The sequence below is a fragment of the Scyliorhinus canicula genome, chromosome 18 (assembly GCF_902713615.1).
Source record: "Scyliorhinus canicula chromosome 18, sScyCan1.1, whole genome shotgun sequence".
Lineage (NCBI taxonomy): Eukaryota > Metazoa > Chordata > Chondrichthyes > Carcharhiniformes > Scyliorhinidae > Scyliorhinus > Scyliorhinus canicula.
Window position 1 is genome coordinate 119,258,860 of NC_052163.1, and position 144,179 is coordinate 119,403,038.

The 144,179-nt window shown below is 45.5% G+C and overlaps 2 protein-coding genes across 7 annotated transcripts; one reads left to right on the forward strand and one right to left on the reverse strand.

Annotated features, from left to right (window-relative positions):
- Positions 1–3,666: 3,666 nt before the first annotated feature.
- ncln (nicalin) lies at positions 3,667–62,828 on the reverse strand. 2 transcript variants are annotated; one of them, XM_038776925.1, is made up of 15 exons: positions 62,480–62,827; positions 40,622–40,812; positions 39,326–39,470; positions 35,635–35,729; positions 34,755–34,835; positions 31,753–31,856; positions 26,125–26,213; positions 25,178–25,317; positions 22,528–22,703; positions 21,814–21,901; positions 19,657–19,695; positions 14,722–14,885; positions 13,318–13,371; positions 10,757–10,835; positions 3,667–5,642 (listed from the first exon to the last, which is right to left on the reverse strand). In XM_038776925.1, exons 1-15 carry the CDS (start codon positions 62,652–62,654, stop codon positions 5,583–5,585), a joined length of 1,680 nt encoding a protein of 559 aa, XP_038632853.1. In that variant the 5' UTR covers positions 62,655–62,827; the 3' UTR covers positions 3,667–5,582. The 2 variants fall into 2 exon arrangements, 1 of the variants encoding a protein (XP_038632853.1); XR_005457954.1 differs by lacking the exons at positions 3,667–5,642; positions 19,657–19,695 and adding an exon at positions 19,548–19,603 and having other exon boundaries at positions 62,480–62,828.
- A 512-nt stretch (positions 62,829–63,340) lies between these two features.
- haus8 (HAUS augmin like complex subunit 8) lies at positions 63,341–118,178 on the forward strand. 5 transcript variants are annotated; one of them, XM_038777421.1, is made up of 15 exons: positions 63,341–63,409; positions 67,529–67,722; positions 70,528–70,558; positions 73,286–73,488; positions 74,136–74,166; positions 81,019–81,056; positions 82,414–82,478; positions 83,710–83,743; positions 85,588–85,686; positions 86,250–86,308; positions 92,986–93,063; positions 94,356–94,514; positions 103,218–103,359; positions 108,602–108,734; positions 117,356–118,132. In XM_038777421.1, exons 1-15 carry the CDS (start codon positions 63,381–63,383, stop codon positions 117,474–117,476), a joined length of 1,416 nt encoding a protein of 471 aa, XP_038633349.1. In that variant the 5' UTR covers positions 63,341–63,380; the 3' UTR covers positions 117,477–118,132. The 5 variants fall into 5 exon arrangements, with proteins under 5 accessions (XP_038633349.1, XP_038633351.1, XP_038633350.1 ...); XM_038777420.1 differs by lacking the exon at positions 63,341–63,409 and adding an exon at positions 63,452–63,802 and having other exon boundaries at positions 86,253–86,308; positions 117,356–118,178; XM_038777419.1 differs by lacking the exon at positions 63,341–63,409 and adding an exon at positions 63,454–63,802 and having other exon boundaries at positions 117,356–118,178.
- The last annotated feature ends 26,001 nt before the right edge of the window (positions 118,179–144,179 follow it).

Consider the following 144,179-nt stretch of genomic DNA (forward strand, 5'->3'; position numbering starts at 1 on the left):
CAGACAGGCTGAATGGTCTCCTGTGTACATTTCTACGATTCCATAGCAGTCCGCAGACCACACCACCTCTGCCACTGATAAAGAACATGAGCAATCAGATCATGGGAACTGCGTCGCCTCCAGGTCACAGGCCATCTCCACTTGTGCATGCATCACCAGCACTAAACCATCATTGGGTCAGAATCCTGGAATCTCCCGCTCCAACACCATTGCGGGAGAATCATTACCACAAGGAAAGCAGTGGTTCATCTTCAGGGGAAACTCCAGGTAGGCAATGAAACAAAAACACAGCCTCGCTGCCGCCAACTGTGTCCCCAAACTATATAACAATCTTCCATTGGCTTAATTCCTCCAGTTAATGTGACTCCTGTGATTGAGTTTCGAATAAACAGTCTTGTAAGTTTCACAGGATCAAAATCATTATGGTGCTCAAGTGGAGTACATGGGGAGGAATGAGAATCAAGATGAATTAAAGCAAATCAGGTGAGTTGGGGTAAAAGGTAGGACTATTAAATCATAGAATCCCTACAATGTAGAAGGAGGCTATTTGGCCCATCGAGTCTGCACTGACCCTTTGAATGAGCACGCCACCTCTGCCGCTCTTCATTATCCCACTAATTCCATAACCTAACTTACACATCTCTGGACACTAAGGGGCAATTTAACATGGTCAATCCATCTAACCTACACATCTTTGGACTGTGCAAGGAAACCCACACATGGGGAGAACATATAAACGCCACAGACAGTGGCCCAAGGCCAGAATTCAACCTGGGTTCCTGGAGCTTTGAGGCAGCACGTGCCACCCACAATGAAGGATGTGGTATGGCAGGGAGTGAGATATGACAGATGTTCCTATTTGTAAAATTATTGTTGCTATGGAAAAATCAAATCTTTTTAATCCAATTTTGTGGCGATTCTGACAGACATTCTTGGATCTTCCTGGGACCATTGTTATGTAGCACCATGCCATACGGACCAGGTTAGCTGCAAACCCTTATTTGTGTTGAAGTGGTTCATTTGCGCAGCAGTGAGTGGACTAGCACAAAGTTTATTGTTGACACAAGGGGGTGGGAAGTTCCTGATGGTGAACTGGACAGAAGCTCTGGACACAAAGCATGGTTGAGGGCAGAATCAACCCTCAGCAATGAAACCCCCTGGTCCAACAGCCTGTCGACACTCGGCATTTAGGTTCCCGAGTAGCAGCAACTAGTGAAACTGGATCCCTGTATAGGTCAGAGACTTCAAGAGTGTGCTGAGAAATGGGCGGTGGAGTTGCAGAGGTACACAACAACTTCCATATTTAATGTAGTCAATTGTCCCCAAGGTGTTTCGCAAGATCCTTGACAAACAAAATTTGACTTAGAGCCACATAATGGAAAACTAGGGCAGGTGACTAAAATCTTGATCAAAGAAGGAGGTTTTCAAGAGTGTGAAAGGATAGAGGGAGAGATGGGGAGGCCAAGAGTTAAAATAAAAAAAAATTTAGAGTGCCCTTTTCATTTTTCCAATTAAGGGGCAATTTAGCGTGGCCAATCCACCTACCCTGCACATCTTTGGGTTGTGGGGTCGAAACCCACGCAAACACGGGGAGAATGTGGAAACTCCACACGGACAGTGACCCAGAGCCGGGATCGAACCTGGGACCTCGGCGCCGTGAGTTTACAGTGCTACTCACTGCGCCACCGTGCTGCCCACTGGCCAAGAGGTTTAGGGAGGAATTGCCAGCCTTGGCAGCAGAAGACATGGCCACTGATGGTGCAGCGGTTAAAACCAGGGGTGTGTAAGAGGCCAAAGATAGAAGAGTAGAGATCTCAGGAGTCGTATAGATTTACAGCATGGAAAGAGGTCTTCGCTGCCTGAAGTTCCATTGCGCCCATGCCAGCCATCAAGTATGTAACTATTCCAATCTCATTTTCCAGTACTTGGTCCGTAGCCTTGGATGCTGCGGCGTTTGAAGCGCTCACCTAAATACTTTCTAAATATTGTGAGGGCTCCCACCTCTACCACCCTTTCAGGCAGCGAGTTCCAGATTCCCACCACGCTATGGGTGAAAAGATTTTTCCTCACATCCCATTTAAACCTCCTGCCCCATACCTCAAATCTATGCCCCCTGGTTATTGACCTCTCCACAATGTGGAGAAGTACCTTCCAACACGCTCTTCTACCCATCTAACCAGCCTGTCTATATCATCCTGTAATCTGTCCTTGCTCCTCACTATAATAATCTTTATCGTCACAAGTAGGTTTACATTAACACTGCAATGAAGTTACTGTGAAAAGCCCCTAATCACCACATTCCGGAGGGTGAATTCAGAATGTCCAAACCCAACAGCATGTCTTTTGGGACTTGTGGGCGTAAACCGGAGAACCTGGTGGAAACCCACGCACACGGGGAGAACGTGCAGACTCCACACACAGTGACCCAAGCCGGGAATCGAACCTGGGACCATGGAGCTGTGAAGCAACAGTGCTACCGCGCTGCCCATACCCCACCACCAATTTTTGTGTCATCTGTAAACCTACTTATCATACCTCCTACATTCATGTGAAGATCATTAATGAAGACAACAGGGGACCCAGCACCGATCCATGCGGAACACCACTGGACACAAGTTTCCAGTCACAAAACAACCTTCAACCATCACCCTCTGCCTCCTACTATTAAGCCAGTTTTGGATCCGCTTTGCCAAATTTCCCTGGATCCCATGGGCTCTTACCTTCTTCACCAGCCTCCCCATGTGGGAACTTGTCAAAAGCCTGACTAAAGTCAGTGTAGACTACCACAAACGCACTACCTCCATCTACATTTTTAGCCACCTCCTCAAAAAATTCAAATTTGTAAGACAAGATCTCCCTTTGACATAACCATGCTATCCTTGATTAATCCTTGCCTCTCCAAGTGAAGATTAATTCTGTCCCTCAGAAATTTTTCCACTGGACAGTACGTGGTGCAGTGGTTAACACTGGGACTACAGCGCTGAGGACCCAGGTTTGAATCCCGGCCCTGGGTCACTGTTTTGTGTGGAGTTTGCACATTCTCCCTGTGTCTGCGTGGATTTCACCCCCACAACCCAAAGATGTGCAGGCTAGGCAGATTGGCCACGCTAAATTGCCTCTTCATTGGAAAAAAAATAATTGGGTACTCTAAATTATTTGTTTATTATTTTTTTTTAATGAAATTTTTCCAGTAGTGTCCCTACAACTGAAGTTAGACTCGCTTGCCTGTAATTTCCTGGTTTGTTCTCCTTCCCTTCTTGAATAATGGCACCACATTTGCTGTCCTCCAGCACTTCCCTAATGTCAGTTACTCACCAAGCAATCAGCTTACCGCTTTCTTCAATCTCAACATGCTGCCTGAATAGTTTCTGGGCCTCGAGAAGGCCCCGAGCCGCGCACTGTATTTATCATCCTCTTGGGTATAGGCTGTCCCTCACAGGTCCGGCTGCTCTCTGCTCCTGAAGTTAAGTGAAGGCCCCGAGTCTCGCGGGTATTTATCTCCCTCCCCGGTACAGGCTGTCCCTCGCAGGTCCGGCTGCTCTCTGCTCACGAAGGTAAGAGGGTTAAAGGATTGGAGGAATTTACATGAATTAGGATGGATTTGAAAAGGATGAAAATTATAATATACCAGAGCAATATTCAAAAATACAAATAGATGCTGGCGGCTCAGTTTTCTCCCACATTTTATTTCTTTTCCTTCCTCCTGTACAGAACAGTCATGATGAATGTGTGTTCGATACAGCTCCACTGTTATCCCATAATCCATTTCATTACCCATCAGGAAAAAAAAAGGAGAACCCATCAATGTCAATGATTTTCAACAAATAACCAATACAGACATAAATAAAAGTTCAGGACAAGAGGCAGCAATTAAAATGGAAAAGAAATGCCCCATCAACGTTCAAAAGAAAATACTTGAGGTTCTGCATTGACTGCAGTGCATGAGTAGGAATGAAATTGTACATCGCAATGCTGGGTAGGAGCTGCCATTTCTTTTGAGGTTGAAAGGCTGGAAGATATGTTTGAGGTTTTGGCTTTTGGTTCAAAGTTAGATTTGGTGCCTTACCTATACTGACCACTGCTAGGAAGTTGGGCTCCCCAATCCCAGTTGCTTAACTGAACCAGTTCTCAGGATGATTTGACAAATAAAGACACAAGCCGAAGGCTGCAGCTTCAATATCTGGGCTATGCGGAGCTGGGGTGTGACATTTAGATGGTTTTTCTCTCTCCACAGGCGCTGCTTTGCCTGAGTGCTTCTGTGTTTCGTTAGAATTTGTGCAATTTTTTGCTTTTGCTTCTTGTAACCGTTTCTGCCAGTGGGTTTTGAATGGGGGTGTTGGGAGGTGTTATATAAACCAGCTAGGGTTTCCACTCTTGAAACAGAGAGCAGATAAAATTGGGAATGGATTCATCCATTCAACTGAATTACCCACTGACACTTAATTAAACTTGTTGCAAGTTCTTCTGCACGAATGATTCACACGTACTGCAAGAATGAAAACAAAACACTGCAACAAGGTGTAATTTGTAGATATTGGGATTTTTAAAAGAGATTATTTAGATTAACTAATTTTCAGTCTTCAATTGGAAGTCAAAATAAATTAAAAAGGTTATTTCACAATGCAGCAAGGACAAAAACCTGCGATTTATAAAAACGTGAGGGGCCTGGATGTTGGGAAACTTTCCATTTTGGAGAGCCAATTTCAGCATCAGGCACACCTCGGTTAGGTACATCACGACGAGACACAAAATAAAGCTTCCTTATTGTATCAGCGTGGATGCCTCAGTCCCAATCTCACCCCCCACTCCGTATGTTAGGAAGGTCCAAACTGCAAGCCAAACACCCCATTCAGGCACTCAGAACTGGCAATCCAGCTCTTCCACACCCAAGCAGCTGATTCTCCTTCGCTGATGCATCGTGTTTCAATTTTCTGGCTCTAAACATTTTGCCCAGGCTGTTTCTCATCCTAAATCAAAACATTGAGATCTGTTCATGTCTGCAACTTAGGATATAGTGAAGTTAAAGGGTGTGTGGATTTGAGCATTTACATGTACTTCCACGCATATGGTCCATGAAGGCAAAAGGTCTTGATAACCACATCTAAAGACATTGTCTATGTGGCTACTTTGAAAATAATTAACAATTAGTGCTGAATTACAAACTGTCCTATGCTCACCACTACCTCGTTTTAGCAGTATCCTCACAGCTAACAGGTAAGAGTTAAACAAATTACAACCAACAAACATATATCCATGCATTCAAACCTGGACTGACTTCTTTATGTAGGGGATTCTTAATATATGGACAGTATAGTGGAGGACAGGTGACCAGGTTTTGGGTAGTGCTTAATGTGGATTGTATTCGGGTTAAAATAGAATAGTTCTTTTTGTTGTAGAAGAGAAATAGCAATAGTGCCATTATTTATGGAACATCTTCCATCCCGTAGGAAGTTGCTGATTCTGCATAATCAGATAGATTTGGCTCAGTGCTGTAGTTCGGATCCCACCTTGCCGATATAAGGCGGTTGTTTTGGAAGAATCCTTCTACCATGTAAAAGTACCAAGAGCAGAAGATTCTGGCGTTAATGCTGTTTTGGCTTCAGGGTAATCCTCCGTACTGTGTTGTAAATGAAACCGAAATTCTGCAAGGAAAGAAGAATAGTGCCATTAATAAAAAAATATTTTATATACATATATAAAAAATGAGAGTTTTCCCCCCCATCTCCCTTCCTATCCTGAAGATGCTCGCTCCCTGTTGGGGTACAGTTCGGCAACCCGCAGAGAGCATTATAACCAAATATCAAATTCTGCTGCAACAACTCATTTACATAGTGCCATTAACATAATGAAATGTCCCAAGGCGCATGCAAAAACAAAGAATGGCACAGAGCAACTCAAGGAGATATTAAGTCAGCTGACTAAAAACTTGGTCAAAGTTTGAAGGAGGGTGCTAAAGGAGGAAAACAAAAAGAGCGCCGGGGCCGGATGGGTTCCCAGTGGAACTTTATTAAGAATTTGCTGATCGAGATGTTTGAGGATTCGGTCGTGCGGGGGTCTCTTCTGGAGGCAATGATGTCAGCGCCATCATGCTTTTGTAAAAGAAGGATAAAGATCCGGTAGAGTGTGGGCCACACCGCCCAATCACATTATTGAATGTAGATGCCAAGATCCTGGTAAAGGTACTAGCGCGTAGGTTAGAGGGATGTCTCATGCAGGCCATTGGAGGAGACCAGATGGGGTTTATGAAGGGTAGACACTTGCCATCTAATGTGAGACGGCTATTGAATGTGATGTTGTCCCCAAAGGAGGCGAGCGAACAGGAGGTCATTGTGACATTGGATGCGGAGAAAGCTTTCGATAGGGTAGAATGGGGATATGGGCTTGCAGTGTTGGAAGTGGTTTGGGATAGGACCCAAGTTTGTGGCATGGGTTTGGTTACTAAACGAGGCACTTAAGGCTAGTGTTCACACAAACAAAATGAGCTTGAGATACTTTCAGTTGCACAACGGAATGAGGCTGGGGTGCCGTATGTCCCCCTCCTTGTTTGCATTGGCCATTGCCCCGAGGTCATTGGGTAGGTAGAGGGGGGCAGTCGAGGCGGGTGGAGCATGGGGTATCCCTGTAGGCTGATTATCTTTTATATGTAACAGCCCCGAATCCAAAATGCGTGATATGGCACTGTTGAAGTGATTTGTTTTTTTTCGGGGATATAATTTAAATTGGGAGAAAAGTGAGTTTTTCTTGCTGACAGAACCGGGGAGAGGTGCAGCTTTGAAAATTGAATTTCACGAGTCGGGTAAACAGGGTTAACGCGGACGTGCAGACGTAGGACAGCCTCCCTTTGTCCTTGGCTGGCAGAAATCAGTCGGCGAAATTGAATTGTGTTTTGTTTTTATTTCAGTGCTTGCCGGTGTTTTACCCAAATCTGTTTTTCAGCGAGTGAAGAGTCTGATTTTAACATTCATTTAGGTGGTAAAAGTAGCCAGGGTCCGGAAAATGGTGCTCCAGAGAGATCGGCAGTTGGGGCTACGTAGTCTGCTGTACTATTGTTGGGTGGCAAAACCGGAGAAAGTGTTGGGATGGTATGGAGGACTCATAAGAACATAAGAACTAGGAGCAGGAGTAGGCCATCTGGCCCCTCGAGCCTGCTCCGCCATTCAATGAGATCATGGCTGATCTTTTGTAGACTCAGCTCCACTTTCCGGCCCGAACACCATAACCCTTAATTCCTCTATTCTTCAAAAAACTATCTATCTTTACCGTAAAAACATGTAATGAAGGAGCCTCAACTGCTTCACTGGGCAAGGAATTCCATAGATTCACAACCCTTTGGGTGAAGAAGTTCCTCCTAAACTCAGTCCTAAATCTACTTCCCCTTATTTTGAGGCTATGTCCCCTAGTTCTGCTTTCACCCGCCAGTGGAAACAACCTGCCCGCATCTATCCTATCTATTCCCTTCATAATTTTATATATTTCTATAAGATCCCCCCTCATCCTTCTAAATTCCAACAAGTACAGTCCCAGTCTACTCAACCTCTCCTCATAATCCAACCCCTTCAGCTCTGGGATTAACCTAGTGAATCTCCTCTGCACACCCTCCAGTGCCAGTACGTCCTTTCTCAAGTAAGGAGGCCAAAACTGAACACAATACTCCAGGTGTGGCCTCACTAACACCTTATACAATTGCAACATAACCTCCCTAGTCTTAAACTCCATCCCTCTAGCAATGAAGGACAAAATTACATTTGCCTTCTTAATCACCTGTTGCACCTGTAAACCAACCTTCTGTGACTCATGCACTAGCACACCCAAGTCTCTCTGCACAGCGGCATGCTTTAATATTTTATCGTTTAAATAATAATCCCGTTTTCTGTTATTCCTACCAAAATGGATAACCTCACATTTGTCAACATTGTATTCCATCTGCCAGACCCGAGCCCATTCACTTAACCTATCCAAATCCCTCTGCAGACTTCCAGTATCCTCTGCACTTTTCGCTTTACCACTCATCTTAGTGTCATCTGCAAACTTGGACACATTGCCCTTGGTCCCCAACTCCAAATCATCTATGTAAATTGTGAACAATTGTGGGCCCAACACGAATCCCTGAGGGACACCACTAGCTACTGATTGGCAACCAGAGAAACACCCATTAATCCCCACTCTTTGCTTTCTATTAATTAACCAATCCTCTATCCATGCTACTACTTTATCCTTAATGCTATGCATCTTTATCTTATGCAGCAACCTTTTGTGTGGCACCTTGTCAAAGGCTTTCTGGAAATCCAGATATACCACATCCATTGGCTCCCCGTTATCTACTGCACTGGTAATGTCCCCAAAAAATTCCACTAAATTAGTTAGGCATGACCTGCCCTTTATGAACCCATGCTGCGTCTGCTCGGAGGATGTGTGAGTGCAGATGGAGCCGGGCTCGTGTAGGGGGCCAGGGCTATGGGTGTTGGCGAGGGCTACCTTACCCTTTTCTCCGGGGAAGTACTCGGGGAATCCGGTGGTAGCCTCCACGTTGGCGATATGGAGCCAGCTTTGACAACATTTTAAACTGGGGGCAGTGCCGAAGTGAGAGAACCATATGTTCGAGCCGGCAAGGTTTGACGGTAAATTCCAGGGAGAAGCGGGTTGGGTGCGTGACTTTGCAAAACAGATTATGTCGTCTTTTCTGGCGATGCCCTTTCCTCATTGTTGGCAAGGGCTTGGACGTTGGCAGGGATGGAGGGGAGCACGTCAGGGATTTATGGGAGGCTTATAGCAAAGGAGATGGTATCCTTGAATGGGGTCAAAACCAAGTGGGAGGAGGAGCTGGGGTCTGAGCTGGGCTTGTGGGGATTTGGGTCTCCTTCTTCAGCACCATGTCGGCCATTCTACAAACTGAGCTGAAGTCCTGTCCCTCTAGTGGCCATATTTGGGGTGTCAGACCTGCCGGAGCTACAGACTGGGACGGGGGGGTCGATGTTCTGGCCTTTGCCTCGCTGATTGCTGGTAGGCGGGTGCTGATGGGGTGGTGGTCACCTTCTCTACTCACTGTCTCAGGGGCATCTTGTGGAACTTTTGTATCTCAATAAAGTTAAGTACATAGTGTTGGGTGAGGTTACGGAGTTATGGGGATAGGGTGGAGGTGTTGATCTTGGGTAGGGTGCTCTTTCCAAGAGCCGGTGCAGACTCGATGGGCCGAATGGCCTCCTTCTGCACTGTAAATTCTATAGTGAAGGGTGCAGTTCAGGGGTTCCACCGAAAATGGAGGCCATTTATTTTATACTTTAAAGAGTTGGTCACCGTTAGTTGTTAGAGGGGGGGGGAGGGGGCTGGAAAGAAAGAGTTTTTGTTGTCACTTGTTATTCTTTTCATTATGTATAAAATTGGAAAAATTGAATAAAATGTATTTTTTTAAAAAGGAGAAAAACAAGGTCCAAAGCTTGGGGCCTGGGCAATTAAAGGCACCAATTATAATGTGAACGCATAGGAGGCAAGAAGTAAAGGAGTACTGATATCTCGGAGGGTTGAGGGGTTGGAGGAGATTAGAGAGGGAGGGAGGAGCAAGCCTTTCGGGATCTGAAAGCAAGGATGGATGAGAATTTTAAAATCAAGATGTTGCTTGACAGAGAGTCAACAATGGTCAGTGAGCAAAGGGGTGCTCGGGGAATGGGACTTGTTGCGAGTGAAGGCACAGGCAACAGAGTTTGGAATGGCCTCAGGTTTATACACAGTAGAACAGGGGTGGGCAAACTACGGCCCGCGGGCCGCATGCGGCCTGCCAAAGGTCTTTATGTGGCCCACCAAGTCATTAAACAAAAAAATAATAATTTTTAAAAAAAAATTAAATTTTTATTTTTATTTTTTAAGGTTAATTGGGGGGGGGGGGGGGGGGGGGGGGCACGCGCGCCTGTTGGGTTACTTACTAGTATAGGGTGGATACGTTGACTTGAGTAGGGTGATCATTGCTCGGCACAACATCGAGGGCCGAAGGGCCTGTTCTGTGCTGTACTGTTCTATCTTCTATGTTCTATCTGAGGCGCCCAGAATCATAACCGGGTGAAGTAATTATTTTACTTAATATACTATGCGGCCCTTTAAAATTGTGAATTTCCGAATGTGGCCCCTGCACGGAAAAGTTTGCCCACCCCTGCAGTAGAACGCGAGTCAAGTCTAGAGGTAATGAAGGCACGTATGAGGTATTCAGCAGCAGATGCGTTGAGACAGGAGTGAAATCAAGCAATGTTACAGAGATGGAAACAGGAGGCCGAATGAGGCCAGAAGCTTATCACGGGATCAAACATTGACATCCAGATTGTGAACAGGCTGTCTTAATCTAGGACTGTATTCAAAACTATTAAATGATGGATTTTGGGAATTCATTCCTACATTTACATAAAGAATCCTATAAAATATCATTGCCCTGCTCCTTCTTAGACGGAAGCACTAATGCATTTAAAGGGGCACGATTTAAATACACAAGGGAAAAGAAATAGAGGTCACACTGATATGCTGTTGTCAGACTGCTGTCAAAGAGAGTGATGGAGTTAGTGGCTAGAGCACAGAGTTTGGAGCGGGGCCCAAACGCAATGGCTTCAATCTTTCTCACTATCCAAATGCCATGCTAAACAGACATGTAGATAGCGATGTGGAAACCCATCAATGATTCTTGCTGAAAGATCTTTTAGCCCCTCCCCCGGCTTGGCTGCCTCACTTGTGTGAAGCTGAATAATACGGTTCCCATACAGGTCATATATTTACTCACCTGGGCAACAAAATAGGTAACTCCTAGATACGCTGCTATACACAACGCCAACAATAGATCAAAGATGGCAGGTTTCACTCTACAAAGAGAACATATTGAAGAGGTGTCACTTCAATGGTTAAAGGGAGGAGAGGCTGAAAGCTCTAGATAAACACAAGTCTCTAGGTTAGTATTAGATTTGGAAGTGGCCATAATACTTTCGAAATCTGAAGAGACAGGAAAGTGAATCATTATTTGTGATGCTCCTTGAGTGCAGTAGTACAGATGACCTCATAACAAACCCATACAACTCTTATTTATGTCTCACATGACAAACATCTTAAGAGTTTGGATTTATGTACTGCCTTTAACGTGATGCCAAAATTCCAACATGCTTCATGGAGTGGGGGTTGCAGAAAAGATGGATGGAGGTAAAGTTAATCAGGCATGGAGCGAAAACTGAGAAGAGAAAAGGTGACTGAAACCAGGTGAAATGCTGAAGATTTGTTTGGACATTTTGAAGTTTACTAACATCTGGTGCCTGTAATCGAACCTGCACCAAGTCCTGTTCACCCACCACCTCTGTACTCAACGAACTATATTGGCTCCCAATCTGGTAATGCTTCAGATTTAAGATTTGCATCCAGGTGCTAAAATTCCATGATGACCAGGCCCTTCTCCATCTCTCTAAACTTGTACAGCCACACAATTCTCACAGATTTCCACAGTCCTCCGTATCGAACCTTTTCTGCATCACCTGTTTTTGCTCCAGCATTGGTGGCCACACTTTCAGCCCCAGGCTCTGGAATTCCCTTCTTAAACCTCTCTCCTTCTCTGTCCCTCCCTCTTCCTTTAAGCAGCTTCTCAAGACCAAACTTTCCTTAAAACCCTTTACGTGGCTCCATGTCGAACTCTGGTAACGCGACTGCGAACTCTGTCTAGTAACATTGCTACGAAGCGCCTTCGGATATTTGAATGTGTAAAGGTGCTATGTAAATGCAGGCTGTTGTAGGGTAGAGGAAGAAAGATAGGAGTGTCTTAAGGACATAATGTTTCTGTAGACGCAAATGCTCTGCAACCGATGGTGAAAGCAGAAGGGAAGAATACACAATCCAAAGTCATAGTGACAAGAACAGGAACCGAGGTGTAAAAGGGAGTTTGAGAAATTGGAGATTTTGCTCTTCATTCAGTTTTTACTTGTTGAAGGTGTTGCCATACGTGCTTAAAAAGATCATAGCTGCTCGACAAATGGAAGAGAGAATTTATTTTAAATTCTGCAGCCTGTTCTGTTGCACCCTGATCACAACATGAATGAGAAAACCATTCACTGAATCCCTAAGAGTGAAGAAGGCCATTCGGCCCATCAAGTCTGCATCAACCCTTAGAAAGAGCACCCTACCTAGCCCCACACCCACCCTATCCCCGTAGCCACACCTCACCTTTCGGACACTATGGGGCAATTTAGCATGGCCAATTCCCCTAACCTTATTCAATTTATTTCTAGCACATCCATCATCCCACCCAACCATTTCTTGAAATCAATCTCGGGAGGGGACTTTGCCTCCTTCACCTGGTCTGAAAACCCAATCCATGTTTTGGTCATATTGTGCAAAAAGAAAACAAAGTATACAGGACAAAGGACTACGGGAAAATAATCTAATTATTTATATTGGAGGGAAGATTACTTTTGAAGAATATGAAAAAGATTTAAATCAACGGTGATCAATCAGCTACTGATAATCAAATCTGAAACACAACAGTCAATATGCAGATATTGCTCCTTATAAAACAAGCATCATTCATGGATTAACTACTGGAAACAAACAATTTGGTCTGCTGCGAATAAATCATCATGTTACTTAAATCAATCATAAATGTCTCTCGTGGGATAGTTAATGATGTTGCACTGATTGGTTCAGAATTTATTACTGTTCAATCTTTAATCATGTTTCCTATTGCTCTTTTCCTGCGGACACTGGTGTGCTGGGGTACATTACCATATGCCGGGGGGAAGGAGTGGAGAGAGAGATAGAGATAGAGAGACACACAGAGAGAGAGAGAGAGAGAGAGAGAGAGAGAGAGAGAGACTGATGGTGATTTAACCTGAAGATCACCACACCTTGGGCGAGGGGCAAGGTTGAGAAAACAGGGTCTTCATGAATAACCTCAGCCAGTATGGGAATTGAACCAGCTCTGTATCACAAATCAGCTGACCAGCCAAGTGAGCAAAACCGGCCACCTTACCTTCTGAACACAGCAGAATCCTCAGACAACCCACCCAAGTGATCAATTTTCATTTTTGGAGTCCAGCCAGCAAGCATGGAAAGGCTATCTGACTCTGGACAATTTCACAACTGAGCCGGATCTATGACTTGCTTGATGCACACTCTTCAATGGGTTAACGAACAGGAGTAGGAAATTGAGAAGATTTCCCTCACCCCGAACAAATGCTTGCGAAAGCCAATGAAAGCTTTCTCTGCCAGCCAACTCATCCCACAGCCATTCTAGCTTCCAAGACTCAGTCTACATTAGTACCCACCATACTATCGTGATTGTAACTCATGTGGGTCTGTCTTTCATACCTGTATGCATTCATGGTTTGTCTCAACTGGTCATAGAAGAGAAATTCTGGATCTCTGCAATCAACAGAAAAACATTACTTATTCAGCAATTTCATCAGAACTTCAAAAACCTGCTTTTCTGGCAACAGTTAAAATTCTAGTTTCACAACTCACATATACGAGACCCTTAGTTACTGACCCCAGTTAGTTACACATATTTCTGCTAGTATGCATGTTAAATCTTGTAATATCAAAGCCGTTCAGCTTTGGGAAGATAAATGGAAGCCAACTGAACTCCAATTACAGCACCCCTATTGGCTGGGGAGCACCACTGAAAGCAGCACAGTAGCAACAAGTGGCTAGCACTGTGGCTTCACAGCGCCAGGGTCTCAGGTTCGATTCCCCGTTGGGACACTCTGCGGAGTCTGCACGTTCTCCCAGTGTCTGCGTGGGTTTCCTCCAGGATGCTCCGGTTTCCTCCCCCAGTCCAAAGATGGGTAGGTTAGGTGGATTGGCCATGATAAATTGCCCTTAGTGACCAAAAAGGTTTGGTGGGGTTACTGGGATAGGGTGTGGTGGAAGTGAGGGCTTAAGTGGGTCGGTGCAGACTCGATGGGCCAAATGGCCTCCTTCTGCATTGTATGTTTTATGTTCTATCCCCGTTTATATGACAACTTACTGAGGCTTTCAAATACCCCAAAGTGTCGACACTGTTAGGACATTTTGCCCATCCTCAAAGAGTGGCAAGGAATTTTTGATGTCTACTTGAACAAGCATGTCTCACTGGAGGGATGGCGACTCAGCGTTGCACCAGCTTGCCGAACTAGATTGTGCACTTAGGACCTGGAGTGAGATTTGAAACCACCACCTGGAGAGAATGCCACTGACACTCCAGTAATGGATGCAAGATGAACCATTGGGAATAATGGGACACACTCCCCATCAAACTGGAGCAGTGGCAAAAGGATTACATCACCAACCCACGCCGACAGCTTCTCATTACTTTGGGCACTTAAATAACATGGGAGGGAGCTTTGATTCTCGTAAATTTGAATTAGCCTTTCCTACCAATACCAGGATGCAGAGTTAAGTTTATCACTGCTACATCTGCATAACTTGCTGTAGTGTATACCTGAGAATTAATTGCTCTGCGTTTTCTATCTCTGCGGTAGTCAGCATCATGGATATTTGGCCAGAAAACTCCATGCAATTGGTGCCCACACTGATAGATTAATAACCGGCAAAATCAATGCCAATTTAACCAGCATTTAATCACTTCATTAATTTATACAAAGGCCTCAATGTTTACAACAATAAAGATGTAGCCAATAAGTAAGGTAATTCCCATCGTGAACGGTCCATATTTCTGGTGTGGCTTACATAGTATCAGTTCGGCATTCTTCCTTTATTAAAAGCACAAAGTACCTTTTATCTGCCTTCACATGATGGCGTTTGACATCTTTCAAGTATCGATTCATGTAATACTCCATTGTGGAGATCAGGATGCTGTCCTTATCGATGAGCTGTGCTGCCCTAGGTTGGGCTGTTAGCCAGTCGAGTACTGATGATAGCTGGTCCTCCTGTAGTTGCTGAATTGGGGGAGGTGGAGGGGGGGAAAGACAGACAAATGGTGAGCAGATGGCACGGGAGAGGAAAGTAGACACATCCCAGAACATCTTGCTCTTTCGCTTGAAACTGTTATGTACATGATGCAAATTCACATTTGCAAAGACAGATGTGAATGGTAGATAAGAGTAGGAGATGCAAATTGAAGAGCCAGGGTAAGGTGATGCTAAGATTGAGTTTTAAAAGCCAACAGAAACTAAAAGAGTTCCACAAAGAAGCACTTAGGACTTGCGTTTCACTACAGCTAGTAGTGATTATACCTGCAGGCCAGGACGGAAAGTAAATCACACAATTTTACAGAAAATATGGTTGGTTATTCATTACCATTCAGCTAAACCTGAATCCATTGCTTCTTCAGGGGGACCCTCTTCTTCAGCCTCACCCCTTCCATCAAGTTACAACACGATCAAACATTGCAGTCTAAATTATCGCCTAAACACTTTTCCCTCTTCCTCTGTTCTACATTAGTGGCCATTCCTTTATTGACTACACTCTGTCCTCTGCAATTATCTTAACAGTTCCTTCCTGCTTTCAGTAACCTCCTTGAACATACTCATTAGTCTTGCCACCCTACACTCGATCGCTGATTGTTCAGAATTTACTGTTTTTCTCTTCAATGTAAAAGGTAAACTTGCATTTATAAGCACCTTTCCGAATGTCAGATCAGGTGCTTGTAGCTAATGAAATACTTCTGAAGTATATTTGCTGTTCTAAGGTAGGAAATTCAGCAGCGAGATCTTACTAAGAGCAATCTGATAATAACTAGATAATATTTTTGGCGTTGATTGAACTGCCAAGGACACTTGGTTAGGCGGGGGAAGGAGAGAGAGAGAGGAGTGGGGAGAGAGACAGCAAGAGAGAACGCGCGCGTGAGCAAGGCAGCGAGAGAGAGAGAGAGAGAGGAGGGCAGCGAGATAGAGAACGAGTATGAGGAAGGGAGAGAGACGAGAGAGAGAGAGACGCAGCGTGAGAAGAGAGAGAGTGCAGCCAAGAGAGAGAGAGAGAGAGAGAGAGAGGGCGAGGCAGCGAGAGAAGAGGCCAGCTCGAGTGTGAGAGAGAGATGCGAGGAGATGAGAGAGTGAGAGATGAGATGAGAGAAGCAGCCCGAGAGAGACGAGAGAGACAGGCCAGCGACAGAGACAGAGGCCCAGCGGAGAGAGAGAGAGAGAGAGGCAGCGAGCGAGAGAGAGATGCAGCTGACGAGTAGAAGAGAGGCAGCGAGAGAGAGAGGCAGCGAGAGAGGCAGAGAGAGAGGCAGCGTGAGACAGAGAGAGCGAGGCAGCGAGACAGAGAGAGCGAGGCAGCGAGACAGAGAGAGAGAGGCAGCGAGACAGCGAGAGAGAGGCAGCGAGACAGCGAGAGGGGGCAGCGAGAGAGAGAGAGAGGGGCAGCGAGAGAGAGAGAGGGCAGCGAGAGAGAGAGAGAGAGGGCAGCGAGCAGAAGGGAGCGAGAGAGAGAAGAGGCGGCAGCGAGAGAGGGGAGGGAGAGGAGAGAGAGAGTGGGGCAGCGAGAGAGAGAGAGGGGGCAGCGAGAGAGAGAGAGAGAAGGGGCAGCGAGGAGGAGGGAGGGAGGCGAGAGAGAGAGAGAGAGGCAGCGAGAGAGAGAGAGAGGGGCAGCGAGATGAGAGAGGAGGAGAGAGCGAGGAGAGGGGAGAGAGGAGAGAGAGAGAGAGGGGCAGCGAGAGAGAGAGAGAGGGGCAGCGAGAGAGAGAGAGAGAGAGAGGCAGAGAGAGAGAGAGAGAGGGGCAGCGAGAGAGAGAGAGAGGGGCAGCGAGAGAGAGAGAGGGAGGGGCAGCGAGAGAGGGAGAAGGAGAGAGAGAGGGGCAGCGAGAGGAGAGAGAGAGGGGCAGCGAGAGAGAGAGAGAGGGGCAGGGAGAGAGAGAGAGGGGGCAGCGAGAGAGAGAGAGAGAGGGGCAGCGAGAGAGAGAGAGAGGGGGCAGCGAGAGAGAGAGAGGGGCAGCGAGAGAGAGAGAGAGGGGCAGCGAGAGAGAGAGAGAGGGGCAGCGAGAGAGAGAGAGGAGGCGGAGAGAGAGAGAGAGAGGGGGGGGGCGAGAGAGAGGCGAGAGAGAGAGAGGGGACAGGCGCAGCGAGAGAGAGAGGGGCACCAGCGCCCAGCCAGGAGAGAGAGAGAGGGGCAGGAGAGAGAGAGAGGGGCAGGAGAGAGAGAGAGGGGGGCAGGAGAGAGAGAGGGGCAGGAGAGAGAGAGGGGGCAGGAGAGAGAGAGAGGGGGCAGCGAGGAGAGAGAGAGGGGCAGGAGAGAGAGAGAGAGGGGCCAGAGAGAGAGAGAGAGGGGCAATCCAGCGAGGAGAGAGAGAGGGGCACAGCCACAGCGATGAGAGAGAGGGCAGCGAGAGAGAGAGCGGGGCAGCGAGAGAGAGAGAGGGGCAGCGAGAGAGAGAGAGGGGGCTCAGCAGCGAGGAGGAGAGAGAGAGGAGGCCGGGCAGCGAGAGAGAGAGAGAGGGCAGGGGCAGCGAGAGAGAGAGGGGGTCAGCGAGAGAGAGAGAGGGGCAGCGAGAGAGAGAGAGGGCAGCGAGAGAGAGAGAGGGGCAGCGAGAGAGAGAGAGGGGCAGCGAGAGAGAGAGAGGGGCAGCGAGAGAGAGAGAGGGGCAGCGAGAGAGAGAGGGGGCAGCGAGAGAGAGGACAGCGAGAGAGAGAGAGGGACAGCGAGAGAGAGAGACAGCGAGAGAGAGAGACAGCGAGAGAGAGAGACAGCGAGAGAGAGAGACAGCGAGAGAGAGAGACAGCGAGAGAGAGAGACAGCGAGAGAGAGAGACAGCGAGAGAGAGAGACAGCGAGAGAGAGAGACGGCGAGAGAGAGAGACGGCGAGAGAGAGAGACGGCGAGAGAGAGAGACGGCGAGAGAGAGAGACGGCGAGAGAGAGAGACGGCGAGAGAGAGAGACGGCGAGAGAGAGAGACGGCGAGAGAGAGAGACGGCGAGAGAGAGAGACAGCGAGAGAGACAGCGAGAGAGAGAGACAGCGAGAGAGAGAGAGACAGCGAGAGAGAGAGACAGCAAGAGAGAGAGACAGCAAGAGAGAGAGACAGCAAGAGAGAGAGACAGCAAGAGAGAGAGACAGCAAGAGAGAGAGACAGCAAGAGAGAGAGACAGCAAGAGAGAGAGACAGCAAGAGAGAGAGACAGCAAGAGAGAGAGACAGCAAGAGAGAGAGACAGCAAGAGAGAGAGACAGCAAGAGAGAGAGACAGCAAGAGAGAGAGACAGCAAGAGAGAGAGACAGCAAGAGAGAGAGACAGCAAGAGAGAGAGACAGCAAGAGAGAGAGACAGCAAGAGAGAGAGACAACAAGAGAGAGAGACAACAAGAGAGAGAGACAACAAGAGAGAGAGACAGCAAGAGAACTCCCTTGCGTGTTTTTGAAATAATGCTGTAGGATCTCTCACATTCCCAAAAGGTTTATCGATTTATCCCTTTTTATGCCATGGTGGGGTTTGAAACCAGAACTTTAGCCTGGGCCTCAGTCCGTAGTACTCGTCCAGCGACATAACTATGACTATACGCCACTGCTCAGGAACAAAATATGTGGACCAGCTGGTCCATGTCATTGTTTGTGCTCCACATGAGCCTCCTCCTGTCTTTCTTCACCTACTCCTTTCTCCCTCCTACATCTGTGCTATTCACCTCAACCACTGCTTATGAGCTCCACACTCTAACCACTCTGGGTAAAAAAGACATGAATTACATTCTCCCTGTGTTTGCCTGAGTTTCGCCCCCACAACCCAAAGACGTGCAAATTGCCCCTTAATTGGAAAAAATGATTTGAGTACTCTAAAATTATTTTAAAAAAGGAAAAGCCGACAGATACTTTTCTAATGAGGGAGGGGTCACCACAGCCAGTCTGACGCTGTCCTAATCTCAAAGCCATATGCATGCACTTTTCAACAAGAATCACGGAGCAGAAATCTCAGCTAATTTGTTTTTCTCTTCCCTAGGTCTGTGGTGCTGAGTTCAGTTAAAGCCTTTTGAATGCAGCCACGGCTTAGATCAATAAAACACCACAGACGAGTGATTGGATCTAGGACCATTTGGTGCTCGTAGCTCGGTACAAGAGACAGCGAATATAGCAGTTCAACAAACAATTTAAGTGAAAATCCAGAGAGACCAAGAGTACATTTATACCGTCACTTTTGTACCACTTTGGTTACAATAGAATACTGGGCTGGTTTTGCCCAACACCTGAGGGAAGATCATTTCACATGATTAAGGGGTTCGCTATGGAAGAAGTAAAACTCCAGTGTGATGTCAAGCAGGGTCTGAAAAGTCCCCAAGAGTTCCGCAAGTCCTCAGTAAGGATTATTAACTTCAGTACATTTTAAAAATCCTGTGTGGATCCTTGCATGCACATGTGGAGCTTTCCCCAGCTAATCGGTCGGTGATTGAAGCCAGGTAAAAAATACCACTTTGGCATGATCTGCAAATTGATTCTGTTGCTATAGTCTAATTATAACACAGCCAAAATTAATTACATCTGACACTTTGGAGGTCAGGTAATGCCGATGACTCTAATGGATTGGAATCCAGATCCTGATCCCATCTTGCCACTAATCTCACCCTCCTGTTGAGCATTAAGACAAGGACGTTACCTCAGGTGACTTTGTTATAGACTCACCTGCAGCTACCGTGCACCTCAACTTGAGTAAGAAACAGCAGCTGGGATGTCACTTGCTTTAAAAGAAAGGAAAGTGAAGTTTAGAGAAATTAAGAAGCATTCTGCTTACCATTTGCTCTGTGAAGATTTGAAGGTCCTCTGGGGCACCCTAAAAAAGAAAACAAACTTATAAAGAAAGGGCCCTGCAAAAGGCTGAACAAACAGATTGTTTGAGTGGGGGAGGATAGGGACGAGGGAGGGGGGGGAAGAAGGTGATTTGGACGAGACACGCTGTGCAACAACATGCACGCACACCAAACACAAAGACACGGGTCAAGGGCCAATAGTGGCTGCCCATCTCTATCTGGCTGGCAGCCGTTGACAGGTCAGCTGCTCGGTTTGTAACCTGCTTGGCTTTGAAGTGCTGCCTTTCCTTCTGCTTGCGCTTCAGGGAGCGAAAAATAAGAGCGCCTTACTAAGAGGCATAGGCTATCCCTGCATTTGTAGCACATGTCAGCAACTCCCTGCAACAGCATGATCAAAACTGGAGTCGGAGAAAGATCCGATTATTAGAATTCTCCCTCCAATAACCTGCAAGTAATAATATATTAATAATCTTTATTAGTGTCACAAGTAGGCTTACATTAACACTGCAATGAAGTTGCTGTGAAAATCCCCTAGTCGCCACATTCCAGCACCTGTTCGGGTACACAGAGGGAGAATTCAGAATGTCCAATCCACCTAACAGCACATCTTTCGGGACTTGAGGGTGGAAACCTGAGTACCCGGAGGAAACCCACGCAGACACGGGGAGAACGTGCAGAGTCTGCACAGACCGTGATCCAACCCGGGAATCGAACCTGGGACCCTGCGCTGTGAAGCAACTGTGCTAACTACTGTGCTACCATGCTGCCCAGTAAGCCAGTGGATCACATCTTGCTGAAGTGAGGTATTGCTATACCAGTGGCTACTGCTGCAGTCAGCCTTTTAGAACCAAGATTAACATTCTGAAATAAAAATAGAAAATTCTGGAAACACATCTGGTCCCTCAGAGTCCAAAATAAAATGATGGATTAATTCGCAAAGTAGAAGCCCTGAAGTTTATTTCAAGTATTCAACAATTGGCTGTTTCTCTTTTTATCCAATATATATTAACGTTCTCTGATTAACATTTAAGCAATGAGTACTGATCCAATTGTGTATCCTTTTATTTTATAAAAAAGGTCTCCTGGGGTTCTTCCCAGTTCTACACCTGCTAATCTGCAGATAGCCACTAGGTGGAGACAGCACTGCAGCAGTTACATAACCGAGATAGGACAGATGCTAATGTAGGTGGAAACACAGAACCTAGTACATTAGAAGCAATTCAGAGAGGGTTTACGAGATTAATACCAGGGATGGGCAGGTTGTTTTATGAGGAAAGGTTGGAGAGGTACGGGTTGTAGAGTTTAAGAGTGAGAGGTGAATTGATCGAAACCTCTGAAGGGTATTGACAGGGTGGATGTGGAGAGGGTGTTTCCTCTTGTGGGAGAATCTAGAACTAGGGGTCACTGTTTAAAAATAAGGGGCCGGCCGTTTAAGACGGAGATGTGGAGAAATTCTTCCTCTGGAACTCTCTTCCTCGAAAGGCAGTGTAAGCAGATTCTTTGAATATATTTAAGGCAGAGCTAGAGAGATTCTTGATTAAGAAGTGGGTGAAAGGGGGCAGGTAGGGAATGTGTGGTTGAGTTACAATCAGATCAGCTGGGGCGGCATGCGGTGCAGTGGTTAGCACTGGGACAGTGGCGGCGAGGTCCCAGGTTCGATCCCGGCTCTGGGTCACTGTCCGTGTGTAGTTTGCACATTCTCCCTGCATCTGCGTGGGTTTCGCCCCCACAACCCAAAGATGTGCAGGCTAGGTGGATTGGCCATACTAAATTGCCCCTTAATTGGAAAAAAAATAATTGGGCACTCTAAATTTATTTTAAGAAAAAAATGTACAATCAGATCAGCTGCGATCTTATTGAATGGCAGAGCAGGGCTGAGTGGCCTACCTCTGCTCCTAATTCGATCAACCTCACTACACATCACAGGGGAACTTCAAACCACTGTCACTGCCACCCCAAAGCTCACCTTTCATTTCAAATTAAAATGGCTGCTTATTCCATTGACAAAATAAAACTTCCCAACCAAATATTAACCTTTTTTCCACAGTGTTATCCTTCGCTCCGCTCATTGGATGATCACAGGGAGACAGGTCAAAGAAAGCAAAAGTAACGACAAAGCATTTAGAAAGAAACATTCTTACCTTCTCTGTTAGGTTGTAAATCACCCTGGCCAGTGCCTCAGCAATTACTTTGGTATTACGACTTAACTGCTGAATATTAATCTGGGACCTGAGGTTGGAGGGATAGCAGACAATTAAACCTTTGCTTGACAATCAATGCAAGATTGCAAAATGCAAGATGAGCCTGTAGCCAACATGTACCAACACAATCACTTTTAGGAACAAACCTGACCTTTTTTTAATAAATCAGACCTGGGTCGAACAAACCATTACAAGGGGACATAAATTTAAGGTGAATGGTGGAAGATATGGGGGGTCAGAGGTAGGTTCTTTACCCAGAGAATAGTGGGGGCATGGAATGCACTGCTCGTGGAAATAGTTGAGTCGGAAACATTAGGGACCTTCAAGCGGCTATTGGATAGGTAGAATGATGGGTTGTAGATTAATTTGTTCTTAATCTAGGATGAAAGTTCGGCACAACATCGTGGGCTGAAGGGCCTGTTCTGTGCTGTATTTTCTATGTATCCTCATCATATCCCTCAATCCTTCTCCATCCAACTCACGGATATGTTGTGTTTCCATGGTCGTCCATGAACATCTTTCCCTGCACAATTACCTTTCTTGGGAGAAAAAGTTCCACTGTGCATCCCTTTTTTCGTGACTACGTTTGTGCTCCCCATCTCTACAGAGCAAAACAAGTCACAGAGCAAAACAATTAACGAGGAGGCTGCTCACCTCATGTCCATGACACTGGTCCGAAGGCTGTTTTTATGGCTTTCCAGGCGGGATACTGTGAATGCTGGTAATCGGCGAATTCCAAATCGTTCGTGCTCCCAGGCCAACATGTCCTCTGCCAAGTTGATTTTCTTATGGACCATGGAGAACTTAACTTCTGGAAACCTGGAGGTCACCTACATTTTCAAATTCAAAATAGTTCCTGTTTTCAACAAACCCACAGGTTTCTTATTTCAGACATATAACCTAGCACCAGCTGACCATCGGAATCAGCCCCCAAACTCAAGTTCCTCATGTCTGAATCTAGACCCTTAACCTTGGAGAGTAAAGCAGCAAAGGCTGATTTTTTTGTGCTTTCCTATACGTGTACACATACAAATTTCCCAGCAGGAATAACGGAAAGTCAGCAACATCAACTAGGGTCGATGAATTTTACAGCCCTGAGGATAATCCTAGCCCCCGACCAAATCAACATGTTCCACATGGTGGAGTTGGAACTTCACTGCTCACTTTCAGAAATTGGATCAATGGCTGATTTATTACAGGCGTCGAGGCGCACAATACTCAATCCTGGATAAGAACAATCAAGTGAGCACAGGTCAAGGGTCACATTTTGGCCCTCTGCTCTCAACTCCAGAGTAAGGCGGGCTGGAGTGTGGGGGCGGGAAATGAGAGTGGGAAATAGTAGATCATAAGATGCCGGAGCAGAAGCAGGCCATTCAGCCCATCGGGTGTATTCCGCCATTCAATGAGATCATGACTGATGTGAAATGATAATCCTCAACTCCATTTTCCCACCTTCTTAAAAACCTGTCGATCTCAGCCTTGAACATACTTAATGACCCAGCCTCTGCAGTAAAGAAATTCCACAATTCACTAGCCTCTGAGAGAAGAAATTCCTCCTCATCTCTGTTTTAAATGGATGACCCCTTACTCTGAGATTATGTCCTCTGGTCCCAACCCTCCTGTTGGGGAAAACAACCTCTCAACATCTACGCTGTCAGGCCCCCGAGAATCCTATATGTCTCAACATTCTAAACTCCAGTGAGTACAGGCCCAATCTACCCAACCACTCTTCATAAGAAAATCCCTCCATATCCAGGGTCAACCGAGTGAACCTTCTCTGGACTGCCTCCAATGCAGTTCCTTAGATAAGGCGACCAAAACCGTTCAAAGTATTCCAGGAGTGGTCTAACTAGTGTCGATTATAGTTTTAGCAAAACTTCCCTATTGTTATACTCCATTCCCTTTGAAATAAAGGCCACATTCCATTTGCCTTCCCTATCACCTGGACTTGCAAGCTAGCTGTTTTTATGATTTATGCACAAGGTCCCCCAAATCCCTCTGTTCTGCAGCTTTCTCCATCTAAATGATATTCAGCTCCTTCTTTTCTTCCCAAAGTGCAAAATTTCAGATTTTCCTACATTATATTCCATCTGCAGTTCTTGCACAATCACTTAACCCGAATATATCCCCTGAAGACGCTGTGTGCCATCCTCACCACTTTCCTTCCCACCTGTTTTTGTGCAATCTGCAGCTTGGCAAAAGTACATTTGCCTCCTTCCAAGTTAGTAATATATAGTGTGAATAATTGTGACCCCAGCACTGATCCCTGTGGCAATCCCTAGTTACAGGTTGGCATCCTGAAACTGCCCCTCTTAAGGCAGTATGGTAGCACAGCGGTTAGCACTGTTGTCTCACAGCGCCAGGTTCGATTCCCGGCTTGGGTCACTGTCTGTACGGAGTCTGCACGTTCTCCCAGTGTCTGTGTGGGTTTCCTCCGGTTTCCTCCCACAAGTCTCGAAAGGCGAGATGTTAGGTGATTTGGACATTCTGAATTTTCCCTCTGTGTACCCGAACAGGCGCTGGAGTGTGTTGACTAGGGGCTTTTCACAATAACTCCATTGCAGTGTTAATGTAAGCCTACTTGTAACAATAATAAAGATTTTTGATTATTATCCAAATTCTGTCTTCTATTAGTTGGTCAATCCTGAAAAAAAAAGAAAATCGCTTATTGTCACGAGTAGGCTTCAAAATAAAGTTACTGTGAAAAGCCCCTAGTCGCCACATTCCGCCGCCTGTTCGGGGAGGCTGTTACGGGAACTGTCCTCTATCCATGTAGTGAATTATTTTTACTAACTGAACTGCAAATTTCTAATGTCATGCAAACGCAGTGGCCATTTTCCACAGTGAGTTTCTGATGTCAGTCTGGCCGTCTGGGGTGTACTGGGCAATAGAGGGAAGCTTATCTCTCTGTCCCATGAGAAAGGAAAGAGAAAAATTAACAAGTCCCTCTAAATATAGCTGGCTCAAAGCATCACAGATGGAGGGATGGAAGTAGGATGCCTGCCTACACACTTCACCTAAAGAGTGGGAGCCAAGTCATTGTTGTCGGCCAAAAGTGATAGCCATCCCCCACACCTGCAATATCCTAGAAATGGGACACTTGAAAACAATTTATTGTGATAAGTGCTTTGGGAGTTATTAATGATGTAATAAAGCATTACACGTAAAGGTAATGGGGCAAACAGAACAGTGCAGAATGGAAATATGGGGCATGAGCCTAGGGTCTTGCCCTGACGCACCTCTGGCAGGTCTTCAAGTTCTACTGGAAACCTGAGCTTGATGTGACAACACACTTCACACTCACCGTTTCCAGCTCCTTCAGGAAGGTGTGTTGTGGAGTGGCTTCCTTAGGTGGCTTTGAAACATGAAGATAAAGGCCATCACCACTGCCCAAGGTATCGAGGCACAAAACAAAAGCAACGTTATCCTGGAGAAGGCTGGAATCTGGAAAACATGGAGCACATCCACAAGATTACAGCCGGGTACAGTCACTCTGATGAACTCTGACTCTCTTCACAGAAGTGGGGTGAATCTAATAATTGTAACAGGAGTTTACAGGGGAACTGTTCCACAGAATTTTTTAACACCGGAACAGTTAATTCAGCCCCCATTCTAGGTGGTGCTTATACTTCAAACCAGCCACTTTCCATCGAACTTCTATTCTTCTACGTCTTTCTCCTTCCCATATTTATCTAACTTCCTCTTAAATGCAACCATTTATTTGCCTCAATCACACCAAGTAGCGAGTTCCACATCCTCACACCCTGTTTCTCCTGAATTCATTCTTTGTCAGTTCATATTTTTTGACAGTGTTGAGAAAATCTTTGAGAACTTGGTCTGCTAAGTGGCAAGTAACATTGGTAACAAGCAAGTACTAGGCAATGCTTACCTCCAATAAGAGGGAATCTAACCATCTTCCTTGGTATTACCACCGCTAAATATTCCACTATCAAGATCCTGAGGTTACCATTGGCCAGAAGCTGAACTAAACCAGCCTGCTCATTTGAATGTATGGTACTTAAATTTTTTTTTTTGGATGGTCACACAGTGATATCTGAAGGGGGCAATCGAGAGTGGCCTGCACGGTATCCCTCGGATTGCTGTGCAGACAGTTTACATGCAGCTTTAGTGGTAAGGATTGTAATTTCCTGTCCGAGGGATGTGGACAACCCCCATTCTTCACAGTGATTCACATCTCTGCCAGGAGGCGGTTTCCTGCTCCCAAGGCAGACACAAAATCCTTATTCTTACCTGTGTGATCCAGGTGATCCTCCAGCCAGCGTTTCGTACCCTGGTAATTGAATTTTCCTCCTCCGGATACAAAGAACAGGATGTTATATCTGAAAAGGTATTGCAGAGCAAACAGCATTTTAAGAAAAAGTATCAAAACAGAAAACGGTTTAGAAACAAGTGCTGGAGGGAGGATAGACATAACCTGGGTGCATGAAAAATGTGAAGGAACATTAAATAGTGAAAACCAAAGGAGGGAGCTGCTCACTCCATATGTGTTCATGTAGACACACAATGTCTTGGGCCCTCACTTGCACACACAATATCCTTGATCAATTGAAGGGATTGGGACAAGAGCAAAATAGCAGCAAACCCACTCATGGTATGTTTATCATTCTTAAGTGTAGGGTGGCACCGTGGCGCAGTGGGTTAGCACTGCTGTCTCACGGCGCCGAGGTCCCAAGTTTGATCCCGGCCCTGGGTCACTGTCTGTGTGGAGTTTGCACATTCTCCCCGTGTTGGCAAGGGTCTCACCCCCACAACCCAAAAGACGTGCAGGGTCGGGGGATGGGCCACACTAAATTGCTCCTCAATTGATGAAAAAAATAAGTGGATACTCTAAATGTTTTTAAAAATCATTCGTAAGTGAATGTGTACTTTGAGCACTGACACAAAAGAAAAATTGCAGTGTGTTGAGTGCAGCTCATGTACAGTCCATCAGAAAAACATTTACATTTCTATTCTTTATAAACGGAAGATGATTTACATTAATATATTTATGTTATAACCTGCCTGCTTACCATTGGCTGGGGACTAATGACAATCCCACAATCCTGTGGGAGTATGAGCTTCCCCAATGAGGGGGGGCGGAGAAATCATTAGCAGACTCCCTGCATAAATAGAGCTGGCCAGTTTGGAACCAGAGAGAGAGGAGTTGGGCAGCAAGAGAAGTTGTTGCTGCTGTGTGTATATGTTAATTTGTAAATAAATGTTATTTCTTTGTATCCTGAAAACTCGTGCTGGATTCTTCGTGGCCCTCACACAACTGGCGACGAGGGTTAAAGTGAATAGCTGTCTACACTGCTGAAGCCACCTCCCTGGATTTTTGTTGGACACAGGTTGGAAGTTGTTTTCTGTTACACCATGCCTCTGTATGGATGTTTGGATGTTTTTGATGCTACACTGGAAAGCTGGAACCAGTACGCACAAAGGATGCGTTACTATTTCCGGGCAAACAACATCACCGAAAACTAGCGCCAGGTGGTCATATTGCTCACCGCCTGTGGCCCGCATACGTTTGGGGTGATTAGGAGCCTTACGTACCCAGCTGCGCCAGACACCAAAACATTTGATGAACTTGTGAAATTAGTGGGGCAACATTTTAACCCAACCCCATCCACGATAGTCCAACGTTACCGGTTTAATACCGCTGAAAGGACCCCATGAGGACCCCTTGCCGACTTTCTATCCAGTCTGCAGGATTGTGGAGTACTGTGACTATTGCGAGACCTTGTCAGAAATGTTACGCGACCGTTTGGTTTGCGGTATTAACAATGCGGCCACCCAGAGAAAGTTGTTAGCCGAGCCAACATTGACTTTTCAACAGGCCATTCAAATAGTATTGTCCCAAGAGAGCGCAGAACGAGGAGTGCAGGAGCTACAGGGAATGGAGGTGCATGCCTTGGGGCGCAACCCCTTCCGTCCGAAAGCATCCCCCCGCACCCCTGCGGTACCTTGGGCAAGGCGACGTCCGGATCGACACCAGTGGCCGTCAGACATTCCTCCCTGAAGGGAGCCTTCTCCAGAACCAATGGACGAGGAGCCATGTCCGTGTCAGACTTGTAGGCGCCGACCCCGTTGCGGATGCTGGCCCTGGGGGCGCCAGAGGCGCCGTCGTTCCGACCAAAACTGGGGCCAGCCCAGAGGCCGTACCTTTCATTTGGATGAACCGGCGGCGACTACTCCCGAGGACGTGGAGACGGTGGATGACTGCCTGCAGCTGCATTGTGTGGCAGCTCCCATGTGGCCTCCATTAAAGTGACAGTACGGGTCAATGGTCACCCGCTTGAGATGGAGTTGGACACTGACGCAGCGGTCTCCTTGATCGCCCAGAGGACATTCGACCGCATCAAGCAGGGTATACAGACCCTTACATTAACCGACACACAGGCCAGGTTGGCCACCTATACAGGGGAACCATTGGACATTGCAGGAACTACGATGACTCCTGTTGTTTATAGACGCCAGGAGGGGCGTTTCCACTTATCGTGGTGCGCGGCCATGGGCCCAGCCTGTTGGGTCGGGACTGGTTGCGCCATTTGCAGTTGCAGTGGCAGCACATCCTCCAAACAGTTTCTGGAGGGTTGACTGAGGTGCGAGGGCGATACCCAGATGTATTCCAGCCCGGTTTGGGGAAAATAAAAGGGGCTGTAGCCCGTATCCAAGTCGAACCAGGAGCCACGCCGCGCTATTTCTGGGCGCGCCGGGTGCCTTACACCTTGCTCGAGAAGGTAGAAGGGGAGCTCACTCGTTTGGAGACTTTGGGTACCATCAGGCCCGTCCGTTACGCTGACTGGGCAGCACCAATTGTACCTGTAATGAAGCCAGATGCCACAGTTCGCTTGTGCGGTGACTATAAACTTAGTGAATACGGCTTCCCGACTCGACCGATACCCAATGCTTCGCATAGAGGATCTCTACGCGAAGCTTGCAGACGGACTCTCGCTCACAAAATTAGATATGAGTAACGCCTACCTACAGTTGGAGCTGGACCCTGCCTCCCGGCCATATGTAACGATTAATACACACCGGGGCCTATAAGAATATACACGTTTGCCTTTTGGAGTATCCTCTGCCTGCGCTATTTTTCAACGCGTTATGGAGGGCATTTTGACAGGTTTACCGCGTGTTGCTGTGTACTTGGATGACTTTTTGATCACAGGGATGTCGGGGCAGGAACATTTAGAAAATTTGTAGGCTGTCCTTAGAAGCTTTTCGGAGGCTGGAGTCCGTTTACATCGCACAAAGTGCGTTTTTCAGGCAAAGGAAGTAGTCTACCTGGGTTAGCGGGTGGACCGCGAAGGTTTGCACCCCGTCGCATAGAAGGTGCGCACGATTCAACAGGCCCCCGCCCCGACTGACGCTTTGCGTCTTCGTTCGTTTCTCGGCCTCGTAAACTATTACGGAAAGTTCCTACCCAATCTGGCAACTACGCTGGCCCCGTTTCACCTTCTGCTAAAGAAGAATCACACCTGGGTTTGGGGTCAGCCGCAAGAAACCGCTTTCCAGCGGGTAAAACAACAATTGTCGTCCTCTGGGTTACTAACGCACTATGATCCGGGAAAGCCGTTGCTCGTCACATGTGATGCATCCCCGTATGGTATTGGGGCCGTCCTGTCTCACAAGATGGAGAACGGGGCCGAGCGGCCGATAGCTTTCACCTCCCGCACATTGACTGCAGCGGAAAAAAAGTATGCGCAGATCGAGAAGGAGGGCCTGGCAGTGGTCTTTGCGGTGAAATGTTTCCACCAGTACGTATATGGCCGCCACTTCACTATCGTGACTGATCATAAGCCTCTGCTGGGACTTTTCAGAGAGGATAAGCCAATACCGCCCATTGCTCCCGCACGGATCCAGCGCTGGGCTTTGTTGCTCGCTGCATACGAGTATTCTCTGGAACACAAACCAGGAACCAAGATAGGGAATGCCGACGCACTGAGACGATTGCCTTTATCGACCGGCCCCATGTCAACCCCCACGACCGGTGAGGTGGTTGCAACCCTAAATTTTATGGACACCATGCCTGTCACGGCATCACAGATCCGTGAGTGGACCCAGAGAGAGCCAGTCCTGTCAAAGGTTCGGCACATAGTCCTGTATGGAGGGCAGCATAGACAGCTCCCAGGCGAGTTGCGGGCATTTTCCTCCAAGCTGTCCGAATTCGGCGTGGAAGACAGCATCCTTTTGTGGGGGACGCATGTGATTGTTCTGGAAAAAGGACAGGAGCTGATACTGAGAGACTTGCACAATGGGCATCCAGGTGTGACCAAAATGAAAATGTTGGCCCGGAGTTATGTCTGGTGGCCAGGCCTCGACACCGACATTGAGAAGGTGGCCCAAAACTGCTCCATTTGCCAGGAGCATCATAAGCTTCCGCCGGCCGTGCCCCTACATCACTGGGAATGGCCAGGGTGGCCTTGGGCGCGCTTGCATGCGGATTTCGCCGGCCATTTTCAAAGGATCCATGTTCGTGCTATTAATCGACGCCCAGTCTAAATGGCTAGAGGTGCATAAGATGGGAGGCACAACGTCCTGCGCAACAATCGAGAAGATGCGTTTGTCTCTCAGTACGTATGGCCTCCCCTCGGTGCTGGTCACGGACAATGGCACTCCGTTCACATGTGAGGAGTTTGCAAGGTTCATGAAGATGAATGGCATACGCCATATCCGCACTCTCCCTCTCCACCCGGCTTCAAATGGGTTGGAGGAGCGCGCAGTGCAGACATTCAAACGAGGCCTAAAGAAGCAGTCTTCCGGGTCGATGGACACGAGACTGGCTCGGTTTCTGTTTTCATATAGGACCACCCACCCCCCATGCGGTGACTGGGGTAGCTCCCACAGAACTCCTAATGGGCTGGAGACTTCGCACCCGCCTTAGCATGGTTTCCCCGGACATTGGCGCAAACGTACGCCGCACACAAGAACGACAGGGTCATGGTTTTTCTCGGCATCGGCCAATTCGGCAGTTTACGCCCGGTGACCCAGTGTTCGTTCGGAATTTTGCTGGTGGGTCCCTGGCATAATCTTTCGCCAAACGGGCCCTATCTCTTACCAGGTACAAGCCCAGCGGCGTCTCCAGCGCAAACATGTAGACCATGTTCGGTCCAGAAGACTATCCCTTCCAAAGATTGCCCTCCCCAGGAGCCCATTCCTACAGCCGCAGAGACCAGACACAATGGAAAGTATTCCTCACCATCTTCCTCTGGTGCCTCACTCAAAGCCTGCGCGGGTCGTGACAGAACCGCGTGGAGATAAAGGCACCGAGATGACGGAGGCAGCAGACTCGGACTCCGAGATGGAGACACAAGACACCTCAGAGGGGAAATCCTCGGGCTGAGGATGTACAACCGTTGCGCCGTTCATCACGGAAGTGCCGGTCTCCATCTCGTTACACGCCGCCTGATCCAGCGCCTCGTGCAAATGGTGTCCGGCCTGCGGCAAAACGAGTCCGACACCCTCCTTCGCCAGGGTCTTCGGTAGATTCCTTGGACTTTGGGGGGGGAAGGATGCTATAATCTGTCTGTTTACCATTGGCTCGCGACTAATGACAATTCCACAATCCTGTGGGAGTATGAGCTTCCCCAATGAGGGGGGCGGAGAAATCATTAGCAGACACCCTGCATAAATAGAGCTGGCCAGTTTGGAACCAGAGAGAGAGGAGTTTGGCAGCAAGAGAAGTTGTTGCTGCTGTTGTATATATATATGTTATTGTAAATAAATGTTATTTCTTTGTATCCTGAAAACTCGTGCTGGATTCTTTTAGCCCTCACAAAAATTTATATAAACTAAAAGCAAAATTAAACAGAACAACTTTCAGCAATGTTTCATACTCAAGTATTTGGAGTGTTTGGAACACCTCTCTGCACTCACCCAGCATGTGTTCTCTTGTAAGTATAGAGTTTTGAAAATAACCGAGCCAGTTCTAGTAAAGCTGCTACACCACTGCCATTTGAATCGGCACCGTAAGCCAGCCACTGCCAGGAGAGAAATAGGATGGGAGGGACAGAAATAAATAGTTATTACACACACAAGGTTATTTGTAAAGATATAAAAAGTTCAAGAACTAAAAAAAATGGCATATAAAATTATTTAGCACAATTAAATGTAGTAGTATTGAGTTGTGCCCTCGGGTTCTAGTCTCTCCTACTAGTGGAAACATTTTCTCCATGTTCACTCTATCCAGGCCTCTCAGTATTCTGTAAGTTTCAGTGAGACCCCCCCCCCATCCTTCTAAACTCCATCGACAACGGACCCAGAGTCCTCAACTACTCCTCATATGATAAGCTCTTCATTCCCGGGATCATTCTTGTGAACCTCTTCTGGACCCCTCGAGGCCAGCACATTCTTTCTTAGATACAGGGCCCAAAACTGCTCACAATATTCTAAATGACCCACACAGACACGAGGAGAATGTGCAAACTCCACACCGGCAGTGACCAGGGGCCGGAATAGAACCTGGATCCTCGGCACAGTGAGGCGGCAGTGCTAACTACTGCACCACCGTGCCGCCCAGAAATGAATGCTAACATTCCATTTTCCTTCCTAGCTGCTAACTGAGCCTGCATGCAAACCTTAACAGAATCTTGAACTAAGACTCCCAAGTCCCTTTGCGCTTTAGAATTCTGAAGCCTTTCCGCATTTAGAAAATAGTCTATGCTTCTATCCTTCCTACCAAAGTGCATAACCTCACACTTTTCCAAATTATATTCCATCTGCTATTTCTTTACCCACTCTCCTAACCTGTCCAAGTCCTTCTGCAGCCTCCCCACTTCCTTAACACTACCTGTCCCTCTACATATCTTTGTATCATCTGCAAACATAGCAACAATACCCTCAGTTCCTTCTTCCAGATCAAATGTATATCGTGAGTAGATGTGGCCTCATCACTGACTCCTGCGGCACACACCAGTTACCAGTTGCCACCCTGAAAAAGACCCCTTTATCCCCACTCTCTGCCTTCTGCCAGTCAGCCAATCCTCTATCCATGCCAATATCCTGCCTCTTAAACCATGGAATCCTATCTTATTTACAACACGGTAGCATGACGGCACGGTAGCACAGTGGTTAATGATAATAATAATCTTTACTGTCACAAGTAGGCTTCCGTTAACACTGCAATGAAGTTACTGTGAAAAGCCCCTAGTCGCCATATTCAGGCGCCTGTTCGGGTACACAGAGGGAGAATTCAGAATGTCCAAATTACCTAACAGCACGTCTTTCGGGACAAGTGAATGAAAACTGGAGCACCCGGAGGAAACCCACGCAGACACAGGGAGAACATGCAGAGTCCGCACAGACAGTGACCCAAGCCGGGAATCGAACCTGGGACCCTGGAGCAGTGAAGCAACAGTGCTACGCACTGTGCTACCATACTACCCTGGTATAATATTATAATATTCAGCGCCTTTATTCTTCCCACCAAAGTGCAAACTCTGCACAGACAGTGACTCAAGCCGGGAATCGAACCTGGGACTCTGGTGCTCTGAAGCCACAGTGCTAACCACTGTGCTACCGTGCCACCCATAGCACTGTTGCATCTCAGCGCCAGGGCCCCTGGTTCAATTCCTGGCTTGGGTCACTGTCTGTTGGAGTCTGCACGTTCTCCCTGTGCCTGCGTGAGTTTCCTCCGGGTGCTCCGGTTTCCTCCCACATATGCTGAAAGACGTGCTTGCTAGGTGAATTGGACATTCTGAATTCTCCCTCTGTGTACCCAGACAGGCGCCAGAGTGTGGGGACTAGGGGATTTTCACAGTAACTTCATTGCAGTGTTAATGTAAGCCTACTTGTGACACTAATAAAGATTACATGTTATATTTCTGGAAAACCAAATAGATCACGCCCATTGGCTCTGCCTGGTTGAACTTCTTCATTACCTCCTCAAAGAATTCTAACAGATTTGTCAGGCATGGCCTCCCCTTGATGAAGCAGTGCTGACTCAGCCTTATTTTGCCATGCACTTCCAAGTACTACTCAATCTCACCAGCTTTGTGTCCAACATTTATTCATTTTTGGGTAAATTATTATAGAAGATCTTTGGCAAACTGCCGAGCTGTCATTTTATACATCCAAGCCTAGAATAAATGCTAACAAGCTATTTGAGAACCAGAAAACATCTACTCGCCAAGTACAACACTTTTCTTCCCTAATTTCCACATCTGAACGTTTCCCAGTAGGAATGAAAGGATCTGGGGCAGGATTTTGCTCCTGTCCAACCCCTTCATCTCAGGATTAATAACTTCACCTTTAGTGACCTTGATAGATTTTACAGTGCAGAAGGAAGCCATTCGGCCCATCGGGTCTGCACCGGCTCGTGGAAAGAGCACCCGACCCACGGTCAACACCTCCACCCTATTCCCATAACCCAGTAACCCCACCCAACACAAAGGGCAATTTTGGACACTAAGGGCAATTTATCATGCACATTTTTGGACTGTGGGAGGAAACCGGAGCAACCGGAGGAAACCCACGCACACACTGGGAGGATATGCAGACTCCGCACAGACAGTGACCCAAGCCGGAATCGAACCTGGGACCATGGAGCTGTGAAGCAATTGTGCTATCCACAATGCTACCGTGCTACCTTACCAAGCCCTGCCTGAGATCAGCTCTCAGTGTAGACAGTATGGTTTAGTGCTGCACCAGGTAGTTCTTTTATCCACCAGGCAGCTGTGCAGTTGTGTGATGCTCTGATGTTTCAAAGTTTGGAATGGCAAAACCCTTAGTGTTTGCTATAGTTTAACAGGCTGTAGTACAAAACCTTTGTATGATGATTATGTTTCAATTAAATCCTTGTGACAGTAAAAATTACAAAGTAGGTTAAAAAAGCCACTAACAATACTAATTATCATGTGACTAACCAAGGTTGTACTTACAGGAGCCACTCCAAAGGAGTCGTAGTGTGCTACAATTACAATGGTGGGAAGATCCTCTCCACCCAGACCAGTCAATTTGCCCTGAAGGAACAACACAAATATGGAATGTAAAGCCCTCACACTTTCAGGAGCTAAATTCCTTTTATGAGCCCAGCAGAGAAGCAAAAACATTTCATCAACTAAATGGACATTTTGGAACCATTAACGGAAGGAGTTGTTCTGTGCACAGGAATGATTCCAATAGCCAAAGACAGTTCACTCCATTGCCTCACACTGCACTATTCAGCATTAAATTATCACTCAGGTGTCTTTATGAAGAGCAACCACTCACAATCCAGGAGACAGTTAAGGTGGAAGCCAGCAGAAGACACTTAACGCAAATCACAAAAAGTGAGATAACAGCATATTTTGGTTTTAAAAGCCTTCGCATCCCTTTGCTACCCTGTGATGTTTGGTTCTCCAATTCCCATAACACAAAGCCCACTGGAGCAAAGACGGGTAAAACGGAGTTGAGGTATAGGTCAGCCATGACCTGGTCGGAATGGCAACTCCTACAACACCTGCTCCCATTGGGCGGAAGGTAAAAGGCTGCCTGGGAATAGGCTAATTGCTCAATAAGAGTGACCAGTTTGAAAACCAGTTGAAGCCAGAAATGGGGGTGAAGCACTCAAGAGTCTTTCTTCAAAATTTGCAAGATCAAAATTTGAAACTGCACACTAAATTTCATGTCTTTTTCTCCCTCCGATGTTTAAAAAGTTTCATTTTTGCTAAATGCCCAAGGGTCATGCCTGTGAACCTGTGCAGTCTTCACTTGTAGAACCAGCTGCAACCATTAACAATCATCACAATGTCACAGCGAAAAATAATTATTTGAACTTACCTCAAGGCTGGTTATTGACCAATCACTAATAGGTTTGCTTTGGGCCCCACTTGTAACCATCTGGAAGCCATTGGCTGTGGCTGTGTGCAGGAGGACTGAGGAGGAGAGGAACAAATAGATTTTATTCAATGCATTCAACGTACTGGTAGAGTTGACTTTGTCACAGTACACACAGTACTGCCAACAAGGCCTTTGGTGTCAATGCTTCATGGGGGATAAAAATAAAAATCCAATGCTTCAAACTGCTCCCATCGCCAACAGACCTAAATACAGCTGAGACTGCTCCAGCTTGGCAGGACTAGGTGTTTTTCTACAGTTTTAAGTGGATAACTTATGAAATTTGATGCATACATTATATACTTTACTGACATACTAATCATAAAACGGAGAACAAATTATGTTATATTTATTAAAAACAGAAACATTTCTGAGTATTCAACAGGCCCATCAGAATTTGAGAGACAGGATAGGCTAATGCTTCAAGTAGAGATTTATCAATAATGGCACTCGCTGACGGATGGAAGGTTGATTGTGTCTTTATTTCTACATACTTACATCAAGTCTCCAACGGACTTTGACACTAGGCTAGTGTGAAAAACAAAGAAAGACATTGCCCTGTGTTGCATTTAAGTTTTGTAGACAAGAATACCCCATGCCCAATTCCTGCCCTGTATTGAGTTTGGGGACCTTGGTTGGGCATTAGAATTCATCTCGTGACAGTCAGTTAGGAAAGGGTAAAGAAAGTCAGCCGGGGTTCCTGCTCCTGTCTGCCATTCAATGAGTCCTGCTGTGTCTGTGTGCACTTTAGATAAGGATTTCATTGGGCTTGGCTAGGAGGCTCCACATGGTCAAACAGCAAGATACGCGAGGGCTGATCAGCACCTGTGGAACCCGTTTCCAGAAGGATTCAAAGATTTTGGGAGACAAGAAACTCAATAGTCTGATTTTGAAGCTGATCAACACAGTGAGAACTTTCACCTAGGTTTCTTTTCCAGACACATTATGAGGGACAATAGTGCTGAGAAACGGAATTCTTCTTCATTTCATTTGACCAGCATTAATTAGCATCAAGCCCTCCCAAGTAAAATGCAGCAAATTCAGAAACAGAATAAAGCTCCCTGTGGTAAGAACAAAAAATGCTGGGAAAACTCAGCAGGCCAGGTAGCACCTGTGGCGAAAAACAGAGTTAGCATTCAGGTCAATATCATCAGAACCTGATGTTCCCCTCAATAAATTCTGTTCAGGCCTCAAAAACATATGCAGTACTACATGAGCGTAACACTTTAATTTCCTAGAGAAACCTTCCTGTGACCTTTGAATCAGATTGCTAGCTTGGAACATATTTTTTTGCTGTAAAGCCATGACTACCAGGTACAGGATTGATTTCCCCCAAATCAGTTCACATAAAAGTCCCTACCACCAGCAGAGGGGGGTATTTTTGTCGCGCTGGTGGGGACTGGATTGGAACCCAAGTTCCAGAGGTGAACTGTCAACATCTACCGTACCCAGTCATCAAACTCAATATTTAGTTTCTGCCACGTCAAGACTTGGGCAAAAAACCAGAGACGAAGGAAGCAAACAAGCCATAAAATGTTAAATATTAGCTACAATTTTGTAACAGTACTGTAACACAGTATTGGCTATTTCTTGAGCAATTAAAGAACCATGAATAAAGTAATTCTGTGGCATACACTTCAACATAATAATTTATGTTGCTCTGAAATGGCTCATATCTTGAGTTTTAAATAAATCAATGCTTGAGGTGGTAGTCGTTTGGCTATATAAAAAAAAATTCATGGGATATGGATGACACTTGTCAGAATCCTTTGCTGTCCATCCCTAACTGCCCTTGAACTGAATGGTTTGCTAGGCTATTGTAGGGGGCATTTAAGAGTCAACCATATTGCTGTGGGTCCGGAGTCACGTGTAGATCAGACCAGGTAAGGATGGCAGATACCTTTCCCTAAAGGACATTAGTGAACCAGATGGGCTTTTACGACAATCGGCAATAGTTTCATGGTCAGCATTAAACTTCTAATTCCAAATTTTTATTGAATTCAAATTTCACCATCTGCCATGCAGGGATTTGAACGCAGGTCCGCAGAGCATTACTCTCAGTCTCTGGATTATTAGTGCAGTGGCAATACCACTATGTCCTCCCTTTACACTGCATTATTTTAACCCCAACCTCACCAGCAGTTAACACATGTATCATAATATTTCCCACAACAGCTATACCAACAGTAACCTCCCTCCTCAGCACCACTGTCGCTTTTCTTCCAATAGGTACCAATTGAACAGCAATAAGTATAGAGTTTTGCGCTCTGTCCTGTGCCTTCTTATTCAAGTGCATTACAGTGACCAGAGCAGCAATGTCACAGGTTATTGACAGTTATATGTCATCACCACTCAATCAAGATCCTGCAATTTCTCACCTAAAGCCATTGTAGAAGTAGTATCACCATCACAAGGACTGCAGCAGTTCAAACAGTGGTCCCACCACCGACTCAGGGCAACGATGGATGGGCAATAAATGTGGCCCTGGCAGACTACTGCTCAATCAGTTTGAGTTGTAGTCGAACCAATAGAGAACGGTCAGTATACTCACAACCTGGGCCACTAAGTCCCTGTGATCCAGAGATTTTCAAAGTAGGACCCACGGATTGGTAGTGGGGATGGATGTGGTGACAGGTGTCATGAGGGCCACCTCTAGCCCACCATGCCATATTTCCTCTATCATTCTGCATCTGTTATCCTTCTAGCAAGCTTTGTTGTTTCAGTTGCAGAATACATTTAATACTATGATAATGCCAGATTCTATCTTTTGGAAATTAGCATAAGGCATCGAGAAACATTTCAAGATTTCTATCAGTTGAGGGTACTGAAGTATATCAACACTTCCCAAAGGGAAGGAGCCAGCCAATGAAGCTCGCCAAGGTTTCCTGGAGTCCTGAAGTGTGTTCCTCCAAATAGATTTGAAAACTACTGCCAGAAATATATATTACTGAAAAACAAAATCTGGGATTGAGGTTAAGGAGAGAATTTGACACAAAGCTCTCTGCTGCTGATTGTAAACCATTCAAGGTTTAAGCCAGTGATATAAGACAACATCAACGGATTGCTGTAGTGTAGTTGCCTACTCTCCTGATTCAATATCAGGTACAACGGGAACCTCTGGTGCTGAGACACAAGATTTCTCATAAACATCTGATGATGTTGAAAGTTTGCTTGCTTGAAAATTAGTTATTTGAGCTGTAAGATGAAGTGGTAGTGAGAGGGGGCACTGACATTAACAAAATAGGAATGATCAAGACCATGCTGATACAGTTGGCATGGCACATATTTAATTCTCCTCCAGCTTCAGTCATCCCATTTTGGAGAAATATCCCCTAGTGTTCTAGAGTCTGGACAGCTCTTTAGGAGCATTGGCACAGCACAGCTTGAACACACTTTATAGTTGCCAATTAAGGGAGGTAGTAACAAGACAGATAGTTCACTGATAGTCACGGGAGATTAAAGAGGACTCAAATGGATCCATTTCTCCTCCCAGTGTGAAATAAAACTTGACCATTTGAGAGGATTTCTCCAGAGCATTAGATTGGCTGTCAGAAGATCAACAGATAAATGTGCACAAACGGCTGTAACTCTAGATGCCATATTTCACTCAACAGACAACAATGGTTCAACTCACCTTCCGCAGCCGAGGCAGTGCCCTGCGAGACAGAAGCCGAGTTTGTTTGTTCGTGTATTGACAAGAGATCATCATCCTCCAAGGCAAAGTATACTGGCACAATTGTCTCTGTTGCCAACAGCTCTGGCTCGATCTCCATAAATTGCTGCAAGTTTTAAAAAAAAGTCAGCCAGTTGAGCATCCACTGTTAAATTAGAGAAAATGCGAAGTTCTGCCACCTGAAAATGAATTTCCTTGTCTCTCGTGAATGTAGTCACTAATGCTAGAATATGCAGCGGAAACTAGGAGCAGAAATTATCTATCAGTAGCCCTCGGCGAGTCAAAGGCAGCATCACATTGTGGTCCTTACTGGGATCAGTGAACACCATGCACATCGGGTACCTTCATTGCCTCTATGGCTTGTTTCTACCCTTACCTACTGATCCAGAAGTGGACCTCAGAGGTCAATAAGCTTCTTAAAAGAAAACTACACAATTATACCCAATAAGAGTTGACATTTAAGCCTCAACGTTCAATTTTCCCTCACAAATTGCAAAACATTTCCTTAGACAAACTATGGAATGCGAGGCATGCATTTCAGTTTCATTTATCGCTTTAGAAGCAACTTTGTTGAAGGAATAGATTTAATTTTAGTAAAAGATTTTGTAAATTTTATACTCAAATGTGAGGGATTTTAGTGCTGGAAATAGCCATTACTGGTGCCCAGTTTAAGAATCTAGCACAGCCAAGCAAATTCAATGAATATTATTCGATGCAGACTGAAACTCACTCCTATTGTCAGAGCAACCTGCCCGAGTTCCAACTTCAGAAGGGTCAACATAACATTTTCCAATTACTCACACTAGCTTCTCGGACTGGAACGGCAAATTTGTGCCAATTTAGGGATGATTTATGCTGTCGGTGCACGCCCACTCGGGACAGGATCGAAACAGTCCAGACTCCTTTCAAGTAGGACAGCAACAGCCAACTAGACAAAGAAAACTTTCATCTCATCACTGTTTTGATCTCTTTGGATTTGTCTTATGAAGTACTGATTGAAGATGGTCTTGTGGGTGGATGTTCCAACAAAATCCATTTTCCAGCGAATTCATGGTGGGACTCATCACCTACTTGGGCTCCAAATAATGCTCCGACGCCTACTTGCGTTTCACTTTCATCTGCAGCAATGCTAACCTAACCCATCGACAAAATAAAATACTGGCATAATCATTCCAAGTTACCCCTTATCCTATGTACACTTGTGACACAATGGTTTTCTTCATGGTAATTGGGTCAAACACAAGAAAGCTGAGTTACCTGGATGACATCCTGAGGCATTGTCGACATATTTTGGGGCAGAATGATGACCACTGCTCCTGCGCTTTGTCGTATGGCCTCCTGGAACTTTTCGAAGGAAAACTCTGCTAGCCTCATTATCACACACCGACGGCTCAGCACATCTGCTTCAATTGTTCGAGCCTCTGTGTTCAACATGGCATTTCTTGTACCTGTCAAGAAGAGAGTCACAGTGTTTTGGTCACTGTCAATCCATGAAGCCTATGATCAGCAGCTGCACAATTATTATTTCAGGTCCCCAAAGGCAATGCGATAGAAGTTGGAACCAGCTTGATTAGGGGATCACTTGACTAACTCTTTTGTAGAAGAGAAAATACACCATTCTGAAACAAAAACATTCTCTAGGGGAAGAATAAGGTTAATCTTGATTGACTTTATATTATCTCTAACCTTGGTGGTGTCCCACACAACCAATTCTGATCCATATTATGGGTTTTGTAACCTCCTTAATGGGTTGAAATATGAGAGTGGGTCAGAGAAACAAACTTCAGTTCTTCAGCATTACACAACTGAAAGTTGATCCTGTCACTTTTATTTAATCTTTATAGCTTTGGTACAGCATGCCAACAATTAACTCCAGGGCTCATGATCATTTGCTGAAGGTACCAAAGGGTTACATATAGCTACTCAGTAGAAGACAATCAAGTATTGGGAGTAAAGTTGGGGAGAGAAAGAAAGTACCATTTGCTGATCTTGCAACTGCAGAAGGTGCACTCCACTCCCAGACAAAAGATGCTGCAGGTCAAGCGCAGCCAGATAAGTACACTTTTCTCACCAACTTACTTCAGCCCGCCGCCATCTGCTTGGGCCCCTCTTCTGAGCCATTGGCCATTGCTCGTCGCGAGCAGGAAGCAGAAAGGGCCCAGGAGAGGAACAGTGGACAACGGGTGCACAACGATGCCAGGAGTGGATGAAACCATCAGGCAGTGGCGGACGAAGTTGGTGCTGAGTGGGTACATAAAACTGCTTCTGTTTGGCATCAGGAGGTACAGTGGAATGTCAGTGGCATTCTCAGTGTACCCGCTGAGCTTAAACAGCAGAAACCGCAATTAAGTGTTCACTGGCAAGATTTAAACTGCATCACAGCGTTAGAAAGACAACATCCTGTACAGCGGTACATGGATTTGAGGAAGTTATCAACTGCTGCATGATCAGTAAACACAGTAATTAGAAAAGCACGAACTGTCTTGGCATCAATGCAGACTGTTCCTGATCCGTGACTGCAACCGACCACGACATACTACCTAATGGCCATCTGTGAGACACTTCAAGGCACAAAGATACATAAATACAGAATCGTTCAGTGCTTTCCAAGATTGTAACACCAACACCCAGTGATATTTTTAGAATAAATAATTATACGTTAATGGCTGATATGCATTTTTTGGCCATTGCTATCACTCAAGAATCTATAGTGATTTATAGCTGACAGAAAGGAGGGCAGTCAGTAGAACAGGTGGTTTAACAAGACACAGATTAAGTTTATTTTTATTTATGCATGCGACATGGGCAAAGCTGGCTGGCCAGCATTTATCGCTCAGCTCTAATTACCCTCATTATTTTGCCATTTCAGAGGCCATTTTAAGAGTCAACCAGATCACTATGGGACATGAGTCACATATAGACCAGACCAGGTAAGGATGGCAGATTTCCTTCCCTATAGGACATTCATGAACCAGATAAATTTTTATGACCATTTCAGAATCATCATTAGGCTTTTAATTCCAGATTTTTTTTTTTATTGAATCAAATGTCACCATCGCCTGTGGCGGGATTTCAACCTGGTTCTTTAGAGCATTACCCTGGGTCTCCGGATTACTAGTAGTGATTATACCACCACGCCACTACCTCCCATTAAGTGAATGGGAACAAAAAAAACTAATGCAAATGAGAGTTCAATCTGTACAAGTACAAAGGCCATCCACTTCAAGGTTCAGAAAGAAAAATCAGATTGTTTACTAAATAGTGAAAAGCTTGTAACTGTAGAGGAGTGAAACATTTCTGGAGTGAAATTTGCAAATCATTAAAAACAAGTGCACAGGTACAATAATTAATCAAAAAGGCAAATAGAATATTTATCTCGAGGGGATTGGAATATAAACAGGAGAAAGCTATTCAACAGCGGTACAGGGAGGGCCTTGTTCTGCTTTCCTCTACATCCAGATCTAGGAACAACAGCTCAGGAAGATACACGGACATTGAAAGGCGCACAGCGCAAATTCACTGGAATGATACCATGCCGAGGGGGTTCAAGTAGGACGAGAGGCAGCATACACTTTGCTGGTGCTCCCCAGAGTTTCTGCCTTTTTAAGATGCTCTTAAAATTATGCCTCTTTGATCAAGTTTTTAAACACTTATCCTAATATCTCATGTAACATGTCTGAACATTCCTGTGAAGCGTTTGGGGATATTTTACTATGTTGAAGGTGCTACATAAATCTAAAGTTGTCATTGAGGGATGAGTGCAGTTTAAAATGTTAAAAAGGGGGATAACGTGATACGATCATGGGAGTGGTTGCATTCTCGTGAGCTCCAGCTGTGCTCATCTTTCAATCTTCATTTTTTATCCATATGCATTTTTTTTGTTGTCTTTTGTTCGTTTACATGGTTAGTGTAATTGTGTCAAGGGTTGTTGGTCAGTGTTTCAGCTTTACTGAGCCAAGCTGAAAGGCTTTAATCCTCAATGATTCGTGGTAGCTGGAGGGAGTTGGGGTGGGGCCCTGTTTTTGGTGGCGCAGCGACTTTTAGGAGGATTCCCGTCCTGACGGTACGGTGATCACTGGCGGATGATGGCTACTAGTAAGGAAGTTAATTTGTCCAAATGGCTTGATTCCGTGATGCAAGACGTCAAAACCCGGTTTCAGGAGTTCTGAGATGTCTTTATGAGGGCAGTGGTGGTGCAGGAGGAGGTCCTTGCGACAGAGAGAGCATTGACCCTGGTAGAAGCACTCCTCCGCAGTTTGGGTCCTGTTACATGGACTGTCGACCACCCTGAGGGAGTGGACAAGGACCAGGGGGAATAGGTGACGAGCCCTGCTGAGATGATGTGAGAAGGTTTGCGGCGATATCAGCCTCAGTATCCTGTGATCCACATTCGGAGAGATGCTGAGATCGGGTAGGTCTGACGGAAGGATCCAGTCTTTATCCTTAGTTAATTTCTCCTGCGAGTAAGGCGGGCTCACGTGGAGGTTGGTTGGCCAGTCATTATTTTGTTCCAATACGGTGGATTTGAGGGGGTTTGACAAATTTTGCTCTTTTACTTCCTCATTTTCCTTTGGACCTGGCGAGATGTTATGCAGCTCTCTTTTTACTTTCTCTGTGGGGGAACCATGGATTGTGAACATGTGTCTGATTGTGCTCGGGCTTCACCTTGAATTTGTCGTTGTCTTTTGTTATTTCAAATGGAGAGGGTGGCTATCTGTTCTAGTATGGGTCCGGAGAGGAGTTCAAATAGAGCTGCAAGAATTAGCCAAATTCCCCCTGTTACTTGGGTTTTTAGGTATAGTTTCCTTCTTCTGTCATTCTGTTTTTAGGAAGAAGTCTTACAACGCCAGGTTAAAGTCCAACAGGTTTGTTTCAAATTACTAGCTTTCGGAGCACTGCTCCTTCCTCAGCTCACCGGAGCAGTGCTCCGAAAGCTATTGATTTGAAACAAACCTGTTGGACTTTAACCTGGTGATGTAAGACTTCTTATTGTGCTCACCCCAGTCCAATGCCGGTATCGCCACATCATTCTTTTTTTAAGCTGTGCATGTGATGTAGGTCTAAATTGTTGCCTGTATCCTGTTTGGGTGCAGACAGGTCCTTTATCCGTGGTGGGAATAGATTGGGGATTTTGTTCCCGATTCATCCGGTTCTGTTGTTTCTAATACTATAATGACTGTTATTTTGGGCTGTACATTGATACCTGTAGCTGTCACAGCAGACATCTGCATCCTCCATCAGCCAGAGACACACACCCTGATTAGTTCTAGTTTAGGATTGGTGGTCATTGCATGGGTACATATCTACAGCAGGAGGAGGCAGGTCAGCTAACCTCACCAGCACATAGACTGCTGGTGAAGTTATCTTTGAAGTTCAAGCCTCCCAAATGATGCGGTAGAGTCTGCTGGGGGGGGGGGGGGGGGGGGGGGGGGGGGGGGGGGGGGGGGGGGGGGGGGGAGGAGGAGGAGGAGGAGGAGGAGGAGGAGGAGGAGGAGGAGGAGGAGGAGGAGGAGAAGAGAGAGAGAGCAAGAAATCAGGCGGAGATGTCAGAGACCAACAGGTTGGCACGCAAGGTAGAGGTGTCTGTCTGCCTGCTGGCTGATGAAGTGGTGCTGACTTGTGCACCTATACAGGTCTTCATAGGAGGGTGCAGACTCTACGGAGAACCTCGTCCAGCAGGTTCTGCTGGAGATGGGGGCAGACCTGCACGCTGGACCTCCATTCAGCACTGTATGAAAGTGTCCGTCCGTTTTCAATCCCCTTTGGCCGTGACCCCTTCATAGAATTTACAGTGCAGAAGGAGACCATTTGGCCCCTCGATTCTCCACCAGCTTTTGGAAATAGCACCCTACTTAAGCCCAGTCCTCCACCCTCAGTCTGTGTGCCGGTGAGGTTAGCTGACCTGCCTCCTCCTGCTGTGGATATGTACCCATGCAGTGACCTGTAACCCAACCTCACCTTTTAAAATGAAATGAAAATCGCTTATTGTCACGAGTAGTCTTCAATTAAGTTACTGTGAAAAGCCCCTAGTCGCCACATTCCGGCGCCTGTCCGGGGAGGCTGGTACGGGAATCGAACCGTGCTGCTGGCCTGCTTGGTCTGCTTTAAAAGCCAGCGATTTAGCTGAGTGAGCTAAACCAGCCCCTTTTAGGACACTAAGGGCAATTTAGCATGACCAATCCACCTAACCTGCACATCTTTGGACTCTGGGGGGAAACCGGAGCACCCGGAAGAAACCCACGCAGACACGGGGAGAACAGGCAGACTCCGCACAGACAGTGGTGACCCAAGCCTGGAATCGAACCCGGGACCTTGGAGCTGTGAAGCAACTGTGCTAACCACTATGCTACTGTGCTGCCTTCAGCCTAGACTTCTGTGACTGCAGAGGGAACAACTGCTCCACAGCATGATAACCAAAGTAAAAGGAGCCCTACAGGCTTCGGATTTCCAGAGGACAACTGTCAAGGTCATCCAAGGCAAATGCCAGCAGGCTGCCAACGCCCCTGTTGCTGATGTCAGGGGAGAACTTAACAGGGAGCAGTAGGGAGAGAAAAATGTGCAGTTCTGAAATCACAAACGCTGGCTTAAGTGCACCATGATATTTGCACTTTAATAATGGGCAATGTGGTTGATTTGCTGAAGTCCTCAAGTCTGTGCACATTCCTCCCTGCAGCCCCATCATCTTCCGATGCCCTAGCAATGTAAGGACAGAGTTCTCCTCCAGTTGTCAAGTTGAACTGACTTGTATCACCGGCCATCCCCGGTGACCCAACTAATGTACAGCATCTCAAGATCTCCACTACGTGGGCGGCACGGTGGCACAATGGTTAACACTGCTGCCTTGCAGCTCCAGGGACCCAGGTTTGATGCCGGCCCCGGGTCACAATCCATGTGGAGTTTGCACATTCGCCCCATGTCTGCGTGTGTTTCGCCCCAACAACCCAAAGATGTGCAGTGTAGGTGGATTGGCTACACTAAATTGCCCCTTAACTGGGAAAATTGTAAAAAAAACTCCACCATTAAGTTCTGCATAGTTGAGATCAATCATGATGTTACTAATGTGAGAGGTAGAGTTCAAAACCTTTTCCCCTCCCCAGAAATCACTTTTGACCTCCCCACTGTAACTTTCCACCCGCCACTCTTCCAAGTAAATGTAGACGCCTCCACTTTCCCAACAATCCCACCCAATACAATTGATATGCCCACCTCCTCATCCTTCCTTGCCCCTGAATCCTCATCACATTCCCCATCCACTCCAACAACACTCAAGTCTCCCTTCACTCAACATCGCCACACCCTCACACCCTACTAACTCCCACTGCCCCCATTAACTATCACCCTCCTGTCCTATCACTGGTACCCTCAATATTCGCCCCAAGAATCCTGCTTTGACACCACTGACCCCTCCCTCTGAAGCCCTTTCCCCTCTGCACCTCTCCATAACAGTCCACACCCCTGCACCCCCACCCTTTCACACCAGCACAAGCAGCCCCCCAGCTAGCACTCAAACATCGTCTTTCCCACCCTCCCACTCTGCACCAGCTCACCCACTGACAAAACCTTGCTGAATCTCTCTTTCCCATACCACCCTCAACTTTCCGTGCCACTCTCCAGGCCTACATACCTACCACACCTCTTAATTCCTCTCCCAGTCTATTCCCTACCCCGCAGCACAAACCCTCACTGCCACCAGCACCTCTGCAGCCTTCCACCTGCAGATTGAAGATCTGAGCCCTGGACGAAATTGCTGAAGATCCAGACTCTTGGAGGGCAACTACCATTAGATTCTGTAGCACAGAGAAAATCCGGATGACTGTTGCTTCATCCACCTACTACTGGAAGTGGTGTTCTAGGGTCCGGTCGGCGGAGGCCTCCACCTTCTCCTCAACTCTGTGAGAATTGTGACACCAAATGGCGGTCAAGAGTGGGAGGCCCCGCAGTAATTTTATGCTGGCAAGAAACTGATTTGTTGCCATGATTTAACTGAGCAACTTAAAAGGGCTGAATGGCTTCCTCACATTCCAAGGATTGTGTAATGATCTAATTGTTATTTTCACTTTCTCACAAAAGCTTGCTTCTTTGCCATCCAATTTTCCCTGCTGGCATACAATTCCAAAGGCAGTTAGCAGCCCCTTGTTTTCCTGTCAGACTGGGCATGTTTCATGTGTGTTTAAGCAGTAAGTGTAGACAAGCTATTTGATGGTTGACACCAGCTAATACAGTAAAGAGAGGGCTGAACATAGGATGTTCTGGTATCACACTAGGTGGTGCTTTTATCCATTAAACCACAGAACTGAAACCTGATTCACAACATACATCTAAGAGAAAGGAACAGAATACAATACAATGTACAAGGGTCTGTTGTGTAAAAGAGGAAATCTAAAATGGAAGGTTTAACAAAGAGAATTTACAACATATATACTACCGTTGATGGTTAAAAAGGTATTGCTTTCTTCAGACTGTATATTGCCAACCTTTTCTCAGAACTGAATATGTGTAATATGTAATCACTGTCAATGAATCACTGACATATCACCTCTCTCCATCCCATGACAAAAAGAGGATTAAAAAAAAAGGAAACAGAAAAAAATACATTTCTGTTGTTTCCTCAGCTGTTGAGTGTCAATGTGGTATCGAAACTAATAACCTCTTGATTCAGAGACAAGGACCACTGCACAACCAACACCAACACTCAACTTTTGCTACACAAAGTAAGAGGTTTGGGAGGAAACAACGTATCATTTTTTATTTTAGAAATTTAGAGTTCCCATTAATTTTTTCCCCACAATTAAGGGGCAATTTAGTGCAGCCAATACACCTATCCTGCACATCTTTGGGTTATGGGGGGGGGGGGGGGGGGGGGGACCCACGCAGTCATGGGGAGAATGCACAAACTCCACACAGATGGAAGTAACACATTAGCGTGAATGGAGGATTGGTTAGCCAACAGGAAGGAGAGGGTAGGGATATATGGGTCTTTTTTCACAATGGCAAACTGTAATTGGAGAAATGCCACCGGGATCAGTGTTGTGGCTTCAACTAGTTACAATCTACTTGGGTGAAGGGACCTAATGTAGGGGAGGTAAATTTGCCAATGACACTAAGAGAGGTAGGACAGTTAAGTTGCCAAGAGGAAACAAAGAGTCAAAGGAGTATAGATAGATCAAGTGCAAAACATTTGGCAGATGTCGAATTTAATGTGGGAAAATGTGAACGCTATCGACTTTGACAGGGAGAAAGGAGTATACTATTTCAATGGAGAGAGATTGCAGAACTCGGTGGCACAGAAGGACCTGGGTGCATTGATACATGAATCAGAAAAAGTGAATATGCAGGTACAGAAAGTGACTAAGAAGGTAAACAGAATGTTATTATTTGCTGCAAAGGGAATGGAATATAAAAGTAGGGAGGGTTTCCTGCAACTGTACAAGGCCTTGGTGAGATCGTGTCCGGAGTACTGTGTACAGTTTTGGTCTCCTTATTTGAGAAAGGAACCACTTCTAAAATTCAGAGAAGGCTCACTCAACTCATTCCTGGGATGAAGGACTTATGAAGAATGGTTGAAATGAAATGAAAATCACTTATTGTCACAAGTAGGCTTCAAATTAAGTTACTGTGAAAAGCCCCCAGTCGCCACATTCCGGCGCCTGTTTGGGGAGGCTGGTACGGGAATTGAACCCGCATTGCTGTCCGTGGTCTGCTTTACAAGCCAGCTATTTAGCCCACTGTGCTAAACAAGCCCCGAATGCAGGTTAGGCCTGCACCCACTGGAGTTTAGACGAATGCGGGGTGATCTTATTGAAACATGATATGCTGAGTGGATTTGATATAGTGGATATCGAGAGGATGTTTCCTCGTCCATGGTGACGGGAAGTAGTTGGGGGTGGGGGGTCAAATCCTGTATCGATCTTCCTTTTTAGATGGAAATGAGGAGAATACTTTCTCCCAGAGGATCTTTAGTCTTTGGAATTATCTGCCCAGAAAGCAGTGGATGCAGGGTTATTGAACATATTCAAGCTGAACTGTGGCACAGTAGTTAGTACTGCTGCCTCACAGGAACCCGGGTTCAATTCTGGCCTTGGGCGCCTGTCTGTGTAGAGTTTGCACTTTCCCTCCCATGTCTGCGTGGGTTTCCTCCCACAGTCCAAACATGTCTAGGTTGGGTGGACTAAATTGCCCTGTAGCGTCCAGGGATGTGCAGGTTAGGCGGGGTTCCGGGGATGAGGCAGGGGAGTGGGCCTAGGTATGGTGCTCTTTTAGAATGTTGGTACAGATCCAATATGCCAAATGTCCTCCTTCTTTTATTATTATTAATAATAATAATAATATTTATTGTCCCAAGTAGGTTTACATTAACTGTGAAAAGCCCCAGTTCCTGCACTCCAGTGCGTATTTGGGTACACAGAGGAGAATTCAAAATGACCAAATGATCTAATAGCACATCTTTTGGGACTTGTGGGAGGAACTGTAACACTTCGAGGAAACCCACGCAGACACTGGGAGAACGTGTAGACTCCGCACAGACAGTGACCCAAGCTGGGAATCAAAGCTGGGACCCTGGAGCTGTGAAGCCATGGTGCTAACCACTATGCTATCGTGCTTCTGTAGGGATTCTATGATATTTTGATAGTCAAAGGAGTCAAGGGTTATGGCGAGGTGGGTGGTGGGCAGTGCAGACAGGAATGTGGAGTTGAAACCACAATTAGATCAGCCATGATCATATCAAATGGTGTAGCAGGCTCGAGGGGCCAAATGGCCCACATCGGATTCCTTTTGAATTCTCTACCATAAGGGGCTGTGGAGACCAAGTCACTAAAGGTATTCAAGAAAGAGACAAATAATCTTTTACATTTTAGTGGTATCAAAGGGGTATGGGGAGAAAGCGGGAATATGGCATCGAGATAAGAGGATCAGCCACGATCATATTGAATGGCAGAGCAAGCTCGAAGGGCCAAATGGCCTCTCCTACTGCTCCTAGTTTCTATGTTTCTCTTTAGTTTCTTTGATCCTATGTTCCTAATCTGACAAGGCAGGCCTCCCGGAGTCCTGCATTGAAGTTAGCTTAGATTGTACTCAAAGCATAAACCTTCTGACTTAGAGGTGAAAACATCATCACCAAGACCAGGCTGATTTGAAAGATTTTAATCTCTTGATTCTATTCCATTGTCCAAGATAACAAGAAGGTATCGAGTACCTCAGGGATGTCCATTCTAGGTCACAAAATTGCTGCTGTCACTTTTGGAACATCACTATGCTATTCTTGGAAAGGATCTTCACTTTAAATGGAATCTGAATTCCCATTAGAGAAAATCTTGTGAGCAAACTCCCTATTTCTTGGGCAACTGAACAAACAGTAATAAAACAAGTTATGCATTCAAAACTCACAACAGGTTTTATATTCGAAGTTAACGGTTAACCGCATAATTTTTCTATTATTCAACAACTTAAGAAGTTGCGACAAGGAGACATTTTCAGGACCAAAAAATATTGTCTGATAAATGCCCCCAGGCCCCTCTCTCTTTCACAGCCCTCACTGCTGACTGGATTCTAAATTAACCATTGCTTTCTTGCCCCTTCCTCTTCCACACCTTTGACAAACACTGTTTTGCACTGTGCTTCTAACAAGGTTCTAAATGCAGTTTGCTACTTCAACTTTGTTGTTACTTTCAGGATCTCAAAACATTGAAATGCCACCCCTCACAATCTAAAGTCTGGAGCCTTTTTATATCCAAGTTTCACATCACCTACTTATTTATTTACTTAAACATCTCTGTAATTATTCCAACCATAGCAATGTCCCACAGAATCGGCCCTGACCTTCTGAATACATTTATCAATAATATTGGGGCAGCATGGTAGCACAAGTGGATAGCACTGTGGCATCACAGCACCAGGGTCCCAGGTTCGATTCCCTGCTGGGTCACTGTCTTTAAATTATCCTTAGTGACCAAAAAAAGGTTAGGAGGGGTTATTGGGATAGGGCGGAAGTGAGGGCTTAAGTGGGTCGGTGCAAACTCAATGGGTCGAATGGCCTCCTTCTGCACTGTCTGTTCCATGTTCTATATACAGTAGGCTACAGCAAGGTTTAATGTCTATACTTCTCCTTTCAATAATTTCAAATGGTGTGAATTTGCATTATTTTATAACCATATATAAATGAAAAGAAAAAAATATATAACCATATATAAATATGGTCTGAAATTTCATTTAATTTCTGTCATGTGTTCGGAGCTCCACCTGCTTTTCTTTCACAATAATCCATAATTACAGTAATTGTGATGGATCAACATAAAATGGATTAAGAAGCTCATGTGAACCTTCTCACTCAGATGTCAGGGATTACACTGTCAGGATTAACAATGTTCTACAATATCTGTTGTCAATATATTTATTCAATTGTGCAACTCTTTCAGAAAGTAGAACATTAACATCCACAAGACATAGTATAGTACTATCAATAGCCTATTTAAAATATCACCAAAATTCCACAGAGGAAAATAATATACTTAAGCTAATGTACCTGAATACAATATGCAATTGCGCAATAGCTTTCAAACTGCTCCCAATAATATTATCAGCAATGACAGATATGTCACAATTCTGGTGCTTAACAGTCAGATCTGCTGTTTCAAGACTCCACACCTCATTTCAATTTTACTTCTAAAAGAGACTGTTGAATAGATGCCAGACATTTCCAACAGACAGAAATAACAATCAACTGGGGAACCAATAATTATAATTAAAGAGTACAATGTAATGATGGATCATTTCACTTGATTTACAAAAGCCTAGAGCAACAAACAGAAGAGAATTTAAACAATATCCCACTTGTAACACAAAATCTGGTTTGCTTGCTGCTGATTCTCGTAGAGAGACTCTGCGGGCGGCATGCTCCCGAGCCCCCGTTGGCGTGCCGATGGTGGGCATGGGGTAGAACATGGCTGGCATGGGGTAGAACATGGCAGGAGGCCAGAACCGTTAAATGCCGCTGTGAATTTTCAGCGGCATCTTCCGCTACAGCTCACCATGGCACTTCGGAAAACCTGCCAGAGGCTGGCGTGAACTTCATTTGCACCTTGTTAATGGGATGCAGATGAAGTCCCAAACCTCCCCCCCTCCCGTCGGATTTTCTGCGATGCCAGCGCGAAAACCCGTCTGAACAATGTGACGTGCAGATGTTGGGACTCTCCTGAACAATGCCTGGGGCTGCCTCTGGAGTTCAGGATGGAGGTACCCTGTCATTCTGGACCCTGGAACACCAAAGCAGTGGATGAAGGGTGCATCTGCAGGTGGCTTTCCAGATTAGGTTATATGGAGGGCGTCCATCTTCCACCCTCAGGGTGTTCCTGGAGATCCATTTTCTTTTTCAAGAGGTTCATCTTCTGGTCTCAGAGTGATCCCAAAGATCTCTGCATTTTCAGGTGGTCCCCGCCATTCTTCAGGAGTGGGTAATGATGTTGGGCTTCTTTTCAATATGTCACTCGGACACGACAGCAGACTTTCACTATCCAGGCCTGTCTGCCACAGAATACAGTATGAAACACCCCAGTTAATCAAGCTAGGGCCAGAGGATTTGGTGTGATTTCCCGCCGGCCGGTGCAGCGGGAAACACTCCACGTTCCAGCCCACGCTATGGCACTTAAGTCTCAGAATGGAAGAATTCCGACCTACAATAAGTAACCACAGAGAGTGGGATTATTTCATGTGGGGTTTGGTAGTGTGGAAGGTAAACAAGCAAATACAATTTGAGAATTTCAACTCTACCATGGAAAGTTACTGAACTAGCATCAGAAGACTGATCACTGAAATTGCCAGACAGCTCCAAAAATTTTACTGCTTTACTAACGTTCTTCAAAAGGACAGAAAATGCTACCTTAACTGGTCTGGGCTATGCATTAATGAAAATGAAATTAAATGAAAATCGCTTATTGTCATGAGTAAGCTTCAATGAAGTTACTGTGAAAAGCCCCTAGTCGCCACATTCCGGCGCCTGTCCAGGGAGGCTGGTACGGGAATCGAACCGTGCTGCTGGCCTGCTTTAAAAGCCAGCGATTTAGCCGAGTGAGCCAAACCAGCCCCATTATCATCATATGATTGCCTTGATGCTGCCTGAGTCAATCTAGCAAACAACTCAAGTTGCTAGAACCAGGGCCCACCTTGACTGGAGCAATAAATGCAACTTTGCCAGGGTTATTGGCATCTTAAAAACTAGCATTTATCTTCAGACTGAGAGTTAAGCTCATGTGAGCCAGGAATGCTAAAGATGCCTTGCAAACATGCACGGACAGGGCAAGATCAACAGGTTGATTCAAAGTAGCAAAAACAACTCAAGTGGCGCCAAGAGCGTTTTTTTTAATTTCACTGGCATTGGCAGCATTACGTGGAAGCCTCAGCCTTCCTCTGCCATAGAGCTTTACAGTACAGAAAGAGGTGCTTCAAACCACCATGTTTGCACCGGCCATCCAGCACCTATCTATTTGAATCCCATTTTTCAACACTTGGTCCGTAGCTTTGTATGCTGTGGCGTTTCAAGTATTCACCTAAATGCTTCTTAAATATTGCGCGGGTTCCCGTCTCTACCACCCTTTAAGGCAGTGAGTTCCAGATTTCCACCACCCTTTGGGTGAAAATGTTTTTCCTCAAATCCCCTCTAAATCTCATGCCCATTACCGGAATCTATGTCCCCGGGCTATCGACACCTTTACTAAAGGAATGGTTTTCTCCTAGCTACCTTATATTCTTCATAATTTTGTACATCTATACGAGATCTCCCCTTAGCCTTCGCTGCTCCAAGGAAAACAACCCCCGCCTAACCAGTCTCTCTCCATACCTGAAACGCTCCAGCCCAGGCAACATCCTGGTGAATCTCCTCTACACCTTCCCAGTGCAATCACATTCTTCCAATAGTGTGGCGACCAGAACTGCACACAGCACTCTAGCTGTGACCTCACCAGCTCCATCATAACCTCCCTGTTCTTGTATACTATGCCTCAGTTAATAAAGAAAAGTATCTCATATGCCTTTTTAACTACCTTATCTACCAATCCTGCTGCCTTTAGGAACCTATGGCCATGCACCCCAAGGTCCCTCTGGTCCTCTGTACTTTCTAGAGTCCTACCGTTCATTGTGTATTCCTTGCCTTGTTTGTGCTCCCAAAATTCATCACCTCATGCTTTTCAATGTTAAACTTCATTTCCTACTGTTCTGCCCACCTGATCAGCATGTCTATATCGCTCTGCAAGCTCAAGCTTCCCTCCTCGCTATTTACCACACAATCAATTTTTTTGGCATCTGCAAACTTAATGATCATATCCCCCCCCCACATGCCCGTCTAGATTATTAATGTATACCACCAACAGCAAGGGACCCAGCACCGATCCCTACAGTACACTACTGTACAAAGGCTTCCAGTCACAAAAACAACCTCCGACCAACATCCTCTGCCTCCTGCCACTAAACTAATTTTGATCCAATTTACCCTGGATGCCATCTTGATCAATCTCCCAAGCGGGACCTTGTCAAAAGCCTTCCTGAAGTCCACGTAGACTACATCAACTGCACTGCCCTCACCTACACACCCAGTCACCTCCACGAAAAAGTCAATCAAATTTGTTAGACATGATCTTCCCTTGACAAAGCCATGCTGACTATCCTTGATTAATTCTGGCCTCTCCAAGCGGAGATTAATTCTGTTCCTCAGAATTTTTCCAATAATTTCCCGACCACTGATGTTTGACTCACAGGCCTATAATTATCTGTTTTTCCCCCTAGTTCCCTTCTTGAATAATGATACCACATTAGCTGCCCTTCAGTCCTCTAGCACCAAACTTGTGGCCATAGAGGATTTGAAAATGTAATGTCTGAGCCCTGACAATCTCTTCTCTTGCCTCACACAGCAGTCAAGGATACATCTTACCTGGGCCTGGGAATTTATCTACTTTTAATTCCATTAAACCTCTTCTCTCTCAATGCTAATCTGTTCAATTATTCTCTCTCAATACTAATCTGTTCAATTATATCACAGACCCCTCCCTGCTTTCTATACATCCATCTTCCTTCTCCATAGTGAACACAGATGCAAAATACTCATTTATACCTAATTCACATTTTTCTGCTCCAGACCGAGACTGTTACTTAGGTCCCGAATGGGCCTTGCTCTTTCTCTGGTTACTATCTTGCTCTTAATATACATATAAAACACATTGGGATTTTCCTTTATTTTGCCCGCCAGTGTGTTTTCATGCCCCCTCTTCACTCTTCTAATTTCTTTTTAAGTACCCGATGCACTTTCCATGCACCTCTCAGGCTTTTTGAATGACTCCCACTGCTCTGATGTGGAGTTTCCTACAACCAGCTGCTTCCAGTCCACTTTGGCTAGATTTTGTCTTATCCAATTGAAATCATCCTTCTCCCAATTCAGAACTGTTATTTCTGGCCTTTTCCATTGCTACAGTAAATCTTACCGAGTAATGATCACTCTCGCCGAAATGCTCCCGATCTGACACTTCTACCACCTGCCCGGCTTCATTTCCTAAAATTATGTCAAGTACCACCCCCTCTCTTGCAGGACCGTCAACCTGCTGGCTCAAACACCTCTCCTGGATACGCATTAAAAATTCCGCCCCTTCTAAGCCTTTCACATTCTGCCTATCCCAATTAATATCGGGGATCTTGAAATCCCCTACTATTACCCTATTGTTTTTGAGATTGGTCTACATATTTGCTCGTCTATCTCTCCCTGACTGTTTAGGGTGCTATAATACACTCCCAGCAATGTGACTGCCCCCTATTAGTATTTAAGTTCCATCCATATGGCCTCAATTGAGGAGCCTAATATATCATCTCTCCTCATTGCAGTAACTGACTCCTTGAGCAATAATGCAATATCACCTCCTCTTTACAGCCTTCCCACCTCGCCTGAAGACAATGATATTATGGTCCAACACAAAATTAAACAGTCTGAATCCCGACTCAAGTCAACGTCCAACAGGTAGGCAGGCTTTAAATGAAAAGTCTACAGGGGAGACAGGTTAAATAGAGTTGGGTTGCAAATATCTTCTCTCCCAAATTATGCTACTTTCTTACAAATACATCAAATATCACAGTTCTACATTTCTTGTGACTTTTATAACCCATTTAACTTTCCATTATCATCGGTTATCATAGAATTTACAGTGCAGTAGGAGGCCATTCAGCCCATCGAGTCTGCACCGGCTCTTGGAAAGAGCATCCTAACCGAGGTCAACACCTCCACCCTATCCCCATAACCCAGTAACCCCACCCAACACTAAGTGTGTGTTTTGGACACTAAGGGCAATTTATCATGGCCAATCCACCGAACCTGCACAACTTTGGACTGTGGGAGGAAACCGGAGCACCTGGAGGAAACCCACGCACACACGGGGAGGATATGCAGACTCCGCACAGACAGTGACCCAAGCCGGAATCGAACCTGGGACCCTGGAGCTGTGAAGCAATTGTGCTATCCACAATGCTACCGTGCTGCCCATAATAAGAAACAACATCAAAGGGCGCATTCTGAGCTACGAACTGAACAAATATCTTGTTAATAGATTAGTGAGTAATTGGAAATAAGTGTTTTATGGTAATTGTGCACTGTTTTACATAAAATACCAAATTACATTGAGAAAACATCATACCTTTTTAAAAAGGACTAGGTAACATTATATATCAACAACTTACTCTGCACCCCTCTCAGTCCCATGCCCTGATTAGGTAAGAAAGAAAAATCTACCCATACCTTTCCCTATAAATGCCTATCAAAATAATTTCTTTGTCAAGTGTTTGAGCTGCTGCTGCTTCCTTCTTTTTGCACACAGATCACATGAAAACCTGGAGACGCCAGAGACAGATAAAACTGTCTAAGTCAGGGATTTACATACGCTCAGTCAGGAGTCCAAAACTCTAGCTTGGTGTTTGCTGCCACTCCAACATCATTTATAATAACTTCAACGGGTTTTCTAGCCCGTGGACTGTTTATCAGAGGCCCTCTCTATTGGAAGGAGTCATCACCATACTAGCTATAGAAACAAAGTATATGCTACTTGAGGATCTCTTAACAAGAACCAATATTACCATGGGCACTCCAATTGTACTCGTACGTCAAGTGAATACTATTATTGGCTACACTCTCTACAGTGACATGACATTCATTTCAACATTGCTGGAAAAAGAAGTGCTGTCCTTCTACCTCATCCTCATATTACACAGTTGTGATTTAAACTCACTTTCAGGAGTGGAATGTTCTACCACTGTACTCAGCAGACCAAATATTGTACACCCTCGATGGGCTGCAGAAAATATAACATAACCTTACCTGTCAATGTGGGGGTCACATTGTATAATTCTCCATATAAATGATTGGTTTAGACTAGAATTGATCCAGGGTTCCTTCACTCAGGAATGGAAAACCACAATTGGGACCAGTTTATGGACAACGCACAGTAATACAGCTCAAGTTTCTGGCTGTCTAGTAATAAAAAAAGAGTTTTGCGTATGTCGAAATTCTGAAAATTTTAAACCAATGGACTGATTTTATTTTTCAGAACCAAGACTCCTAATGCTCACATATTTCTGTGGCTTATGACAGAGAGACATTTATTCTTTAAGGTATTAAGTTTCTCAAATTAGTTTGTCAGCAGCAACAAAGTAAACCTCTAAATTCAAACAAAGATCCCTTTATTGTGCAGTTCAGTTTTGAACTTGGTAAAGGGTGAAGAATTCCCGTACCAGCCTCCCCGGACAGGCGCCGGAATGTGGCGACTAGGGGCTTTTCACAGTAACTTCATTGAAGCCTGCTCGTGACAATAAGCGATTTTCATTTCATTTTCATTTTCAATCTTAATTGTGGTGGTCACCCATGTTAACACTAGGTCTATTTGGCATACTGGTGTTGATATGTTTTTTTTCTATATATTTAGAGTACCCAATTATTTGTTTTCCAATTAAGGGGCAATTTAGCATGCCAATCCACCTAACCTGCACATCTTTGGGCTGTGGGGGTGAAAACCATGAACACATGGGGAGAACGTGCAAACTCCACACGGACAGTGACCCAGGGCTGGGATTCGAACCCGGGTCCTCAGCACTGCAGTCCCAGTGATAACCACTGCGCTACATGCCGCTTTTTGGTGTTGATATGTTAAAGTAACTATAAAACACCCACAAACTACCGCACGTTCGGTGTGACACTAAGTTCAAGACCTCAAATGGCTCACTCCATTAGTGCAACGAAAACCGCACCTTTATGTCACACAAGTCCAAATACTCTCTGGTTATCATAATGTTTGGCAGAACAAAATTTAATTGTGTTTCCGATCATATTAAAATATGTCTCAGTGTTGTACTGTATAGATTACTGTTGAACTGCAGTGAATGTTATGTAAGCAAAAGCAGCAGCCACTCTGCACCAATATTGTCCCAATAACAAGCAACAAGATGATTTTCTCTCTGATGGTGTTATCTGAGATATTGAGAAATCGCTCTGTTCTTTATCAAATCTCGTACAGCCGAACCAGCGAAACAAATAGGTGAACACTTGGTTTGCATCATGGGCTGGAATCACCTCTGTGGGCACAACCCAGTAAGACCCAAAAATGCAGCCTCTCTGCGACATCAAGTTCCACTCAGATTTCCGCAGTGTAAATTTCACTCGAATACACCCAAGTGAAAACAATTCAGAGCCAAACTCACACCATGGGCTGGATTCTCGCATTTTGAGGCTAAGTGCCGTGATGGAGGCAGTAATGTGGAATGCTTTAGGCTGGGGTGGCTGGCGGGAAAACATGCTGTTCAGATCCCGGACAGGAAACCCACCAAACCGTGAGGAAAGAATACCTTGCCCCAGGAGTGACTGACCAATAGGTATCTTTTATGTTAAAACAAACATTAATTTAACCACAGAATCAATCACATTTGCAACAAAGTGACAGTTTTACAATTAACAGTTCAAACAGTTCTTAAATAAAAGGAAAAAACATTAATAACCCCCTGCACATGCAATTATATACATATTCCAATTAAGCAAACTAATATAGTTTGAAAATCACTAATAAAGTTAACAATCAAGCTTACTTGCTCTTCTCTGAGCAAAGACCTTAGAGAGAACCTTCCAGAAGCCAGCGGAAGATCAGTCTTATCAGACCAAAATCCTCTGACAAACTGCAAAAACTCCAGACAGACCACGCTCCACTCATTAATTATGTCATAAGGCATTTTTCGGTCTCTTCCCACTAAGATGTCCCATGACGTTTTTATCCAGGACTAAGCACCATCCCTCATAATTCCACACCCATCCTCCAAAATCAAAACAATATTCCGTTAGCCATCTATCTGTAAACAGGTAAATTATTAAAACGAATGATTACTTCACCTTTACAACCCCTTAGTCACAGCCTTACATACTACCGGTATATCTTTAACCAGATGTTTAATAATAACATTACTGCAACAAATATAAAATATAATGTAACAATTTCCAACATTCATCGCAATGCGAAATCTTCCAGTGCAAATTTAATTAATTATGCAGCTGGGTATTTCACGCCATATGCAGTGGTGGAGCTGCTCTGGACGGCAGAGAGACCCGTCAAGTCCAGGTGCCATATTGAAAACACGCCCAACATCATTGCCCATTATTGAAGAAAATGGTGGACCTCCTGAAAATGAAGATAGGTCTCCTGGAACATTCTGAGCCTGGAAGATGGGCATTCCTCCAAGACATCTGACCTGGAATGTTCACCTACAGATGCACCCCCGACCCACTGCTGTCGTGTCCCAGAGCTTCCTCCATCCTGTACTCCGGAGGCAGTCCCAGGCATTGTTCAGGTGAGTCCTGTTATCTGCATGCCACATTGCTCCAAACATGTTTCATGCCGGCACGTTTTCCCCCTGGATTCGCAGAGAATCTGGTGTGGGGGTTTGGGTCTTCACCCACATCCCATGAGATGCGGGTGAGGTTCACACTGGCCTCTGGTGGGTTTTCCAGCCCACCATTTGGGCGCAGAAGATTCCACCATACATTTATGCTGACATGAAACCGATTTCTGGGCTTCCTGCCACATTCTCCCCCCAATGCCTGCCATCAAACTTGCCGGCGGAGACTTGGGAGAATTCTGCCCCATATTTATTTTCTTTAAGCCTTAAAATTAAACTCATTAGAACTAATTTAACCATCGTTGATATGCATTAGGGACAGTATACCCAAGGTCCTGCCATCCAGGAAGCATTTCAGTTTTTAATGTGACCAACACCAATGCTATAAAAATGTATTCCAATCTAATGCAAATAGGAATCTGACCCCACATTGTCTCCATCACCAAAACTCCTTTCTTCCACCAATGTAACATCACTCATCTATGTCTCTTAATGCTATTAAGTCATAGCTCACTTAATAGCATTGCCACCTAAAAGTCAGAATGTTTTGGGTTTAAATCCCACTGTAGGACTTGAGCACAAAACTCAAGGCTGACCTTCCAGTACAGTATTGTGGGAGGTATTGTTAAACGCAGACATCATCTGCTCAATCAGGTGGACACAAGAGATCCCATGGCACTATTTCAAAGAAATGGAGTTATCCATAGATTTCATAGAATTTACAGTTAAGGAGGCCATTCGAGTCTGCACCGGCTATTGGAAAGAACACTCTACTCAACCCCACATTTCCACCCTATCCCCATAACCCAACACTAAGGGCAATTTTAGACACTTAGGGAAATTTAGCATGGCCAATCCACCTAACCCGTACACCTTTGGACTGCAGAAGGTAACCGGAGGAAACCCACGCACACACGGGGAGGATGTGTAGACTGCGCACAGACAGTGACCCAAGCCGGGAATCAAACCTGGGACCTGGAGCTGTGAAGCAATTGTGCTAACCACTATGCTACCGTGCTGCCCATCCAAAATGGGCCGTTGCAAAATTACCGAGCCTGACACATAGGTCAAATTAGGACCAGATTTTAAGGTTCAGCAGCTACAACTTGCAATTATATAGTGTCTTCCAAATGTTTGGTCAAAAGTATTAGGCTCTAAGGAGAATCTTAAAGGAGGAGAGGACAACTGAAAGGATTAAAGAGGGAACTTTAGAACTTAAAGCCGGGACAGTTGAAGGCTTTTAATGGAAACTGAAGGAAATCTGGGATACACCAAAATTGGAGGAATACAGACCTCCAAGATTGTAAGGCTGAAAGTTAATAGCGATAAAGAGGGACAAGATCGTGGATAAGAATTTTAAATCCCTGTGCTCTGGTCAATATTTATCCCATATTCGATATGGCAAAAACAGATTATCTGATCATCACATTTACCCCCGTGGGACGTTGCCATGTGGATTGATTGACACGTTTCCAATATTGCAACAGTGACTATGCTTCAAACCTACTTAATTGGCTGTAAAGTGTTTCAAGACCACTGGTTGTTATGGGAGACATTCTGTATCCTCATTCATCCGTTTCTAACTTTCAGAACCAACTATGGCATTCAGCTCAACCGAAACTTCGCTACCATATCCTTACTCGCATCAAGTTTCATTCATCCATTTCTGCTCACTCACATATATTGGCTCTCAGTCCAGCAAGTTTGAATTTAAAATTCTTATCCACGATCTTGTCCCTCTTCGGTCCTGTTGACAGGTAGATAAACAATGGCCAGGGCACGACTGACCTACTCTTCCTCAAAATAGTATGGTCATTTGAGGGGGGGGGGGGGGGGGGGGGGGGGGGGGGCGCTTTAGTTTAACATTCCAACCAAACAAGGCAACTCAAGGTGGGGCAAAGTGCAGCAATTCCCCCTCAATACCAAACTAGGAACGCGTTCTGTGTTCAATCTGCTTGGAGTGGGATTTGAACCCACAAATCTTCTGGAGCCCTCTACATTGCGGGGTGTCAACTTAGATTCTGGTGCTCAAGTATCTGGAGTGCAACAAAACACCGGGGAGAGTGGCGGCAGATAGTCCTCCCAGCTCAGGGAACCTAAGCTACCCTTGGAAGTTTCTAGGACACAAAAAAATGCAGTCTCAACGGTGGGTGTTGCGCAACCTTTCAATGAACTGACCCAGGCGATAGTGTTTGACGTGAAGGAGGGGGAGATACTCACCATAGGCCTGTCCCTGCAAGTCATACTGCTGCATCCTGTACACTGTAAACTCATGGGCCGCCTCTATGGGCAGGGGGGAGACCAGGATCAACACTGCCGGGATGAAGACTATGAAAGTCAATGGGAAAGAGCCCTTGAACATGTTGTCAAACACTTCACTCGCTTCTTCGAACATTCTGGAAGATTCTTCTCGACAATTCTCTTTTGTGTGAATATAATATATAGGATGTTTTTTTTAAACGGTCAAACGATATTTTTTTTCTTTCGGAGAAGAAAACCTCTGGACATTAAATCCGCCTCCTCCACACTCACGCTCTCACTGACACTGATCACCGGAGGAGGGTCCTTCAGGCAGAGCACAAGCCTCCCAAGGGGCCTAGACGCTAGCCCGCCCCCTGCTCGCTTCCGATTGGTCGACGGCCGCCTACATTAGCATACTTAGGCGCGGTCAGGCTTCTGGATGGCTCGGCCTGGTGTCAATCATGCACCACCCCGGCCAGCCTCTCCTTGAGCCGTCAAAGCTTTTTTTTCCAACTGCCCTCTGTTTGTGGGAAAGGCGTCTAGAATGTCAACGAGAAATAACCAGGCGAGATTTATCATTTTCATTGCGGGGCCGGATTGGAATTAATTGCGCGGATCCGCCAGGGAAGATGGAGATGCGCAGGCGCGGGGATTTCACAATGATTGACGTTCGCTCTGTCCAATCGAACATGGGAACGTGCGGGACGGGGCGGATAGACCAATCACAGGTCGTCGCGGCCCGGGGGCGGGATTTCTCTGATGATTGACTGAAATATTATCCAATAGGAAGTGGGAAGGGTCGGGGGGGGATTGACAAATGGCGCGCAGCGGAGGGCGGGACTTCCTCACAGAGGGGAAAGCGGCAGTTTTTGAACAAAAGATGGCGGCTTGCAGTCGGAGAAGCGTTTTGTGAGTCAAATGCCACAGTTAACCATTGACTTCTGCTTTATTGTGGACTTTACTCGTATGGAATTGCTTATCCCGCCCAGTTAAAACTTTATGAAGCCCCGAAAAGTTTTGAAATAAAAGCTCGAGACTGATGGAAGTCTCAACGGATGTCAAAGTACCTGTGGAGTGAGGGAGAGAGAAACCGAATTAACACTTGAGGCCTTCATCACAACTATCACAGAACCCGAAACATTGACCTGTCTGCCTCACCACGGGCGCTTTGAGACCCGCTGAGTGTTTCCAGTAGTTTCATCATAGGATCGCGACAGTGCAGAAAGAGGCCATTCGGCCCATGGAATCTGCACTGACCGACGAAATCAGCAGCGTTGTTGCTTCACAGCGCCAGAGTTCCAGGTTCGATTCCCAGCTTGGGTCACTATCTGTGCGGAGTCTGCACGTTCTCCCCATGTCTGCGTGGGTTTCCTCCCACAAATCCCGAATGACATGCTGTTAGGTGAATTGCACATTCTGAATTCTCCCTCCGTGCACCCGGACAGGTGCCGGAATGGGATGACCAGGGGATTTTTACAGTAACTTAATTTTAGTGTTAATGTAAGCCTACTTGTGACAGTAAAGATTATTATTAAGAGCAACCTACCCAGGCCCACTCCCCTGTAGCCCCACCTAACCTTTGAGCACTAAGGGACATTTTTTTTACCATGGCCAGTCCACCTAACCTGCACATGTTTGGACTGTGGGAGGAAAATGGAGGCTTTTCTCCAGATTCCATAGGCACTGCAAACAATCCCCAGCAATTCTTACAACTCTGTATTGTCTGACATTTAGGTTTAAGTATTCTGAGAATGTTGTCAGTTAGAAAGGCAGTTACTATAGTTTTCTATGTTTTCCGGGCAGTTACTATAGTTTTCTATGTTTTCCGAGAGTCTCTCGGAAGTCAGTGAGAGAGGCAGTTAGTTTTCTACATTTCCACAGGATTGCTAGATGTTGTTTGGCCCTCTAAGCTGGCCAAGTGATGAGGACCAGAGCGCTATTGTGTTTGTATCATAAAGTGTGTTGTGTTGTAGAGAGAATGATGAGTGAATTTTGAAATTCAGACTTTGGTGTACCCTGGATAGGTGGCAGTTGCTGTTAATTAGTTGGATGGGTCTTCTACATTTTGGCAGCTAGCAGTTTATGGTGACTTAGGATTCATTTATTTTCGTAATTGAATGAGATTTTAAGCTTTAATTTGTTTTATGAATTAGTAACCTTGGTAGAAAGCCTGTTGTGAAAATGTTACAGAAGTTGGTTGATGTGTATTCAATGGGGTGTAAGATGCTGAATAATTTAAATGCTGTAATGTGTGGGGATCCTTTTCTTGGAGTAACCACCTTTTGGGGAATTATCCCCTTTGGGGAAGGAGTCACAGAAAGAGGCTCTTTGATCCATCATTCCTGCACCACCATCAAGCATCTATCTATTCTAATCCCATTTCCCAGCACTTGGCCCATAGCCGTGTATGCTTTGGTGTTTAAAATGCTCTTCTAAATGCTTCTTGAATGTTGTGAGGGTTCCTGCCTCTATTAACCTTCCAGATTCCCACCACCTGCTGGAAGGAAAAGTATTCCTCAAATCCCTCTAAATCTCCTGTCTACTATTTTAAATCTTTGCCCCTGATTATTGATCCCTCTACTAAGGGGAATAGCTTCTCCTTATCTACCTATGTCCCTCATACGTTTATACACCTCGATCAGGTCCCCCCTCTGCCTTCTCTGCTGGGAGGAAAACAACCCAGCCTCTCCTCCTAGCTGAATCTCCAGGCCAGGCATAATTCTGGTGAATCTGGGAGGGGGAAATTGATGGCTAGAATGTAAATATTGTGTGCCCATGTGCAGTACATTTTATTTTGTCGAATAATGTTTTACTGAATGCAAATGGTTTGTCCTCATTACTATGTTCAGTAACTATATTACAATGATGGAGTAGTCCCTGCTTGAAAAAATATTATTTACAAGATTGTAACTGAGCTGACTTTGTACATGCAAACCCAGTGGGTATTGGCTGTTGCCCAAAGCACTTACACTAAAATCTTGGTGAAAGAGGCAGTAGCATAAGTATAGCTTGTGTCTTTTAGCATCTTTAACATAGAAAAAACTAAAAGAAGTTCTAAAAGGTACTAAAAGAAGCTGACACCGAGTAGTATAAGAAGGTGACCAGATATATCCAAAGCTTAATCACAGAGGTCGGTTCTAAGTAGTGCCTTAGAAGCAACCTGGAGGGGTGGGTGAGTTGGGTAAAAGGGGGCAACATTGGTGAGGTGATGGAGAGGCTTAGGAAGAGAATACTGATTGCATGGCTGCCAATGTTGCAGTGATTTAAAAAAAAAAGAAAACACGTACAAGAGGCCTGAATTGGAGAAAGTTACGATGCTTGATGAAGTTAGAAGAATGGGTACGGGAGATTGCAGAGGAATTTGAACAAGCATTTGAATTAAAACATTTAAAATGCTCCTGGATCAATAGCCGATGTAAATCAGTAAGCCTAAGGGTATTGGCGAATTGGGATATGGGCAGCAGAGGTTTGCATAAGCTCTGATTTATGGAGAATGGAATACGAGGCTGGCCAGGCAAGCATTGGGATAGTTCTGCTGCCATTACAGACCCTTTCTGTCAGTGCATGCATGTGTGCTATGTTTTTAGATCCTATTTAGTCTGTTAATCTGATGGTGGCTGACCCAAAGTGTTCTGTGCTGCTGTTATATAGTTGCTGCGTGTTATGTGGCTACACTTCTGTTTTTGCAGTGATATTATCTTGCCTTCTGTGCAATTTGCATTTTAAATTATTTTCAAGCACAATGGCTGAAGTAGCTTTTATTGTGTGGAAGCTGCTTACATTTGTGCTGGAGCTGTGTGAATTCACGGCACTATTTTGTGCATTTCTTTTTTGTTACTAGAGGAAGTCATTGTATTTATAGACTGACGTTCAATGTGGACCTCTAGTGGCACAACATTGAAATGGGCGGCACATCCTGTCGCACCTGTTCAATCAAACTCTCTTGGTTATGACATGAGATTGATTTTCTGTCATTATATCTGCCCATAGAATTTGACCATCCAACCCATACCTCTAGTTCCAAATAATCTACAGAGCAAGTGGAAAATGTGACAATCCGTTTAATGCCTGTAAATCGTAGAATCACTACAGTGCAGAAGGAGGCCAATCGCCCCTTCAAGTTTGCACCGACCCTCTGAAAGAACACTCTTGTGTAAGCCTACTCGTCTGCTGTATCCCGACAATCCCTTAATGTAACCTGCATATCTTTGGACACTATGGGCAATTTATCATGTTCAATCCACCTAACCTTTGGACTGTGGGACGAAACCGGAGCACCTGGAGGAAACCATCACCTGAGTCGATGGCAAATGTCTTAAAAATGAACAATAAAAAGGGACGTCAAGTCCTTTCAATTCTTAAATGCTATTTCAGCTTCTTTCCATTGAAGCCCCACCATTACCCCCCATTACTCAGTAATGTCTCAAGTAGTTTTAATGGCTGTTTTGCAGACTGAGTCAGTTTGAGATGCCGCTTTGCTAGAGGGAGCACCCAGAAGTAGGCCCATTATATGTATTTAATAAGTAAAAGGTGCATTTTTATTTGTAAGCCTGTTGCTGCTGAATAACCAGCTTTAAAAACACATTGACAGTCTAAATGTATACTGAATGACTGCAACACTCAGCAATGTTGGTTAAATACTTTCTGAGGAGTGCACTTGTGGTTTTCTACAGATTAGATTTGTATGTCTTCTCCTCTCCCCACCAAACAAATAATGCCTCCTTTAAGATAGAGCAGCTAGCATTGCTGCATGCATTTACCATGGACTAACATCACCCAAAAGCATTGTTGTAAAATCCCATCTGGTTCATTAATGTCCTTTAGGGAAGGAAATCTGCCTGGTCTGGCCTATGTGCGACTCCAGACCCACAACAATGCTGTTGACTTTTATTTTTAAACATGGCACGTGACGCGAGGGAAATTATTGATGGTCAACAAATGCCACATCCCATGAAACGAATAAGGGGGAAAGACCATCACCGTTGTAATCTATCTTTCTTGTCTTTTGTGACTTCATTATTTTAAAAGGCCCTCTAAAAGATCAGCAAACCTGATTGCCAGTAAAGTTTTGAGATCTGAGACTGAGTCAAAGTCGTCTTGCAATACGTCAGTGCAATCTTCTCAACAGAAATCCATGCATGGGCATGTTGCAAAAGAGCAGTTGTTCATCAAGCCCACGACACCAAATCTTAAGCGGACGGATTCCTTTGGGTCACGTAAATGTAAGTAACGTCATGCTTCTCCCACCGCTCCTTCCTTGACCCTCAGTTTCATCTGACCTCTCCTGAGTTGGTGAATTGCAGGTCCTTGCTACCCTCTGCATACCTCTCTTTCCCCCCCCATCTCTTTTCCCTCCCGCCCAGCTCAGAACACTTCCCATTCAATTGATAGTATGTGATCTCATAAGTCTTTTGCAAACTGTATGTATTCACAATTGTTTGAAATTAAATCTCTCACTTGCTTTTGTCAATTGCTTAACACAAATCCAAATACTCCCATTTTTAAGTGCTGAATCATTGGTACACCAGAAGTTCAGGAATGATGCCCCCAAATAATCTGACCAAAATTCTCTCTTCCATTCAAAATAATGTTTTATTTTTTTTTGAGGGGGGGGGAATTATTGGTATAATTGGTATACTTTCATGTGCCAATGTGATTTTTGTTTTTTGATTTTTGCTCCTTCACCACCCCCAAAGTTCTTTAATGCCTGCATTTCCTACTCTGCTTCCTCCATCGGGTGGCAAGTTAGCACAGTGGTTAGCAGTGTTGATTCGCAGCGCCTGGGACCCGGGTTTGATTCCTGGCTTGGGTCGCTGTCTGTGCGGAGTCTGCATGTTCTCCCCGTGTCTGCGTGGGTTTCATCCGGCTGTTCCGGTTTCCTCCCACAAGTCCCGAAAGACGTGCTTGTTACGTGAATTGGACATTTTGAATTCTCCCTCTGTGTACCCGAACAGGCGCCGGAGTGTGGCAACTGTTGGCTTTTCACAATAACTTCACTGCAGTGTTAATGTAAGCCTACTTGTGACACTAATAAAGATTATTATCATCAGTGTTTTGGCACTTTTCTGACATTTTTAAATGGCTACCAACCATCCAAATGTATGTGTGGATTTAATTCGCAATATTTTCACATTCCACATCAAACAGTAGATTTTAGTGGTGAGAGGTATTTAAAAATAAGCTTAAAATAAGATCAGCATTAGGTGCACCTACACTGTTCTTTTACCTTGCTGTGAAATTGCAAAACTGAGCTTTAAACAGGTGCTCACGTTATGGCAGACAACCTGGAGATCTGAATGAAAATGAAAATTAGGCACTATTTTGAATATCTCAAGTTCCAAATTTATTTTTTTTGTTGCTTATTGCAGCAATATAGCTGCATTCAGATTTTGCATGCATGCAATCTTTTCAAAGCAGCTTAATAATCCGTAAGCTAGATGATCTCTGCCAGGGATATCCTTGAATTCTGCACCCTTCGGCTAGGAAGGGGGGAGGAAAAAAGAATGATCAACCATTCCGTGTTTTCTGATCGATGACCTAGTCTAGCTTGATATAAAGCTCCTTCTAGCCTCGAGTATGAAGATTAGCTGCATGGGCGAGGTACCGCTGAGCTGCCTGTATTTATGGAACCAGTCGAGCACTAGCACCTTCAGGGAAGCATATTGAAATTAGAAGCTTTATCTGTCAGTGGAGATGAGAACTGAGACTTATGTTCTATGAATGATTAAATTTTTATTGATGCGCATCTCAGTCTCAGTTTGGGAACTTTTTGTGTTAAGTTATCTTCAAGTAATCGGTCCAATATGCGCACTTCAATTGCTGCCGGCTATTGAACTGTAACTATGACTAATAGGTTCAATAACATTGTAAATCTGTAGCAACAGCCCCAATTTACAACTTCAGCAACCTACATGTACCAGCATCAATGGATCATTCAGTTGATAGCACAGGAGAAAAAAATGCTGCTGACTCCAGGGAAATGTCACTCACTTTTTAAAAATATTAGATGGTAGAACAATCTGGTGCAGTTACAGGCACGTGAACAGTTCACTCATCACCTAGTATCTCGATTGACTACACAAAAAAGGATGGAGCATAGCATCTCAGATGCCGAGGGCATGTACATCTAGTTTGTGATTTAACGTGTACTCCAACAATGCAACTTAAGTACGGGGCAAAGATAAATAAAAATCTGAGGTGAATTTTTGAGACCATTTTAATATTAATAATATTTTGGAGGTGATTTATCTATGTTCTTTTAAAAATATCTAATGAATGTGAACCATGTCTGGAACTTGAGTAGTCCAGAAAATGTAGGGGTGACGGGTTCCCTTCTGACGAGGTTCTTAGCGATTCTGTAGCTTTTCATAACTTTTATGAGAGTTGAATTCTGGACCTCTGTGTCCCTGATCCAGTATTGTAGTGTTGGGTATGTGCTTCATTGCTATACTGGAAGTATATGAGAGTGCAGTGGGGGAGGCACTGACTTTGAATCCAGTGTACAAACTAATCCCAATATGGAGTTCCCTGATCTGAGGGAAGACTGGTTGGGTACTTTGCATTCAGTGGAAGTGCATCAGTACTCCGATATCAGGGAGTGGTGTCGCATTGAGAAGGCAGCCTACCTGGATCTTGTTGTGAAGCCAGCATTTGACAATTTATGATTAGATTTCTCTGAGGGCGCATGTGTTTAGTCTCTAAAGACTTCCTCCTTATTAAATCTGTCATTTATATATTAAAGAATTAAGTGCTAGAGATCAAACTAGGGAAGAAAATCGCTGCAGCAGCTCTGGTACTTAATACTGTGCTTTGGTATTCAGCGCTGATTGTTGTGCCTTTTCTTTTGAGGATTTCTATTGGCACTGACAATATTGTATGTACAACTTTTCAGTATTTGTGTTATTTTACTGTGAAAATGTCTATTATTGATTCAGTTCCAATTTTTTAAAATGTTGATCTGGTTCTGTATTTATTTAAAAAAAATATATAATGAACCCAGTGTAATGGTAATTATCGTTAAATTGCAGCTTTTACTGAAGATTCAAATGGATCAAGCACGTGAGTGTTAAGTCCTATTTCTTCGATTTACTCTACGTACATATGGTACAATAAAATAATTCCTTATTTTTTTTGCACTTAATCTTGGTTGTTTATGTTAGTGTCCCCACTTTAAGAAACAAACGGTAGAGATAAAATTACTGAAAGTCAAGTTCCATCACTAATCTCTTTAATTCACCATCTGATTTCTAAAGCATTTCACACTTATTGGGTGATTTTACAGAGCCCAAGTTTCAACCAGGTATGACATTTTCATATATATATTTTATAAATGGCCATGCACTTTTAGTATAAATATGTATTTTAATTGCTTGAGAGAGAGCGCCCCAAACTCCAATACTAGGAACAGTACTGATGGTTACATGGTTAGTGGGAACAGGATAAAACATTTCAGTCATTTATGTCAGAAATGTTGGACGCAATATTCAAATAAATTTGTTGAATAGAATTTTTCTGGTATATCGGTACATGACGGACAACAGTGATTTGACACTATAATTTACACCATAATTATCACCGAGTCCTTCACATGTATTTTATTGGATTCCATTAAGCAGTTAAGCATAACTAACCAACTTGGACCGTTTGCCATGTTACTTTGGTAACCGCTTCCTTTCTAAAATTAAGATGATTTTTGGCATCTGTATTTGCAAATTGTATTTTATCTTGCATTCCAATGCAGTTGAAACTAAGACTTCTGAAGTCCACCAAATGTTGCAATTTCAAAAATATTCTATAGTAAAAATATAATGCCTGGATGCTCATTTGTAGGTAATTAATTTGTATTTTGAGGATGTTAAATTCGGTATATTCCTAGGTTTTCACAATTTCATCCTTGAGGTTTAAACTCTAATTTAATATCCAGTTTTATTCAATGTTGTGGGCTGGAGGGGGAAGAGTGTGGGGGGCAGGGAATTCAGCAGGCGCGGATTTACTATTGGCTTCAGTGTATTTTGGGGAGGCAGAGGACAATAACTTTGCATTTCCACTCCTGGTGGCTGCTCATAAAAGTGTCTTGCTGGACGGCACGGCGGCACAGTGGTTAGCACTGCTGCCTCACGCTACCGAGGACCTGGGCTCGATCCTGGCCCCGGGTCACTGTCCGTATCTGCATGCGTCTCACCCTCACAACCCGAAGATGTGCAAGTTAGATGGATTGGCCACGCTAAATTGCCCCTTAATTGGAAAAATAGAATTGGCACAAAAGAAAATCTAAAAACTGTTTTATAAAAAAAAAAGTGTCTTGTTGAAAGTGCACTTCTCCACAGCCAATGACTATTTGATTGACATGTCTGTGATGCTAATTATTGTGGGGCAGCTTGTCTGTACTCTGTCTAAATGTGAAAGCCCATGGGACACAGGGCAATGTGACAAACTGGATAAAAAGTTGACTTAGTAAGAATAATGGTCGATGACTGCCCTGGTGAATGGAAAATTGTTTCAAGTGGTGTTCCACAGGGCTTGGTGTTGGAATCCTCACTGTTTGTGTTATATATTAACGATTTGGACTTGAACGTTTGGGACATGATTGGGAAATTTGCAGATGACACAAAGATTGGCCGAATAGTGGACAGTGTAGAGGATAGCTATAATCGTCAAAACGATATGGATAGATTGGTGGAGTGGGCGATAAAATGGCAGAAGGAATTTAACACCGAGAAGTGTGAGGTCATGCATTTAGAAAGGCAAACAGTTGCAGGGAGTAAACAATAAATGGTAATATACTAAGAGGGGTAGATGAAGTGAGATCTTGGTGTACAGGTACACCAGTCCCTAAAGGCAGCAGTTCAAGTAGACAAGGTTGTTAAGAACAAAAGAGAAAATGCTGTAAAATCTCAGCAAGTCTGCCAGCATCTGTAGAGAGAGAAAAGAGCTAACGTTTCGAGTCCGATGACTCTTTGTCAAATGACAAAGAGTCATCGGACTCGAAACGTTAGCTCTTTACTCTCCCTACAGAGGCTGCCAGATTTGCTGCGATTTTCCAGCATTTTCTCTTTTGTTTCAGATTCCAGCATCCGCAGTAATTTCCTTTTATCCAAGGTTGTTAAGAAAGCATATGGAATGCTCTCCTTCATTGGCAGAGATATAGAATATAAAAGTAAGGATCTAGTGTTAGAATTGTATAAAACACTGAGGCCACAACTGGAATATTGTGTACAGTTCTGGTCGCCACATTACAGGAAGGACGGTATTGTTCTGGAGAGAGGCCAGAAGAGGTTTACAGGAATGTTGCCAGGGCTAGCAAAGTGGCTACAAGGATAGGTTGGGGTTATTTCCCTTGGAACAAAGGTGGCTGAGGGGTGACTTAATTGAGGTGTACAAAATTATGAGGGGAAGAGATAGTGAACAGGATAAAATTGTTTCCCTTGGTGGAGAATTCTAGAACCAGTGGACATAGATTCGGGACATTTGGAAAATCTTTTTTCGCAGAGGGTCGTGGGAGTCTGGAATTCTCTGCGCGAGTTGGTGGTGGAGGCAGAGACCTTAAACCATTTTTAAAAGGCACCTTAAGTGCTCTTAGCCACAGGGCTATGGACTGGATGCTGGAAGGTGGGATTAGAAAGGACACCTGGGTGTCCTCAGGCTGGCATGGACAAGATGGGCCAAATGGCCTCCTGTGCTGTAATTTTTCTATGATTCTAATTTGCATATACAATGGTGTCTCACATGAGGTACTAGAGGGTGACTGAACACCTAAAACCCAGCGTTGTTTTTTTTTCTTTCCAGGTTGCTTAAGAGCTCAAAAAGTGTGCCGAATCTGAGTGATTCGCGAAATGTGTTCACTACACAAAAGTCACCCTTGCCTACAACACCTTATCTGAGACCCGCATCAACGCACACTCCAAAGCATAGATTGAGCCAATGTGACACATTTCAACGTATTACACCAAAACCACGTGCTGCTTCTCAAAGCACATCTCTCAAGAATGGTAAGTTTTACAGTTCCGGGTACTACCTACTATTTTCTCTTTGTGTGGTCTGCAAATATCAAGTAAAAGTTACGGTCTTTTGAATCGGGGATCTTCCCATTCAGTTATAACATCAACTGGGATCATAAATAAATTCAATACACCAGCCTACACTGCTTTCTGTGGGAGAGAATTTCACAGACTAACGACCATCTGGGGGCATCATTCATTCCAAATCAGTTCAAAACTGTTCCTCCTTGTACAGGAATTCCTGCCTGATTTTTGTTTTATTTCAGATGAGATGATGTTGGAACTATTAAAATTTGCTTCCCCGTGTCTGCGTGGGTCTCAACCCTCACACCTCAAAGATGTGCAGGTTGGGTGGATTGGCCGTGCTAAATTGTCCCTTAATTGGAGAAAAATATAATTGGGTACTCTAAATTTTAAATAAATAAAATTAAAAAACATAAACTGTGTCTTGAGGCAAGTTTTTATGATTTAAAAAAAGGTGACATCTGGTGTGATGGTATGTAAATAGAAAAAGTTGCACGTGTGACTTCTAGTTAGTATGTTAGATTTTACTGAAGTTATTGCAGCAGTCTTTGATGTATTTAGAGCCTGCTGACAGCAAGAGTGCAGTATACTAATTTATTCTATCTTATTTACAGTACATAAAGAAGAAAGCAAAGTATTAGACATGTAAGTATTCAAAGTGGTATTCTGGTTTCTCTGTTAATGCCACCTGCTTGTTACTAAATTGGTTGTTGAGTCCGTAATTAACAGTACTTCTTTAATGCACGATGAAGCTTTTTCTTCATGAAGCCAGCTGTATCAGCTCTATATAGTTTAAATTAGGGAGGTAATAGGTCGGCTTCCTCAAGATAACACAACTGGCACTTGCACAAACAGTTTGAAATGTAATGCAAGAAGTTGTAAAGTTATTTGCAGATGTACGACGACATGCACTTCAAGAATCTTTTGGAATTTTAAATTTATTTATTTAAAATTTAGAGTACCAAATTATTTTTAAAAAATCTTTTTATTGGCATTTTCAAAATTATAAACATTGTTGATCGTTTTCATTTATTGAACAGTCACAAAGGTTCCTTCTTGGGTTTCTCTATTTACAATCTGTTGCCGTCTGGCTGGCTCAGCTGACACTCTTCCCTATTCCCCACTTCCCCCCTCCAGCTCCTTTCTCTTTGACCTCTCCCCTTCCCTTCCCATCTTTTTCAATGTTGTTCCCCATTTTTTCTTGCTGGGTTTTGCTACCTTGCCTTGTGCCCCTCACTCCCCGGTTCTCCCTCGCTTTCCTCTCTCCTATCTTGTCCTGGCTTCTTCCCCCTGGCTACTGGCTATTTATTTATTTATTTATGTGTTGGCCACAAACAGATCTCCGAATAGTCGGGTGAATGGCTCCCATGTTTTGTGGAAGCCATCTTCCGACCCACGAATGGTGAATTTGATTTTCTCCATTTGGAGAAATTCTGTAAGGTCGGACAGCCAGTCTGCAGCTTTAGGTGGTGCTGCTGATTGCAAACCAAGCAGGATTCTACAGCAGCCGATCAGGGAGGCAAAGGCAAGGGCGTCCGCCCTCCTTCCCATGAAGAGATCTGGCTGGTCTGATACCCCGAAGACTGCCACTTTCGGGCATGGCTCCACCCTCATCCCCACCACTTTGGACATTGCCTCGAAGAAGGCTGTCCAGTACCCAGCAAGTCTGGGGCAAGACCAAACATGTGGGCGTGGTTGGCCGGGCCTCCTTGGCACCGTTCGCATCTATCCTCCACCTCCAGGAAGAACCTGCTCATTCGGTTTCTGGTCATGTGGGCTCTATGTACCACTTTTAGCTGCGTTAGGTTGAGTCTCGCGCATGTAGAGGTGGAGTTGACCCTGTGCAGTGCTTCGTTCCAGAGTCCCCACCCTATTTTGAACCCCAGGTCTTCCTCCCATTTCCTCCTCATCGTGTCCAGTTTGGTGTTGGCCCTCTCTAGCAGTCGTTCATATATGTCACCTCAGTTCCCTCTGCCTGAGATGTCTGCGTCTAGTAGCTCTTCTAATAGTGTCTGTTGTGGTGGTCACGGGTATGTCCTTGTCACCCAATAATTTTTTGATCCCAAGATTCTTTTGGAAAAGCAGGGAATGTGAAGAGAATACTACAAAAATGTGGTGCTCTCCCCTGAAATATGCGTACTTTATCAAAGAACAAAGAACAATACAGCACAGGAACAGGCCCTTCGCCCCTCCAGACCTGTACCAGTCATGATACCAACCTTTGCCAAAACCCTCAGCACTTCCTTGTGCCGTATCCCTCTGTACCCATCCTATCCATGTGTTTATCAAGATGACTTGCACACCATTAATGTATCTGCTTCCACAACCTCTCCTGGCAATGCGTTCCAGGCACTTACTACCCTCTGTGTTTATTAAAAAAAAACCCAAAAAAAACCTGCCCTGCAGATCTCCTCTAAACATTGCCCCATGGGCCTTAAACCTATGCCCCCTGATGACTAGGAAAGTGTGCCTACCCATCCACTCTATCCATGCCCCTCATAACCTTGTGGATCTCTTATCAGGTCACTTCTCAAACTCCATCTTTCCAATGAAAAGTCTGAGTCTATTCAGCCTCTCCATGTAGCTGACACCCTACTGACCAGGTAACATCCTGGTAAACCTCCTCTGCACCCTCTCCAAAGCCTCCACTTTCTTCTGGTAGTGTGGCGACCAGAATTGTGCGTAATATTCCAAGTGCTGCCGTACCAAGATTCTGTACAACTATAGCATGACTTGCCATTTTTATACTCTATGTCCCGTCCAATGAAGGCAAGCATTCCGTCTGCTTTCTTGGTGCCTTTTGAATGTTATCAATTGATCTCTTAAGTCAGAAAAATAGCTGACATATATACCAGTATATTTGTTCAATTATTTTGTGTGGATACGGAGCTCAGATATTTTTGTGGCATTTGATTTTTATCACATCGACTATAAGCAGTTTAATTAGCAGTAGACTCCTCAACATAAAACTGTTTTGAATTTGCACTTGGCTTAGTGTTTTGCTGTCCCTGCAGTTCTCTGAACTCGCAGCGAAGATGACAGTCTTACTGACATATTTTATGAGGCTCCTGCGAGTAAGAAAAACAATTTCATAAATCAGTCTTCCAAACGATGCTAAATTTTGTCCTTGTCAAGCATTGAGGTGATCATTACTGGGGGCGGGGTGGAACTTTTTATTGCACTAGCACCAAGTGTTCCTAAATAATATGTAGCGATATTTTGGTACAACTGGCTTCTTCACACCCCATAAGACATACAAGCAGAAATAGGCCGTTTGCCCATCAGGTCTGCTCTGCCATTCAATCATGCCTGATATGTTTCTCATCCCCATTCTCCTGCCTTCTCCCCATACCCCTGATCCCCTTATTAATCAAGAACCTATATATCTCTGTCTTAAAGACACTCGGTGATTTGGCCTCCACAGCCTTCTGTGGCAAAGAGTTCCACAGATTCACCACCCTCTGGCTGAAGAAATTCCTCCTCGCCTCAGTTTTAAAGGATCGTCCCTTTTAGTCTGAGGCTGTGCCCTCAGGTTTTAGTTTTTCCTACCTCTACTTGCCAGTAAATCAAGTCTAATGATGGTTACCCTTTCAGTCAATCAAAAATTGCATTCCTTCCCTTTCTCCTTCAACAGCACTGTTTTCCACTCTGGTAATACAAAACTGAGCAATTTTTGTTTGCAGAATCTTTTTGGTCCCCGCTGGTTAATGGACTGGTTAAACCTATTTAAGCTGCCACCGCATGGACTGCAGTAGTTCAAGAAGGCAGCTCATCACCATTTTCTCAAGGGAAATTAGGGATGGCCAACAAATGCTGGCCTAGCCAGCGAGGCCAACTTCCAGTGAAAATGAATTGGGTTGGAAAGTAAGTGCTGATGAGGATGCAAAGATGCTGCACAGGGATTTGGTCAAATTTGGTAAGTGGCAGGAGCACGGCAGGTTGAATACAAAGTATGAAATCATCCATTTTAGTTGCAAAAATGAAAAAACTAGATTTTTTGAATGGTGGTTTGAGGGGGGGGGGGAAGAAGAAGGAGAGAAAGGGGGGGGGGAAGGAAGGTTGAAGGGATAGAATTATTTGTGTTCAGAAGGACCTGGTTGCCCCTGTATGTGAATCACAGGAAATAACATGCAGATACGACAAACAATTGGAAAGGCAAATGGTATGTTAGCTTTTGCTACAAGACATTGGAATAGAAGAGTAAAAATGGTCTTCCTCCAATTATATAGGACATTGTTGAGGCCGGCCCTGGAGTATTGAATGCAGTTTTGGTCTCCTTGTGTAAGAAAGGACATACTGCATTTGAGGGGGTGCAATGAATGCTCTTCACATTGCAAACTAGGTTGATGTTCCTTGGAGTTAAAAGAATGGGAGCTTACCTAATTGAAACGTGCAAAATTTTTAAGGAGCTTTACGGATGAGATGCTGAGAAAATCTTACCCCTGTTTGTGGAATCTAGAACATTGGGTGACAGTCTTGTTCTATTTAGTACTAAGATTAGGAGATAGCCTTTAATTCTGGCCCCTTTTGAATGCCCAATTTTATTTCCTCTACCATTGGTGACCCAGTTTTTGAATGGTCTTCCAAAAGAACCTCTTCACCTCTCTCTTCTTTTAAAAGAAGTTCAATCAAAGAGGTAGGTTTTAGCCATCGCTCCACTGTAGCCTTATGTGGCTTGCAACCTAATTTTGCTTTATAATACTTCTATGAAGTACCTTGGGGTGTTTTATTACATTTAAAAGTTGTTACATATGTTGTTTACCTGTGATCTCCATGAATTAACAAAATAATGCTGCTTTGTTCCATTTCATTATTGTATATAAAAATCAAATCCTTTTGGAATAAGCACAAATTCTGATGAAAAGTTAATATTTTGCGTTTTGATCTTGTCTGCTGTCATAGTGATACCATTGAATGCATCTAAATACGGTTATCAGTATGCCATGGCGCAAACGTAAGCCAAAGTTTCCCAATCTTATTTGGTTATTGTAATGTATCTGTAAAATTTCAGATACTTTTGACCAGTTTGCTTACTCAAAAATTTTACCTTGGTGTCTTTATGAACGTGGAGAACAAACCACCAGTTCAAATTCAACAATATTTATTTAACATAATGAATCCTTAAATTACCCACAAAATACACTAGAGGTACCCAAGATAAGTGAATACTACCCACAAAGGTGGTTTGGTAGGGCTCTGGATTTGATCACTGCGTTTCTTTGGTCCGTCTTCACGAAGGTGATTCATGCTGGTAGTTAATTCCCCCCTCTCTTCCTTCCTCCCCCTTCCCTCTTCCTTCCTTCCTCCCCCTTCTCTCTTCCGTCCTCCCCCTTCTCTCTTCCTTCCTCTCCCTTCCCTCTTCCTTCCTTCCTCCCCCTTCTCTCTTCCGTCCTCCCCCTTCTCTCTTCCTTCCTCCCCCTTCCCTCTTCCTTCCTTCCTCCCCCTTCCCTCTTCCTTCCTTCCTCCCCTTCTCCCTTCCTTCCTTCCTCCCCCTTCTCTCTTCCGTCCTCCCCCCTTCTCTCTTCCGTCCTCCCCCCTTCTCTCTTCCGTCCTCCCCCCTTCTCTCTTCCGTCCTCCCCCCTTCTCTCTTCCGTCCTCCCCCCTTCTCTCTTCCGTCCTCCCCCCTTCTCTCTTCCGTCCTCCCCCCTTCTCTCTTCCGTCCTCCCCCCTTCTCTCTTCCGTCCTCCCCCCTTCTCTCTGCCGTCCTCCCCCCTTCTCCCTGCCGTCCTCCCCCCTTCTCCCTGCCGTCCTCCCCCCTTCTCTCTTCCGTCCTCCCCCCTTCTCTCTTCCGTCCTCCCCCCTTCTCTCTTCCGTCCTCCCCCCTTCTCTCTTCCGTCCTCCCCCCTTCTCTCTTCCGTCCTCCCCCCTTCTCTCTTCCGTCCTCCCCCCCTTCTCTCTTCCGTCCTCCCCACTTCTCTCTTCCGTCCTCCCCCCTTCTCTCTTCCGTCCTCCCCCCTTCTCTCTTCCGTCCTCCCCCCTTCTCTCTTCCGTCCTCCCCCCTTCTCTCTTCCGTCCTCCCCCCCTTCTCTCTTCCGTCCTCCCCCCTTCTCTCTTCCGTCCTCCCCCCTTCTCTCTTCCGTCCTCCCCCCTTCTCTCTTCCGTCCTCCCCCCTTCTCTCTTCCGTCCTCCCCCCTTCTCTCTTTCCGTCCTCCCCCCTTCTCTCTTCCGTCCTCCCCCCTTCTCTCTTCCGTCCTCCCCCCTTCTCTCTTCCGTCCTCCCCCCTTCTCTCTTCCGTCCTCCCCCCTTCTCTCTTCCGTCCTCCCCCCTTCTCTCTTCCGTCCTCCCCCCTTCTCTCTTCCGTCCTCCCCCCTTCTCTCTTCCGTCCTCCCCCCTTCTCTCTTCCGTCCTCCCCCCCTTCTCTCTTCCGTCCTCCCCCCTTCTCTCTTCCGTCCTCCCCCCTTCTCTCTTCCGTCCTCCCCCCTTCTCTCTTCCGTCCTCCCCCCTTCTCTCTTCCGTCCTCCCCCCTTCTCTCTTCCGTCCTCCCCCCTTCTCTCTTCCGTCCTCCCCCCTTCTCTCTTCCGTCCTCCCCCCTTCTCTCTTCCGTCCTCCCCCCTTCTCTCTCCCGTCCTCCCCCCTTCTCTCTCCCGTCCTCCCCCCCTTCTCTCTTCCAAGTCGCCTCCCATGCTGCCGATAGGCCAGGATTCTATGAGTGCCTACTTTTATCCCCCTTTGGCTTCACGCCCTTTTCCCACTTGCTGTGGCTTTTTGCCAATGGGGTATTGAGAGGGGGTTTAGTGTCCAATGATCCGATTGATGCCCGATTGACTGGTCACCTGCGCCCGCCCCAGGTGTCCATCTCCAGTGGTGTTATTCGCACGTGCACCGTTGCCAAATAAGGTGACGGTGGGAACTCTAGATGCCCGAGGGTCTGGCCCGGCATTTGCTTTCAACAATAGATCGATTATCTCTTGATGGCCGATTGACAGGGTTGGTCCGGGCATGGCTTGGCAGCCTGTCTGACTTTTAGTGTATTTAAACATGGCCAGTTCAAATGCCCGTGAGGCTCTGCTCGAGTGCCTATGGCTTGTTTTAAAATACCCAATTCTTTAATTTAAAATGACCAATTTTAATCAGGCCTAAGAGCTAAGCCACGGTAAGTTACCACAGTATGTTAATCTGCATAATGGCAGTCGCAAATGTGTAATCGGCAGAATATTGCCCTCTTCACCCAGTGCCATGTAGCTCAAAGTACTTTCCAAGAGCTCAAGTTTGTAAAGACAAAGTCTGTAATTCTATTGCTGGGTATTTTGTTGGAATACTATCATTTCACATACATACCCTTGCATTTCACTGAAATTGTAGTGATAGATTCATAGAATTTATACTGCAGAAGGTCATTCGGCCCATCGAGTCTGCACCGACCCTTGGGCAGCACTATGCATTTCTAGACTTTTAAATCCTTATTTAAGTGCCATCTTATCTCTAAAATTATTATTTGTTAGTGAATTAATAGTTTGGGCTTTGATAGGTTAGCTTTTGTTTTTTTTTTCCCCACAGAGGGTCTTCTATGGAGGAGCATAGTGGGAAGGCAAAAGGTAAGACGAAGTTATTTTTATGATAAACCTGTGGATAAGTATTTGGTGTGCCTGAGACCATTCATAAAGATGTTGTAAAATATTTATTAATACCTTGATACTGACCCTTTCCATGTCTGAATTCTGAATATTGCAGCCAGAAGGAGCAGATTGAGGAGTTATAAGATAACAAATAGGAGCTGGAGAAGGCTTTTCAGGTCCTCGAGCCAACCTGGCTGATTGTGGTAATAAATGCTGGCCTAGCCAGCGATGCCCACATCCCGTAAATGAATATTTTAACAACTCCATTTTACTGCCTGTCTTCTCCCTCCCCCCATAATCCATGCCAATCAAACATCTGTATAACTTGGCTTTAAATATATTTCAAGAGCCAGGCGTTGCTGCTCTTTAGTAGAGTGTTCTAAAGACCAACAACTCTCAGGCCGAAGAAATTCCTTTTCCTCTCCATCTTATTTTTAATTGTGACCCTTAATTCAAGATTTCACCACGAGAGAAAGCATCCTTTCACCATTTACCCTGTGAATCACAGAATTCCCACAGTATGGAAGGAGGCCATTCGGCCCATTGAGTTGGCACAGACCTTTTGAAAGAGCACTCTCTACCCATGTCCCACTCACCATCCGCCCCCCCCTACCTAACCCGTACATTCCTGGACACTAAGGGGCAATTTAGCATGGGCAATTCCTCTAACCCGCACATCTTTGGACTGCGGGAGGAAACCATCGCATCCGGAGGAAACCCAGGCATACGTGGGGAGAACGTGCAAACTCCACACGTTAACTGATCCAAGGCTGGAATTGAACTGGCGTCCCTGGTGCTGTGTGGCAGCAGTGCTAACCACTGAGCCACCGTGCCACCCCCTCAGAATAATTTGTTTAAGTGAGATCACCAGTCATTCTTCTAAACTCCATTGAGTACGGGCCCAACTTGTTCAACCTTCTCGTAAGACAAACCCTTAGCCCCTGGATTCAGCGTAATGAACCTTCTCTGAACTTCTTCCAATTGAAGTATATTCCAAAAACATACATGGTATTCTAGGTGAGTTTGTAGAGGGTGGTAATCTGCAGATTAAACTCTGCATTTGTCTGTGCTATAGCGTTGAAATTATGCAGATTGTTTGGGTGAAGAGAAACAAAAGGGATCCTTAAGATTTGGTCTTGCAATTTTCAGAAGTACCACTCCATCGTGTTGCGCCCATCCCTGCTATGCAATTGTACATCATCCACATGTATTATGAAGCATGTACTTTTCTTTTAACTTGGGGAGGGGCAGGGTGCTAATTATTAAAATCTGATAGAAAACTGATATAGTGCTATGGTGCAGTTGAGCTATTGAAATAGTTTCCCATACCTCGCAGGTGCTCGAGCAGTACAGTCGCGATTTCGCGAAGCTGCAGCCATGAAAAAGAAAGTGGTCGTTAAGGTAAGAGGTGTGACATCTTTCTTCCTAATTAGTTCTAATGTTAGTTATGTAAAACACAAATCTGTATGAGACTAAATAATAATAATCGCTAATTGTCACAAGGAGGCTTCAATTAAGTTACTGTGAAAAGCCCCTAGTCGCCACATTCCGGCGCCGGAACGGGAATTGAACCTGCGCTGCTGGCCGCCTTCTGCACTATAAGACAGCTATTTAGCCCAGTGTGCTAAATCTATGTGTTAGTTCAGAGGGCGAACTATGGGTTATTAGTCATTTGTTTTTCTTTTTTGGATGAGGGAGGGAAGTTTGGTCATATCCTTGTTTCCTGTTCTGTGGATTAAAAATCTGTTGTTGGTCTGATTTTTCTGGTGGTCTTGATCATGTGTCCTAATTTCACCTTGTGTGTCTTGCTGTCAGATTTTGCTTTATATTTGTGTGAAGCATTTTGGACATTTTATTGCTCTAAATGTGCTATACCTGCTGCTTCCATTCCCCAGCAGTGGTGTGTCCGTCTCCATTGATGTCAACAAATATTCCCAAAGGGAAGTCTGATGAAGCCTTTAAGAAATTTCGGCGAAAGGACATTAGCAGTGACACTGCTGAGCTGCCAGCTCTGCGATTGGGCTGGTGGCTCTGGAGAGTGGTGTGGTGCAGGGCCATGCCCTCAATTGGACGATAGCTCTGGCAATGGCCTGTTAAATGTCTGCCCCTGGCAAAATGCCACTCTGGCGTTCTGTTCTGCCTGCCAGAGTGGTTGCTTTCACCCCAGGCTCCACAGGGCCTCTGCCCAAAGGGTCAGGCCCCCTGGACTCTGCTGCACTCGCTGATCTCAGCTGGGGTGACTGTCAGACTGCAGCAATTGGTCTCCATGCCTCAGAGTAATGGAAGAGAAAAATCACAACTCTCTGCCCCTCTTCACCTCCTTATGTTCTGATTTATAAACAGTGCCCCTCCTCCTCCCCACCCCCTGTGGAAGTATTTGTGTGAATTAACACATGAAGAATGATCACAATGACAAGTTGCTGCAAGATAAATGATTGGTATGGAACTGGATCCCAACAATGAGTGAAAATATCTGGTAAAGAGAGAGAGGTTGCAGCAGAACCAGGGAGTTAATTTAGTCCCAAATTTACCGATGTATCAGTAGAATGCATTGGGCAAAGGGATATTATAAAATAGTTTTGAGTGGCTCCTGTAAATGCCAGGTTAACCTGAACTCTTGTTTTTTGAATAGGATCATGAGAAAAGTTCAGGATCTGGGCTAAAACGTAAGTGACTGTAGCCAATTGATCAATAATTCAAACAATCACCAAGCAAAAAAAAAAAAGACTTTAATGGTCGATGTTACTATTGGGAATCTGATTTTCCTGTTGCACTTCTTCAGTTCGAAGTAACCAAGTTTTTATTAATTCGCAGAATGGGGGCATTATTTATCACTTTACTTTTTATTTTGTTTTTCTTTCCACACAAACACTGTCTTGCATGAAGCACCAGGCAGATGCTATTGCCTTGCGTTTGCATGAACCGTTACAGGTATTGGAGGCAAAAAGCTGCACCTATTCTCCCTCTGCATTCCCACACTCGCCTTTTTCCCAAATTCTGGACACCATTTACACTCCACTCCTTTTGGAATCACTGTCAGTAAGTCCAGTTTATTTTTATAAAACCATTTGAGCCATACCCAAATTAGAAAATAGAAACAGGAGGGAGGCCATTTGCCCTTTTGAGCCTGCTCTGCCATTCATTATGGTCATGGCTGACCATCCAACTCCCAAGCCTAATCCCTTTCGCCCAAATGCTATATATTTTTTTTAACTTAAGGGGCAATTTAGCATGGCCAATCCACCTACCCTGCATATCTTTGGGTTGTGGGGATGAGACCCACGCAAACACAGGCACGGGCAGCATGGTAGCACAGTGGGTAGCACTGTGGCTTCACAGCGCCAGGGTCCACGGTTTGATTCCTGGCTGGGTCACTATCTGTGCGGAGTCTGCACGTTCTCCCCGTGCCTGCGTGGGTTTTTTCCGGGTGCTCCGATTTCCTCCCACTAGTCACGAAAGACGTGCTGTTAGGTAATTTGGACATTCTGAATTCTCCCTCCTGTATACCCGAACAGGCGCTGGAATGTGGCGACTAGGGGCTTTTCACAGTAACGCCATTGCAATGTAAACCTACTTGTGACAATAAAGATTATTATTCAGAATATTCAAACTCCATACGGACAATGACCCGGGGCTGGGATTGAACCCAGGTCCTCAGTGCCGTGAGGCAGCAGTGCTAACCACTCCGCCACCTTGCCGCCCCTCAAGTGCCATATCTAACTGCTTCTTGAAAAGATGCAATGTTTTGGCCTCAACTACTGCCTGTGTTTAGCCTCAACTAATTCCTGTGGTAACTAATTCCACAGCCTCACCACTGTGGATAAAGAAATTTCTCCTGATCTCAGTCCTAAATGGCCTACCCTGTATCCTCGAACTATAACCCCTGGTTCTGGACATCCCCACCATCAGGAGCATCCTTCTTTCATTTACCCTGTCTAGTCTTGTTAGAATTTGAAAAAATGAAAATCGCTTATTGTCACGAGTAGGCTTCAATGAAGTTACTGTGAAAAGCCCCCAGTCGACACATTCCGGCGCCTGTCCGGGAAGTCTGGTACCGGAATTTTATACGACTCTATGCAATCCCTCCTCATTCTTCTGAACTCCAGCGAATAACAATCGTTTTTTTTTTTAAATTTAGTGTACCTAATTCATTTTTTCCAATTAAGAGGCAATTTAGCGTGACCAACCTACCCTGCACATCTTTGGGTTGTGAGGGCGAAACCCACGCAAACACAGGGCGAATGTGCAAACTCCACACGGACAGTGACCCAGAGCCGGGATCGAACCCGGGACCTCGGCGCCGTGAGGCAGCAATGCTACCCACTGCGCCACCATGCAGCCCTTCAGCGAATACAATCCTAACTGCCTCGATTTCTCCTCGTATGTTAGTCCTGCCATCCCAGACACCCAAGGCCAGAATTGAACCCGGGCCCTTGGTGTTATGAGACAGTAGTGCTAACCACTGTGCCATCATGCCGCCCTATTGATATGTTCTTATTTGTATCAACAGGTCTAAACGTAAAGAAAAAGTTTTCGGACCTCCACTCTACAGTGCTTGAAGAAAGTGCGCTTTTGCCATCTCTAAACTGGGATCTGTCAGTCATGAAACGTAAGATTTTCCCCTTCTGTCCAGACCAGAGTTCTTTTCAATTTTTCATCCTTTCCCTGTAAATATTTTGCGGAATAGAAAAAAAATCTCCATCTTAAAGTACATTTTTAAGATGGGTATGGTCGGCCTTGACTGTTGAAAATTGTCTGAGGGACTAAATTTAATTTGTGTCAAAATTAATTAGCCTAATAGTTACAAGATAGCAAGAGTTCCGAGTAGTGTTTTTGGTGTTTTCATTCACTGACACCTTGTGTACTGGATAAAGACTTACCCCTATGAATACTTCAGCATCTCTTCCTCAATGTTCATGCAGTAATTTGTTATATGGATTGGTACCCTGTGATGGGTCAGCTGGCAATGGTAATGAACGACTGTCGAACCATGCAGGTGAGCAGGGTCTCCACCTCCGTCAAGTGATATATCTACCCAATATTGGTACCAACTTGAAAGGATGATGAACTGCTGCAGTGTGTATTTAATTGATGCCTTTTTGATAATTGCCTTTAGAGTTTCTGCTGGCACCACAAAAAATGCTTTGAATTATTGCCTGTTTCTGATTTCAGCAGAACTATCTTCAATTGGAATGCCAGAACATACGTACTCTGTTCTAGAACCTGCTTTGGTAAGAAACTGTATGCTTTAATAGAAGCAGTGTTGTTATTTGGTTTATTTATCGAGGACGGCACAGTGGCCAGGGACCTGGGTTCAATTCCAGCCTTGGGTGATTGTCTGTGTGGAGTTTGCACATTCTCCCCTGTCTGCGTGGGTTTCCTCCGGGTGCTCTGCTTTCCTCCCACAGTCCAGGATGTGCAGGCAAAATGATTGGGCATGCTAAATTGCCTCTTAGTGTCCAAACATGTGCGGGTCAAGTGGGTTTACAGGGATAGGGTGGGGATTGAGCTGAAGTGGGGTACTCCGGTGGGTCGGTGTAGACTTAATGGGCTGAATGGCCGCCTTGTGCACTGCAGTAGTTCCTTGGGTGGTGTGGGGGGGTGGTGCCAATATGGATTTCAAAGTTGATTTTTGGGTGACTCTCAATTCCTCCCCACGTTGCCAACTTTAGGGATAAGTATACAATTGCCAGTTCGTCACCTTTATTGCTTTAAGAACTGACGGTTCTTTTTAGATATAACCTAGGTTTGAAAGCAGAAAATTAGTGTTTTTCACCAGTAAATATACTACTCATTATGCTTTAATAGAATTCTAATAGCTATGCCTGATGTCTCTATATACCTCCCTACCTCTTGTGGCTCGTTATTCTTATTGTTATCGTTCTTGCTCGGTGCCTTGGGACATTTTGTATGCTAAATACCATATAAATGTTAAGTTGTCATAAGATTATCATACTTCGGACATAGAATTCAAAATATAACATCTGAGAACTCATTGTTACAAAGTGAGCTGACACAGGTCCGAAATTACTTTATTTTTCACGCACATATTATTAGATAGCATCATAGGATGGTTGGAGCACAGAAGGAGGCCATTCGGCCGGTTATGTTCCATGCCGGCTCTCGGCAAGAGCAGCTCGTCTAGTCACACTCCCCTAATTTCTTTCCCCTTGGCTCTGTGAATTTTGTCCCTCTGGATAATTAGACCAACTCTCTTTTGAATCCACCTCCACCACATGTATTCCCTATTCTAGCCACTTGCTGCTGACAAAGGCTTTTCCTCATGACACTATTGCTTACTTTACCAACCACCTTAAATCAGTGTTCAGTTTCTCGACTCTTATGTCATCGGAAATATTTTTTCTATCTTCTCTGCTCTGACGCCTCATGGTTTTGGAAATCTCTGTTGAATCTCCTATAAACTTCACTTCTTTGAGGCAAATATCTCCTCCAACTTTTCCAACATAGCCACATAACTTATCTCTTAAACCATTCTTGTAAAACCCTTCTGTACCTTATCGAATACCTTTTTGTATCCTGACTAAAATGTGATGCCCAGAATTAGACGTAGTAATCCAATTGAAGCTGGACCAGTATTTTATGAAGGCTTACCATAACTTTTTTTTTGTATGCTTATGCCCATATTTGTAAAGCGAAGGATCCTGTATCCCTTTTAACCACCTTTTTAATCTGCCCTGCAACCTTCAATGATTTGTGCACAAATACCCTCCGGTATTCCTGCACCCCTTTTATTTATTTATTTTTTAAATTTAGAGTACCCAATTTCTTTTCCAGTTAAAAGACAATTTAGTCTGGCCAATCCACCTACCTTGCACATTTTTTGTGGGGGTGGGACCCACAAGGGTTGTGGGGGTGGGACCCACAAGGGTTGTGGGGTGGGACCCACGTAGACAGGGGGAAGAATGTGTAAACCCCACACGGACAGTGATCCGGTGCTGGGATCAAACCCGAATTCAGTGCTGTGAGGTAGCAGCACTGTGCCACCATGACACCCTTCCTGCACCCCTTTTAAAGTAGTATTCTTGATATTGCTTCTTGTCGTTCTTCCCACTAAATGAATCGCTCTGTGCATTTGCGTTTCATCTGCCACATGTCTGCCTGTTCCACCATCTTGTACATGTCCTCTTAAAGTGACCGTTCACAATATTTTCAAGTTTTGGGTCATCCTCATTCAGAATTTGTATCATGGCACATCCATGTGCAGGTCATTACTATGCATCAAGAAATCACCACCCCCTGTGAAATCTCTCTAGGTAAACCTATCTCTAGCCTGGAAAGCAGCCATTCACCACTGCTGGTTCCTGTCACGCTGCCAGCTTTATATCCATGCTACCAATTTGTTCCTTAGGCGTTAGCTTTTCTGACAGTTATCTGTCATTTTATCTTTATCAAATGCATTTGAAGTCAGTGTGCACCACATCAACTGCATCATCCTTTATCAACATTAAAATTAGGTACACATTTGATGAGCTTGTGTATGCTTTTGGGCTGAAGCCTGTCCAAGCTAAATAATAATCCCCTCTTAGTTTATATTTTCACTCAACATCAGAATTGGCATGAATTATGGGGGTGTGGGAAAAGGAACATGCATTGTTAATTGAAACACAGACATTAGTATATTTTAATTAGACTTAAGAAATTAATGTTAGGAGAGAAGCATGGGCCCTAACATTAAGACCATAGTGCTCCTACCTGAGTACTGTATTACAGTAATTATAAATGGTGTTATCGTCTGTCTTGTAACATCCAAACTGAGTACTTGTCCAAGCGTTTTGCCCTACTTTATTCCTCTTTCCCCAAAGGGGGAGTGGTTGACCTGTGGACCATTTCTATGAAAATAAAAAAAGATTTACATCAATATAGCATTTTTCATAACCAACAGCAAAGTGTTTTAGTAATGTTTATTGAGGAATAAATAATGGCCTGGATATCAGGGAGAACACCTCTGTTCTTCTTCAGATAAGAATATTGGACTTTCTATGTCCATTTGGAAAGACATATGAGTCCTTGGTTTAAGGTCACATCTGAAACACAACAGCTCCACTTTCGTGCCACTTTCCTTCAGTATTGCACTGGAGTGTCAGTCTAGATTTTTTTTTTGTACTCCAGTCTCTGGAATGGGACTTGAACCTACAACTGTTAACTTGGGGCCGAAGGTTCTACAACTGAGTGAGGTGGCACAGTGGTTATCAATGCTGCCTCTCAGCGCTAGGGACTGGGTTCAATTCTGGCTGTAGGTGACTGTGTGGAGTTTGCGCATTCTCCCCTTGTCTGTGGGTTTCCTCTATGTACTCGTCCGGTTTCCTCCCATGTGCAGGTTAGGTGGATTGGCCATACTAAATTGTCCCTTAGAGTCCAAAAGGGTAGGTGGGGTGAATAATAATCTTTTATTAGTGTCACAAGTAAATTACATTAACACTGCAATTAAGTTATTGTGAAAATCCCCTAGTTGCCACACTCTGGCACTTGTTCAGGTACACTGAGGGAGAATTCTGAATGTCCGATTCACCTAACAAGCACATCTTTCCAGACTTGTGGGTGGGGATGTAGACCTGGGTAGGGTGCTCTTTCGGAGAGTCGAAGACACGGTGGGCTGAATGGGCTCCTTCTACACTGTAGGGATTGAGCCCAAAGCGATACTCTAGGAACAAGCTCCTTGATGCATCAGTTTAGTAATTAGTATATAACAGCAAAACATACCAAAAACAGTTACATTTTCAACTTTCTGTTGAGCTAATCTCAAATTGGACTGAAGTTTAGTACAATCCAACTAACTTCAGCAATCTATTAAAGGGATTAAGCGGTTTGGAAAGTGAGGCAGTTTCCTTTTCCCTATTGCTTTCCAACGACTGTATGGTTAATGTTCAACATCTGGGTTCAGGCCTGTACAAATGCCAGCTTCATCAAATAGAAGAATAAGTCTGTGTGGAGTTTGCACATTTTCCCCATGTTTGCGTGGGTTTCGCCCCCCCACCCCCCAAAGATGTGCAGGATAGATGGATTGGCCACACTAATTTGTCCCTTAATTGGAAAAAATGAGTTGGGTACTCTAAATTTATTAATTTTTAAATAGAAGAATAAACTGAGAAAGTGCCTAGCACACCAAAATCAATTTCCACCTGTCCCTGCATGCCCATACCATTTAAATTAAGCTTTATTGTCATAGATGACTAGATACCAATCACAATCTCATCAAGGTCGCTAACAAAAAGCAGGATTTGTAGACTACTTAAGTCAGTCAGTCTAAGACTGATTGGATTTCAACACTAATCCCGAGTGGGCATTTAAAACATGTTGCCATTTAACAACCAAGTGGGCAATTATACTCTACCAAGCTTAGACTAGCACATCTACAGTGTCATGAAGGTCTGGATTCACACTACCAGCTCTCAAATCATGCACTGAACGAGGAGTAATTTGTTTCATGTCATTCGTTTCATAGATAGAATTTAGAGTGCAGAAGGAGGCCATTCAGCCCATCGAGTCTGCACCGGCTCTTGGAAAGAGCACCCTACCCAAGGTCAACAACTCCACCCTATCCCCATAACCCAGTAACCCCATAACCCAGTAACCCCGCCCAACACTAAGGGCAATTTTGGACACTAAGGGCAATTTATCATGGCCAATCCACCTAACTTGCACATCTTTGGACTGTGGGAGGAAACTGGAGCACCCGGAGGAAACCCACGCAGACACGGGGAGGATGTGCAGACTCCGCACAGACAGTGACCCAAGCCGGAATCGAACCTGGGACCCTGGAGCTGTGAAGCGATTGAGCTATCCACAATGCTACCGTGCTGCCCCAGAAGGAGGCCATTTGGCCTATCGAGTGTGCATCGACCCACTTAAGCCCTCACATTCACCCTATGCCCATAACCCTAACCCTAAGATCCTAACCTTTTTGGTCACTAAGGGCAATTTATCATGGCCAATCCACCTAACCTGCACGGCTTTGGACTGTGGGAGGAAACCGGAGCACCCGGAGGAAACCCACGCAGACACGGAAAGAACGTGTAGACTCCGCACAGACAGGGACCCAGCCGGGAATCGAACCTGGGACCCTGGCGCTGTGAAGCCACAGTGCGATCCACTTGTGCTACCGTGTTGTCCACTTTTTTTTTTAAAGGGCAATTTAGCGTGGCCAATCCACCTACCCTGCACATCTTTGGGTTGTGGGGGCGAAACCCACGCAAACACAGGGAGAATGTGCAAACTCCACACGGACAGTGACCCAGAGCCGGTATCGAACCTGGGACCTCGGCGCCATGAGGCTACAGGGCTAACCCACTGAGCCACCATGCTGCCAGGGGCTAAGACCTCTCTGTATCTTTTTATAAAATGCATACGGCTAATTTATAAAATCTTAAAAACTGGGCAAAGCCTTTCAAATGACTCAAGCCATGACTCAAATAAAAGGAATTTTTTGATATTCTGACCAGCTGCAATCTTGTTATCTCTGAAGATACACTAACAACCTGTTGGCTGCAGAGACCAAATTCTAAGTAAATTGTACCACGGCCATTGACATTTCTACGGCCAGTCATAGCCAATGGTACTACCTGTCTGTTAGGATAAAGAACCCTGGCATCTCAATTATTAGTGGTTGGAACATCATCCATCTCAAGAACCTAGACGAGAACCAATCTAAGGTGGAGAAGTGGGAGTCATATCACGTGACCCAATCTGTCTCCGCAGCAGGAAGCACCAGTTCCCTGTCTTGTGAAGTTGCAAAGCTCAGACTACCATTTTCTATCTCTCAAGCGACAGCTCAAAAAAAGAGCTTTGTCAATGTTTGTGTACTTTGCTCTCAACCTACCCTGTCTACTGGAATTTCTGTACCAGTGCCTACAAGACTAATTAATCTCTGTGCCTCTCCCATTGTCATCTCTACTGGAAAAGTAAATTATCCAGCATTCGTCTTCAACCTGCTGACTCTGAAAGAATACATCATTGCACTTTGATTCTGGACCCACATTAAACAATGCCTCTTTTCTCTATCCTTCTTTGCTCACAAGTGCACCAGGTTTTATATAGAAAATTAATGGTGCTGGAGTATTCATGAAGTAGCAGTAATATTGTTGTCACTTACAGTGAGCAATTCACACTTCTGCCTGGCAACTACAAAAAAATATATAAACCCCTCGGCAGTAGCATGGTTTGGTGGGTGGGATTTGTTGTGGGTTCTATGTCTGGCTGGTGGAGCCCTCGGTGAAATGAGGCGTAGGAGAGAGAGAGAGAGAGAAAGGTGACTAGGATCCACCTCTGGAAATACACCTGTACAAATGCCAGGTGAGAGTTCCGTATAATACTTTTTCAGTCTGCTGACAAAACAAACTTTGTAGTCAAAGTTCACACATGGATAACAACCACTTAGATGATATTATCAGGTTGCCCAAGGAACTGTTTTTAAGAGGGGAAACCAACCTAATCATAGGTCTGTTGTCCGGTGCAATGCTATCTCGGCAGCAAAGATGTGTACTTTTTTGCTAACTCTGTGGTAGTAGAACGCCTCTTGAGTTGCAAGCTCTCGGTTCATCAACCACTCATAAGGTTAATGGCAATATTAAAATATCCCAACACCCTCATAGGGACGTTCTAAAACAAAGTATGATTCCTAACCATGTAAGGAGATAATCGGTCAGATGAGGTAGCTTTAATGGAATCTCTTAAAAGTAGGAAAGTGAGGTAAAGAGCTGGTTGTATAGAAGATATTCCAGAGTTTCCAGGCAACTGAAGGTGTGGAATGATCAAAATGTCTGTATATGTTTTTAAAAAGAATGAAGAGGTATGGTGGTTGCATTTGTTCAATGCTTGAACCCTGTGTTTTGGTTGAACTCATCCAGATATAAATTACATTTTGTAAAAGAAATTCATTTATTTTGTGTAGTCTCCTACGCTGCCTGAAGAAGATGCAACTGAAGTGAATAATTTTGATGCATTGCTCTACTCCTACATGTACTCGATGGTGAGATGAGATGATGCACCAACACTTTTTTTCCTCTGTTATATCCAAATAGAAAATGGTAGATGCGTATATTTGTGCTGGTCTCGGGGGAGGTGGAGACAAAGCGTTCTAATGTAGACCCTACCTGAAAGATCAACTTATCTTTTTCATGCATGGGCTTGATCATTTCTCTTTAGCACAGCTGACTTATTTTAGAGCTTCCTTGATCTTTGGGTTCCATTTTATCCTTTGCCTTACCTGGTCTTTTTAAAAAAATACCCTGTATCTTTTTTCTGCCTTGCATGTGGCAAAGATCGCAAGCTTCAATTGCTCTTTGATTATTCTTCCACATTACTTTCTTCTGAGCCCAGAACCCTCTGAGTTGTGCCTGCAACTCAAATATCCAGCTCTACATCATTCAGCCACCTTCACACCCGCTGTTTTTAGCCAGGATACTTTCTCCTGCAATGGGAATCTTTCTTGTCTCTTTAGAATTCTGGTTTCATTTAGATCCCTCTGGCTTCTTGCATCTCTTGATCTATCTGTTGTGAAAGGCTTATGACCAGTCAGTCTCTCCCTGAATGTACAGCAGTTGGATCGAACTTGTTGACTAGCATCATATCCATCGCTTATCCCCCTTAATTATTTCTGTTCTCCACCAAACCGCAAGCTAATTATTTTCTCCCCACCCCCATTTTCGTGGCTCTGTTCCTCTTCTGTTTTGCACCATTCATTTGTAAGATCTCCCAGTTCTGACTAAAATTTCAGACCCAAGGGTGGTGCAGTGGTTAGCACTGCTGCCGCATGGTGCCGAGGACCCGGGTTCGATCCCGGCCCTGGGTCACTATCTGTGCGGAGTTTGTACATTCTCCTTGTGTCTGCGTGGGCCTCATCTCCCCCCCCCCCCCCCCTCTCCCAAAACCTAAAGATGTGCAGGTAGATGGATTGGCCACGGTAAATTGCCCCTTAATTGGGGAAAAAAGGAATTGGGTACTCTAAATTTAAAGAAAAAATCTGCATCTTTTGTCCTTGATGGCTTCCTCATTTAGAGTCATCTAATTGATTTGACAAACTTGGCTTCCGGTTGGACTCCAGAGCGAATTGACTTGATCCATACCACGGGATTTAGGACTGCACCTATGCCTGTACTGGGAATGGTTTCGGAATTAGAAAATATTCCTTCTCTCCGAGTTAGCATCTTTTAGTTTGATACCTCAAAATTCAAAGTAATTTTGAAAATTGCAATAGTGTTGACGGGTTTGGAGGCAAGGAACCTGTTCCACGTTGTTTTTTTTTTAAAACTCCATTTGTAGAGAGAAAATAAATTGGCCACATACCAAGAAAAGGCAGAAGAGTACTTGCTTCCGATGGAAGAGAACAACGAGCATTTCAGGCGAGGACTATTTCAACAGAAACAGGAGCTTATTCTGCAGGAAAAGAACAAGCAAATGGATGGAATGGTAGAGCAGCAGGTGAGTCATCGTTAACTGGGTCTAGAGGGGAGCGGGAGATTATAGACCAATTTATTGTTTGAGACCCTCTCACTTGCACAACTTCTGCAAGCTGTGGAATGATGTTTAAAAAGTTGCTTTCCTATTTGCCTGTTTCCCCTTGGGACTATGCCTCAATTGATCACAAGGCAGAGGGCTCCAGCAATTAAAACACCAACAGCTCCACTGCACCACCTGTGAGCAAATAACTGATGGGATATTCTTCTGATAATATAATATATAATATAATCTTTGTTAGTGTCACAAATGGGCTTACATTAACACTGCAATGAGGTTACTGTGGAAAATCCCCTAGTCGCCACACTTCCGGTGACCTGTTTGGTACACTGAGGGAGAATTAAGAATATCCAATTCATCTTGCAGCATGTCTTTCGGGACTTGTGGGAGGAAACCGGAGCACCCAGAGGAAATCCATGCAGACACAGGGAGAACATGCAGACTCCACAGGGACAGTGACCCAAGCCAGCATATTGGCTCTCCTTTCTAACAGAGATCTGATGACCCCTAAATATTGTCATGCGAATGTCCCTTTAAGAAATGCTTGTATTATCACATGGCTTCAGTGACGTCTTTGTGTGAATAGAGCTGGGCTGAGGCTCTGGCTTTTACTTTTGGTTTAAACTGTTGGAAGCTGGATTCAGAAAATGAAGGCTTCTCCTCTCTATATGTTAAAATGTTTCTAGATCACTTGATAATTTAAAAGTGATAACTGTTTTCTGTAAAGAATTCAAACCTACTGTTTTGTTAGGGGTAGCACAAGTGGTTAGCACTATGGCTTCACAGCGCCAGGGTCCCAGGTTCGATTCCCAGTTAGGTCACTGTCTGTGCAGTCTGCATTTTCTCCCCGTGTCTACATGGGTTTCCTCCGAGTGCTCCGGTTTCCTCCCACAGTCCAAAGATGTGCAGGTTAGGTGGATTGGCCATGATAAATTGCCCTTGGGTTAGATGGGGTTGCTGGGTTATGGGGATGGGGTAGAGGTGTGGGCTTAAGTAGGGTGCTCTTTCCAAGAGCCAGTGCAGACTCGATGGGCCGAATGGCCTCCTGCACTGTAAATTCTAAAGAGACCTAGCTGTTTGGGGAATTTATGTTTGTAGGTGATTTAAAAAAAATGTTTACTGCGCGTTTATAAAATGTTAACTGAATTTGTAGAATCAACTTTGTTTTGTTTAAAAGTGCTTAAGGCCTCTGTTAAAATAACACCTGGAAAGTACGTCCTTGTGTTCCTCGTAAGCAAAATTAATAAACAGTTGTAGGTCATATGAACTCCACGATATACTTTGGAGTTTTCTAAACCCTGGCCCATAACAATATTGATGTTAGGCTGACTTTTCCCTCTTTACATTGAGAGGAATGGATAAATTTAGTTGCTTTGACAAAGTGTCATCCAGACTTGAAACGTTAGCTCCCTTCTCTCTCCACAGATGCTGTCAGACCTGCTGAGATTGTTCAGTATTTTCGGTTTTTGTTTCAGATTCCAGCATCTGCAGTAATTACTTTTTATATGAATAAAGGTAACCTGATGGCAAATTTGTCAAATCTATGGTGCTCTTGTACCCAAAGTGGAATGGTCTTTGTTCTAAAAATTTACAAGTGCTCGTCTGTTCCCATCTAGGCTATAATATTGTGTCCTATTGGAAAATAGAGTGTGTGTGTACTCTGTGCTGGTATTTCAAGACTTGGATTCTGTTAACCTGTCCAATGCTCGCGACTCTGTCTAATGCCTGTTGTGTCACGATGAACCAGTGGTGAAAGTGGGGACTGGTGATCGTGGATTTTTAAAAAAAAAACATTTTATTGAGATTTTCACAAAATATCAAAAACAGAAATATCAACCAGAAAACAGTATTAACAACAAAAAACAAAAAAAAACAAAATAACCCCAGGCTGCCACCGCCTAAAAAACCCCTATATTGATCCCCTCAGGGCAAATTTTACCCTCTCCAATTTGATGAACCCCGCCATATCATTGACCATATCATTGACCAAGGCCTCCACGCTTGGGGGCCTCGCATCCTTCCACTGAAGCAAAATCCTCCGCCGGGCTACTAGGGACGCAAAGGCCAGAACACCGCCTTCTTTCGCCTCCTGCACTCCCGGCTCCACTGCAACCCCAAAAATTGCGAGTCCCCAGCCTGGCTTGACCCTGGATCCTACCACCCTTGACACCGTCCTTGCTGCCCCCTTCCAAAATTCCCCCAGCGCTTGGCATGCCCAGAACATATGGGCGTGGTTCGCTGGGCTCCATGAGCACCCAGCACACCTGTCTTCGCCCCCGAAGAACCTGCTCATCCTCGTCCCGGTCATGTGAGCCCTATGTTGCACCTTGAACTGTATGAGGCTAAGCCTCGCACAGGAAGAGGAGGAATTCACTCTTTTTCCAGCGCATCTGCCCACGTCCCCCCTTTAATCTCCTCACCCAGCTCCTCTTTCCATTTACCCTTCGGCTCCTCCACCGAGGCCTCATCTACCTCCTGCATTACGTGGTACACGTCCGAAATTACCCCTCCTCCAACCCACAACCCCGAGAGCACCCTTTCCCGTACTCCACGTGAGGGCAGTAGAGGGAACCTGCCGCCTGGCAAACGCCCTAACCTGCATGTACCTAAACATGTTCCCCGGGGGGAGCCCAAACTTCCCCTCTAACTCACCCAGGCTCGCAAACGTCCCATCCACAAACAGGTCCCTCAACCTCCTAATACCTACCCTGTCCAGCTAAGAAACCCGCCATCAATGCTCCCTGGAACAAACCGGTGGTTCCCCCGTATCGGGGACTCCGTCAAGCCACCCACCTCCCCCCTATGCCGTCTCAATTGCCCCGAGATTTTGAGGGTAGCCGCCACCACCGGGCTCGTGGTATACCTCGTTGGAGGGAGCGGAAACGGCGCCGTCACCAGCGCCTCCAGGCTCGTGTCCATACAGGACGCCATCTCCATCCTCTTCCATGCTGCCCCTTCCTTGTCCATTACCCACTTGCGCACCATCGCTGCGTTGGCAGCCCAATGGTACCCACAGAGGTTGGGCAGCGCCAGCCCCCCCCATCCCTGCCCTGCTCCAAAAACACCCTTCTCACCCTCGGAGTCCCATGTGCCCATACAAATCCCGTAATACTCCTGTTGACCCTCCTAAAAAAGGCCTTCGGGATAAGGATGGGGAGGCACTGGAACAGGGACAAAAAGCTCGGGAGCACCGTCATCTTGACTGACTGCACTCTGCCTGCCAGCGACAGCGGCAACATGTCCCATCTTTTAAACTGCTCCTCCATTTGCTCCACCAGCCTTGTGAGGTTAAGTTTGTGTAGGGCCCCCCAGCTCCTAGCCACCTGGACTCCCAGGTACCTAAAGCTCCCCCCTGCCCTTTTCAGTGGGAGCCTACCAATCCCCCCCCTCCTGATTCCCCGGGTGCACGACGAACAACTCACTCTTACCCAGGTTGAGCTTGTACCCTGAAAAGCCCCCAAATTCCCTAAGAATCTTCATCACCTCCGGCATTCCCCCCACTGGGTCTGCCACATGTAGCAACAAGTCATCTGTGTAAAGTGACACTCAGTGCTCCTCCCCACCCCGCACCAGACCCCTCCAATTCCTCGACTCCCTCAACACCATGGCCAGGGGCTCAATTGCCAATGCAAAGAGCAAGGGGAACAGGGGACACCCCTGTCTCGTCCCCGGTGCAACCGAAAGTACTCCGATCTCCTCCTATTCGTGGCTACACTCGCCATCCGGGCATCATAGAGCAACCTCACCCAACGGATAAACCCCTCCCCAAACCTCTCCAACACCTCCCACAGATACCCCAACTCAACGCTATCAAAGGCCTTCTCCGCATCTAATGCCACCATTATCTCTGCCTCCCCTTCTACCGCCGGCATCATTATAACATTCAGAAGCCTACGTATATTGGTGTTCAGCTGCCTTCCCTTCACAAACCCCGTCTGGTCCTCATGAATGACCCCCAGCACACAGTCCTCTATCCTTGTGGCCAAGATCTTCGCCAACAGCTTGGCATCCACATTTAACAGCGAGATCGGCCTATATGATCCACACTGTCCCGTTTAAGGATCAAGGAAATCAACGCCCGTGACATAGTCGGGGGCAAAGCCCCCCCCCCCCCACTTGCCTCATTAAAGGTCCTAACCAACAGGGGGCCCAGCAGGTTTGCGTACATTTTATAAAATTCGACCGGAAACCCATCTGGCTCCGGCGCCTTCCCCGACTGCATGCTGCCTATCACAGTAACCAGCTCCTCCAGCTCAATCGGTGCCCCCAGCCCCTCCACCGTTGGAAATCTCAGCCTGTCCAAAAAGTGTCCCCCCCCCCCCCCCCCCCCCCATTAATGTCCATCCCGCTTCGCACCACATTTCCTCCCCTATCCTTCACTCCACCAATCTCCCTGGCCGCGTCCCGCTTATGGAGCTGATCCGACAGCATATCTCCCCATATTCGTACACCGCTCCCTGTGCCTTCCTCCACTGAGCTCCCGCCTTTCTGGTGGTCAGTAAGTCGAACTTGGCCTGAAGATTACGCCGCTCCCCCAGCAATCCCCCCTCTGGAGCCTCCGCGTATCTCCCGCACCAACCTCTCCCTCTTTCTTTGCTCTCCCCTCTCCCTATGGGTTCGGATGGAAATCAACTCCCCTCTAATCACCGCCTTCAATGCCTCCCAAACCGTCCCCACTCGGACCTCTCCATTATCATTAGTCTCTAAGGACCTCTTGATACACCCCAAACCCGCACGCCCACCTCCTCATCCGCCAGCAGCCCCACCTCCAGGCGCCAGAGCGGGCGCTGGTCCCTCTCCTCCCCCAACTCGAGGTCCACCCAGTGCGGGGCATGATCCGAAATAACTATGGCCGAATACTCGGCATCCTCCACCCTCGAAATCAGCCCCCTACTCAGAACAAAAAAATTGATCCGGGAATAGGCTTTGTGCACGTGGGAGAAAAATCAATACTCCCTGGCCCTCGGCCTCGCGACAGTCCAAGGATCCACCCCTCCCATCTGGTCCATAAACCCCCTCAACACCTTAGCCGCTGCGGGCCTCCTGCCTGTCCTGGACATGGATCGATCCAATGGGGGATCCAGCACTGTATTAAAGTCCCCCCCCCCCCCCCCCCCCCCCCCCCCAATATCAGGCCCTCCAGATTCGGAATGCGGCCCAACATGCGCCGCATAAAACCCGCATTGTCCCAGTTCGGGGCATAGACATTCACCAGCACCACCCGCTCCCCCTGCAGCTTGCCGCTCACTATCACATGCCTCCCGCCACTATCAGCCACCACCTTTGACGCCTCAAACGACACCCTTTTTCCCACCAGGAAGGCCACCCCTTGATTTTTTGCATCCAGCCCTGAATGAAACACTTGGCCCACCCACCCCTTCCTCAGTGTAACCTGGTCCGCCACTTTCAGGTTCGTCTCCTGGACCATAGCCACATCCGCCTTCAGGTACGTAAACACCCGGGCCCGTTTGACCGGCCCATTCAGCCCCCTCACATTCCAAGTTATCAGCCGGATCAGAGGGCTCCTTGCCCCTCTCCCCTGCCGACTAGCCATAACCCATCCCCTGCCCGCCCCAGGCCAGCGCCCCCCGCTTGGCCCGTTCCCCACGGCGGCAAACCCCCACCCCGGCCCCCCCTGCATACTCCAGCTACTTCCTGGCCATTTCAGCAGCAGCTAGGACCCCTCCCAGCCGCGTTACTCCCTCCATAGCACTCCCGTGAGCCAGCTAACTTCTGCTGACCCCGGTGACTCCCGCCACACCTCCGACCCCTCCCAACGTGGGGCTACTTCTCCTCCCCCATGCCCATCAGCAGACCCCCTCTTCCCCCTCGCGCGGGAAAAAAGCCCGCACTTCTCAGCTCTGACCCCGCCCCATCCACCCTCAGCGCGGGAAACAAAAGAAAAGCCCGCGCTTTCCCCTGCCCGACCCCGCCTCCTCTAGGGTAGCTCCCCTTGTCGGCCCCCACCACCAGCTCCCCACACTCCAAGTCTACCCCCCAATCCGAGCCCATCCACCGAACCCACGCAAAAAGACAGCGCCCCACCCGCCCTAGAAATAACACACAACCAGCATCAAACAGAGAACCCCCCCCCACCAAAAGTTAACACAGTTATTTACAAACCCCCGACCCTCAGTTAGAGTCCAACTTCTCGGCCTGCACAAAGGCCCACACCTCCTCCGGGGACTCAAAATAAAAGTGCCGGTCCTTATAGGTGACCCACAGACGCGCCGGCTGTAACATGCCAAACTTCACACTCTTTACTGTGGAGCACCGCCTTCGTCCGGTTGTACCCGGCCCTCCGCTTAGCCACCTCCGCACTCCAGTCCTGGTAGATCCGCACTACCGTGTTCTCCCACTTGCTACTCCTCTCCTTCTTGGCCCACCTAAGCACGCACTCTCGGTCAACGAACCGGTGGAACCGCACCAGCACCGCCCGTGGCGGCTCATTCGGCTTGGGCCTCCTGGCCAGTATTCTGTGGGCCCCCTCCAGTTCCAGGGGCCCCTGGAAGGACCCAGCTCTCATCAGCGAGTTCAGCAAGATGACCACATAGGCCCCCAGGTCTGACCCCTCCAGCCCCTCCGGGAGGCCCAGGATCCGCAAATATTTCCGCCTCGACCGGTTCTCCATCTCCTCGAACCGCTCCTGCCACTTCTTATGGAGCGCCTCATGCATCTCCACTTTTACTGCGAGGGCTGCGGCCTCATCCTCTCTTTCGGAGACTTGTTGTCGGAGCTCCCGGATTGCCACCCCCTGGGCTGTCTGCGTCGCCAGCAGCTTGTCCGTAGTAGCCTTCAGCGAGTCTAGCAGCTCCACTTTTAGCTCCCGAAAACAGCGGTGGAGAATCTCCTGCGCCCACTGCCTCCATTCCTCGAGGCCTCCGCCAGCCGCCATCCTGTTTTTCTTCCCCCGCTTTTTCCTAGGCGCTGCCACCGCTATTTTGCTGGCCCCACTCCTGGTCCAGACCATAGAACACTGGGGATCTGCTGCTGACACCTTCCCACATCAGGAACCGTCGATCAAGTGCTGTTGGGGGCCCTAAAAAGAGCCCAAAAGTCCGTTCCTGGCGGAAGCTGCCGAACTTGCGGCTTGGCTCCACATAGCCGCAGCCAGAAGTTCAGATCATGGATTTTTAAAAACGAGAAGAACATAGTTCAGGAGTGAGGATTAAATGACAGTTGTCAATGCTTCCTCTAACATTTTTGCTATAAAGCTGAGGTGGGGGTGTTGGGGATTGGTAAGAGGAAGAGTTTTACTTGTATAAACCCCCTACTTCATCCAAGGTGCAAGTGGAAACATATCGAAGAAGCAATTGACTGCAAGCAATCCAAGGCTGTTTTATGAGCACTCTTCTCCGTGGAATAAAGGTGGCAACAAAGCAAATAGTGTGTCAAACTTTTAAGAAGCATTAACAATGGAAGAGAGTTGAGGAGGAAGAGGACGAGATTATAAGACGAGGATGTAAAACTAATTTTGTTGTGAGTCTGATTCGATATCCTGGCACTTGACATGGGCTGCATTTGGCAAAAGTTATTAAAATGGAAATGGGTAAGACATAGAGCTTCTGAAATTTAGATTGCATTTTTCAAACATTTCCATTATAGCCATAGGTATTTAAATGACTTTTGGTAACTTAATTTTCTTATTATTTTACGTTGCTGCCAACAAAGTAATACATTCAATTTGTGCCCATGGCCAGCAAAAACAAACTTAAATTGCTGACTTGCGTGTGTAAATTTGCTTACTACTATGGTACTTCATTCGACATTTAGTTATTTTGTTTTATTCATGCAGATATTGGAATGTAACCTTCAGGTTGTTTTGCTACCAGGCAATTCCATTAAGCATTGTGCATAAGTTAGAATAAAGTGTTTGCTTATTTATTGAATACTTGTATTAATATGCGTTCAAATTAACCCGTTATGGCTCAAGCTTCAGTGAACCTGGAGTAGTTTTTGCCTTGCCTGGGACTCTTGCATAGTTTGATTTGAGACCTATCTGTTTTACAAGACTAGAGTTGAAACATCCATCCTGTCTTTTATGTAATAATAATTTTTTTTGTCACAAGTAGGCTGTTGTCACAAGTAGACTTATGTTTACAGTAGGCTGAAATTACTGTGAAAAGCTCCTGTCTTCACATTCTGGCACCTGTTGGGGTACACCTGAGGGAGAAATCATAATGTCCAATTCACCGAACAAGCACTTATTTTGGGATTTGTGGGAGGAAACCGGAGCACCCGGACGAAACCCACGCAGACATGGGGAGAACGTGCAGACTCCACGCAGACAGTGACCCAAACCGGGAATCAAACTTGGGAACCTTTTGCTGTGAAGCAACTGTGCTAACCACTGCTGCCTTGCCGCCCATCAATAATAATTGCAATGAAGCATTGCTCTGAGCCCCTGACTACAGGTTCTATGTTGAACAAGCCTGTTATACAATTAAGTGGTGGGGTTGGGGGAAAGAAAGAGTAGTTGGGAAAAGGTTTGCAAATGTTGTGCAGCCAGCTACACTTTTTTTTTTGTTGTTAAAATTTTGCACTTCCATAACCTGTGTGCATTTATTAGCTTTGCAACTCTTGTATTGCTGCAGAATTTGAGCTTATTGTAATTGTAGTTTTTGCACTCAGCTTTGTAATTATGGATTCAATTCATTCTAATTGCAGTTGGAACATTTACAACCTGTGGTGGCATCTAACCAGCAGTTCGAAATTCAGTACAGAACCTTTGGTCAGGCTCTTGATACAACGAGGCATGGCCTCCAAATGAAGAACATTTCCACATCGGAGGACCTGAGGCAGAATTTGGGTAGGTTTAAGTCCTTGGAAAAGTTTGCCTTTTGATGCAGGTGATGTAATAATTTTGGATTTGGATTCTCTGAAGATCCAAGTTATCAATGCAGAGTGCAACTCGGCAAAGCAACCTCGAAGGTGCTAGGTTTGATCCTTAGTTTGTACTGAGCGAGGTGACTTCATCTGTGGAGGTACCACAATTGGTTTTAGCCCATTTGTATTTCTTCTCCCTTTCCTATTTGCTTTCTTGGGATCCCTGCTGGAAAATGGATGCACATGAATGACAGCGATGTATTCCATGGTCAAATAGTTTACTGAGACTGTCAAATATGCCCCAATAGCAAAATATCCACTTGACAGGACTACCCCCTGGGATTTACCTTTGTCCATAGACACCGTCACCTTCCTTTCTCCAGCCATCTCCACATTCGATCTGTTGTAAGCAGCATTTACCCTCCCCCGAACCCATCTACCCATGTAATCCCCCTTCCCTTCCCCTGCTCCCCCATTACCTCCCTCTCCCATGTTCCCAAGTACAGTTACCCCCCTTTCCCCCCGGGTCGTTAAAGTTAATTGTCCCTCACTGTTTCCCGAGCTTTTTCTTTTGAATAAACTTGTTTGCCTCCTCTGGCGAGTCAAAGAAATGTTCCTTGCTTCTGTATGTGACACCTAGTCTGGTTGAGTACAGCATACCAAACCCCACGTACCCTTGAACAGCGTGGTTTTGGCTCCATTAAATTCTGCCTGGTGCTTGACCATGTCTGCTCCAGTGTCCTGGTACAAACGGGTGGTGTGTCCCACTTGCACGACTGTGTGTATTTTGTCCACCTCAGGATCCGCTCTTTATCTCGGAATCTATGGAACCTCACTATCGTGGTCCGTGATGGCTCCCCTGATGGGACTCTGAGCAGCCTGTGAGGCCTGGTCTACCTCTGGGGCTTGACGGAACCCTCCTGTCCGAGCATCGACGCTGTAAACTCTGTCGGGTTCCGACCCGCTGTACCCTCCGGTAGCCCGCCGACCTGCAGGTTCTCCTGGCAGGACATGTTTTCTTGGTCAATGCCCTTCCCCTTCAATGCCTTCTGGTGCTTGACTGACCAACCTTGCCACCTCGGCTTCGAGCGAGGCGATCTGCTCTCCTAGATGGTGGCAGCCTTTTCTAGGTCTCTCACCGTTGCCCCTTGTGCCTCCAGTTTCCGTTTATGAGGAGCAGTGAGACTTCTATTGCTGACCCCACAGCTGCCATTAGGCCCTCTTTCATCACCTCTCTGTGCCCCTGGAGTTCCATTGTGATGACTTCCATCAGCTTCTCCATCATCGTCTAGGTCGGAATTAATGATCCTGTGGGATCGGCCATGTTCAGCTCACGGCTGCCACGTGAGTCTCCCTGTTCAGGAGTCGAAGCTTTCCTCTTCCTGCTCCTTGCTGTTTTTCCGGCCTGTTTGTTGGCTCATCGGTATCCTGGTTGATACAGAGGTTAATTGGGGTGGGGGTTAATCTCGGGAACCTTTTGCACTCTTGGTGCCCGCTTGGCAGGGTTAAACGATCGAATTAGAAGTTCCGAGGAGACCGGGCAGGTCTGTGTGGAGTTTGCACATTCTCCCCTTGTCTGCGTGAGTCTCACCCCCACAACCCAAAGATGTGCGGGTTAGGTGGATTGGCGACTCTAAATTGCACCTTAATTGGGAAAAAAAGAATCGGGTGCTCTAAATTTTTTTTTAAAGTTCCTCAAAGCGACCACCTTTCGTGCAACTGCCCAGTTCATAGCTGCCACTGGAAGTCACCCCCTGTAAGATCCTTGTGGGTTACAACAGATCCAGAGTCACATGTAGAGCAGACCAGATAAGGACAGCAAATTTCCCCCTCTAAAGAAAATTAATCGACCCAGATGGGTTTTTACAACAATCGACAGTGCTTTTGTGGTCGACATTTCACCATTTGTCGCGGTGGTATTCGAACCCAGGTCTCCAGGGTCTCTGAATTATTAGTCCAGTGACAATACCACTATGCCATCACCTCCCCAAATAGGTTGTTAATTTTTCTTTCAGTTTATTACTCCTGAGCAGAACGCAAATTGAATAGAGGAAAGATGGCTACATGCTTGCTGAAGGTAACTACACCAAAGTTGTCTTGTACTGTTCCTATGGCAGTGATAAACATAGAAAATAGGAGCAGGCGGTACTTTGTTGCACCTCTATCCAGTTGTGTCGTCTCCTCCCGTACACATGATGCTGATTCACATTGGAGTTCAATAACAAATGCCATTTTCTTCACTTATGATGTGTGTGAGGGGAATGTTGAGAACTGTTGGGGCACTCCATTGTAATTCAGTTCATTATTCGCCTTCCCTCTGAATCTTTTGATGTTTACTTTTCCTTTATGGATGCCATGATATGGAGATTGGGATATGGTGAGGTTGGGTTATGATCAGGACAAGTATCTACTCCGACCAACCTGTCTACTTCCACACTGGTATTTAACTTGATCAACTGATCCAGTGAGAGATCTTTGTAATACTACACGTTATTTTTCTTTTACTATGAGGTAGGATGCTCAACAGATAATAAACTGCAGAAATTATTTTCCTCCCTAGCCCTTTCCTCCACCCTTATTGTATCTGTTAACAGTTTAATTTTCCACAAAGAAGTTGATAAATGGCTGCCACCTCCAGATGAACCCTAAGGTTGATCTTCTTGGCGAACTTTATTTGCTCAAGCCTGAGAAACGCAGCCATGTCACTAACCCATACCCTCGATTTTGGGGGCTCCGAGTCAGTCCCTCCATGCCAATAAGATCCTTCTCCGGACTACCAAGGAGGCAAAGGCCAAAATGCCAGCCTCTCTCGCCCCCTGGACTCCCGGGTATTCTTACACTGCAAACATCGGCACCTTCGGACTGGGTGCCATCCTTGTTTTAGTATCGTGGCCATGACATCAGCAAATCCCTGCCAGAATCCCCTAAGCTTCGGACATGCCCCAAATATGTGGACATGATTTGCGGGCCCTCCTGCACACCTCCCATATCTGTTTCCCCCCCACCCCCTAAAAATCTGCTTCTCCGGGCCACCGTCATGTTTGCCCAGTGAACCACCTTAAATTGTATCATGATGAGGACGTGGTGACTTTACTCAGAACGTCCTCCCACAGACCTGCCTTTAGCTCCTTATCCAGCTCATCCTCCCACTTGAACTTAACCTCCCCTATCTGGGTTCCCTCCCACTCCATGAGCTCTTTCTAAATTTCTGAGACCTTCCCCTCCCCTACTCCCATTTTCAAAACTACTTTATCCTGTATCCCCTGGGGCGGTAGAAGAGGAAAGGTCGAAACCTGCCTTCGTACAAAGTCCCTCACCTACAGACAGCAAAACCCATTCCCTCCTGGCAGTTCAAACTCCTCCTCCAAAGAAGGAAATCTCCCGTCAACAAACAGGACCCCCAGCCTCTCAATCCCCGCTCTCTGCCACCTCTGAAACCCTCCAACCAGCCTCCCCAGCACAAACCGGTGGTTCCCACAAATTGGAGCCACCCAGTGATGGTTCTTAAAGCTCGGTAAGGCCCTGCTGCAACACACCTTCCTTAATCGCGGGGTTTTACCCACCCATACAAATCCAGGGATCACTGCATGGACCCTTTTTTTTCCCCAAAAAATGCTTTTCGGATTAAAAATAGGGAGACACTGGAAAATGTAAAAAAATCTCGGGAGAACTGTCATCTTTACAGTCTGTACCCTCCCCGCCAGTGACAGTGAAATTAATTTATTTTTATTTGACGAGTGGGAGGAGGAGAGGAGAACTGCACTGACTTTCATTAAGTGTGCCTCCACTGGGCTGACTCATGGAATAGACTTAGCACAGGAAGCCTGGTTTCCTCTCCGGCTTTTTGGATGCATTGATTTTAATTTGACACCAGTGAAAAAGCATATAAATTTTACCTTGATGCAAAGCTACATTATATTAATGCTGGATCTTCTTGCCATCTTAAACTGTGTTCATTTATTTTATTTTTTTGTAGTTGGAGGGTAATACATCATAAGCAGCTTTATTAGGTTTTAAACTTCTTTTATGGGGTACTTATTATTTGTCAATGCCAAGCAGTAGATAGATGGTCAGTTATCAGCTCCTGCCAGTGGAGCTGCAAGGACATACAAGGGGTGCGTGTTGACTTTCCGAAGCTCCTTCTCTTCCTCATCACATGGTTGATAGTGTGGGAGGACTACATCTGTCCTCATTTGTATTTCAGGTGCATACTCGTGCTGAGGTATACCATACTATTTGAATGCGCATTACAACTTAGTATTACTTCAGTCCTGTGTCTCTGCCTCAATCTTGGTAAAATGTTTCTTATGCACTAAAATAATAATGTTTCAATTCCCACATTGCTGAATAAGATTGCTAATTAAGTGCTTCAGTGGGGACAGTTTTGTGCTGTGGCCCTGTTCCCATTTTGAGCAGGGAGCTCCTTTCATGTTGAACATTTTCACACGGGCCACTTTTTACATAGATACATAGAAGATAGGAGCAAGAGGAGGCCTTTTGGCCCTTCGAGCCTCCTCCGCCATGTATCACGATCACGGCTGATCATTTTAACTCAATAACCCAATCCTGCTTTCTCCCCATAACCTTCGATCCCATTCGCCCCAAGTGCTATATCCAGCCGCGTCTTGAACATATTCAATGTTTTAGCATCAACTACTTCCTGTGGTAATGAATTCGACAGGCTTCCCCATTCTTGGGGTGAAGAAATGTTTCCTCATCTCTGTTTGAAATGGTTTACCCTGAATCTTCATACTGTGACCCCTGGTTCTGGACACACCCACCATCGGGAACCTCTTCTCTGCATCTACCCTGTTTAGTCCCGTTTAATCTTGGTTTCATCTCCATTTTAACTCGAGGACAAAATGTATCTGACCTAATGCACCACAGAATATCCTGGAGCTTTTTGACTGGAATGTAGATCCGACATTCTAACATTGTAACAGGTTTGAGGCAGTTTGTGAATTGACCATTTTGGTTTGGTGGATAAATTGCAGAAGATGTTGGGCTGTGCATTCCAGCTGTATATGTAAATACAATTCGCACAAATTACTTAATGGTGAGAATGCAGCTTAAAAACTAATTTTCCCAAAGACCAGGGGAGGAACGTCGCTGAGTAACCAGTTGTTTACTCACCAGGAAAGCGAATCAAAGATTCCTTTTCTTGGGCTCACATCTTTATTGGTAGTTTTTCTTTTGAGACATTTACACCGACATTCTCTTTACAGAGGAGTTGAAAATTCATCTAAAGTCAACACATCAACTGTTGGATGGACTTGGACTCCAATCAGATGGAAGTAATTCAAAAGCTGAAAGTGAGCTGAGAGAGGCTGCTGCAAAGACTGAAACAGAGATGAAGAGGTATTGGTGCACAATCGCGTTCAAAAATTTAGATTGGAGTTCTTTATGGCGTTGTCTGCTCTGCCTATTTGGTTCAATTTTATATTTTCTCTGACTTTGCGAATCATAGGATTTTGTTAAACTTTACTTTCATCCCAATTTTCTTCTGAAGAGATGTGTCTGTGTATAGGTAATTATGAATGTGCATATTTGTAAGATATGGTGTAGGCATGACATAATTTCAATCACTAATCGGGCTGAAAGAATTGAACATGTCAGTCACTGCTCGCCTCAGAAACACGGGAAAGATATTGGACTTTATTCAGAAACTAGCCACCTTGCAAATTCTTGGGAAGGGAATAATTTACAAATAAATGTGTTTTGCAACACGGTAGCACAGCACCAGGGTCCTGGGTTTGATTCCCGCTTGGGTCACTCTGTGCGGAGTCGGCACGTTCTCCTTGTGTCTGCGTGGGTTTCCTCCGGGTGCTCCTGTTTCTTCCCACAAGTCCAGAAAGATGTGCTGTTCGGTGAATTGGACATTCTGAATTCTCCCTCACTGTACCCGAACAGGCGCCGACTAGGGGCTTTTCACAGTAAGTTCATTGCAGTGTTAATGTAAGCCTACTTGTGACAATAATAAAGATTATTATAACGGGAAAGGCACTACAGATCTTAGTTTATGCAGAATTTTAATTATTACTAAGTGACTTGCTGTGAGTATATAAACTCCATTTTTCTGAAATAAAATCAGGATTCTTAACAATTTTTGGAGGTCACATATCATGAATTCATTATGTTTGAAAGTTGAAATCCAGAGCCTTGCTAATATGGATTTCCCTCTATTTTATTTCTAAAGTAGTAGAGCTAACCACTCGGTCTCTTTCAGTTAAGTAAGTTTTGCTCAGTTGCTATCATTCTCGCTTGTGATTCAGAAAATTATGGATTCAAGTTGCACTACACACACACTTGGGTATGTAATCAGAGCTAACACTTCAGCGCCATGCTGCAGAAATGCTCCATGGTTGGAGGTGCCATCTTTCAAATGATGCGTTAAACAATGTTAATGAATCCGCATGGGGCATACATTATTCCCAATATTGCTCCTTAAACCAACAGTACCAATAGCAAGTCACTTGTGTGTTAATTCACATTATATCTGTGGAGCTAAAGCATTTTTAATGTATTCTTTCATGGGACATGGATATCGTTGGCAAGGCCAGCATTAGTTGACTATCCCTAATTACCCATGAGCTGAGTGGCTTGCTAGGCCATTTTCGAGGACAGTTAAGAGTCAAGCACATTAATATGAATCTGGAGTCGCATGTGGGCCACACTAGGCAAATTTCCTTCCCTACAGGACATTAGTGAACCAGATGGATTTTTATGACAATTGATGGTGGTGCCATGTGCTAATACCAGCTTTATATTTCAGATTTGTTAATTGAATAAGCAAATGAGGAAGATTTTAAAGAGGAGGATTAGCTTTTGTAGTTGCACTAATTTAATTTGAATGCCAGGGATTTTGGGGGGGGGTGGGGGGGGGGAGCTCATTCTTGAAGTCTTATTTAATTTTTTTAAAAAGGTGCAAAAGAAATCCTGGTATTCCTAGTGATGTCCAGGAAAATTTCTCTCCCTTTCCTGAACTTCTCTCCTCCTCCAGGGTCCTCTGCATCAGTGATGAGTAACAAATTGCAATGTTGAAATGTCTGAGTTAGGGGGAACATAGGACCATACTTAATTTATGTCCAACCTAGCACTTGATTGAAAAATATAAATTGTGGTGACGCTTACTTTATATGACCAACTAATTTAAGACTTATTTAGTCCAGTGAGTTGGTCATATAAAATGGGTTAGTTTTAATCAAAACATTTCACATCACCATTGTTTTTGATATTAAACGCTAATAAATCAGGAAAATGATGGTTAACCCAATAGGCATTTGACATTGCATTCCTTCAGGGTGGATGTGGTTTTAGATTTATATTGTTACATAATTTAATTGCAAAACTTGGGGCTCATTGACCTTGAAAGGAGTACGAACATACTAATTAGGAGCAGGATTAGGTGGCTCAACCCCCTGCCATTCAATAAAATCAGGGCTGCTCTGATTGTAACTTCAACCCCACATTCCTGCCTACCCCTGATAACCTTTCACCCTCTCGTTAATCAAGCATCTATATAACTCTGCCTTAAAAATATTCAAAGACCCTGCTTCCAAATTAGTCACAAGAGTCTCGTAAATGGTGTGGCAAATCTCATCCAGAACACAACTTAAACAGTTGATCAAGATGGTACTGACTCAATAGATAAAATTCAGATTTGGAGCTAATGCTAGGAAATGGGAATCATAGTGAGGGTCGTGTTGGCAAAAGCCTTGGACTCACTTAAGGAATAGTTAAAAGCTGTGTGAGAAAGTATAGGTTATCCTGGGCAAATGACCTGGAACAGCCTTTCCACTCTATATTTTCTCATTCCATATCTATCATTCCTTACCTATCGCCTAGTAATGTTATGATTCTTATTAATTACTGGCGCTGAATCTTAATGACAGTCATGTTTTAAAAAAAAAAAAAATCAGAGATGGTTGTTGTTGTTTTCTGCACTCATTATCCCTTTTGCTTGCATGCTTGTGAATTGTGTCTGCCACATAATCTTAGCAGGGATGTCCATACAATGCAAAACAATCATGTTAAATTAGACTTGATATATAAATTCTAATGCTGAAGGACGATTTCCCTGCTGCTGCCTCTTAACAGCATAATAAACCAGCCGTTTATTAAATTTCTCCATCTCTGTGCCTTAATGAAAATGTTGGGAACTTGTGAGCAATTTATTTGTTTTTCTGAAAATCTGATCATCTAGATTTTCATTATCTCACTGGTGATTTCATAGTTAGTGAGCGTGTACTGTAGTGATAAATACATGAAATGGGTTTTAAACATATTAGCATATATCTCATAACTGCAAAGCTGGTGTATAATTGCACCGTTTGAAGTGATGTTGGAGTGACTCTTGGCATTCTTATTGATTCCATTTTAAAACTAATATTTGGACTTTTAATTTTGGCTACAAACCTAATGTGCTGGAAACTGTACAAGGTGATCTATTGAATATGATGTATGCTCCACTTATGGCACTGACCCTAATTTACTTAAAGCTTTATACATGATGAGTTATGTTCCAAAAAAGCTTCAGGTTGTGTACCCTATTCTGAGAGCACCAGCCTCATCTGTACAATGGGTGATGGGGAAAATGGGCAACAATGACCATGAAAAACTGGTCTTTTATACTGATTAAGAACAACCTGACCCGCTCAGAGCCAAGTGTTGAGTTTGTTACATTGTCTGTGTACTGCCATTTATTTTTTACTTATTTTGTTTTAAAAATAGAGTACCCAATTCTTTTTTTTCCAATTTTAGGGGCAATTTAGCGCGGCCAATTTGCCTACCCTGCACATCTTTAGCTCCACACGGACAGTGACCCGGGGTCGGGATCAAACCCAAGTCCTTGACACCATGAGGCAGCAGTGCTAACCACTATGCCGCCGTGCTGCCCCAGAAACTGCCTTTTAAAGATGGGAGGAGAGAAAAACCCAAACATTATGCATGTATATTTAAATAATGTGCAGAACCAGGTCATGGAGAACTATTTTAATGGGTAGGAAAACGGGCTGTTCTGCCCTCTCCATTCTTCGCATAAAAGTGCTTTAGTCCACCGTGGAGCAGTTAGCACCAAGTTGGGTGTACCTGTGGCCTCGTACCTAGTGTTGAAACTTGAACTTGTGCTGGTTTGATCAGTTATGCCATGTGTATTTTATATTCCCACACGGTGTAACTGGCCTTTAAGGCGTTTCCTGTATTGATCAATTTGACTTTGCTTATACGGTGAAATTTGCCGAAGACTGTTTTATGTATAGTGACTTTGAGACTTGGTTCCAGAATAACTGGGTGACATTGATGCCAACAATCTACTAATGAAACCAAACTGCCTGCAGTCCTTCCCAAAGATGGTTGTTAAAGACTTGATTAACTGCTTCCAAGCTAAATGCAAAATGAATTGAATTGTGACACTGAAGCTGTGATTTTATTGTCACATTGTGGCATGGTACTGATAATGAGATCAGCTCTTCGGATTTTATGAAAGGGATAACAAAGTGGTGTACAAGAGATGTGTCCATACTGAGAATCACAACTGAGGTATATCAGTTAACTATTTCCTTGATTTTGGGTAGGGCATCTGTATTAGTGATGTATGTTGGCTGTCTCTAACCAGATACCATCTATTCACTGTTCCTGGAAAAGTATGCATGTTGTGGACAGGACTGGCCTCTGTGCCAGTTTGGTTCACAGATGCCAATACCTGGAGGAACTGTATTTCCTGGAGTTAAATATTGGATAGACTGGCATTCCTTGCTCCCTATCCCACATCTGTAATGATTCCATTGCCTATGCAGGCCATTTCCTCTATAGCACATTTTATGCAGCAAAGCCTCCCATGACATTTCATGGAGCAGTACATCAGACAAAAATTGATACCAAGCCAAAGGAGGGGCAATTAAACTTGAGGAGAAGCTTGGTCAGAAGATTTTTTTTTAAAAAAAGCATTGAAGGCAAAGAACGTCTTGGTTTAAAATTGATCCAAGAGCTAATCCTCTCCACCATAAAGACCACTCACTTTCACCTCGCATAAGTCTAGCTGCTGCTGTAACCCTCCTAGTCGCCTCCAGACTTGACTATTCCAATGTCCACCTGACCAGATTCCAACCCATAAAGATGGGATTTCCCCTATCCTATCCTGGTCCCAAACATGCCAACTTCAGGATTCTTATCCTAATTTTTCTAGCCTTGCTCTCTCCCTATCTCTGAAACTTCATCAAAACCCTAAAACCCTTTGAGAACTCTTGCTTTCCATCTCTGGATCCTTGTGCTTTCTCCAATCCCCTTTTCCTACTATCGAAGGGAGTGTTTCAGACAACTAGGCTCCAAGCTCTAGAAGTCTCTCAAATTGTGCAGCAAGATCTTCTGACCAAGCTTCTCCTCACACTTCATGTCCCTTCCTTTGGCATGATATCAATGCTTGTCTGATTACTGTTCTGTAAAATGTCACGGGAGGCTTTGCTGCACAAAAGGTGCTGAGGACGAAATGGCATGAGTAGGCCACTCGGCCCCTTGAATCTGCTTGGCCATTTGTCTAGATCATGGCTGATCTTCTACCTCTGCTATTTTTCTTGAACTATCCCCGAATGCCTTGAGATCTTTAATATCTCGAAATGTATCAATATGTGTCTTGAATAATCTCAAGAACTGACTGAGTCTCCATGGCTATCTGAGGTAGACAATTCCAAATGCTCACCAGCCTCTAGAGTGAAGAAATTCCTCCTCATCTCAGCACTAAGTGGCCTCCCTATACTGAAACGATGTCCTCCTGGTTCTATGGTCACCAGCCAGGAAACATCCTTCCTGTATCTACCCTCTCTAACCCTTAAAACATTTTGTATGGTTCAATGAGACCTAAGTCTTCTAAACGCTAGAGAATGCAGACCCAATCTTCTCAAAGGACAATCCACCAGTCTGATCAACCTTCATTGCACTCCCTCCATGTCGAGCATGTCCTTCATTTGACAAGGATACCAAAACTGTGTACTTTACTCTATAGAACCTAGAACATACAGTGCAGAAGGATGCCATTCGGCCCATTGAGTCTGCACCGACCCACTTAAGCCCTGACTTCCACCCTATCCCCGTTACCCAATAACCCCATCTAACCTTTTTGGACACAAAGGGCAATTTAGCATGGCCAAACCACCCAACCTGCATGTCTTTGGACTTTCGGAGGAAACTGGAACACCCGGAGGAAACCCACGCAGACACGGAGAGAACGTGCAGACTCCGCACAGACAGTGGCCCAACAGGGAACCGAACCTCGGACCCTGGTGCTGTGAAGCCACAGTGCTAGCCACTTGTGCTGCCCAGGTGTGGTCTATGCAATTTCAGCAATACTGCTTTCCTCCTGTATCATAGAATCATAGAATTTGCAGTGCAGAAGGAGGCCATTTGGCATAGAGTCTGCACTGGCCCTTGGAAAGAGCACCCTACTTAAGCCCACAACTCCACCCAATCCCAGTAACCCCATCTAACCTCTTTGGACACCTTGAGGGCAATTTAGAATGGCCAATTCACCTAACCTGCATATCTTTGCACTCAAGTCCCCCTTGCAATGAAGCTCAACATCTCATTTACCTTCCTAATTGCTTGCTGCACCTGCCTTTAGCTTTCAGTAACTAATGAACAAGAACATCCAGGTCCCTTTGGACATCAACACTTTCCAATCCCTCACCATTTAAGAAGTACTCTGCATTTCTATTTTTCCTGCCAACTTCACATCTTTCCATATTATATTCCATCTGCCATGTTCTTGCCCACTCACTTAGCCTGTCTAAATACCTTTGAAGCCTCTTTGAATCCTCCTTGCGGTTTATATTCCCACCTAGTTTGTGAGAACTTGGCCACGTCTAAATCATCGATATAGATTGTGAGTAGCTCGGGTGTAAGTAATGAGTTTTGCGATACCCCACTAGTTACAGACTGCCAGCTTGATAACCATGCCAGTATATTACCCCCCCCCCCCCCCCCCCCCCCCCCCCCCCCGTCAGAATCTCACAAAAGTACAATGCAGAAAAGGCCTTTCGGCCCATTGAATCTGCACCGTCACTTGAAAGGCACCTGATCTGCCAATTCTAATCCCATTTGCCAGCACTTGGCCCATAGCCTCGAATGTTAAGGCGTGCCAAGTGCTCATCCAGGTACTTTTTAACGGATGTGAGGCAACCCATCTCTACAATCCACCCAAGCAGTGTGTTCCAAACCGTCAAGATTCTCTGAGTAAAAAAGTTTTCCCTCAAATCCCCCCCCCCCCCCCCCCCCCCCCCCGAACCTCCCATTTACTCTAATTGTGTTTATCAATCTCTTGTGTGGAATCATATTGAAAGCCTTCTGAAAAGACAAATACCCCACATCCCTGGTTCTCACTTATCTATTCTGTTAGTTACATTCTGAATAAACTCTCAACAGTTTTGTCAAACATGATTTTGTTTTCATAAATACAGGTTTTCCCCAATCCTACCATTATTTTCTTAAGTATCAAGTTATAACATCATTTCTAATAGATTCTCGCATTTTCCCTACTGCTGATGTCAGGCTAACAGATCTGTGGTTAGCCATTTTTTTCTCCCTCTTTTAAAATAAATAAATAAATAAATAAATATTGCAGTGGTTAGCACAGTTGCTTCACAGCACCAGGGTCCCAGGTTTGATTCCCGGCTTGGGTCACTGTCTGTGCGGAGTCTGCATGTTCTCCCTGTGTCTGCGTGGGTTTCTTCCCGGTGCTGTGGTTTTCTCCCTCAAGAGTACCCAAACAGTGGGCAGCACGGTGGCACAGTGGTTAGCATTGCTGCCTACGGCGCTGAGGACCTGGGTTCGAATCCCGGCCCTTGGCCACTCTAAATTGCCCCTTAATTGGAAAAAATAATTGGGCACTCCCTAAATTTATTTTTAAAAAAAGAGTACCCAAACAGACGCTGGAGTGTGGTGACTAGGGGATTTTCACAGTAACTTCATTGCAGTGTTAATGTAAGCCTACTTGTGACAATAAAGATTATTATTATAATAAATAGTGGGGTTTCATTTGCTATCATCCAATCTATTTTTGGAAGATGACTGCCAATGTATCCACTATCTCAACAGCCGCATCTTTTAATGTTCTCGGGTCGAGGGGATTTATTAACTTTCAGTCCATTAATTTCTCCAGTTCTACTTTTTTTTTAACTAATTTCTTTCAGTCTATCATTCTCACTAGACCCTTGGCTGTCTCGTAGTCCAAGGAATTGCACAGTGGCATAGTGCTAGTACAGTAGCTTCACAGCTCCAGGGTCCCAGGTTCAATTCCTGGCTTGGGTCATTGTGTGGAGTCTGCACGTTCTCCCCCTGCCTGTGTGGGTTTCCTCCAGGTGCTCTGGTTTCCTCCCACAGTCCAAAGATGCGCAGGCTAGGTGGATTGGCCATGCTAAGTTACCCTTGGTATCCAAAAAGGTCAAGTGGGGTTACAGGGATAGCGTGGAGACGTGGGCTTGAGTAGGGTTCCATTTCGAAGGGCCGGTGCAGACTCAATGGACCAAATCCTTCTGCACTGTAAATTATATGATTCGACTGACCTGACAATGCTTGTTATTCTTCAGCTTCTTGTACAAGTTACTGGAGGATGGCCAGTGTTTGTGAAACCTTATCCCTCAATGTGGCTTGCTCTTCAGGAGCGAAGAGAATGGGAGAACATTAAAGGGAAAACATGCGGCAAAGTTACTTTATAAAAACCTTATTGATATAAATGAGATGCAATACCAGCAATATTGAAACTAATACTGTTTCATTTGCTGCGTACTAAAATTCTAGCCACCTGAATATGTTGGAAGTCCTTGATCCACCCAGGGTGCTACAATGCAGGGTGAATGCTTTTCTCAGTCATCGGCTCTCTTTGCTTGTGAGAAGTTGTTAACATTCTTTAGCTAGATGCTAACCTAAACCTGTATCTGTCTCTTATCCTATTTAATTTCTTTAAACAAAACTTTTTTTTTTTACTTTCACAGTTTCTTTGTGAAAATTGAAGAAGTGGCTTCTTACATCAGCAGAGAGACTGCTCTTATACATCAAGAGTTGGATGAAGAAGACTTGGGGATTAATGTATCAGCAAAAGGAATCTTCATCTAGACCATGCCCCCCCTTTTTTTTATAAATAGCATTTCCTATATGTAAAATAAAATCTTGTCGTGTCACATTTATTGACCAATTGCATGAATAACATTTCCATTTTTTGTATATATTAATTTAAGGTGAGCGTTGTACAGATTAATCTGCGTAACAGTTGGCATTGTGATGTATAGTAACATGTAGTTTTGCCTTTCTTAGTTTGTATCACCTGGGTCTCGGAGAAAAGGAGGTCAGGTGATTTTTCCCTGGGGTTTGGAGAGGAAACTTCACCGGGGAGCCTCCTTGTGATAATACTCCGATGGATTGCATTATCCTAGTTGCCCCTGTTTTGGCAATGCTACATGTCTCGAGGAGGCAATGTGAACTGAAGCAATGAGTTTTTCATAGTATAAAAACAATTGTATTTTTCAGGCATCATGTTTCACCTCATCAAATATCTTTTGTGATATTTTTAACTGAACTTCTGAGATTAATCGCCGGTTAAGCACAGACGTTCAGCCAAATGAAAGTTAATGTACTGTCACCAGGAGTTACACAAATGCATTTCCTTTTTTTTTAATAAACATTTTATTGAGGTATTTTTGGTATTGTAGCAACAACAAAAATAGAGTTGCACAAATGCATTTCCTTTTTTTTAAATAAACATTTTAGAGGTATTTTTGGTATTGTAACAACAACAACAAAATAAACAATTGCATGAAACTATAAACATAGTGCAAAAGCCGTCTCCCTTCCTTCCAGGTCCCACCTTTATTAACCCCCTACTCTAAGCTAAACTAACCTCTCCCCTTTTCTGCTGATGATTAATTTTCCACGAAGAAGTCGACAAACGGTTGTCACTTCCGGGCGAACCATAACAGTGACCCTCTCAAGGCGAACTTTATTTTCTCTGAACAGAGCCATGTCCGATAGCCAGGTCTCCGACTTTGGGGCCTTTGAGTCCCTCCAAGCTAATAGTATCCGTTTCCGGGCTACCAGGGAAACAAAGGCTAGAACGTCTGCCTCTTTCTCCTCCTGGATTCCCTAAGCTTCCGATACCCTGAAAATCGCCACCTCTGGACTCAGTGCCACCCTTGTTTTTAACACCGTGGACATGACATCTGCATATCCCTGCCAAAATCCCCATAGCTTCGGACATGTCCAGAACATGTGGACATGGTTCGCTGGTCCTTCCGCACATTTTGCACACCTGTCTTCCACCCCAAAGAATCTGCTCATCCGGGCCACTGTCATGTGAGCCCAATGAACGACCTTGAATTGTATCAGGCTGAGCCTGGCACATGTTGCGGGCGAGTTGATTCTACTCAACGCGTCCGCCCACAGACCATCCTCTATATCTCCTCCCAGCTCCTCCTCCCACTTGCGCTTCAGCTCCTCGGTCTGCGTCTCCTCTGACCCCATAAGTTCCTTGTAAATGTCAGAGACGCTCCCTTCTCCCACCCACCCTCTGGCAAATACCCTGTCCTGGATCCCCCTCAGCGGTAGGAGCGGGAAGGTTGACACCTGTTTACGTAGGAAGCCCCGCACCTGAAGATACCTGAACTTGTTTCTCCTCGCCAACCCAAACTTCTCCAGCGCCCTCATACTTGGAAAGCTCCCCTCTCTAAACATATCCCTCATCCTCTCAATCCCTGCTCTCCGCCATATCCGGAACCACCCCCATCCATACTTCCTGGGGCAAACAGGTGATTATTATAGATTGGGGACCATACCGATGCTCCCTCTGCTCCCACATGTCTCCTCCATTGCCCCCAGCCTCTCAGGGCTGCTACCACCATGGGGCAAGTGGAGTACCGTGCCGGCGGGAATGGCAGAGGTGCAGTTACCAATGCCCCCAGACTGGTGCCCTTGCATGAAGCTGCCTCCATACGCTCCCAGGCCGACCCCTCCCCCACCACCCACTTCCTGATCATGGCTATATTCGCCGCCCAGTAATAGTTACAAAAATTTGGCAGCGCCAACCCGCCCTCTCCCGACTCCACTCAAGCAGCATTACCTTCCTTACTCGCGGGGTCTTGCCCTCCCAAACAAAGCCAGTGATCACTTTGTTGACCCATTTAAAAAAGGACTGCGGAATAAAGATGGGGAGACACTGAAATACAAGCAGGAATCTCGGGAGGACCGTTATCTTCACCGTCTGCATCCTCCTAGCCAGTGACAGTGGAAGCGCGTCCCATCTCCGAAAATCGTCTGTCTAGTTGGGCCAGAATTAATTGATGCAGCCGGTCCCATTCCCACGCCACTTGACTCTATGTACCTCAAGCTTCCCCCTACTAATCTAAACGGCAGCACCCGCAATCGTCCCCCCGTCCCCTCGCCTGGAGTGCAAACATCTCACTTTTCCCCATATTTAGCTTATACCCCGAAAAATGGCCAAATTCCCCTAGAATCCTCATGATTTTTTCCATCCCCACAATTGGGTCCGATGCATACAGAAGCAGGTCGTCTGCATAGAGCGAGCCTCTGTGCTCCACCCCCCAGACCAGCCCCTTGAGGCTCTCCGAGCAATTGCCAACTATATAGCTAGTGCGAACAACAGTGGGGAGAGGGGGCATACCTGTCTCGTCCCTCGATGCAGCCTAAAGTAGTCCGATGTTGCCCTATTCGTCCGTACACTTGTCAATAAAGCCCCGCCCAAATCCGAACCGTCCCAGTACCTCTAACAGATAATCTCATTCTACCTGATCAAAAGCCTTTTCTGCATCCATTGCGATCACATCCTCCACCTCCCTACCTTCCGGGGGGCATCATGATCACGTTTAACAAACTTTGGCCACCAACTGTCTACCATTAACAGACCCCGTCTGGCCCGCCCCAATAACGTCCAGAACACAATCCTGGAGGACCAAATTCTGGCCAGCAATTTTGCATCCACATTCAACAGGGATATCGGCCTGTGGGACCCACACAGCTCCGGGGTCTTGTCCCGCTTCAGAATCAGTAAAATCATGGCCAGTAACATCGTGGGGTGCAGCACCCCTCTTTCCCTTGCCTCATTGAACATCTTCATCAACACCGTTCCCCAATATCCCAGAGAACTTTTTGTAACACTCCACTGGGTACCCGTCCAGCCCTGGGGCTTTACCTGACTGCATGGCCTTCAGACCCTCCACTATCTCTTTCAACCCGATCGGGGCCCCCAGTCTTTCTACCAGATCCCTGTCCACCTTTGGGAAATTCAGCCCCTCCAAGAAGTGCCTCATCCCCTCCAGCCCCGTCGGGCGTTCTGACCTGTGCCGCCTACTGTAGAAATCCCTAAACGCCTTATTCATCCCTGCTGAATCTCCAACCAGTTTCCCATCTCTGACATTTACTTTGCCTATCTCCCTGGCTGCCTCCCTCTTTCTAAGTTGCAGTGCAAGCATTCTGCTGGCCCTCTCTCCATGCTCATAAATCATCCCCCTCGCCTTTCTCAGCTGCTCTACCATTCTCCCTGTGGTGAACAAGCCAAACTCCGCCTGTAGCCTCCGCTGTTCCCTTAAAAGCCCTGCCTCTGGGTCTCCGCATACCTCCTATCAATCTGTAGTATCTCCGTTACCAGTCGGTCCGTCTCTGCCCTGTCCACCTTCACCCTATGGGCCCGTATCGAGATCAGCTCCCCTCTGACCACCGCCTTCAGTTCTTCCCAGACCACCGCTGCTGAAATTTCCCCCCTGTCGTTGACCTGCAGGTAGTTCTGAATGCATTTCCTCAGCCGCTCGCACACCCCTTTGTCAGCCAAAAGTGCCATATCTAACCTCCATTGCGGGTGCTGGTTACTGTCTTTACTAACCTGCAGGTCAACCCAGTGCGGAGCATGGTGTGTGATTGTGATCGCCGAGTACCCCGTGTCCACTGCCCCTGCCAGTAAGACCCTGCTCAAAATAAATCAATCCGGGAGCACACTTTATACACGTGTGAGTAGAAGGAGAACTCCTTCGCCCTCGGCTGCCAAAATCTCCATGGATCCCCCCCCCCCCCCCCCCCCCCCCCCCCGGTCCCATCTGCTCCATGAACCCTTTTAATTCCTTTGCCATTGCTGGCACCCTGCTTGTTTTCGAGCTTGACGGGTCCAAGCCAGGGTCAATAACTGTGTTGAAGTCCCCTCCCATGACCAACCTGTGCGAGTCTCCAAGTCTGGTATCTTCCCCAGCATCCTGTTTATAAACTCCACATCATCCCAATTTGGCACATACACATTTACTAATACCACCTGCACCCCCTCCAGTTTCCCACTGACCATAATGTACCGACCTCCCACATCCGAGACTATTCTATCCGCTTCAAACACCACCCGCTTATTGATCAGGATCGCGACCCCTCTAGTCTTTGAATCCAGTCCCGAGTGGAAGACCTGACTGACCCAGCCTTTCCTCAATCTAATCAGGTCAGTTACTCTTAAGGTGCATCTCCTGCACCATTACGACATCTGCCTTCAGTCCCCTAAGATGCACGAACACATGCACCCCCGGTGCCCATTTAACCCTCGAACATTCCAAGTGATCAGCCTAGTTGAAATGAAAATGAAAACCACTTATTGTCACGCGTAGGCTTCAATGAAGTTACTGTGAAATGCCCCTAGTCGCCACATTCTGGCGCCTGTTTGGGGAGCCTGGTACGGGAATTGAACTGTGCTGCTGGCCTGCCTTGGTCTGCTTTAAAAGGCAGTAATTTAGCCCCGTGCTAAACCAGCCCCCCCCCCCCCCCTCCTTCGCCGATCAGCCATCCCCCTTTTTTGGGCCCACCTCCAGCCCATGCTCTGCGCCTCCACCGGTCCTCCCCGAGGCAGTCTTCGCCCCCAACCTCCTCTCTGTCCCTTAGCCCAAGTCCCTCCCTCGTCAGCAGTACATTTACCCCCCCCCCCCCCCAGCAACAACACTCTGTAACCCAACCCCTTTAATAAACTGAACATATGCACACCCCCACTGTGCTTCTGTGAGCTAGCCCGCCCAGATAGCTTGGTGGCCCCCATCCCTGGTGCCGGATAGTCTCCCACATATTGTTCCCTGCCCCCACCCGCTCATACAAACATACTCCAACATCAAACTATCCCCACACAATTGCCCTACAGAAAAACACCGAGATCTAAACAAGCACACGTCCATCCCCCAACAGTGCAAATGAAAACCTCAACTCACTCAGCTCTACCGCTGGTCCCAAATCAATGCAAAAGGCATTACAAACAGCTTCCACAAAACGAGAAACTTTTTTTAAAAAAAAGAACAGAAAAACAAAAAAAAACGAACGTTGCAGCAAAGTTCAAAAGTTCTCAGTACATCACCAGTCCTTTCCTTTTCGCGAAGTCCACCGCGTCCTCAGGCGACTCAAAATAAAAGTTCTGTTCCTCATGCGTGACCCAGAGACTGGCCGGATACAACAGTCTGAACTTCACCTTTTTCTTAAAAAGGATCGATCCACACACTGGTCTTGGTAAACCCGCAGGATACTGTTGTCCCACTTACAGCTCCGTGTCTGCTTGGCCCACTATAGAATGCGCTCCTTATCCAAGTACCTGTGGAACCTGTGGGAGAATGTCCCCTCCCCCAGCAGCTTCTCAAACATACCCGCTATGTATGCCCCAGCGTCCACTCCTTCGGCCCCCTCCGGGAGCCCAACGATTCTCAAGCTCTGCCGACTGGACCTATTCTCTAGGTCCTCCACCTTCTCCAGGAGCCTTTTGTGCTGGTCCTGAAGCATCCCACCTCCACCTCCACCACAGTTTGATGTTCCTCTTGCTCAGCTAGCGCTTTCTCTACTTTCTGGATCGCCCGTTCTTGGCCGCCCAATCTAAGCTCCAGTCGACACAAATGCATTTCCTAACCTGCCTTTTCCCACTAGGATTTTTAAAATTGCGGATGACTAGAGATAAGTCAGTAAGTGTACATATATCTTTCCTTATAACATTTGGTGACACTGGCTGTTCAATGGCGTATATATCCCTTTGATGTTTCTTTATTTTTGCTGAAATAAGCAGCTGTGCACCTTGCTTTCCCAGTAATTATATCTCCAATGTGAAAATGTTCATCAATGGTGAGCTCCAGGTGGAGATGGATTTGTACTGAATATGTTAAGGAGAAAGTCTGTTTTGCACACTTGCGATACCTTTTTTTGTACTCTGCTTATAAGCAAAATAAGTACATGATTTATCATTTTATTTCTTTAATCTAATGTTTTAGGCGCACCAGATTCTCTACAGAAATGCCAAATCCCCATGGGCTTTTCTGACTAAGCCTTTAATGTCTGTTTTGCAATCCAATATGACCCTGATAGAATAATAAATCCCACTAACAGATAACCAGGTTGAAGAAAACATTGCTGTTTTTTTTCAACTCATTAACAATTGTTCCCCAACTCACAAAAAAGCTGATTTATTCCTGTGTTGTGTCCTTAAAGATTATAATAATAATTACATCTTTGTTTGCATTTAACTGCAATTTGTGCATTGCCTTAAATACTTAATTTTTTTAAAGGACTTGTGTTTTGTTCCCCCCCAGTTTTGCAAGTATTTTTACTTGATTCCTCCTCCTATTTTTGGTCTCCTTTGGGAGACGTGGTGGTATCTGCCCTCTGACAAGACTATCTGACCCCTGACAAGGCTATCTGACCTCTGACAAGACTATCTGACCTCTGACAAGACTATCTGACCCCTGACAAGGCTATCTGACCCCTGACAAGGCTATCTGACCCCTGACAAGACTATCTGACCCCTGACAAGACTATCTGACCCCTGACAAGACTATCTGACCCCTGACAAGGCTATCTGACCTCTGACAAGGCTATCTGACCTCTGACAAAGTTATCTGACCCCTGACAAGGCTATCTGACCTCTGACAAGACTATCTGACCCCTGACAAGGCTATCTGACCTCTGACAAAGCTATCTGACCTCTGACAAGGCTATCTGACCTCTGACAAGGCTATCTTGATTCTGCTTGCAATCGTGATGGTGGCACCAGGAATATCTTGGGCCCACTTTAGTTTTCATGCCTATGCTGAAGTGCCTTGTTTTTTTTTAATTCATTCTTTCATGGGACATCGGCGTTGTTGCCTGGGCCAGCATTTATTGCCCAGCATTTATTGTCCATCCCTAATTGCCCTTGAGGAGGCAGTGGCTGTGGGTCTGGAGTCACATGTAGGATGGCAGATTGCCTTCCCTAAAGGACATTAGTGAACCAGATGGGTTTTTCCGACAATCGACCATGGTTTCAGGTCATCATTAGACTTTTTAATTCAAGATTTTTATTGAATTCAAATGTCACCATCTGCAGTGGTGGGTTTCGAACCCCTGAGCAGTAATAATAACGCTGGGGTCTCTGGTTTCTAGCCCAGTCACAATACCACTATGCCACCGCCTCGCTAATTCCATGCCACAATGCCAGGTGCTGTTCAGATGGAGAAGTTGCTTTTTGCACATGGGATCTTGCATTGCACCTAGCCATTCTTGTGTGAACTGGATAGTGCGTGTTGGCACCCTGTTTCGCTGAAGATTTGAAAGGAAGGTGAGCTCATCCAAACGTAATCCTTTCCTCTGATAATGCAAAATGTCCTCAGTTTCCAGCAAGTGCCACTAACCAGCAAGCAGCAATCTTTATTTTTGAACTTATTTTTTAACAATCCCAAGTTGTTAAGATCAGATATGCGCTGCCTGAAAGGGCAATGGAAATAGATTCAATAATAACTTGCAAAGGGAAATTGAATAATTATTTGTAAAGGGAAAATTTCTACGGCTGTGGGGAGTGGGACTAAAGAGCTTCAGAAGCACAATGGTTCTAATAGCCTCCTTCAGTGCTAGGGTTCCGCTTTACTGCTGCATGGCTATGATCAGCTAGCTGCAAGCAGGAATTGTATCTGGGGCCACCTGTTTCTGTGACTCACTTCTAGGCTAGGAAGGATCATTTCTTTTTTTTAAAAATAATTTTTATTGGAATTATTTGAAAAATATATATCAACAAAACAATAATAATAATAAACACCCCCCGGCACCCATAACAACGCATATAACAAACCCCCCAACCCCAATAAACAACAAAAGAAATTAACAATAAGCAAATTAACTTAAACACTATCCCCCTAGAACATTCCCCCCCCCCCCCTTTCCCCCCCTCCCCTTCGGGTTGCTGCTGTTGCTGACCTAGTACCTTATCGTTGAGCCAGAAAGTCGAGGAAAGGCTGCCACCTCCTAAAGAACCCTTGTACCGACCCCCTCAGGGCGAACTTAACCCTTTCCAACTTAATGAATCCCGCCATGTCATTAATCCAGGTCTCCACACTCGGAGGTCTCGCATCTTTCCACTGCAGCAAGATCCTCCGCCGGGCTACTAGGGACGCAAAGGCCAAGACATCGGCCTCTTTCGCCTCCTGCACTCCCGGCTCCACCCCAACCCCAAATATCGCGAGTCCCCAGCCTGGCTTGACCCTGGATCCCACCACCCTCGACACCGTCCTCGCCACCCCCTTCCAGAACTCCTCCAGTGCCGGGCATGCCCAGAACATATGGGCATGGTTCGCTGGACTCCCCAAACACCTGACGCACCTATCTTCGCCCCCAAAGGACCTACTCATCCTAGATCCGGACATGTGGGCCCGGTGCAGCACCTTGAACTGGATGAGACTAAGCCTCGCACATGAAGAGGAGGAGTTCACCCTCTCCAGGGCGTCCGTCCATGTCCCCTCCTCAATCTGCTCCCCCAGCTCCACCTCCCACTTAGCCTTCAGCTCCTCTACCGATGCCTCCCCCACCTCCTGCATTACCTGGTAGATGTCAGACACCTTCCCATCCCCAACCCACACCCCCGAAAGCACCCTATCCCTTACCCCCCGCGGGGGCAGCAAAGGGAACCCCTCCACCTGTCGCCTAGCAAACGCCTTGACCTGAAGGTACCTGAACATATTCCCCGGGGGGAGCTCAAACTTCTCCTCCAGTTCACCAAGGCTCGCGAACCCCCAGGTACTTAAAACTCCTCACTGCCCTCTAGCGGGAGCCTACCAATCCCCTCCTCCTGATCTCCCGGGTGTACGACAAACAGCTCACTCTTGCCCAGGTTCAATTTATATCCCGAGAAACTCCCGAACTCAGCAAGAATCTCCATCACCTCCGGCATTCCCCCCACCGGGACTGCTACATACAACAGCAAATCATCCGCATACAGCGACACTCGGTGCTCCTCCCCACCTCGCACCAAACCCCTCCACCTCCTCGACTCCCTGAGAGCCATGGCAAGAGGCTCAATTGCCAGCGCAAAAAGCAAGGGGGACAGGGGGCACCCCTGCCTCGTCCCACGGTGGAGCCTGAAGTACTCGGACCTCCTCCCATTTGTCGCTACACTCGCCATCGGGGCCTCGTACAGCAACCTCACCCATTTAATAAACCCCACCCCAAACCTGAACCTCTCCAACACCTCCCACAAGTACCCCCACTCAACCCTGTCAAAGGCCTTCTCCGCATCCAATGCCACCACAATCTCCGCCTCTCCTTCTGCTGCCGTCATCATTATCACAGGGAAGGACCATTTCTAAACACGCCATTGTGGTAGTCACCGCTAGCAGTATTATATGTATTACGGTAAGACATGTCTATTTAGAGGTACATGGGTAAATCCCTGCCTGCTGGCTCTGCCCAGTAGGCGGTGTATAAATGTGTGTGCTCGCCGGGGCTGCAGCCATTCTGGTTCCAGCTACAGGAGGCACAACATCTTTGCTCAATAAAGCCTCAAATATTCCACTGCTCTGGTCTTTGTGGTAATTGATAGTGCATCAGCCATCAAGTGAAACCCTGCCATATTTTTAACTTCAGTAAAAAAAAGTTATCTCGACATTTGCTGGGGACTACTATCAACACGTTAAAAAGAAATTAATGACCATGTCGCCAGGGGTTAATAGACTCTTCCTAATTGATTTTATAATGTGCAGGTATTCCAAGTGTCATTCCTATAGGCAATATTTTTCAAATATTTTAACATAGGACCATTAACTAAATAATTGTGTAAAAGTGAAAGTTCTTCAGATGCAGTGCAAGCAAGTGCCTAAGCCATAAAGCAGAGGCTGGTATCCCAGCGTACAATGGCAGGTTGAAGGAAATGGGTGAATCTGCTTTGGTACAGATTTTGGGCATCTTGTACTCTGGTGGTCAGTTTTTCCAGCTCCGTAATGGCTTGTACCTCGCATTGAGCTTTATCACTTTTGGCACCAGCCTCTTTTCATCTGGAGTAATTGCCAATTTTCCTTTTGTTGCAGCCCCAGGGCAGTGTTGGTTTCAGTATTGGCAGGGGAGATGTCTGGCCAATTGCTGAAGGCAGGGCTGGAAGTGCCTGTAAAAGGAGGTATGAATGAGAACAGGAGACAAATTGAAGGGGGTGGTTACTGAAGTGAATAGATAACTAGGAACGGCACTTATGATGAGCATCAACTATTAATGCTAATTGTTTCTGCAGCACATATCGAAAGTAAGTAGAAAAAATTACTTGATGTAATATGTTGCAAAGAGCATAAAGAGCTTGAGTGATGCAGCTGTAATCTCCAGAGGTTTGGTTGATATAAACTAAGAAGACAAAGGTGGCTCAATTTGTAATAAGCCACCTCACGACAGAGTAATTACTGTAGTTGTCACATATTCTAACACACTTTTGACAGTTTTGTTGGTCAGTTTTGGGTCTGTTCTCATTCAGCAGGCCCCATTTTGTTTCAGCTGACGGATATCATGCAAAACTGGCCACCTTATTTAAATATTTCAGTTCACTTAAATTCTCGTGTATATACATAATACATCTCTGATATGTAAGGTTTTGTGGGCCATTTTTCCTTTTGGCCTCTTGAGGGAGCTGTTTGTATGCAGAATGGTGCAAGTAATTCTACCCAACATTTGGGTCTAGTTTCAATGTTTTCATTTTGCATCATGTTCCACATGTTGCATTAAGTGTCTCTCGGGTACGTTGTGCAGATATATATGTGACACCAGTCGGCGTACTAAAGGTAAATGGGTTTAAATGTTTGTCCCTCAAGCTGCCCGCCACTGCCACCCTCTCACCCCCTCACCTGTATGGGAATCTGGTATATGTTGAGTAGAGCAATTCCAGTACCTCACTCGCATGCACGTTCCTTGAATGTAAGCCTAAATAGATTTTTTTTTTTTAAATTTAGACTACCCAATTCTTTTTTTCCCCCCCAGTTAAGGGACAATTTAGCGTGGCCAATTCGCCTACCCTGCACATCTTTGGGTTTTGGGGTGAGACCCACGCAGACACTGGGAGAATGTACAAACTCGACATGGACCCGGGTCCTCAGTGCCGTGAGGCAGCAGCGCTAACTACTCTGTCACCCTGCCACCTTATGCAAGCCTAAATAGATGAATTTGTTTTTAAGTACTGACTTCCTAAAACTCAAAGCAAACGCAGATTGAAAGAATTAACAAGCCTCCGTTTAAAAGGTGTATAGGGTTTAAATCCCACAATTATTTGGACCTTCCAGATTCCATGTTTTTCTCCTTGCGAGTTTTCTAACTTGTGAAAATCAACATCCAATTATATTTTACAGCTACAAAAATAAACTTCTCTTTGATTGGGTATGTTTCTTTTCTTACAGCCGAGCATGTGAATGACATTGTGGTGATGGCTTCCAAATTGGCAGCAGCCTGGGATTCAAGTCACTTTGATTGGATGACATTCTTCAAATTAGAAATTGCATTACTGCATAGTCAGAATGGAGACCCAACTGATGCTGGGTGATGTTGGAAGCACTGAAGAAATGGGTAACTTCATCTTAATGCAAATTTGATGAGAAAACGTTTTCTGGATTTTAGCTAGAGGTGAAACCTTAATCCCAAGCTACTTATATATTTCCAATTTCCTCCAAACTGCGTAAAGTTGTTGCATGTTTTGTAATACTTTTAGTTGTCTGATCTTGGTGGTCCAGCGTACTGCGTCGGAAAGCTGAGTAGATTATTTAACTCGAGCAATCATGGAGTGGTCTTGCAACAGTGATTTAAGGGAAAATGGTGTAACTTCCTTTTTTATCGTACAACTGGTTGGGGGTCTGTTGCAGTGTCATAAGGACTGAGAAGGCCGCAGCTTTGAATACGTCAGCCCGAGTAGAAGTATATCACCATTCCTTCGCTGTCACCGGGGCAAAATCTGGAGCTCTCTGCCTCGCAGCACTGTGGGTGTGCACATGTTCTGACCCTGCCTGAAGTTGGAGAAAGGTTGGGGGTCGTTTTTAAAATAAATTTAGGTTACCCAATTATTATTTTTTCTAATTATGGGGCAATTTAGCGTGGCCAATCCACCTAACCCTGCACATTCCTGACAGTGATTCCCTATCCCACTGGCATCTGATTTGCTGCGGGCGTGATTTGCGTTAAAGCTGGAGCTGTTTATAAGCCTTCCACTCACCACAGACTGTCATTCCAGCCAAGAAGATAGCTATACGAAGACCTGTCCCTCGATTCTGGGTGTCGGAGATTGACTGTATGCTGGCTGCCATTGAGGAGAGGAGGGACACCCTCTTCCCCAGGAAGGGTGGAGTCTCAACACAACACAAGTCTCCCACAGTCCAAAGATGTGCGGGTTGGGTGGATTGGCCATGCTAAATTGCCCGTAGTGTCGTAAAAAGTAAGGTTGGCGGGGGGGGGGGGGGGTTGTTGGGTTACGGGTATGGGGTGGATACGTGGGTTTGAGTAGGGTGATCATGGCTCGGCACAACATAGAGGGCCGAAGGTCCTGTTCTGTGCTGTACTGTTCTATGTTCTATGTTCTAAGTCTGCCCTTCTCAACAGTGTCTGGGAGGAGGTGGCAGAGGCAATCTGTTCTGGCAGCCTTGCTAGGAGGACCAGCATGCATTGCAGGAAGAAGATGAGTGACCTCCTTACGGCAGCTCGTGTGAGTCACCAACTCTGTACTCCTGGCATCACTCCCATCCCTCACATCTTCCCCCAATTCCCTTGATGCCAACAATGCCCCAGCTGCCCGCATCTCCCTTACAACCCACCCTGCACAAACCCCAATGCAACACAGATAGCAATTGAATTACCCCTCTCCCACGGAACAGTCCTTCCCAAGGTCTCACCCCATGTCTTGTATTCCAGGCTCACCATCAGTCGAGGCTGGAGGTCTGGAATTGCTGCGCCCCCCCCCCCCCCCCCCCCCCCCCCCCCCACCACCCCCCCCAACCAAATCCTCAGCATATCCCAGAGCACCACTCAGAAAAAGGCATGGATGTTTCAACACTGCTTTCACCAGCACCATCTATCACCTTGGTGGGTAATGATAGAGATCAGCCTCTGATGAGTACCACAAACATGTTGCGGCACATCAGGTGGAGGCAGAGGGCCGCCTGGTTCCAGGAAACAGCTGTTCTTCAGATAGGTGTAGTGTTTCTGGAAAATATGCAGCTGGTCCAAGTACAGAAGGAGCGACAGAATTTACAGGTGGGCATGTCAGCAACTTTCCAGTGCCTGTAAATACAGCTGGTGGCGTCCAACCACCTTCAGGCACACGAGATGCTAATAATAATCATTGTTAGTGTCACAAGTAGGCTTACATTAATAGTGCAATAAACTTACTGTGAAAAGCCCCTAGTTGCCACACTCCGGCCCCTGTTCGGGTACACTGAGGGAGAATTCAGAATGTCTTTCAGGGTTTGTTGGAGGAAACTGGAGCACCCGGAGGAAACCCGCGGAGACACAGGGCGAATGTGCAGACTCTGCACAGACAGTGACCCAAGCCGAGACTCGAACCCTGTTCCCTGGCGCTGTGAAGCAACAGTGCTAACCACTGTGCTACCGTGCCACCCAAACCACAACGCGTGGCACCCAGTCCAACACTGAATGGGTGGCATCCACGGTGGAAGGCATGGGGAAAGATATCAGAACTAAGTGTCAGGACATCCAAAGGCTTGGGGAACACTGCTGTCCATGGGTGAGCTGCAGGACTGGAGAGCCCGGTCACAGGTGGATCTGTCCCAGGCACACATGGGTAGAGCAGCGGCGCTCCAGAGCTTGGTCCATTCACAAAGGGTCATGGCTGAGGGCATGAAGAGCATTGTCCGGGCGCTGGCTGACCTTGGCCAGGCACAGAGGGAGATGACTGAGGCAATGAGGGACATGACTGAGACTGTGAGGGATATGCCTCACTCACTCTCAGTGAGTCATGGCTGAGGACATCGGGACCATGGCTCAGAATAAGGTTGGCCTCCAGGACTGGCAGCGGCAGGTGACAGTGGAGCTTCTGGCGCTCACTCCAACTTCCCCTCCATCCCATGAATAAGCTGAGGAGCAAGTGAGCACTCGAGGGAGTAGGATGTGATGGGGCCCATGCCAGGCTTCCCGCTGGGGAAGTGTTGGAACACCTCAACCTTCCAAATCCTCCCACCTGACACTGGCACATCCCATGGGAAGCGGGCAGAACATGGTGACATGTCATCACCTTTGACACCCGAAAGTCGGCCGGACCCATCCAGGCCCAGGCCCTCCAGAGAATGGCAGCCAAGGGCACCACACGGCAGAGGACAAGACAAGCAAGCAGACGCCTCCACTTCTGATGTGCTGATGGGGAAACACATCGAAGGAACTGTAGGCCACGGAAGATAGATGACACTTAAGTTGGCACGGGTGCCAGAGGGGAAGGCAGGCAAGGGGGTTTGGGTCTTCCGAACCTGATGTATTACTACTGGGCAGCAAATGTGGAGAAGGTGCGGAGCTGGGGCAGAGAGGTTGATTCCCAGTGGGTCAGAATGGAGGAGAGTTTGTGCAGGGGGTCGGGATTGAAAGCACGAGCAACAGCGCCGCTCCTGATACCTCCGGGGAAATACTCATGGAGTCCGGCAATAATAGCTTCATTGAGAATTTGGAGGCAGTTTCGCCAACACTTCGGGTTGGGGGCAAGGTCAAGGGAAATGCCGATTTGGGGGAACCACAGATTTGAGCCAGGGAGGTGGGATGGAAATTTTCGGAAATGGGAGGAGAAGGGGATTAAGGCACTAAAAGATTTGTTTCTGAGGGGCCGGTTTGCAGGATTGAAGGAGCTGGAAGCGAAGTATGGGCTGGAGCGGGGGAAATGTTCAGATACATGCAGGTTAGAGATTTTGCCAGAAAAGAGATACAGAACTTCCTGGTGGAACCAGCCTATTTTGGAAGAGGAGAAGACATCACTGGAGCTATTTTGGAAGAGGAGAAGACACCACTGGAAGGGATCAAAGCAAAGTGGGAGGAAGAGTTGGGAGTGGATATGGAGGAGGGGTTGTGGTGTGAGGTGCTCCGGAGAGTGAATGCCTCCACCTCGTGCGCGAGGTTGGGGCTGATACAGCTGAAGGTGGTATACAGAGCACACCTCACAAGGGCGAGGATCAGCCTATTCTTTGAAGGAGAAGAATATGTGTGTGAATGTTGTGTGGGGGGGGGGGGGGGGGGGGGCTAATCATGTTCATATGTTTTTGTCCTGCCCAAAGCTAGAGGATTACTGGCAGGAAGTTTTTAGGGTAATTTCTAAAAAACTTTTAGATTTTTAGATATATGGTCTGTGAGAAGGAATTGCCGGATCACATGCAGGGATCACCCGGGCGGACAGTCGTTTGTTATCCTAAAGACAGGAGTCAGACCTTGTCAGACAGTGAGGTGTAGCAGAGCTAATCTCACAGCGGTTCATCATCATCCTCCGTCCCACTGACAAGGCCCACTGATTGACAAGACCCCGACCCGATCGGCACACAAAAAGTGCAGGCCTGTCACCTTGGCAGTGTCAACCTGGTACACTGGTAGTGCCAACCTGGTACCCTGGCAGTTCCTCCTAGGCACCTTGACAATGGCCGGAATGAACCCAAGTAGGGTTCCACCTTGGCAGTGCCAGTGTGTCCAGCTGGCACCAGGAGTTCCAGGGTACCACCCTGCCCAAAGGGCATGTACCTGGGGGCCAGCCTGGCATAGCCAAGGTACACTGGTGGCACTGCCAGGGTGTCAGTTTGGCACTGCCAAGGTGCTATACTGACATTTTATGCACAGCGACGATTGGGCTGTGGGTGCCCTGTGCCGGCGGCCGGGGGGGAGTGGGGTGGGGGGTGGGGGGGGGGGGAGGGGGGGGGGTTGCGAGGGGGTCTGGGGAACCTTCCATAGTGCGTTGGGTCTTGGGGGAGTGGCAGGGAACACTTTGGGTTGGGGGCTCCAGAGATCGAGCACTATACTGAGGGGTTCCAGCGAGTGGAGCGCCTCGGTGTAGGACACGAGGCTATATGCGGCCTTGACTGTGCGTTCACCGCTGAGGCCCCTTATTTAACGCGAGTGGCCTTATAGAGCCAGGCATTTCTGGGCACTGTGAGGCCGGGAAACATGCACCTAAATGCACTTGCTGTGCGACTTTGTTACCATTGAGTTAATCCGCACCCTTTTATGTTTGGTATTTGCATTACAACATTTTGAGCTTCATGTTTCCAGTAATTCAGCAGAAACAATCATATATACAGACCATTATTCCCCAAAATGTCTGGAGAGATTTCAAAATCGGAACACCAGGCTATTTCAATGGAGTTTGTTACTACAACCATTTAATTTGAAAGTCATTTATGCAGCTGGGAGAGAAAACATAATTACTGATGCATTGTCATGAGTGCAAATGAGACCATTGGGAAGCTTGTGTGTAAATACTTTGGGGTATATTTTAGGTCAATGCATTACTCTTTATAATGTTAAATAAAGTAGAACTGGTAAGAAATGGTTGAGCAGAGTAGGTTCTTCCCGGAGGTGGAGGTCGAAATGTTTCTTTCAAAGTATTTGTTTATTTTTAAAAAAAATTCCAATGAAGGGGCAATTTAACGTTGCCAATCCACCTACCCTGCACACCTTTAGGTTGTGGGGGCGAAACCCACGCATACACGGGGAGAATGTGCAAACTCCACACGGACAGTGATCCAGAGCCAGGATTTGAACCCGGGTCCTCAGCGCCGTGGAGTAGCAGTGCTAACCACTTTGACACTGTGCCGTCCTCTCTTTCAAATTGTGACGTTTCATTTGAAACACGGAAAATTTTAAGAATTTGGGAAAATTAAGATTAAAAAATGAATTTGGGGGCAGCACGGTGGCACGGTGGTTAGCATTGCTGCCTCACAGTTGAAGGATTTAGACTCCAGGACTGTGTCAGTCAGTTGAGGGATTTTGAAACCATTGATTCAAGGTTACCGGCCGTTCTTGTTTATTGCTGAAACTCAGTAGAAATTCAAGTTAAAACTTGTCAGGTGCAAATAAGAATTGTTTTATTTGTCTTCTATTGATTACAACTTGAAAGTCATTTAAAAGGCAGTTTGTAGACAATTTGAAGCTTTCAAAGAATCACAGGAATTATCTTCTGAGACAAACAGCTCGAACACAACTTTAAAAGTCAAAGTCTGAAGTCAGAGTACAGAGAGACAGTGAATAGTTCAGATCAAAGTATGAATGCCTAAAACTCTCTCTCTGTTGACACTCTCTTCCTGACTCTTCCTACCCTAACTCTCTCCCTAACCTAACTCTTCCTGACTCTTCTTTCTAACTCTCTCCCCTAACTCTTCTAAAATGGTAGCCAAAATCCCCGATGGTTGTACTATTTCATATCTGTCTTAAGCGATCTGATCACACCCCAATATAATCCTAATTGGTTTGAGTTAGACTCAAACACATTTGATTTGATGGCAAGCTGTCCAGCTTCAATATGTAACATTACTTCTAATTGTTGCCTGCCTGCTTACTTTTGCATGTTAAAGAATGCAATATTGTGCTTTATCAAAACCAGCAAAAACTGGTCTAATGCTGACCTACCTACTGCCACAATGGAGACCTCATGCTGACCTCACTACTGCAACAATGGAGACCTTATGTTATCTCGTCCTGCCATGCTGGACATAACTCCGAAAATATAATTCAAACTGTCTATTTCAATCCAGTAAAGTAAATTATGCTGCTTTTATAAAATCGTTTTAATGAGAATGTTGGAATCAAATATATATATATATATATATATATATATATTTGATTCGATGTTTTAACTGTCCATTTATTAAAAACAAGGCAACGCAGTCTAAAATGTTTCAGCTTGTATAAATCATGAGATGTAATTCAACCTAATCTCGAACGGCGTGAGAACCATAGAATCCTTCACTCCTAACGCTTCGTTGCCATGGATTCAGCCCTTGTCCTTGGAGAAACGTAATGAGAAGAGCCTGTCTTCTCAGACTTCTGTGTTACTTTTAAAATTATGACAATGAGTTTGCAAAATATATGTTCTCTTTAATTTTAAAACAGGGAATTAATATTTATGCTTAAGCAGCTATTTTTTTTTAACCTATATTAGGTGTATTAGAAATACCTGGCTTCTACAATGGCGCCGAGGTCCCAGGTTCGATCCCGGCCCTGGGTCGCTGTCGACGTGGAGTTTGCACGTTCACCCCGTGTTTGCGTGGGTTTCACCCCCACAACCCAAAGATGTGCAGGGTAGGTAGGATTGGCCACGCTAAATTGCCCTGTAATTGGTAAAATCCTCTACATTTAAAAGAAAATGAAATTGGGATAAAATAAAAAAGCAAATTGATAAAGGCAGCTGTCTGAAGAGTGCTTTGATATGCAAATTAGTATACCAATAATAAAAGTTAGTCTTTACCTGTGTGACTAGGGGAAAATGGGGTATAGAAGAGATAACTTCAAAGTGGACAGATAAGGGAATTGGCACTTCTATGCTAAAACACTGGGTCCACAGGCTGGGTGACGTCAAAAGGAAAGAATGATCTATCCAATACGCAATAACTGGAGAAAGGTACGCAGTAGAGGCAGCAACCACTACAGCCACACCCCGCTCCTGAAAACAAGTGATTGCTAAAAGAGGGCAGCTGGTTAAAACCACAAAATTCAAAATGAGATGACGTCTTCACTGAAACTGAATACGGCTTTCCCAAATGGGGACAAATAACCTGTGCGTGGCAATTATCTGCTGGATTTAGCTCATAGAATTTATAATATTGGATGTTGTTCGGGAGCAAAGGGCATCTTAGGGTTCAGGAAACGTGGGTAGTTGGGAACAAAGGAGTAACTTCATGTAATACTGTGTGTGCATAGCCATCATGTTGTTGCGTATTATAATCCTTCGTGCCATGTGTTTTTCTTTTAAGTTACCAAATATTCTTTATTAATTGATCACAAAACGAGGGGACTATTCCTCCCTGGTTTGCATATCTTTTCTTATAGTATACCACTAAAAAGCGGTGTTCCAAGTCACCCTTCTGGGTTTTGGGATACCCTCCCATTTAACATTGGCGGTGAGGGGCTCGAAACACTTTTCTAAATTGGAATGGTCGTACAGATTTCTAATATTGGACAAATATATTGTGTAAAATATGTGCACCGCTATTTTCTGGGTGTTCCAGGGAATTTTGGAAGCAAAGTTAGCAATTGATTGCTTGGTGAGGAAAGTTCAGATCAGGATTTTGAGGTGCGAAGAAAATACGTTTGTAGACATTTTGCCAATTGTCAGTCAATGCGCGTCCGTCACCCCATCAGGCAAGTTGGATACTGCCTGTGGCTTGTGGACACCATTTGTATGTCAGAAATTTAATCATTAAGTTTACATCTATGAGGCAGCATGTGGCGCAGTGGTTAGCACAGCGACTGCGATGCTCAGGACCTGGGTTCAAATCACGGCCCTGGGTCACTGTCCCTGTGGAGTTTGCACATTCTCCCCATGCCTGCATGGGTTTCACCCCCACAACCCAAAGATGCGCAGGTGAGGTGGATTGGCCATGCTAAATTGCCCCTAAAATTGGAAAAAAAAAAGTGGGTTCTCTAAATTTTTTTTAAAATTCTACATCTATGGGAAGTTTGGGTTCTAACGTATAGAGTAAAACCGCAGAGCTGAAAACTGTAACTGAATCCAGTGCAAAGAGAACTTTTATTATAGTCCTTAAAGAGACTAATGAACTATTTTTCATACCTATTTTGATGACATCCTGGCACTCAAACCAATTGAGTATTTATGTATTTCGGCAGCGTTTGAGAATAATTGGGACGGCCCAACAAGTTGAACTGCAGATGGGGATTTCTACCACACCCTCTATTTGGCAGAGAATATGGGCGGGATTCTCTCTTCCCACGCTGCTGGCAAACCTATGGGCGGGAGTGCGCTGCCAGTGACAAAATAGAATCCCAATGGCTAGAGAATTCCAGCCCATATTTCTAGTTTTCCCCAACAACAATACCATTGGAAGTCTAAAATTTACATCCTATTTTGAAGATTGCCGACTATTATAAGAAGGGTTGACGTGTGAAATTTTGGACCACGATTAAAAGGGACCATAAAGACTGAGAATGGGTAAATCGATGAATCCTTGTCCTTTCATCTCCTGGTTGCCTTAAGTTTCTTTGAGGTTCACTTATTTAATTTTTGAAAGTGTCCAAATGATTTTATTCTGAGATGCACTGAAATACGAGCATCCTTTACACACATATATACAACCTTCCCATGTGTGCAGTGCCCCTTGTATTATCAATTGCCCCATAGCTTGATAAATTTGTATTTGTGTACAAACAAATGGTACTTTACAGATTCATAAAGAAATCCAACACATCCAATATTGCCTTGTTAAATTGCCAGCAAGGTACTATTTACGCCTCTATTTATTCACAATCTAATGTATTAATCTCTGTGTCATTACTCGTTAAATTTACACGCATTGTAGAGACTTGTCATAAACTAGATGCATGGCTAAATTGTGTTACCTTGTTAATGCCTGTTCATAAACTAAATTAACTACTGCAATTTAGGGAAACTTAAAAGGTGCCTTCTGAATTGTCTTTGCATAAATATGCAATAAAACAACTGAATTACTCCAGATAGGTATTTGAAGCTGCTTTATTATTGTTTTTAATTTTACTTTATATGTGCCGATCTGTTTTACACTACAGACTGTAGGCTTGTCTGTTTTGTTTTAAAATGCACATAATAGACAAGAATGTGCAGTTGGCATGTCCAATGTATTCATCCATCCTTCAGGCAGTAGGCTTCTCTTGTGGCAAGTGATTCCACTAAGAAAATATTGGGAGTCGCTCTCAATTTTTAAAAATTGTTTGTTCGAACATAGACATTTCAAATTGAAGTTATTTTGATTAATTAAGTCAGACATAAAAGTTTGCCTTAAAGCACTAAAAGATACAAAAGCCCTTCTCATAAAAACGAATGGTATGTTGAGTAATATTGGGAGAAGTCGGGGGAAGGAACTCTGGTGTTAATTGTTACGACACCCTGGGCTAATGTGCAGTCAATTCCAGAACTACTTGACCAATAATTCCCATAAAAATAGTGTTTGGCCCTTGGCTGCCCAACAATTATAGTTACCAGGTTTGTAAGTTTACTTTTTATTTATAACAAGAACTACAATGAAAGATGTAGCACATACAACTGCTTAACTATTATCTAATGCCTAATCCCCACTTTAACTTGCTCCCACCCTCTACCCACACTCACAAGACAGACAAACACAGAAAGGAGGAGCGGGGTGAAAATCATAAATTAAAGGAAAATAGAGTCTATGTTTCAGATGACTGTTTCTGCATCTGCCTCCTCTTCAAATTGTGCTTTCAGTTCAAGGTTTTACTGGCGATTCATTCAGCCCTCTGTAGTTTCAAAAATAATGCACTCACAGCCTTTCTGGAGAGAGAGAGAGCAGGTCTATGTCTTTGTTTTTAGCCTCAGATGGTTTTCCTGGAGATTCATTCATTCAGGATCTCTGCAGCTTCAGAAATACAGCACTCACAACCTTAGTGGAGAAAACACGGAGGAGAGAGAGAGTAAGCAGGACCTTGTCTTTGTGTGTCTAGGATTCAACTGCCACTTGAGATCTCTGAGAACCATCCCACTCGAATAGGATCCACTTATCACCTGCTACTGGGCTGAGTACGGCCTTTTTGCCAAATCATTGGTCACCAGATAATCAATCAAACAGAGTCCCACCCCATCTCTGTCTGGTTCCGAAAAGTCTGATGTCTCCTTTTCAGAATGTTTCCTCCTGTAACTTCTGAATTGCTCAATCGTTTCTGCTGCTTGACTTAAAGATACATGTCCATTAATCATCCATGGATCGAAAATGATAACGGCCAAATAAAATAAAAGGGAAAGAAGGCAATGAACAGGAAGGACCCTTGCAGATTGAAATGGCATAGCAGGAGGTTTTTTAAAGATTGGGAGAGTTGAAGGATGATGAAGAGAGTTAGGAGAATTCCAGACTTCAGGACCTTGGCTGCTGGTCATCAAGACCACAGATCAAGGGCAGAGTGTTTAAGCGGTGGGTTTGATTGTAGTGTGATGATGGAAGAATTTCTAATCAAGCATGAAGATTTCTTTGAGATCTTTACCTCCGTATTGGGATGGGTGGTAAAGTGGCGTTGAGGTAGAAAATCAGTCAGAATCTTTATTGAATGGCTGAACAAGCTCAAGGAACCATATGGCCTACTGCTATACCTATATTTTTGAGTTTCTAATTCGTTTTAATCTTGTCCCATCAAAAAGAAAATAATTGGCCCACCCATTATAATGAAATCACATAGAATTTACAGTGCAGAAGGAGGCCATTAGGCCCATCGAGTCTGCACCGGCTCCAATGGATGTTTACCTTTTACTTTGTGTTTTTATCAGATAATTTGTGATTTATTAGCATAGCAAAGACGACTTTTTAAATTGAGAATCTTTGGTGAATATGAAGCTTTGGATATTCTTGATTTTGTTTTTATTTGGGCAGTGGCTTTCCTGCAGCAATGTCAATGGGTAGGACATGGAGCACAGTTGTAATGTTTAGTTATCAGCTGTGGTTAGTGGGAGCCATACTCACCTCATTCAATAGCTGATCACTGACCTGTTACACCAACTTCATTATCACACCCTGTTCTCTTGTCCCTGAATTCCCTTTGAGGCCAAAAGTAAATATTGTCCTGATCACTGGAGAGATCTCCCCCGCACTTATTCAAAATATGGTATCTCCATGTTTGGGTCTTTACTCATTTCTGCTCAATACCAACACGACACCTGGGTCTGGGTCATGTGCATTTTTATATCGCTGTGTGGGCGGTACTGTACTCAGTTCTACATTAACTCTATGCCCCAGACCCTTGCCCTACAATCTCGGCTGGCACTCCAGTGCTGCACTCAGAGACTCCTGCACTGTTGGTAGTGCTGGAATGAGTCACGATGTTCTGGCTTCAAATTGCATTGAAGGAGTTAAGCCAAAGATCACAGAAACCCTACAGTGCAGAAGGCGGCCATTCAGCCCATCAAGTCTGCACTGAACCTCTGGAAGAGCACCCTACCTAGGCCCACTCCCCCACCCTATCCCCGTAACCCCACCTAACCTGCGCCTCTTTGGATGCTAAGAGGCAACTTGTCATGGCCAATCCAGCTAACCTACACATCTTTGGACTGTGGGAGGAAACTGGGGCACCCGGAGGAAACCCACACAGACTTGGAGAGGAAGTGCAAACTCCACACAGACAGTCGCCCTGGCACTGTGAAGCAACAATGCTAACCACTATGCCACTGTGCCGTGCAGATCTAGGCTGACACTCCAGTACTGCACCATTGGATGTTCTGTCTTTCAGATGAGGTGTCAAACTGAGGTCCTGTCTGCCCTTTAGGGTTGACATGAAAGTTTCCAAGACATTGGGCGCGATCTACCCGAATGAGGACAGAGTCCTGTAGTGCGAGATTAGCCGGGTGTTTCCCAGCGGTCGGAGCACTGAGAAACACCGGATTATCTAACGCCTATCCGGGTAGACTGGGGGCCTCAGCGGGAAACTCCCTGAGGAGGCCGCACTTAGTTCTGTTTTCGACACTGAGGAGCTCTGCTCGCTGGAACTCCTCAGTTTAGCAAGAGATTGGGGCACCATTTATAAATAGCGTCCAGATCTCTCGAGCCCCTGACCCCCCACCCCCAACCCCGCCAAACCCTAACTCACTATAAGGAGGCCCTCAGGCACCCCTGCAATCCCCAACACTAGTGCAGGGCACACCCCTGGCCCAATCACTGCCGCACAAAAAAATGCCAGCTTGGCACTGCCAGACTGGCACCACCCCTGCCAATAGGCAGTGCCACCTGAGCACCTTGGCAGTGCCAGACTGGCACCACCCCTGCCAATAGGCAGTGCCACCTGAGCACCTTGGCAGTGCCAGACTGGCACCACCCCTGCCAATAGGCAGTGCCACCTGAGCACCATGGCAGTGCCAGACTGGCACACAGGTGGCACCTCCAGGGTGCCAGGGTACCACCTTGCCCAGAGGGCATGTACCTGGGGACCTCCAACCCCCAGGGAGACACCCACGAGTGTCGTTCCATCTGCTCCTTGTTTGTGGAGACAAATACTGAATGGCACTCACCCGAGGTCTCCAAGGCAAGGGGGTTAGATCCCACGCCTTGGCTAGATGTCGGGAACATGTAAGTCCAGCTGCCTTACTCTAATGTGCAGATCTGCCAGAAAGGATCCCGCCCACAATGGGCGGGATTCACATCGCGACATCTCATGGGATCATGTTAGATCTCGCAAAGCGTGACGAGCTGAGTAGATCCCAGAGGTGGGATCTCCCGGCATCTACCGGTCGCATTGTGCCGCACCGTTATCCGGCCACATCGGGACCGCTAGATCCTGCCCAATATGTCAAAGAAGAACAAAGACGTTATTCCAACGGTATCTCTCGATCAACATCAGAAAAAAACAGATCATCTGGTCATTATCACACAGCTTTTGGTGGGAGTTTGCTGTGGGTAACCTGGCTGCCACATGTCACACAATACAACAGTGACTAAATCAAGAATCCTTCATTGGCTGCAAAGTGCTTTGAAGTGTCTTGTGGCCATGAAAGATGCTATATAAATGCAATCTTTCTTTAGCTGATCTGTCTTCATTGCTGTAAATGGATAGATTCAGGTAATTATAATTACCTCTAAATGGCTGAGATAAATTTAATGTTGCTTTATTACTCTATTTGTGTAAAGAGTAAATCAGAACAGTTGTAAATTTCAAGCTCTAGGTCAATAACTCAGGTTATTTGCAAAATCTGGTTGCAGCTGACAGGCGCTAGACTCAAAACTGCTTTCACAGACCTACATCATGGTAATTATGAGTAAGATTAAAGAGTGCTAGTAAACCTGTTTGTAAAAATCACATCACATTAAGTTTTATCATCGCCAGGGGTTAGTTCATTAGAACCGTTGAGAATCAGATCTGTGTTTTGCTGTCTTCACTCTTGAACTTTTGTATTCACTATTGCAATCTAAATTTTTAAAACTCTGATTTTTTCAAAGGTTTTTTTTTGTTTCAACTTTTCTTGTCAAGTGGCTGCCATCGGGAAACTAGCAGAACTTGGAGTTTTCTGTTGGACCAAAGTTGTTGTGATTGCATCACTTTCTTTGTGTAAATAAATAATTCAAGGGCGAGATTCTCTGGGCTCCCCGTGACGTGTTTCTCAGATCTTATGACCCCACCGTTGACAATGGGATTTCCCGCTGGAGGATGCCGCCCTGCGCATGCGTAGACTCAAAACCGGAAGTGCGGGGACCCGTATCATAGAACTTACAGTGCAGAAAGAGGCCATTCGGCCCATCGAGTCTGCACTGGCCCTTGGAGAGGGCATCCTAATTAAGCCCACACCTCCACCCCATCCCCATAACCCAGTAACCCCATCTAAACTTTTTTGGACAGTATGGGCTATTTCGCATGGCCAATCCACCTAACCTGCACATCTTTGGACTTTGGGAGGAAACCCGAGCACCATCACGAAACCCACAAGGAGAATGTGCAGACAATGACCCAAGCCGGGAATCGAACCGGTGGCTGAAGCTGTGTGAATCACTCTGGGTCCCTGCTAGCCCCCTGCAAGTCAGTGACTCGGCTCCACTATCTCACAGGAATCTTCAGAGTGACACGCCAGCGTTTGTATGCCGGCGTGGGGATATTGTTCCATTTTGGGAGAATTCAGCATTGTGGACTTTATATTAAACATGCAATGCACTCCTTATTTGGGAATATCATTTTGCGAATTGAGTAGACAGTTGTACCAGTCAGCAGTAGCTCAGCCAATGGCTCTCTGCCCTCTTGTTGTTTCAACTCTCACTCCAGCAACCTGAGCACGTAATCTCCTGTTGGGAGGATTTTGGTTACAGAACGGTGTGTCTTAAAGAAGCCTTTGTAGTTTTCAGTAGTCATTATAACTACTGGAACCATTTACACATGCACAGTAATGGGTGTCCGGGGTCATTTGCCATCTTACATCACTGTGTGGGTGGCACTGTACTCAGTCCCATATTAACCCTGTACACGCCAGACCCTTGAACTACAATCCCAGCTGACACTCCAGTGCTCCACCGTTGGATGTATTGACATTTGGATGTAAATTTTGGAAACTTTAACTTCCTATACCTGCAATAACTCTTCAGGCAAATTTGCTTTGTCTTTGCATTGAATGTTGTTAGTATATGGGGAGCACTATCAGAAACAACGGTATAGCAGAGTCACTAAATATTTAAAAGGGAAGTGGATACACCATATTTACCAGATTAAGTCACATTTTCTTGGGCCATAACTGATGGGGGTAAGTAAATTTTTGCAAGGGTATCATTTTCAAGATGCAAGCTTGATTTGGACACAAGGGAAATCCCCTCAAAAATCGTTGCCATGGAATAAAGTAAGAACAAATAGCGCTGACAAATCAGGGGTGGGATTCTCTGATCCTGAGGCTAAGTGCTG

What these genes read in the sequence shown, in the direction of transcription:
- ncln (XM_038776925.1), bottom strand. Translation starts at nt 62,654, where the DNA reads ATGTTCGAAGAAGCGAGTGAAGTGTTTGACAACATGTTCAAGGGCTCT. An exon ending in ACCAGTGTCATGGACATGAG is followed by an intron (nt 21,902 to 22,527) that starts GTGAGCAGCCTC and finishes CTCCAACCTCAG; the next exon opens with GTCCCAGATTAATATTCAGC. An exon ending in TTACCTATTTTGTTGCCCAG is followed by an intron (nt 5,643 to 10,756) that starts GTGAGTAAATAT and finishes CTTTCCTTGCAG; the next exon opens with AATTTCGGTTTCATTTACAA.
- haus8 (XM_038777419.1), top strand. Translation starts at nt 63,741, where the DNA reads ATGGAATCTGCACTGACCGACGAAATCAGCAGCGTTGTTGCTTCACAG. An exon ending in GATTCAAATGGATCAAGCAC is followed by an intron (nt 70,559 to 73,285) that starts GTGAGTGTTAAG and finishes TTTTCTTTCCAG; the next exon opens with GTTGCTTAAGAGCTCAAAAA. An exon ending in ACTCCTACATGTACTCGATG is followed by an intron (nt 93,064 to 94,355) that starts GTGAGATGAGAT and finishes CTCCATTTGTAG; the next exon opens with AGAGAAAATAAATTGGCCAC.